The sequence below is a fragment of the Eumetopias jubatus genome, unplaced genomic scaffold (assembly GCF_037043125.1).
Source record: "Eumetopias jubatus isolate StellerSeaLion01/CBP00866 unplaced genomic scaffold, mEumJub1_p1.0 scaffold_1, whole genome shotgun sequence".
Taxonomy (NCBI): Eukaryota; Metazoa; Chordata; class Mammalia; order Carnivora; family Otariidae; genus Eumetopias; species Eumetopias jubatus.
The window spans coordinates 42332935-42477113 of record NW_028274807.1 but is presented as its reverse complement, the minus strand read 5'-3'; the positions used below and the strand labels follow the sequence as shown (position 1 = coordinate 42477113).

General features: G+C 36.2%; 3 protein-coding genes across 4 annotated transcripts; 1 reads left to right on the top strand and 2 right to left on the bottom strand.

Annotated features, from left to right (window-relative positions):
* Nucleotides 1-9904: 9904 nt before the first annotated feature.
* On the bottom strand, nucleotides 9905-68621 carry NSUN3 (NOP2/Sun RNA methyltransferase 3). Its single transcript, XM_028115161.2, has 6 exons — nucleotides 68461-68621; nucleotides 67555-67664; nucleotides 57314-57657; nucleotides 48683-48837; nucleotides 47618-47739; nucleotides 9905-15474 (listed from the first exon to the last, which is right to left on the bottom strand). The coding sequence occupies exons 1-6, from the start codon at nucleotides 68470-68472 to the stop codon at nucleotides 15204-15206; spliced, it is 1014 nt and encodes a 337-aa protein (XP_027970962.1). The 5' UTR covers nucleotides 68473-68621; the 3' UTR covers nucleotides 9905-15203.
* A 5234-nt stretch (nucleotides 68622-73855) lies between these two features.
* On the bottom strand, nucleotides 73856-141959 carry ARL13B (ARF like GTPase 13B). Of its 2 annotated transcripts, none has more exons than XM_028113795.2 (10): nucleotides 141642-141959; nucleotides 126435-126505; nucleotides 119773-120022; nucleotides 95636-95741; nucleotides 94584-94786; nucleotides 90466-90580; nucleotides 87297-87522; nucleotides 84819-84935; nucleotides 83782-83850; nucleotides 73856-75737 (listed from the first exon to the last, which is right to left on the bottom strand). In XM_028113795.2, exons 1-10 carry the CDS (start codon nucleotides 141932-141934, stop codon nucleotides 75661-75663), a joined length of 1527 nt encoding a protein of 508 aa, XP_027969596.1. In that variant the 5' UTR covers nucleotides 141935-141959; the 3' UTR covers nucleotides 73856-75660. The 2 variants fall into 2 exon arrangements, with proteins under 2 accessions (XP_027969596.1, XP_087880377.1); XM_088024251.1 differs by having other exon boundaries at nucleotides 73856-75628.
* On the top strand, nucleotides 108965-109849 carry STX19 (syntaxin 19). The gene has a single exon (XM_028113818.1). The coding sequence runs from the start codon at nucleotides 108965-108967 to the stop codon at nucleotides 109847-109849; it is 885 nt and encodes a 294-aa protein (XP_027969619.1).
* Nucleotides 141960-144179: the final 2220 nt, after the last annotated feature.

Genomic DNA, 144179 nt, shown 5'->3' with positions numbered 1-144179 from the left:
GAAACCAACAATCACTCAAGCAATGTGTTAGATATTTTAGGTATATAACAATAATAATAGAAATGTGCTTACTATGAGGTGAATACTGTTTATTTTCCTCATTTTACATGTAGGAAAACTGTAAAGTGCTACCATCATTTTTTTTTTTTAATTTTCCAGGTTAGAAATCCAGAGTCATTTTCAGTTCCTCTCCCTCTTCCTTCCCCCCATATTAAATTAATCCTCAAACCCTATTAATTCTCCCTTTCCATCTATCCCTCCCTTTGAAATCTCATTGCTATGATATGACCTAACTCAGATCCTATGACTGCACAGGCCATGTCTCAGGTCCTTAGCATAATACAGACCAGACCAATATCCTATTTCCTCCAATTCAACCTTCCCCAAACTATTACTCTTCTTAAAATACTTATTATGTATTCATTCATTCTTTCTACCAATGTTTATTCGATATTTACTCTGTGCGACATTCCTGTGCTGAAAAAGGTTCAATGGACTGCCATTGCCTATTTAGTTAAGCCCAAAGTCTTTGGATTCCCACTTGAAGTTCCAAAGAAGAACTACATTTTCAACTTCATCTCTTCCTATTCATTTAGTTGAGCTCTGGACTCCAGCCAGACTGCCACTCCATGAATATCTTTCATTGTATGTGCATCTGCATTTCTGTTCATGCCCCTCCACCCTCCTGAAATGTCCTCTTCCATTCTCCCCATCTGGTGACATCCTTCCCATCTCTATAGGTTTAGCTGTGGTCCCCTACTCCCCTTAGCTATCCTCAACATCTCCAGCCTATAATCATGATTCTATCATTTAACAATCACTATTCATTGGCTTATAATTATATACTGCCTTCTACCGTGACTCAGTTCTTCATATTTGGGTCTTACCTTTGCAGCAACATTGAAAATTTGTTGACAATAAAGGTAACTTCATATTTCTCTGTACTCTCTGCAACACAATATAATTCACACAACTGAAAATTACAACAAATTTTCTGTTTAAACCACTTGATACAGGAGGGATATGAAAGAGAACCCATACCTTCCTAACTCTACATCCTTTCAATCATTTTTGTCTCATCTGTTATCTTAAGGGGTTCAAGATGATAACAGTAAGAAAAATAGAGTTGTTTTTTTTTATAGAAACAGGGTATTAAGTACAAATAGTATATAATCAAAATTACCTTTAAAAATTTCTTAGGAAAGTGCTTTGTGGGAAACCTACCAGTTTATCTTCCAATCTTAAAAAAATGTTGTTTCTTCCATTTACCCCGATTAAATAATTAAGGGCTGTGCTATATAATTAATTTGTATACATAAGTAGTGTAATCATACTCAGAATGGCAAGATGCTTATTAGTAACAGAGGCATGCAGCGAGAGAACATCAACCACAAGTTTCTCATACTTACTAGTGCACAAACTCACTGAATGTGGAATGGTGAAATGAAATGTGATTCTCTCCCTCTTTACTGTTTCCCAAAACTTAAATGCTCGTTTAGAGGGAATCTGAAATTATATCTTGTGTTATGCAGAATGCTAAGATGACCCCTAAGACTCCCCCACCCCATGACCCTCACCCTTGTATAATCCTCTCCTCCTGCATGTGAGCCAGACCTATGAATATGATGAACTATCACTCCCAAATCTGAGTTGGTGATCAGTTGACTACGAGTTCATCAAAAGGGAGATTACCTTAGGCAGGCCTGATCTAATCACATGAGTACTCACAGTGACTGAGAGCCTTTTCTGAAGGAAGAAACTGAGAGGATTAAGAGATTTGTAGAGTGAGCAGGCCTATGGAGAGGGCCATGTGACAAGGACCTGCCAGTGGCTTCTAGTTGCTGAGAGTGGTTCTAGCCAACAGTATCAAAATTGGACCGACAAATTGAGAGAGCTTGGAAACAGATCTCTCCCTAGTCTCATCTCTAGATGAGGGCATACTTGGCTTACATCTTGATTTTAGCCTTTTTGAAATCATAAACAGAGGGCCCAGTTAAAATGTCCTGGACTGCTGACCCATGAAAACTATAAAGAAATAAATTTTAAACTGGTAAGTTTGTGGTAATTTGTGACACAGCAAAAGAAAACCTAATACGTCAGCTTCCTATATATCAAACACCATGCTTAGTACTTTAAATATGATCTTTTCATTATCTTTACCGTAGATTAAAGGGATCTGAAGTTTAAAGAGGCATATAATCTGCCCACGTTTGAATAACTAGGAAGCAACAGAGACAAGATTTTATATCCAGATTTACCAAAAAGCCCATGTTCTTAACCACCACTGATAGGAAAACTGGGCGTTCTAAATTGGCCTTACTGCCTCAGCTAACACTCTGAATATCAAACTCTCTGTGCTTTCATCAAACTCTATGTGGCTTTTTACTTCATACTGAGAACTTCCTTACTTTATTGACATTGAAAAGAACCAGTTAGATCAATTTATTTCATTAAACATTTATGAAATACCTACTGTAGCAAAGCACTGAATAAAGTGCTGGGGGAATTCAAAGACTGATAAGACAGACCCTGACCCTCAAGTTTCTTGCATACTAGTGGGAAGACAACCTTGTACATACATATCACAAAGGAATGAGTAAGGAGGAGGGTGGGGGGCAACCCAGCCTTGAGATTCCAAGAGAAAACATTCATCTATTAATTCACTTGATAAAGGGATAGTTACGGGATAAGATGCAGAGACACATTTATATGCTCACCTCAGATAAGATTTTGTATTTATGGGAGTTTGCTGGCTCCGTAAGATTGGGAAATAAATAACAAATAACTAATTGTATGTTTGCTTGGAAACTTTAAATGATACCAGTAATAACTTCATGTATTGTCTGTCCTCTTACTACAAGCTAAGCAATGCCCAAAGTACTTGCAAGTATTATCCCATTCAGCTCTCACAAAAACCTATAAAATAGAAATTATTATTGTTATTCTAAATTTATTGATGAGGAAAGATAAGATACAAAGAGATTAACACATTCTACAACAGGACCATTTTATCTGAAGAGGAGGAGAAAAGCCATGTAGAAAATGAGGTAGGTGAAAGGAGACAGAGATATTTGCTGCAATTGATCACAGAACTCAGCTCTGTTTCTCAGCGACCAAGGCAAAATGGGAAATAACCTAATTTACACTGTCTTCCTAAACTGAAAACATTCACTGAAATCTAAGAAAAGTTCATAATTAGGGATCTTACATGGGAAAATTTTGAATACCATGGTAAGCTATGTCTTATATAAGATTTTTTTAAAGTGTTGTGAAATTAACTTTTAAACCAAGAACAAAATAGTCTATCGAACTTCCTTGAAGGCATGTAGAAGTAAATTAATATAGTACTGTTATGTACCTTTTTACTTAACTTGACATAGTTGGAATGGCTGGTTAGCAGTCTTTTCAAACCACAGATCACAAACCATTCATGGGTCATTAAATCAACCAAGTGAGTCACAGGCAGTTTTTAAAAAAATTATACAGACATATGGGGTGCCTGGGCGGCTCAGTCGGTTGAGTATCTGACTCTTGATTTTGGCTCAGGTCATAGTCTCAGGGTCCTGAGATCAAGCCCCATGTCAGGCTCCTTCCTCAGTGGGGAGTTTGCTGGAGATTCTCCTCTCCCTCTCCCTCTGTCCAGCCCTCCTGCTCTCTCTCTCTTTTTCAAATAAATAAAAATAAAATAAAATAAAAATTATATATATATAGGGGAGGGGGGTAAATCTCAAGTTCAAAAATAAATACAAGCATATCTGGGAGATATTCGGGGTTTGGTCCAAGACCACTGAAATCAAAAAGAATAGCACAATAAAGAGTCAAATGAATGTTTTGGTTTCCCAGGGCATATAAAAGTTATCTTTACACTCTACCATAGTCAATTAAGTGTGCAATAGTATTATATTTTTTAAAAAACAATGTATATGTGATATATATATATATATATATATACACACACACACACACAACAGAGTATTATTTAGCTATAAAAAGAAGAATGAAATCTTGCCCTCTGCAAAGACATGGATGGAGCTAAGCAAAATAAGTCAGAGAAAAACAAATACCACATGATTTCACTCATATGTGGAATTTAAGAAACAAATGAACAAAGGGGGAAAAAAAGAGAGAGAGAGGCAAACCAAGAAACAGACTCTTAACTATAGAGAACAAACTGATGGTTCCCAGAGGGGAGGGGGGTGGGGGATGGGGTAAATAGGTGATGGGGATTAAAGAGTACACTTAGCATGATGAGCACTGGATGGGGGACAAATTATATGACCACCCTTTGCCATAAGCAAGGAAAAATGTCCCTGGCCTGGAAATATTTGTAGGGATGAACTGTGTACCAGAGATATTCTATCCTTTTACTCAAATTATGATTTCTACATGGTTCTCTTTCTCCTGGTAAACCCTCTGAGATATGCTTGTCAGAGGAAACTCCATGTTTTCCTATTCAGAAGTGTAATAAAGACTAGAGAAGTATTTCTCAGACCAAAGTTCACTGAAGCTATTTTAAATTAAAAAAAAAAAAATACAGGGGCACCTGGGTGGCTCAGTTGGTTAAGGGTCTGATTCTTGATTTCAGCTCAGGTTATGATTTCAGGGTCATGAGATCAAGCCCTGTGTGGGGTTCTGAGCTCAGCCGGTAGTCTGCTGGAGATTCTCTCTCTCCCTCTGCCCCTCCTCCCACTCACTCACACATGTTCTCTAAAATAAATCTTTAAAAAGTAGAATGGTTTTCCCACAAAGAGAACATGTGAACACATGGTGAGAAAGTAGCCACCTGGGGCGCCTGGGTGGCTCAGCCAGTTAAGCATCTGCGTTTGACTCAGGTCATGATCCCAGGGTCCTGGGATCGAGCCCTACGCGTTGGGGAGCCTGCTTCTCCCTCTCCTTCTATCTTTGTCTCTGTCTCTCTCAAATAAACAAATAAAAAATCTTAAAAAAAAAAAAAAGTAGCCACCTGCAAGCCTAGAAAAGAGTCCTCAGAAAGAAACCTACCTACCTTGGGGCACCTGGCTCGCTCCAGCAGTAGAGCGTGTGACTCTTGATATTGGGGTTGTGAGTTTGAGTCCCACTTTGGGTTTAGAGATTACTTAAACATAAAATCTTTTAAAAAAAAGAAATAGAATGTAGGCATACTCTGCATTATCTGAACGGTCATAATAAGATTCTAGTGATTAAGGTACTTCTGTTATCAAGTTAAAATTAAGTAGTACTGTTTTAACATTTGTGACATAACTTAAGAATCCTAAAGGTGTTCTTTTTTTTTTTCAGAAAGTAGCATATATTATTAATCTTTTTATTAATTAACATTCTGACACAATTCTATAGTATACCTTTTCCTACCATTTTTGTCTACATTCTTTCTGATCATCTTCCATAGTGGGTATAGAAAGATTTTTCCTCTAGCATGTATAAAGAATGTACATTCACATTCAGATGAATTTGCTGAGTGATGTCATGCTATAGATTTGTGCTTTCCAAATACATGAATTCTCATACATTCTGTTTTTCTTATTTCCCATCAAAAAGGAAAAAATAGTATGGTGTGTTTATAACAGTATATTTTATGTTAAGTATATTCCTGATCAGAGAAAACTTCCCTTTTGTTGAGGCATCAATAAAAACTGATCCTACATTAATAATTGTACATGTCTGATGATTGGAATAATTTCCACAGATGACCTTCTGCTCTGTATACCTCCAATGTTGTTAATCCTCCCCTCTGCATATTTCTTGTGTAGGTATCATTGGACACATGGGCATCTCAATAGAAACTTTGGCCCTGTTGTTCCAAGGCTTGCTTGGGGTAGATTGGAATAGAGGGCAGCAAGAGTCTTCCTCAAGTAATTCCGGAAGCCCTTGGGATAGCAAGCATACAACAGAAGAACTATATACACATTACTACATCCCTCCAAACCCAAAATGAATGTATCCACACTCAATTTCCTCTTAGCCAGATCCCAAAATGCCCCTGGCCATGCTAACTCTAACCTACCCTAGAGGAGTTATGGTGGAGGGAAAGTTAAAGTGGAAAGAGACAGTTTTCACTCGTAAAACATTTAAAAACCTTTAAAACTATGTGATTGCATGATCACATTCCCAAGGCCCACCTCAAGGCTTTGAAAGGAACCTGTACAGTAAGAGGTCCCGAGGATCAGGCTGTGTCAGCTTCCAGGTAAAATCACCTCTGTCCATGTGTAAGTGTTTTGGGATATTAGAGAGGGCAGAAATGGATGCATTCATTGGATAGATTGTAATGGGGGTCTAAAGGTGTTCTTAATATATAAATTCTGTATTCATGAAAAGTTGGAGACAAAACAGCATCATAGAACACACAAAAATGATGTATTTTGGGCGCCTGGGTGGCTCAGTTGGTTAAGCGACTGCCTTTGGCTCAGGTCATGATCCTGGAGTCCCGGGATCGAGTCCCACATCGGGCTCCCTGCTCAGCAGGGAGTCTGCTTCTCCCTCTGACACTCTTCCCTCTCATGCTCTCTATCTCTCATTCTCTCTCTCTCAAATAAATAAATAAATCTTAAAAAAAAATGATGTGTTTTTCTTTAGCACAAATAGAGAAAATTGGTGGAAGAATTGAGAAATTAATTGGTAGCCAAGATAGGCTGAACTCCAAAGCCCTACACCTTAACAGTTAATACCACACTCAGATCTCAAGTGGCGACACAGTTTTTTTTTTTTTTTTTTAAGATTTTATTCCTTTATTTGAGAGAGAGAGAATGAGAGAGAAAGCACATGAGAGGGGGGAGGGTCAGAGGGAGAAGCAGACTCCCCGCTGAGCAGGGAGCCCGATGCGGGACTCGATCCAGGGACTCCAGGATCATGACCTGAGCCGAAGGCAGTCGCTTAACCAACTGAGCCACCCAGGCGCCCTCAAGTGGCGATACAGTTTCAACAGAACAGTGTCATCTGCGATGTTAATTAATGCTATTTGTTTCAACTCTATTTTTCAATTTTTAAAATCTTTATAGGGTTTGTGGATTTTAGAGTTGTGTAAAACAATATGTATACAGAATTTTATACACTGTTGTTTTTTTAAAGGTTTTATTTATTTATTTGAGAGAGAGCACAAGTGGGAGTAGGGGCAGAGGGAGATGGAGAAGCAGACACCGCCCCCGCCGGCACTGAGCAGGGAGCCCAATGTGGGGCTCGATCCTAAGACCCTGGGATCATGACCTGAGCTGAAGGCAGACGCTTAACCAACTGAGCCACCCAGGCGCCCCTATATACTGTTCAACTTTAAAATAAATAAGAAAACACTGGAGCCTCAGAAAATATTTTTGCTCTTTAAAAAGGGGGCTCTCATATTACAAAAATTTGAGATACATGAGTGAAAAACATCATGCTTTGGTTTTCTAAGAAAAAGAAATAGAAACAACCAGACTTTCTGGCATCTTGGCTTTACAGAAATGCCAGTTTAGCAAAATGAATGTAACTGCCAAGAATATGAACTAACATGGGCAGTTGCCCTCTTCAACCAGGCTCTCCAGTCTGCTTCTCCCTTGTCGATGCTTTGCCTACTCAGGTCTCAACTCTTCTATTTATCAACTCCTCTTAGACTATTTTGGTTTACTACCATCTATTTTTGCTCTTGACTTTAGTACACACTATCACCCTTTAACTCAGTCTCAATTTCAGGTCAGAGAACTTTATAAAAAGAGAAGAAACTGGACCAAATAAGATAAAAAGTATGTAAATACTTAGAACAATGCCTGCAATATTGTAATGGCTTAAAACATATTCACTTCCCTTAGAGATAATCTATTTTACTTTAAAAATTAGGCAACCAAGATTTAGAAAGTTACAGACCTATTTAATGTTACAGATAAAGTTAAAGGCAGAAGGAGTTCCAAATCATATTAAAAAAAAAAAACTCTGGAGTAACTGGTAAGTTTACAGAGAATAAGATTTTTCTATAGTTTCTGCAAGTGCCACTTTAATAATCTATTTTTTGGCTGTCCTTGATGTGCTGAAGTGCAATTTCTTTTTCTATTTTAAGACATTCTCATCTGCTGTTCTGTCCTTGGATATTCCTTGTAGGTTTGAAGTATCCTCTAGAAGACAATTATGGATTTATCCATTGGCATTCCAACCTTCTTATTGAGCCTATTTCATTTTAAAATTTTCCCACACTCTATGCATGCCTAAGCAGATTCATATATAGTGGATTCTCTATTTAATTTACATCTCAGTCCAATGCACAAGCTTTTGAAAATGATGTGACTATTCTTTCAATTCACTATGGAAAAATCAAGTATTGCAGCCTAAAATATGCCTTTATTGTTTTCAGATAAGAGTACAAGAACAAGAAGACTATATTCTTAAAAATCTAGATCACTTAAAAAAAAAAAAACACATCAAGTTCTCTAGTAGAACTCTAGCTAATTATAGAGTGGAGACACTAGCAAGTTATTTAAAGGCTATCCCAAACAATGAGCTGGGACACTTCATACATTATGGTATTGGGTTTCCTCAACATGAATATTCAAATTTTGATGAAGTTAACAAGGATGTAATTGTGTGTGTGTGTGTCTGTGTGTGTTAAAGAGAGTGAGAATGAGAGAGAGAGAGATACAGATCTCAAAACAAGAGGACCTAGCATGAAATACTAAGGGCTCAGATTTCATCCTGTAGGCAATAGGGAATCATTTAAGAATTTTTTTTTAAAGATTTATATATTTATTTGAGAAAGAGAGAGAGAGCATGAGCAGGAGGGGCAGAGGGAGAGCAAGAATCCTAAGCAGACTCCGCGCTAAGCGCAGAGCCGGACTTGGGGCTCAATCTCACGACCCTGAGATCATGACTTGAGCTGAAACCAGAGTCGGAAGCTTAACTGATTGCACCATCCAGGCACGCTCCCCTCCTTTATCTATTTATTTATTTATTTATTTATTTATTTTTAAAGATTTTTATTTATTTATTTGAGAGAGAGAGAATGAGAGATAGAGAGCACGAGAGGGGGTAGGGTCAGAGGGAGAAGCAGACTCCCCGCTGAGCAGGGAGCCCGATGTGGGACTCGATCCCGGGACTCCAGGATCATGACCTGAGCCGAAGGCAGTCGCTTAACCAACTGAGCCACCCAGGCGCCCCTAAAGATCATTGAAGAATTTTAAGCAGGGTAATAGGATGGGATTTTATTGTAGGAACAGAACTTCAGCAGCAATAAAGTGTGGATTGTGAAGTGTGAGGCAGGAGGTAGGAAGATGAATTGGAAAGAAAATTCAATAGGTAGATGCAGGAACTCCTGGGCTGATCCAGAGTTGCAACTTTAAATGTCAGATGCCATAGAATCCAAAAGTATGAGGAGATAAAAGCACTGTCAGAAAAAAGTTTTAAGGCATCAACCATAGGATTTAGGATAGACAGGAAAGGAGACCATGAGAGGAATGGATAGTCTCAGAGGGAAAAAGGTTTAAAAACTACAGGTGTCAAGGAGATTGGACTGCAGTTTTAATGAGAATGAGAGAGTAAGAAAGCTGAAAGGATAGAAGATACGAAGATTAAAGTTTCCTAAGTCGAGAAATTCTAGATCTGTGCTGTCTAATATGGTAGCCAATAGCCACAGGTGGCCACTTATATTTAAATTAATTAAAATATAAATTATATTCCTCTGTCACACTAGCCACATATCAAGTGCTCAGTAGCCATGCATGGCCACCATATTGTCCATATTGCACAGGGCAGCTAAAACATTGCCATCATGTAGAAAGCTCCATTGGAGAGCGTGCCTCTAGCTAACGCCAAGTTCTAGGAAATGCCCAAGAATATAAGATCCTGAAGACAATGAAGACAAAAGCCATTGAGAGAGAGGCAGTAAAATCAGAAAGGTAGGATATTGGATGGGCTTTCCATAAAGATGTTGAATCCAGCCTTTTCCAGGAGTTCCAATGGAGAAAATATATGAGGTAGACACTAAAGTCCTCAGTGAATGCAGAGGGTGTGACGAGATAGATGAACACATAAACTGATGTGCTTCCTGGCAATGTATCCTACAACCCTTTAGGCCTACTGTAGTGTCCTTTGCTTGCAAGCATGCTTGACTGACTCAATCTAGATCCTACCCCAGAGTGATATTCCAGATCCCACTTAAACCACTTCTGAACCATTCTCCTGGTTCATAATCACCTCTTGTGAAACTCCATCAACTTGTTTCTGCCAACTCAATACTGTGGGGTGAGAAAGGAACCAGTTAACTCCGAATGGTCAGGTTAAGTAGGTAGTTGAAAATAACGTGTCTATGTGCACAGCTATAGCTTCATATAGAATATTTAATAGACATTATCTGTGGCAGAATATATGACAAAAACAATCTTTTTTAAATTGAAGAACACAGGTAGTTTGTGTATGTCTGCTCTGTTTATTAAACACATTTGTTAATAATTTAGTACTTAAAGTTTTTTTTTTATAATCAAGTCAAGAAGGATATCTGTAGAAATGTGGTATAGCTAGTTGGCTATTCATGACTGTATCATATAGAACAATTTCCCATAGCATTAGAGCTAATTGCCACCACCATGTCCCCTTTTCCTTTTTCTTAAAAGTTACAGTTATGAACTACAAGCCCACACTAATCCATCCCTACTAACAACAGTTCATGAGTCAGCACTGGTTCCTTGGTCTTCTCATTTCTCCATCCCTCACCCCAGTGATTAATGTATTGCCAGGAGAAAAAGGTTTACTGTTTTGGAAAGGTTGTTAATACCTTGTTTGGATGAGTAGATGAATAATCTTTCTCTCTATAACTTAGTCATTATAAGCTAGAATAAGCTCAGTCCCCTTTTCTATCACCAGGGCTAATCCCTCTTAACTTTGTCCATTCTTGTTAATACCTGCAATTGTACTTTTGTTTGCTTTTAAGAACTAGGAAGAAACTGGGTCCTGCTTCTTATTTTTCAATAGACTATATGTTTTTAGTCTCTGTTGATTCTGCTAGGTTGTACAGTTATTTGTGTGTAATAGGCTCTTCCATAGCAATATGCAGCAGAAAATCCGTTTTGACAAGGCATAGCAGCTTAAATGAGTCATGACACATGCCATCAAATAGCTTCCAGTGAGGCAAAAAGTCCTTTTTCTAAGGTAGCATATGCTTTCACCCAGTTTCAACATGACTATATGATCTCACATGACTATGGAAATTACTTTCTTCATTTGTGAAAAATTACAGAAAGGTATGGAGTTAATATTTGATTGTGCTAATTAAATTTCAAAGAGGGATATGCTTTACCAGGCTTTCTTCCTCCTTAGAGTTAGTGAAACCTATTTTTTAAAATCTGAGCATTGAATTACAGGTCAATTTTTTAATTTGTTTTTTTTTTATGCTATTGTTTAATCATTCCCTAATAAGAATCCCAGATCAATTCTTGTTAAATTTTATTTTAAATGTCACACAATAAGTAATATTAATAGAGAGTATTCTGTTAAGATAGTATTTCTGATTCTCTCCCATTGACTTCGCAGCCTGAAGCCATTCCAAATACTGACATTACTTTTAATGTTTTCAGGACAGATGCTGGTTAGGGCTTTCAGCACAAGTAGTAGGTTATCAGCAGACATTAGTTAATTTGTGAACCTTCATCTGCATATCCTTCAGATACCCATGGGATCTGGGTGATATTATAACTCCAGTGTCAGCCTGAAGAGTAACATTAGTAATGGGTACCATCCTCACTTACTCCCCAGTGCAGCAATAAGGCAAGGAAAGGGAGATTGTAAGCCACTGATTTGAACCATATAAATGGGTTGTGCTATCTGTTATATTTGTCCCCAAAGTCAAATATACCTAACACACAGTACAAGTAGTCCCATTCAACTGCATCAAAGGACTTTTTGCATCTAATAAAACTGTTGCTATTGGTTCCAATTTTCTCTTTGTATTCCAGACGAGTTGCATCAGCCTATGCAGATCATCTGATGCTTATCTTCCAGGTATAAAGCCTTCTTGGATGAGGGCCTATTTCATTTGTGATTACTTCCTTTAGTCATGTAGCAAGTGTTCTGGTATCTATTATTTTACACCTACTCACATTGTATAAAAGGATATTTTTCACAATACTGCTAAGGGAGTAACATGCAATCTTGCATATGAGGTTATATGGATACATATAATAGGATGAAGTTCTATAGGCCACCTTGATTTCAAATCACAGATAATATCAAATGCTTTAAAAATTCAGCATAAGCCATTTAAATGCATTACATTTATTCATAGTTTATTTCTGAAACTAGTGGCTATTCAGTGTGCTGAAGGCAGAGAGAAGTTAAGGTGTTGGTAAGCAAACTAAATTTTTATAAAGCTATTTTGAAAGTAACTCAATGCCACAGAAAGTAGTATCAATTACTCCTTGCTTTTCAATTGACATTGCAAGGCTGCTCCAAATTTCTATTCTTCAGTTTAGCATCTGTAAAGAAAAGAAAGGCACAGAGCACCTCCATGGGAGATTTCTGAGTATTGCAATCACAAGAAGTAGTTCAGAACACACCCTGAAATACTGCAGTTTTTCCCCTCAAATATTAACCCTTTGATGCTCTGTGACTAAAGAATTGCATATAAGTGAGAACCTGAGTGATGGAGAATAGGGGAGGGCCAGCTGGTAATCTTGGGGGTTCCTGTAATCTCTATCTTGTGAGACAGTAGTATAGGGAGAAGGGCCTGGCCTTTGGCCCCACTCTTTACCTGCCAGTGTGGCCTTGGAGAGCTACAAACAGCACTGAGCTAGGCTTTCTCACTCACAAAAGGTGGTCAGAATACTCATGCAAGTTGTTTTAAAGATCAGAAAAGATAACATATATATAAAGAAATTAATCAAATATTTAATGCTCCATAAAGGCCAGCTGTTTCATTATAATTAATGCTAATAATAAAGTAAGCTATACATGTATCTATATTTGCATTTTTCAGTAATCATAGGAAGGTCAAATCCAATGGCACACTGAGTATTCAGATTAGGCTTCATGGCAGCATGTTGGAAAAATAATGACATTCAACAAAGTACACTGAAAATTTACTTTGTGATTAACCTACACAGAATAAATGCACTTTTTAACCTACAGTATCTGAAGACAAGGTTTGTTTGGTTTTTTTTCAAGATTTTATTTATTTGAGAGAGAGAGACAGAGATAGGGAAAAGAGAGCATGAGCGGGGAGGAGAGGGAGAAGCAGGCTCCCACTGAGCAGGGGGCCCAACGTGGGGCTTGATCCCAGGACCCTGGGATCATGACCTGGGTTGAAGGCAGTTGCTTAACCATCTGAGTTATTACCCAGGCGCCCTGTGAAGACAAGGTTTTATTTATTTTTTTATTTTTTTAAAGATTTTATTTATTTATTTGAGACAGAGAGAGCACAAGCAGAGAGAAAGATCAGAGGGAGCGGGAGAAGCAGACTCCCCGCCGAGCAGGGAGCCCGATGTGGGGCTCAATCCCAGGACCCTGGGATCATGACCAGGGCCAAAGGCAGACGCCCTGAAGACAAGGTTTAAATTGAAAAAAAAACAAACCAACAAATAAAAACTTAAATAAATAAGAAAATAAATAAATATATTTTCCATTATCTTTAATTTTCTGTATTAATCCGGTATATTTCACTGAGTCCAAGAGATCCAGTTTTTTCTTTCCCAGCTATAAGAAACTGGTTATAGGGCACCTGGGTGGCTCAGCTGGTTAAGCAACTGCCTTCGGCTCAGGTCATGATCCTGGAGTCCCAGGATCGAGTCCCGCATCGGGCTCCCTGCTCAGCAGGGAGTCTGCTTCTCCCTCTGACCCTCCTCCCTCTCGTGCTCTCTCTCTCTCATTCTCTCTCTGTCAAATAAATAAAATCTTAAAATAAAATCTTTAAAAAAAAAAGAAACTGGTTATATATGCTTGTTGAAAAAAAAACAGTTCAAGAGAAAAGAGTCTCTGGTTTAAATATGCAGAATATAGTAAACAAATTCAAAAGGATTCAGCTTCAGCAGAATTTCCTATTTCTATAGTCAGTTTATTTTTCTTAAAGTTAATTTCCAAATAGATTATCATCTTTTGAAGTATGCTGCATAATTTTTCTTCATAGTTGGAAAAGTACCTTTGGACTCTAAGTGAAGCAACTTCTAGAGAAAACACATGATCCAAACCTGAAGCTAAAACCCTAAGTACATGTACAGTAATGTACACAATATTCCCAGGATATATGTAAACAGGGAGAGCCACATAGTAAATGGTATTGGGTTTTGGTAATAGTATAATCCACTCTCAATAGGCAACTCCCTCTTGTGCATTAATACGTGACATCATACTCTCATATAACATTTCATAACGGAGTGAAATAAAAAGCTCCTCCAGATTGCAACTGTAAGATAATCAGATTCTGTAGTGCTCATTATGACTGCAATTATGTAACAAAACTCTCCAAATATAGTTCAGTTATTGCAGTTATTAATCATTCTGGTTTTGTTTCAAGTACTTGCTTTATAGCCTGCTGGATAGACTCCATTATTTTCAAGCTGAATGTTGAAAGTCAAACCGTGCATGTGAATCTGCTGTTCTAACAGCATTTCAACATAATTTACCCTTTCAATTTGTATTTGTGAATACAAAAAAAAAAAAAAATGGAGAAATAAAGCTGGTGTCAATAGAGTCACCGACCTTTGCAGTAAACAGAAGATAGTCCTTAGTGGAAAACAACGTGGCAAATAAGAAACCTATTTTCTAGAACTAGAAATAGTGCCGCTTAAGAAGTTAGTCTCAGAATACTAATCAGTTCTTATGGAAAAAGGTGGGGGGTGGGACTCTAAAAGAATCTGTATATTTCATAAGGAAAAAAATTATAAAAGGGCCAGCCAAATGTGCATTTTTAGAGGTTCAAAACACCAACATCATGGATAGAATGTATTCCTAAACATATTATGCATAAAACCATATATTCTGATTAATTTAACTACAAAATGCCAACTAAAAGACAGATTTATTATACAGAACAAACACCACCTGCAACACCTGAAACCAGTGCTATAGATATATTTCTAGGAAAAAAATACACCTGGAAAATTCTCAAGTCTAGATTCTGAGATGCCAAGTATTAAGTAAAATAGGATTCCAAACACACCCAAGGAAAATGACTCCATAATTATTTAAATGTTAACACCTAGACAGCCCAGGAAAATAAATATAATAATACATTGACGTGGCTTACAAAATGCGTATCACCAATTTCACGTAGCCCATGATTTCTTCAATTTGGCTACATACATTGGGCCCCAGGCTTTGCCCTTGTCTGGAATTACCAAAAGTCCACATTCCTGGCCAGTGGGAGCAAATGTGAAGTCTTGGGAGCAAGTCCTTGCCATTTCCTTAATGTCCACAGGCATGATGTTCGTGTAGGAATTTAAAATTTCACTGATGACATCTTGATTTTCTGCCTTGGAAAGTGTGCATGTAGAGTACACAAGTAACCCTCCAGGGCGTAAGGCCTTAATTGCAGACCTGTGTGTAATCAGGAAAATGGAGAAGTTTGGTTAGATGCCGGAAAAGGAAACTATGAGGTCAGAGGGCAAGGAAGCTTATACTTGAAACTAACTTACTGTGACTTAGGCTGCAATAACTCTGGATGTTTTCTAGCCTTATAACTATTTCTTTCTAATGTGTCCCTGGATAACTCAAAAAAATGATAATCAGATCAATCAACATGGGAAAAACAGAGAATATGTTTGGTTCTTTGTTTTGTTTTTTAAGGATAGGAGGATGGGGGTAGAACATGATTAATGGGTTTGTCTTTGAATATACTGAGTGGTACTAATGAGCTGGTGGGAAGAAAACATCTGAACTTCAGGAAAGGAGTTAATAAGGTTCAGTGACAGCTCAAGTCATGGGAGTAAATAGGATTTCCCCAGGAAAGAGCAAGAAAATAAGTGGACTAAAGACAGACACTAAGAGAATACCTTTATTTAAAGGGAGACAAAACTCAGAAAGGAAATAACGAAGGCTTCACCTGATGAAAGTGCAGCTTTGAGAAAAGATGGAAAGAAAGGTGTTTTTTGTTTGTCTGTTTTGGCTTGGTTTTTTTGTTTTTTTTTACGGGAACACTTGAACATATGTATAAATGCAGATCCAGGAGAAGAACAGACCTATGGCTTCAGACAGCTAATGGAGGAGTTAGCTTCAGAAAAGATGGGGTTCCAGCACTTCATCTGAAACAATATGGGAGCGTGAACAGGGAACCAGGATGTTTTAAGTAAATAAAAGTTCCTGATAGAAAGAAAGCCTTGATAATAGTGGAGTGGGAGACAAGGTAATCAATGAAAGAGAAAATAGAGAAGTTTTAGTCCTGCGGCTGTGGTGATAACCCCTGAGCAATTACTACTCAAGGGTTTTTTGTTGTTGTTGTTGTTGTTGTTTTAAGAATCCATGTTCTAAAACCTCTACCGGATTTAAGTATACAGACAGCCCCATGTCTCACATCTGTATTTTAACAACCTAGACTACATGCCAATAACGGAGATTTATAATGAAGATACACATCATCAAAGTAAGTTCAAATTCTATTCCCTAAGTCCAATTATTAAAGGATTGAAGATTGAAGATCCTAATTCAAGATAACAAACTGATGACAAAGTTTTCTTTCCTCAAACATCCTGAGACACCCTGAAAAATAAGGTGAAAAATATATACATATATTTTTAAGTACTAAAACTCAAAACAATAAAGTAAATAGGATAGAATTATTAACTAATAACAGATTTCAACACATTTCTTATGCAGACAAAGGAGTGGCAGCAGATCAAGAGCATGGAGAGAGCCTCTCATGGCGAGAACAACAGCCACAGAGGGCGTAATTTGGGGAAATATAGAGAAGTTTGGGAACTGGAAATGCCAGATATAATGTGATGGGAGTAAAAAGTGAAAACAAGGATATTAATTCAGAGCATATATAAGAAACCATGGATTCCATACTCCCATATTTGGCAAGTCAGGCAGCCAGGTAAAAAGTCTGGAAGGTTTTTATCTAAGAAAGTTGAATAAATTATTTGGGGAGACTTAGGTCAGCCACTGTCAGTATTTGTCCCCCAAAACCAAAGACCTCCACATTCTACCTTGAAGGGAGCCTCCAGAGTAATTGCCAGCTCATCATAAAGTGACATCACTAGGCAAAAAATCCCACCCCTAAAATAAATCTCGTATTTTATTGTCCCATTAAATAAAAACGTACAACCAAGGACTGCCAGATAATTTTGGGCGAGAAATGCTTAAGCAATGTGTAAGAGTAAGAACAAAATAAACAAAAAAAATGGCCTAGGAAGAAACAGAAAATTCAGGAAACAAGAGACATAATAAGACCTACTCATTGCAAAAAGATCAGCAAAGATACAGCACCCATAAAACAATAACAGAATGCCATGAAACAGGACCAAGAAAAGGGCTCATAGGAGTTAAATATATGTTTAACAAAATAAATAAGATTCTGTAGAAGTTTAGAAGTTAAGGTTGAAGAAATCATCCAAAAAAGTAGAACAACAGACTGACTAAAAATGAGACAAGTAAGATCAGTCAAGTAGGTCCAAATTTCAATTAACAGGAGTACTGGAAAGGTAATATAGAGAACTGGAAGTGGGGGGGACACTAAATCAGTGAAATAGTAAGAGAATTTTCCAGAGACAAAAGGAGTGTTCAAGATGAAAGAACTCATGAAGAGGCTAGAACACTCTTTATTATTTATTGAGCATCTATTATGTTGCTAGGCAATGTTCTAAATGTTAGACATACACTAAATACGCCAACAACAATAAACTCCTTGCCTTCATGAAGCTGACATTCTGGCTGGGGGAGACAGAATACAAACAGTAACAATAACACTGACAGTAAGTCTGTCATGAACTAAACTGTGCCCCCCTCCCCCAAATTCATTTGCTGAAGTCTTAACCCCCAGTATTCCAGAATCTGATGGCATTGGAAAACAGGACCTTTAAAGAGTTAACTAAGCTAAAATGAGGTAGGCCCTACTCTAATAGAACTGGTGTCCTTATAAGAAAAGGACCTTTGGACCCAGAGTTACGGAGGGAAGACCCCAGGAAGACACAGGGAGATGGCAGATCTCTACCAGCCAAACAGAGAGGCCTGAGGAAACCAACCCTGGGGGCCTTGGTCTCAGACTTCCAACCTCCAGAACTGTGAGAAAATAAGCCTCTGTGACTTAAGCCCCTCAGTCTGTGGTAATTTATGGTAGTCCTAGAAAGCTAATACTAAGTATATACACACCAAAGGACAACTTGTGTGCGTATGTAAACACATACATACACACAAATACACAGACACACACACTTCTATGTATGTATGTTTCTGTATTTTTTCCTCACCAGACAATTCTCCCTCCAATTCTCTGAAAACACTGACTGCATGTTCAACAATTTAACTAAATTCTGACACTATTCACCTGGAGTTAGTGTCAGATCCCACAGGTTAAGAGCTAAGTCCTACAAGGCTGCCCTTCAGATGCCAACTGGAAGTCTAGGCCTCTGGTACCTCTGACTGACCTGCCATAAATTAAGGGTTCCCACAACCCCCGTCCTTGGGTTCAACAATTTGCTAGAATGGCTCTCAGAACTCAGGAAAAGAATTTACTTATTAGATTACTGATTTACTATAAAAAGATACAATTCAGGGATAGCCAGATGGAATGCATAAAACAAAGTATGGGAAAAGGGGTGCAGACTTGATGTGCCCTTTCCAGGCATGCCACCCTCCCAGCACCTCCTCACCAACCTGGAAGCCCTCCAAATCCCTTCAGTTAGGGTTTTTTTTATAGAGGCTTCATTAAGTAGGATAAATGATTAAAACATTAGCCACTGGTAATTTAACTCAATCTCTCTGGAGGAGGCGGCACAGGAGAGGGGTGCTGAAAGCTCCAACCCTGTAATCACCTAGTTGGTTCCCCTGACATCCTTAGAGGCTTTCCAAAAGCCACCTCATTAAAGTATACTAAGGTGTGGTTGAGAAATAACAAATGTTCCTCCTTTCATATTAACAAAAAGGAAATATTGTAACAAAAGATGGTCCTATCTCTCTTATCGTTTAAGAAATTACAAGGGTTTTGGAAGCTCTGGCCTGGATGCAGTTAACAAAGGCCAAATATATCTTTACAACATCACAGTTTGCATACAGATTTTTTTACTTAGTAATAGGTTTATGAAGAAAATTAAATCACGGTAACAGGATGAGAAGAGCTTGGATGGTGGGGGCGGGGAAGCAGATTACAATTTTACATGGGGTAGTTAGAATAGGGTGACACTTCAGGAAGCGACATTTGAACAAAGACCTGAGGCGGTAAGGAAGTGGCCATGCAGATTATCTGAGGGAAGAGCATTCCACCAAAAGGAATGGCCAATGCAACCACCCTGAGGCATGTTCAAGGAAAGAGGAGCGCACCAGTGTGGCTGAAGCAAGGTGAGGAAGGGGGTGGCAGAATGCGATGAGATCAGAGAGTTAAGAGGAGGGGGTGTAGAAGGTCTTATATTAACACTGTAAGCACTTCAATCTTATAATAAATGAAAAACATCCATACTTAGATGCATTATTATTAAACTTCACAACTTCAAGAACAAAAGATGCTAAATGCCTTCAGAAAGAAAAATGGGTCACCAATAAGGCTCCAGGAAACAGACCGGCATCAATGGCATAGCTCACTTGAAATCCTGGAAAAAAAGCAATTTAAAGTGGATGCTATTTACTGCCAAACTATCAAAGAAATATATAGGAGAAATACAGAAACGTTCAGATATCTGATGACTCAGAAATGTTACCTCTAGCAAAATGAGAAGGTAAATCAAGAAAGGGGAGAAATGTGATACTGAATGTAGTAAATGGAACATAGGAAAACAGTGGAGGGAATGAATCTCAGAATGATAACTATTCAGAAGCCCAGAGGGAAACTGGTCCAGATTAGAATGAGAGGGAGATCTTTAGAAGGAAGTGAGAAGGGATAGAAGAGATAAAATGACTGAAAAGTGAAAAAACCTTGAAGATTTGGTATATGTAACTGGGCTGGGGCTGCACGGAGGGAGAAAGAGAGGAGAGAGAGAGAGAGATTTTCCCATCAAATTTGACTGTAGGAACATTTTCCTTTCAGCATGCGATCATAACACTGAACCAACAGAAAGGGAAATGCAATTCTAAGGTATCAGTTCCAATTCTAAGGTATCAGTTCTGCAGTGAACAATATTAACAGAAATATATACTGATTATTGGTCTTCAATGTTCAGAATCATTCCATAGACTGATCTTAGTAATGCTTCAGAACAGATTTGTACATCTCAGAAAGAATACTGTGGACCGGACAGTAAAGGTGCAGTTGTAAGCCACCGGGAAATGGGGAAGAGAAATGGAAGACAGGGGAGGACTGCAAATATTCTTGTAACACAGAGAAACCAAGAGATAGTGGCCTCATTATTTCAAAAAAGAATAAAGTTGGAAGTGTGTTCAGAGACCCATTCCACTACTAACAGAATAAGAAGTGTAAATCTAAGCGTGTAGTGCTAAGTTTCTGAACTGAATGAGTGAGAAACTGAGAACAGGGTAAGAACTCAGGGTGCAGAGTGGGGGGAGGAGGTAAGGGTGGCACAGGTGAGAGAAGCCCTAGCAGGAGGTCAGTAGTCAACGTCTGAAGTTGACAAATTAAAAAATAAAAGATAAACATACTAGTTAGAAATTTGGAAGCAACATGCAGAATAGCTGAAGAACAGAAGTAATTAGAAGTGGTTGCCTGTGAGGAATAAGACTAGGGAAGGAGTGAGTGGGGAGTGGTAGGAGTAAATCTCTTTTAACTAAAAGTTCATTTTTATTTTCAATTTTTACCCATATGATGTATTTCTATGATAACACAAATTAAAGGAGAGCTATGACAGTAGGACAAATACAAAAAATGTCCCCACAGATGTCAGTTAATTTTTGTTTTTGTTTTTAACTCTTAAGGGATTAACTCTCTAGAAAACTTATTCCCTGAGGTTCCAGATAACTAAAATTTTATAGTATTCAGAATTTCTAGTCTTCTCATGTATTCATTTATTGTAAAAAATATTTGGGGAAGTGCCTACCACTGAAGGCCGACTTTAGTGTTTGTTGGCAGTCTCTAAAAAAATTTTTATGTGTATCTTGCTTTTCACTGTCCTCTAAATATTCCCCCACAAAAACAAAAAAGGTTCCTATCTAGACACCAGAAATGTGAACCATTCATAGGTTCACATTTGTGAATAGTCTGTGGTGGGAAGAATAATGGCCCCCCAAAGTTGGCCATATCCTGATCCCCAGTACTTTTAACATGTCACATTACTTGGCAAAACGGTATTTGAAGATGTGATTAAATTAAGGCACCTGAGATAGGAACACTAAATCGGATTATCTGAGTATGCCCAATGTAATCCCAAAGATCCTTATAAATCAAAAAGGGAGGCAGGAGAGTCAGAGAAAGAGGTGATGACTGAAGCTAAGGCAGGAGTGACAGGATTGCTGGCCAAAGACCAAAGCCAAGGAATGTGAGCTGCTTCTGGAAACCGGTGAAGGTAAGGCAATTCTCCATCTTAGTCCCTCTGGGCTGCTATAACAAAAATACCATAGACTGGGTGGCTTAAACAATAAACATTTATTTCTCACAGTTCTGAAGGCTGGAAAGTCCAAGATCAAGGTACCAGCAGGTTTGGTGTCTGGTGAGGACCTGCTTCCTGGTTCACTGATGGCTCTTGTGTCCTCACAGGGCAGAAGGAGTCGGAGAGCTCTCTGGGGTCTCTTTTATAAGGGCACTAATCCCATTCATGAGGGCACCACCCTCATAACCTAATCACCCCCTAAGCCCTACCACCTAAAACCATCGCCTTTGAGATTAGGATTTTGATTAGGATTTTAACATATCAATTTTAGGAGGATACAAACATTCAGTCTATAGCACTCACCTAGAGCATCTGGAAGGAACTGCAGCTCTGCAGGACCTTGATTTTGAACTTAGAACCTCCAGAAGTGTAAGATAATAAACTTGCGCTACTTTAAGCCACTAACTTTGTTGTAATTTGTTATAGCAGCAATAGGAAATTAATACACACCTGGTGATGGCTTTTTTGTTTTATATACAGCTAACATACTAAGGCATCAGAAGATTTTGCTGAAATTGTGTTAAGTTACAACTACACTCATTTTGGATTATTTTCTGACTATAGCAATGGGTTTAAGATTTCCTTTAAAAAACTTAGATTACTATGGAGGGGATTTACACAGTTTGAATACAGTTTTTTTAAACCCCCGCTAAAAGGACTTATTTTGCTCCTACTTCCACAATTAGCAAAGCCAATGCCTAATCAAATAAGTATGATTCTTTCTTATTACAGTTATACAAAAGTACATAGAAGGCTTATCATTTACAAACAATATGTTCCTGGCTTGATGGAAATTTAATTTCTACAATGTTGGCTAATTCTCCTGGTTTGTTTTCATTCCAACATTCATAATTTATGTTTCTAAAATTAGACTGGTATAACTTACCTGGTCACATTAATTTCTAAACAAGAAAATTGTGTGTGGCAACACAAAGGCTTTTTTACAAACTGGGTTAATCTCAACACCCTAGTACAAAATGTTAGGGATTTCTGTCAAATGGTTGTTGTTTTGCTGCTGATGATTGTTGTTTAAACACCATTTTTTGTCCTTTTGCTTATAGTAGTTATAGATTTCAAAAATACTGTAATTTTGTATTCACAGATCAAGGAAAACAGGCATGTGAAGAAAACTCACTCCCGGGTTCAAACAGCTGAGAATTATTAAAAAGTGTGAAGATATCTTTATAATTAGCATTTACCAATACATACAAGAGTTTCTTCACTTTTGACACATTTAAGTGGCAATAGGTACTTAATTTCAGTTAAGGCTAGAGTATTTAACAACTCTATAGATTAGTTCAATGATTTAAAAACCAATACTTCTGGTATTGGCATTCCAATAAATTAAAAGATAATTTAGTGTTTTACAATATACTAAGTAATAACACATTTCTAAAATATAAGTACATAAACATGCACTACTTTGCCTACTACAGTGGTGTCTAGAATAAATCATCTGCTTCCATAATTCAGCATACTTTGAAAGAGCCCATAAAAACCAAGTAATTATTATTTCATCCACATCATAAAAAGACTATATATATATATATTTTTTTTTTAGAATAGTTAGACAGGAGAGTGTGAGAAGGGTGTGATGCTTCAGGACAGAAATAATTACAATCAGAATGGAAGAAAGATATTGCTTAGTAGGTCTAACAAGCTCAGTAAGAAACTTAAAACTCTGGAAAGGGGAAAAAAACATTTAGAAGTCAGAGAAACTTGAATAATACAAGTAAAGTGGCAAAGTTGTGGTCATGACCATATAAAAATATAAGTCAGGATTAGAGAAGAAAAATAAGACATGTTGGATCTGAGGTCTGTTAGAAGGCAAAAAAGGTTCTCTCTACACTTATGTAAATTTCTGTACCACGCAAACTTTTTTTTCCCTTTTTTTTTAAATATTAGGAAAGAAAACTAAACACCTAGGCAACATCCATTTTGGCATAATGGTATCCTCTGCTAACTTTCTCCAAATGAGCTGTGGCCCCTTGGCTTCTCAATGACTATAAATTTCATAGTTTATTTATTTTTTTAAGATTTTATTTATTTATTTGAGAGAGAGACACAGCAAGAGAGGCAACACAAGCAGGGGGGAGTAGAAGAGGGAGAAGCAGGCTTCCTGCAGAGCAGGGAGCCCAATGCGGGGCTCGATCCCAGGACCCTGGCATCACAACCTGAGCCGAAGGCAGACGCTTAACAACTGAGCCACCCAGGCGCCCTAAATTTCACAGTTTAACAAGAACCTGAATAATAGGGTATTTTTCACCTATGCTATATCACTAAACTACATGAAATTACAACAAACCAAGCTGTATTAATGGCATTATTTACCACTGAATTATAACAGATGCTAGAGAGATGGTCAGAACTTTCTAATCATACTTGCCAGCAGCAGGCAGAAAAAGATGTCATGACTAACTACAGTATGTGGAGCAAAAGTATTATTTTGATCAGATTAGGTGGAAGGCTAACCTAATACTTTAAATTGAAATAGAAACTAGTAGACATTATCTTGTTTTATACGTTATTGAAAACACAATGCCTAACTATAATGCAGAACGAGGGGAAGTACTTCAAAAGGAAGCAGATTTGCCACATAATACAATCCCTCTATCATTAACTGAAACATACATTCTCCTCAGAAACCCCCTACCTAAGTCATGATCAGGCTTAACCCTACTTTAAATCTGAAATAAGATTCTATCTCACAACACTGCTGTAGTTTGAAATAAAGCCAGTGTTGATTAACAGTACAGCATAAAATAAAATGGGAAATGCTTTTATCTCAAGTATTCCTAACAAAAAGAATGATGACTCTTTGCCACAGAACTTATGCTAGATAGCCTGTTGCTTTATGGCAGATACTGGCTATACAAATTTCTCCAAATCTTTGGTTGTCTTTCAGCATATTACAGAATAGGATCAGATGCATTTTGTGCTTGAACCACCTCTTAATGAAGCAGCTAAAAACAAAATAAAACATATTCTAAAAAAAAGAAACCATTAAATAAAACGTTAAATTAAATTTTCCCGTTTACAAACAGAAAACCTTAGTTGATTTCTGGCAGTTCACAGAGTAGATCTGAATGATAGGTCTACTGACCTATCTGAATGAGATCTGAATGAGAGGTCTACTACTTCTTTTTTTTTTTAAAGATTTTATTTATTTATTTGACAGAGAGAGACACAGCGAGAGAGGGAACACAAGCAGGGGGAGAGGGAGAAGCAGGCTTCCCGGGAGCAGGGAGCCCGATGTGGGGATGTGGGGCTCGATCCCAGGACTCTGGGATCATGACCTGGGCTGAAGGTAGACGCTTAATGACTGAGCCACCCAGGCGCCCCTCTACTACCTCTTATATTTCTTTGTGAAATCCAAAAGTTCTGCAACCTACAGTTTTTTTTCTTAGGTTTATGGCAGACTCATTTGGCCTCAAAATCTGACCTAAATTGACGTGAGGCTATTTATGGTCAAGACTCAGCCCATGTGATATAACTATTCAGAGGTTTTGTTGAAAACATATTAATGTTTGATGACAGGGTGCTGCCTTGGACCCTACTGGGGGAAGTGGGTAACGTCTTCTACCAAATATCTACTAGATTACTTTTTAAAATCCAAACAAATCAGAATTCTGAAACATATCTGGGCTCAAACATTTTGAATAAGATTTTGGATGGTATTTTAGATGCAAATGAGTTACAATGCAAAGCTACATAAAATATATTCTGTCTTATTATCTACATGATAAACTAGCCACATAGTTAACTGATGAGAGCTAAATTTAATTACTTTTAAAAGTAAACCATTTCAATCTTAACTTTAAAAAGCACCAGATAGGTAAATCTGCAATCTATATGCAGGAGTCCGTCAGTGTTTTCCTATTCTAATACAGAGTAAGCAAAAAAACTGGATTGTTTTGTGTTCTCTCAATACACCAAGGATTCCTCCTTCCCTCCAAAAAGTGTTTTGATTTGTATGTATATTTTATTTATTTCGTATTTTTTAAAGAGCACTTTGTACAATCAATAATAAAGTCCTTTTTTTCCGGAGTTTATTTTGTCATTTTGTTCAGTGCTTTTCCTTGAATTCCTCCACCCCTGAAAGATCTGCTCAAAAAAAAAACAAAAAAAACACAGAATTAAGCTCCAAGAGCCATTTAAGGTACTGGCTTAGAAATACGATGAGAAGATGCTGGCATTCCCAGCACAAGAAGGGAGACTACCTTTACATTTCCAGCTTGGTCCACATAGTTTTCCAACCCTCAAGAAGTAAAGTATAATGGTCGAGGGGAAAAAAAAATGACTACCTGACCTTATTACTTTGAAGAAAAAAAGTATTATTACTTTAATAAAAACAAGTTCAATGACCTTAAAAAAACTAAAAAGAAAAAGAAAAAAAGACCCCAAAATAAAAAACAAACTAAAACATCTTGGAACCCTGGCAGCTATCAAGGTTCCAAAGTAAAGGTATTTCAAATTTAACCAAAATTGAAAACATGATGCAGGGTGTCCTGTTGTTCCTAAGGTAAATCTCTGAATCTCAGAAAATGTTATTTAAATAGCTACTAAAACAACCTAAGACATTTTTAAAATATAAATTACATTTTCCTGGGCTATTCTTCTGTTCCCTGATTAGAAATCTGGCATTCTGTTGGGAGGGTCAGTGTTAATTTGATCACTAAATTTAACCGTTTTCTGCATTTAAAAAGACTGAAGCAAACTGCAGAAGAAAACAATCAGCACAGCAATAGTGCCATCTTTTGACCAAAACAGAAAGTGATTCTTTTCCCCTTTAATTCCTCATGATTTACTATCAGGAGATAAACAACATCTTTTTATGTCTTCCTTGTAACATGTTTGAAGTTACAGTCACTGTCCCTCCTACAACAATTTCTGTTGTAGAAGTAAAGCAATCACAGATGTCTGTACTTTTGAAAAATTAAGATTACAGCTAAACATTATTAATGATTAATGTATTTATTCTTCATCTTTCCTCAAGTCCCTTCTATCAACATTAAAGCATTAAGGCAATAGCTACCTTTTCTTCAGATGTAAATATGGAGAAGCAATCAAGTGAAATAGACTTAAAGATTCCTTTATTGCCACAATATTCTCAATCTTGTTGCCTTCATCTTAGAAACGCTAGTATTAAACATTTTTTTTTAAACACCATTTTTTTTAAAACACTGTAGTAACTTTAAAAATTTTAAAGGGGCATAACAGGAGCATCAATCCAGCAATTGGTCCCTTGTAACCATTTAATATTCAATTAGCATTTCGGAGGTTCTATATAAGGCTACTTTATAAGGTTACTTTCAACTTACATAGAATTTGAAAAACATTTATATAATTAATATGAAAGATGTATGAAAACTACTGGCAGTCTCTGTATCTTACTACTCAAATGACAAACTAAATCCCAAACTGATAAGGTTAAATGCTTCCAGAGGACACTGCACACACAGCACATGTTCCTCCAGGAAGAAATTTTTACTCTTTCTTTCGAATAAAATAGAAGATTCCTGTATCAACAGGAATATGGATTTGGTCCAGGAATCAAATGAGATGTGATTCCTATATGATTCCTATATTAGCCAAGTGAAAGACAAGCAATCAGTCTAATTAGTCATGTTACCTTATGTTTACTTAAATAAACATTACTTAATTTAAAGAGCACCTCACACATGGAGTCTTAATAAAATCTTATGAGGTGCACTGGGTAAACTGTCTGACCCAATTTATCAAATGGAGGATCACAAAGACTCAGTGACTTACTCAGTTACACAGCTAAATAATGCAGCACAAAGACTGCCACCCTAACCTAATACCAGGAAAAGGACTGCAAGCTTTACCACTGCTACATACCCTGAAGCAAATGGTACCACTGCTAAAATAAATATGGAATCTAGGGCAATAAAACAGAGAATGCCACGTGTGTACATTTTATCATCCCAACTGTCCCAAATACTCACTGAAGGTAAGGGGTAACTATATATTTCCAGGCACTTTTAACATAAAGAAACTAAGAATTAATAGGTCTGACCCTACGACCTGAGAATCTTGGCTACCTGCTCCTTTTATAGAACATACAATCTTCACCTCTTCAGGTGATACAGCACAGAATTTATGATGAGGTAAATGAAAGCAAATACCTCATGTTGAGACATAATTTGAACCTCTTCATCACAGAATGACATCTAGTTTTTTTAGAATTTTAACAAACTATACTCAACTGTTAGAACCTCTAAGTGAGAACCTCCATTAAAATTCCAAATAATTTGGAGTAATTCGGTAATTATTCCAGATTCCAAAACATCTGGCAATTCGTTTAACCAAATTGTTTCCATAACTTTAAATAAAAAATGTTTTCCTCAGAAGCTTGTTGATAAAATGAGTACAAAACCAGCCTAAAAGGTTCATTTTCAGCCTTCATCTAACTATACTATTTGATTCTGTCATTCATCTTCAACCTCAAGAAACGTTCTCCCACTGTGGCTTCCTGGACACCACTCTTCCTTTGCTCACACCTCCTTCTCTGAAGTTCCCTTTTAGCCTCCTTAACCCCCTTTCCTCTTCTTTCTATCCATTCAATAACAGTCTTCCTGAGAATTTTATCCTTACTTTTTTTTTTAAGATTTTATTTTTAAGTAATCTCTCCACCCAGCGTGGAGCTCAAACCTGCAACTCTGAGATCAAGAGTCATATGCTCTACCGACTGAACCAGCCAGGTGCCCCTCCTTGGTTTATTTTTTTTCCCCCAAAGTTGGGTGTTTTACATGTTATCTCATTCAATCTTTCAATTAAGTTTTTAGACATTAGTTATTATTCCCACTTTGCAGATGAGAGAGAACCAAGGCGAGAGTTAAGCAACTGCTACAAGGCCACTCAGTAAATACCCAAAGCAAGAATCAAATCCAGACAATAGAGCTCTATAGCTCATGCTGTTAACCAAGGTGTTATCCTTGACTTTTTCCTTCCCACTCCAGAGCCAATCAATCACTAAGTTCTATTAATTCTCCACTGAAATTATCTTGCAAATCTAACATGTACCTATTTCCCTATCATTTACTTCATTAAGGCCTTTGTCATCTAATTCTTGACGGTTGTAAAATTTTTCAAATTGGTTTTCTTGCTGAAGGATTTTCCTGTAAATCTTCTTTGTATCCTCCAATATTATCTGACCAAGGGATTTCCAATTTGTGACAAACACCTCTAACTGTTCCTCAATACCAGTTCTCCCTTCCTTCTGTAGTAATGCGGTTTTTAATTGGGTATAGCTAAGGCTAATTTCTGAAACTGCCTTTTACTAGTCTTATGACTAAGTCTAACCCATGAGATGTGAGCAGAAGTAATGTGAGGTATGTTCTTTTGTTCCTTCCTACTAGTTGCAATGCAGATTAGGCAGCAAGAGCTGAAATAAGCGATCCTAGACCATGAGGTGGAAGAAAGTTGGGGCCTGAATCCCTGATGATTATGGAGTCTGGCAATCAAATGATTGCCAGAACAACCCTGAGAAACCTAGTCAGGCTTTTACTTATTTAAGTCACTATTATTTTGAGTCTATTTCTTTCTGTTATATTAGAAGAAAAATTATCTTCACTTACACTGAATTTGGCACCAAATGTGGACTTGCTTTAACAGCATCTAAAATGTAGAACTGGCTTAGTAAGCAGGCAATAGAGAGAATATTCAAATAAATAACTACTGGCTAGAAAGCCAGTGACTATTGATTTTATGTGTCGACTGGGCCATTGTGCCTAGATATTCGGTTAAACAGTATTATGGATGTTTCTGTGGTGGTATTTTTGGATAAAATTAAATTTAAATCAGTGAACTTTGAGCAAAGCAGAATGCACTCCATAACGTGTTTGGGTCTCATCCAGTCACATTTGAAGGCCTGAATAGAACAGAAGATTGACCTCCCTTGAACAGGAATTCTACCAGCTAGGATTATTCAGACTTGAACCACAACATCAAATCTTCTCTGGGGCGCCTGGGTGGCTCAGTCGTTAAGCGTCTGCCTTCAGCTCAGGTCATGATCCCAGGGTCCTGGGATCGAGTCCCACATCGGGCTCCCCACTCAGCGGGAAGCCTGCTTCTCCCTCTCCCACTCCCCCTGCTTGTGTTCCCTCTCTCGTTGTGTCTCTCTCTGTCAAATAAATAAAATCTTTAAAAAAAAAAAAATCTCTGGATCTCCAGTGTGCTGACTCATCCTACAGAGTTTGAATTTGCCAACCTCTATAACTGTGTGAGCCAATTGCTTTAAAAAATCCCTTTCTGTATATATACATACATCCTATGTTTCTCTGCAGAACCCAGATTAATACGGCCAGTAACCCTTATTATGCCATGGGATAACATTTAATAAATTCATTGTTTATGATATCTTGGAAGATGGACTACATGCTAAACAAAGCTTATGTAAACTCTAAGGTGACTAGAAAAAAAAATCTCAAAATGTTAGTGCGTATTAATGAGAGAAAGCTTAGAAAAGATCCTAGGATTTGGAAGAAGAGATGGAAGGACTACAGTTCTGCTAAGGAAGGCGCTCTGCCTGTGGATTATAATCTAAATCGACAAGGAATTCAATAATTTGGGCCTTGTTAGGGTTGAAAAAGTCAAGAGATTCTGTGCCCCAAAGTAAAGCAGTGATAAAAAGGTATCCCTGAAGAGGCAGCTCTTACAGATAAGACTGTGGCCTCAAGCCTTGCTCAAGCACTTCTGAGTAAATGTTCTTATCAGATAGTGGGATTTAGTCCCAAAATAAAGATGTTTCTCACTCAATAAAATGGAATAAACCTCTGATATACACAATATGAATAAATTTCAAAAATGTTACGCTGAGAGAAAAATTCCAGATAAAAAAGAATACACGTTGTCTGATTACATTTTCATAGTTTGAGAATAGGCAAAGCTAATCTATTAGTAAGAGAAGTCAGAACAGTGGTTGCCTTTGGTGAGAGAAGCAAATGGATTCTAAGGAAGCACCAGGAATCTTTCTGGGGTGGTAGAAATGTTCTCTATTTTGATAGGGTTGTGGGTTACACATGCCTTTGTAACTGTCAAAATTCCCTAAAACGCACATATGGCCTAGTGTACACACACGTTGTTACAGATCCACTGGCTCAACTTGTAGGTGGGGTGGGGGTAAGCTCCTCCAGCACTCATGGGATCCTCCTTCAGCTTCTCTGAATTCTAGGTCACGTTCCTATGCAGGTCCATAATGAAATGCACCAGCTATTCTGCAGACCACCCACATCATTATGATCAGATGCTTAGAGGTGATAGGAGACCTATACGGGTTCTGGTGATAGAAAGACATGGTTCCTCTGTCCTGGGTTATAGTCTGTCTTTGTTCTCCCCCACTTTGTGTGCTGGTTAGTAGCCCTGGCTAACTTCAGGTCCCACACCAGAAGTAGGGGCACAATTATATAGAACTTTTACAGATTGTTTAACCAGCTCCCATGATTCAGTAAGATCTAATTCCTGTAAGATCCCTTACATCACTTAGAGAGATTCTTCTCTGACCAAACCCTGTCAGTCTGTAATACCTCTGCTTCTTGTAGATTGAGACAATGTGTGTAATTAACTCTCAAGTCAAGGAGTTAAAATTCATTCTTTGCTACATCTTTCTAGATGTTTAGCAAGTTCCAATGCTTACATAATTATTTTCCAGTTTCCTTTTGATCAAACTGTCATTCATCCTTCTAGACTTACTTCAAAGTTCATATAATCTCTAAAACTTTCACTGACTTCCCATGGAATTCCTTCCTCGTTTTCCCCAAGCAATAAATTTTCAGCTCCTTGAAAACATGGTTTATATTACATTCATTTTGCCTTGTTTATATATAGCACAACTGGAAAGTATGTTCTCAAAATATATTTATTAAATAGTAAATGAATGAATGCTACCTTAATTAAAAGGTAGGTCAAGCAGAGAACTTTTCAACAGTGTAAAACAAAAGGAACATATTTCATTGCAACACTCAAAAATTCTGAATAGTGGGGTGGTTCAGTCGGTTAAGCGTCCGACTCTTGGTTTCGGCTCAGGTCATGATCTCAGGGCCATGGGATCGAGCCTCGCATCGGGCTCCCTGCTCAGTGGGTAGTCCACCTGAGATTCTCTCTCTCCCTCTCCTCCTCCTCCTCCCCATTCATGCTTTCTCTAAAATAAATAAAATTTAAAAAAAAATCCTCAATAGTGAACAGCTCAAGCAACCTACAACTCTCACGTTATAGAACAGATGGAAATGTTAGTGGCCAGAGGCTTTATTTGGAAAAAAAAATAATAGTTTTTGCCAACAAGTAATTTATAAATATGAGAAAGTAGATTTTTTCCCTTGCTAAACGGGTTGTGGATAAACTCCTAAAGAAAGTAAAATAATCTGTTAATGAAGGTTACTACATAGCAATTGTGGTCTCAATTCTGATTGAGTGGAATAGTTTGGTAACTTTTAGCAGGGAACTTGACTTTCCATAGGGAAAACCACTTTAAAACTGAGATATGTGGTACTGTGATCTTGTGATTTATAATTTTATATATATATATATGGTCTTCAATCCTTTTTCTGGCACAGGGCTCCAAAAGCTTTGAAATTTCCTAAGAGATGAGAGTAACAAAGTTATCTTTTGTTATACAAATGGGGTGAACTTTTGAACACCAACTAAGGGTGGGCACTGGTTTCCAGAGGAACCAACGTGTGACCAGGGTAGAACTTTCAGTCTCATCCTCCAAACCTCTACGGAGGCATGAGGGGCTGGAGATTTAACAACTGCCAATAGTCAACAATTTAATCAAGCATGCCTATATAATAAAGCCTCCATAAAAACCCAGAAGGACAGGTCAGAGAGCTTCTGGGTTGGTGAACACGTGGAGAAGCTGGGAGAGAGTAACACGGCCACAGAGTGCATGGAGGCTCTGTGCCCTTTCCCATATACCTTGCATCTTTTCCATCTGGATATTCATCTGTATCCTTTATCATATTCTTTAAAAGAATTGGTAAATGCAAGTAAATGTTTCTCTGAGTTCTGTGAGATGCTCTAGCAAATCAAAATCAACCAGTGGGTCATGGGAACCTTTGATTTATAGCCCATTTGTTAGAAGCAAGGTGACAAACATGGACTTGTAATTGGCTTCTGAAGTGTGGTGACAGCAGTCTTGCAGGACTGACCTCTTGACACTCCAGGCAGAGTGTCAAAAACTGAGTTAAACTGTAGGACACCCAACTGGTGTCACAAAGAACTACTTGGTGATGATGGGGGAACCCCCCCCCCACCACATTGGAATTGGTACCAGAACCCTTTTAGGCACCAAAAATGCCATTAAGACATATTTAAAAATGAAGGTTATCCTGACACTGTTTTTCTGGTAACATAAGGGAAATCAGGTTAGTGTGGAAGGCAGGCAATCTGATTTAAAAGAGAGAAAATAAACCCAGTCCCTAAAAAAAAAAAAACCTAATTTGATGTACCAATAGAAATATTTTAATTACTACAAAATAATTTAACAAATAATAAAATGACAACTTTAGCCAATTGTTATGAGCTCACAAAGCTTATATGTCTAAATTGTTCCTTTTTTGTCTCCCCCCCAATCCTAAGTGTTTAATTCCTCTACATTTTGTCTTTTTTTCCTCTAAGTATTGCAGGGGTTTCTGTTTGATTTTTTTCTTACCATTCCATATTTTTTTCCATGTTACATTGTTGGCTTCTAGTATTCATTTCAAATTTTTCTATTTTTGCTCCTTTTCAACAGTTCCTATTTCTTTCATTTTTCCATGGCCTGTTCTTTATCACTTCAGTCTGTTTTTATCAGTTTACTGTTTCTGCTGGTAAACAGCAGTCTGGGCAAGAAAGCAAATACCGCTATTATGTACTATGACCAAAGAAAACATTAAGGTGAAAAGTTGAAGCTCATGTACAATCTATCAAATAAATGCAGATTCAAAATTAAATTTCAGGTACCATAAGAATCTAAAACACAGATATTTCTAAGTTGATAGTTACCCAGTTTTAAAAGTATTATTTTACAAACCTTGAGGGTATGCTTCACTATGCTCACAGTAAGTAATCAAATTTCTAGATATCAAACTGTTTATTATCAAAGAAGTTCTATAAATTCAGGATAAAGAAACATGACCAAGCTTGCTATTTTCAGAGATGCCATACCCAGCAGCTATTCCTTTGTCAGCCTAAGAAACAAAAACAATACTGATAATTATCTTCTCTTCACTGGGAGTAAGTTTTTACTTGAAGAAGGAATATTTTTTATATGGTATTTTTATATATGGTAGAGCAGAGTGATAAATGATGCTAGCTACTCCTGAAATAGATTATAAATGACAAGTTTTAACATATTTATTTCCAATTCTACTTGGAAATCTTATGTTTAGTATTCTTTCCCACCAACAGTTAATACCTCATTAAAATTGGTATAGGAAGATGGGTTAGGGATTAAAAGCTCTCTGCTAAGACTGAATATAAGAAATGCAGATTTGTGTTGCTTAAGTTAGGAAGAGTGAGAACAGATTAATTAGGCCTGCCTTTACACAGGATCTTTAATCTACTATCAAATATTGTCTCTTCACTCATGAAAAGAACTAAAAAGCTTTCAAGAAAACCACCAGAATTACTTAATTTTAGCCCATGGCAAACGTGCTTATAAATGAAAAGAGATTGCTTATTACTGATTTAAATGATTTTTTTAAAGTTTTTTCAAACTTTTTTTTTTTAAGTAACAAGAAATTTTCTTCAAATGACATCCCACAGGTTTAATGAGATGAAGACATCACACCTCTAGTTGGATCTGCTGTGATGAACTAAAAGGCTCTCCTGGTCATCCCCCTCCCTTCCCTCAAGATGGCTCCTACAACAATCCTACAAAATCCCTTATGTCTTTACAGAGCAAAGTTTAAAAACCACTATCCTAAATAATTCTTCAGAAGTAAACAACAGGCTGATATAGCATATGTTCTCTGATCATATAAAAATTAAAAACTAATAAATCCCATATGTTTAGAAAAACCAAACCAAAAAAATCCCCATATGTTTAGAAACAGGAAGCAAACTTACAATAAAAAAGATGAACAAAGTTAAATACTGGATCCTGAAAAGACATAAAAATTTGACAAGCCTCAGGCAAGACTGATTAACAAAAATAAAACAGAGGACATCATTATAAATCCTGCAGACACTAAAAAGATAATAAGGAGATACTATATACAACTTTATGTAAGTTTGTAGACTTGGATAAAATGGGAAAATTACTCAAAAAACAAAACCCTCTTAAACTGGTTCAAAAAAAAAAAAAAGAGAGAGAAAACTGTTAAGAGTCCTGTAACTGTGGGGTGCCTGGGTGGCTCAGCTTTATCAGTGGGGAACCTGCTTCCTGCTTCTCCCTCTGCCTCTGCCTGCCACTCCCCCCTGCTTGTGCATGCGCACTCTCTCTGTGTCAAATAAATAAATAAAATCTTAAAAAAAAGAGTCCTGTAACTGTTAAAGAAACAACTAAATCAACGGTCAAAAATTTCCCCACAGAATTCCAGGTCCATTATGGCTTCAACTGCAGTTTCTGTCAAATATTCAAGGGAAAAAAATAATTGCAATTTTCCATACACTGTTCCAGAGAACATAAATGAGAACCCACTCCTCAGTTCATTTTATGAAGCCAGCATAACTTTAATTCCAAACTCTAATAAGACTATTTCCAAAAATGAAAAATTACAGGCCAGTTCCACTCATTAACACACATGAAAAAAATCCTAAGCAAAATATCATACAGAATCCAGAAAAAATTAACTATATATTTCTACATATCACAGAATTATGAAGGGTTTTGTTAAAAATCCAAAAGAATCTATAAATTTTAAACTTAACAAATTTATCAATATTGTGAAATAGCAGGAGAATGTCAAAACTTTCTAAATTGATAGATTTAATGTAATTCCAATCAAAATCCCTACAAGTTTTTTATGAAACTTGAAAAGCTGATTCTAAAATGTAAAGATGCAAAGGAATCGAAAATAGCCAACATACTCTTAACAAAACAAAATGAAACAAACAAAAGGGAATATTTGCACCTACATATTATGACATTAATGCTATGGTAATTAAGTTAGTGTAGCACTAGTTGGGGGAATCTGTAAACAAAGCAATTGAATAAACAGAAATAAGACTGATGTTAATGTGGACATCTGATTTATGACAGAAGTAGCACTACAGAGTACTGGTAAATGGACAGACTTTTCAATAAATGCTGTTGAGGGGCACCTGGGTGGTTCAGTTGGTTAAGCGTGTGACTTTTTTTTTTTTAAGATTTATTTATTTTTTTGAGAGAACGAGAATGAGAGAGAGAGAGAGTTCATGAGAGGGGGGAGGGTTAGAGAGAGAAGCAGGGTCCTCGCTGAGCAGGGAGCCTGATGCGGGACTCGATCCCAGGACTCCAGGATCATGACCTGAGCCGAAGGCAGTCGCCCAACCAACTGAGCCACCCAGGCGCCCCAAGAGTGTGACTCTTGATTTCGGCTCAGGTCATGATCTCAGGGTCGTGAGATAGAGCCCTATGTGGGTCTCTGTGCTCAGCGGGGAGTCTACTAGAGATTCTCTCTCTCCCTCTGCCCCTTCCCCCGTTCCCACATACTTTTTCTCTCTTTCTAAAAATAAATAAATACGTCTTTAAAAAAATAAAATAAAAGCTGTTGGGACAATTAGGTATTCATGTGCAAGGTTAAAAAAAGGAAGGAAAACGGGAAGGAAGAAAAGAAAATAGATTCCTACCTTATACTACTAAACAAAAATTAGCTGAGGTGTATTGTAGACCTAAATATAAAAGTTAAAAAATAAAGCTTCCAGAAAATAACACAAGAGATTATCTAAGGTATGGAAATATTTTTTAAACAGGACACAAAAAAGCATTTATCCTAAGGGAAGATACAGATATATTTAAAAAGCAATAACCTTTCTTTATAAAAACAAAAACAAAAAAATCAACACACTGAAAAGAGTAAACGGTAAGCCACCAAGCCACAATATGGAGAAGATATTGTACCACAAAGTCAAAAACTGTGAAAGGACTGATATTTATCTTGCTTGTAAGCTAAAAAGGTAGCATGCCAGTTTCAGGGATGTTGACAGAAGTCATGATACTCCTAAATCAGTAATGATGGATGGTTAATTACTTACAAAATAATGGCAGCCATGTCAAACAAAATTTGAATCTGCCCTGTTTCACCACTAGTGTCCAGAATATAAAAGGCACTCAATAAATACTGAGAATACAATAAACAGAAAGAATACAGTTAGGGGAAAACTGTCACTATCCTTGCATCCTGTTTCTATGAAGAAGGAGGAGATTCTACCTCTTCCACCTACAAGGCAGGGATAGGCATGTTGCTGGAGTAAACAATTCAAGACTCTCTCCACCTATTTACTTGAGCCTCTGCAAACAAGGAGAGAAGTAGCTAATGTAGTCAATGAACAGCATCCATTGTTTTTATTTTTACTAATGAGTGGAACCAAAATGGAAAAATCACTATTCGTGGAACATCACAAACTCTTATTCTCCTGGAACTGCCTAAGCTCTGGCACAACAGGCCCTACCCTTTCACTCTTTTAATCATGTTTCCATGCACAGGATATAAAGGGGGAGGGCTCTTACTTACTGTCTAGAGCTGTCTGGATTAGCTGATTAAATTTCAAGATTTAGATGTGGGACTGGAATAAGAGGTTTCATCAGAGGCCCCTGGATGGGATTTAGGGGTGAGCTAACACAAAGGACTGAATTGTCAAATCAGATTCTCATGAGCCAGAGATCTTAGCCATTATCAAGCTTTACTAATAATTTCAAATATACAAGCAATCAAGTGACATAGAAGAGGCAGGGACATCCAATGTGGCTATCCCAGTCTTGCTTATAGCTCAGAATGTTTTCTAGCTCAGATAATAGATGAGTTCTCTAAGCAAAGTTCACAGGTCACCTCACACAATGGGGAGCATCTCCAATATATCTTAGGGAGTTGAATAGCTTGTATGACACTCTCCAGGAAGCTGTGCCTCATAAATCTAGATTCTAGGTTGTGTTTACCATGGCAATCCTAACCAAGAATATTCTGCTCAAAGCATGCCATAAGTAAGAGTTCTCCTCTCAGCAAAATTCATTAGTCTATTTACCAAGGAGGTCAGTTATCATGTTTAACTGGGTCACCCGCCTTCTTTCTTTCCATGGGACTGCCTCCCTAGAAATCAAGAGAGAAATGGATCACAGGCCAGCTGCTAACTCCTTCCCCAAAGTTATCAAACTCTTGCCTGGATCATTGAAAAGGCTGATGTTTTAATCTCCACTAGGAGGTTTTTGTACCTATTTCTTGCATTAATGAGATCCTATCATTAGAAAGTCTTTGATACTCCTAGCTACCTGAATACATGTGAATGAATGGAGTGATTTAATATGATGTAGCCATTTCAAAAGTATATTTTCAAATACTACTTAATAATTAACATGTGCATAGTAAATTAAATAGAAAAAGATATCAAATTATATATCACTATGATTTCTATTACTGTAATTACTATATGCAGTCAAAGGAAGTCAATATAAATTTCTTTCAATGGATGGCTTATTTTCTTCTTTATATTTCTTTTTATATTTCAAATGCTGTACAAGACTACATTACTTCCATGTTAGGAAAAATTATTAGAATATCTTTAGCTTAAATATTTATCTGTTGCTTATTTTGTTAAAATATAACTTGTAAACCCACACCCCATCCTTAACCTGACCAAAGCCGAGTGTCCCCACTCTTGCTACCTCTGTATTCTACTGTTACCACGTTCTTGCCCCATGTTATGACAATTGCCCTGAGTACCTTGAGAACAAAAAGCATTTCATATATATTTTAGTATCTGCAGTGCCTAGCAAAGTTCTGATGCAAAATACTTAATGTTGGATAAATTAATAAATGCTGATAAAATCTCATTTTCAAGATTTTATTTCATACTATCAATCTATACTTGAGATATTTTTAATGTTGAAAATACAATAGCCACACCCTATGGATGTCTCCTCAACCTTTTACAATTTCATTTAATGTGGAATATTTTGATCTGCACACTCTTATTAAAAAGAAGTGTGTACTTTGCCCAAATTACAGATTTTTAATCTGAGAACCTCTGACTCCTGCCATTTAACTTAAAGAAAAAAAGAAGAAAGAGGAGAAAGAAAAGTAGTAGCAGCAGGAGTAGTAGTATTAATAGTGGTTTGCTTTTGTTTTCTGGATTCCAAACATATGACTAAGCATATAATGATAGTATGCAAAGCTAACTGAATTAGTTGACCTTTAAAAAGAAATTATATACATAGCCAAAACAGTGGTGGAAATCTTCCATTCTAATAGAACTGTATGTCCAAATATTTTTCCAACATGAACACATCAATATTTTGGTCACTATGTTGATGAATGATGAAGACTCACACTCCATAGTCACTAGGTATCCCTTATCTCAGCTCAAGAGCATGACAGAGGAGTTGTTGGGGATTTTTTTTTTTAATGTTTCTTTTAAAATACAATTCTTGCTGTCAGAGTACCACTTTTTAAGGATAGTTATCTGGATGATTTATACAAATTTTCAAAATGTAACTGAATAATCTAAGCTTCCTTTTTCAATGAGTTCACAAATTGGATTTTACTTCTCAACTAGTGAGAAAAGAAAACCAGAAGGGGTATTTTAAATGTGATTGATTTTCTCTGAGGAAATGGATGACATGATACATTACTGCAATAACATGCCAATATTTTTGTTATAAATCATACTCTTCAGTTCGTGCTTTCCCACCTTAAAATCATGTAAACTTCTTTTGCACAAACAACATGGCCACTTTCTAAAGAGACTACGTGTGTGTTATTTTCAGCATATTTTCCCACTCCGTTTTTCCTAATACATTTAAATTAAAATGAGGCAGAGAATCTGATTATGTAATATGTACATACATAGTATGTAACAGAATGACCGGTCTCAGAAATTATTTTGAGAAATAAAGTAAAGGTATACTTTCAAATGGTACTCCATTAATAGAACTGGCTTATGTTCAATTATTCCTTATAATGTTGTCTCACATTCTTCTGAAATGGTTTTTGGGAAGATGTGTGAGAGAGTTGTATATAATTTTATCTTCATGTTTTATAAATTAAATAGAAGATTCTAATTTTTCCATTTCTGTATGGATAAATCAAAGAGTCCTCAGTAAGTGTATAATGAACTCATATGCTTTGGAATCTATCTCCTGTCATCATTGTGTCTTCCAATAAGCTTTCCATGCTAAAAAGAAAAATCAGGTTAGATTACTAATTTCATGATTATAAACATACATTAATTTTTAAAAGAATTTTAAAAGACTTACATATCTACTAACATTACTCTTTTTTAAAAATATGTAACATCAAGAAACTTCTATTATGTTAAAGTATTGAGATGCCTCGGTGGCTCAATCGGTTAAGCATCTGCCTTAGGCTCAGGTCATGATCTCAGGGTCTAGGGACTGAGCCCTACATCAGGCTTCCTGCTCAGCAGGGAGTCTGCTTCTCCCTTTCCCTCTGCCCCTCCCTCTGCTCTGTGTGCACTCTCTCTCTCTTAAATAAATAAAATCTTTAATAATAATAATAAAGTATCAATTTTAAGTATCACATTTATAAAAACGTGTTAAGAGTAATATTTGGTTGTACAGTATTGTGTTGTCAAAAGCTAAAACTGTGAACGCTATGCAGACTGCCTAATTAATATAAATATGAAAAATTTCTGGTGAGGTAAATGAATATACAGCCACAGAGGGCATAAAGTATCTTTGAGTACCATATCTGTCACCTGACAAATGCAAATACTAGTCTTCAACAAAACAGGACAAAAAGTTTTCCTTATTTGCCTCTCAATTATCCATTCCACTCCTTTTCTCCCTTCTGAGTGCCATCTTCTGTCCGCAATATCAAGCTAGGCAATATTTGCTTTCTTGCTTTCTAATTGCTCTTTGCAAATGAAAATAAGGATCTATTATCAATCCTTTATACTTCTGAGTAAAACTCACATCAATATATTTACTTTCTTGCCTATGTTTGCATTTGAAACCTTTATTTCTTATTGTGGAATAAAAGGATTACCTTCTGTTAAAGGAAGGTTAAGACAATAACTAGGTGAGAAAGATTTCAAAGAAAGTAAGAAATTTCTTTGTATGTGGCACAGTGAGTGACAGAGCTATCCCTGATGAGAAAATTACTATTACTGTGTACTTCATTTTCTAGGGTCAGGGACAGGAGGTAAAAGGGGAATTGTGGCTGGCACTATCATTTTTCCCTTCATCTTTTCAACTCCCAGACTTGTAGATGTCAGGGGATTAGAACCATTCTCTGTGCCTATAGCGTGGGTGTCCTACTCTTTCCCCATTATCATCATAACCACACAGCCAAAGGACCCAAAGTTTCAACTACTTTATTTAGATGGCTCCCAAATCTCTTCCACAGACCAAGCATCAGAGACAGGCAATGGAGAGTAGCTGCTCAAGGAAAAGAATAGGAGATGGCTGGGGTGATGGTCTTCCCCGTCTTCTTACATAAAAATCTACACCTGTAGTGAGTGAGATGTCAGTTTTGCACCTTGTTAATATGCTACTAAAATGATGTAATGCTAAAGCCATTCCTTTTGGAAAATAAGATGATGGGAGAGCGGAGTGGCCACTAAGGAAGAGCCATAGTTGTTAGGGCATAAGTAGGTGCCTATGTGAGGTTTATATAAATGCGTGACCTTCGGGTGCCTGGGTGGCTCAGGTGGTTGGGCGACTGCCTTCGGCTCAGGTCATGATCTCGGAATCCTGGGATCGAGTCCCACATCGGGCTCCCTGCTCGGCGAGGAGCCTGCTTCTCCCTCTGACCCTCCCCCCTCTCGTGTGCTCTCTCTCTTTCTTGCTCTCTCAAATAAATAAATCTTTAAAAATAAATAAATAAATAAATAAATGCGTGACATTCACGACGATGACTGAAATGCTAAATTAAGTTAAGAGAAATGTATTAACTGGAGAGAAAAAAACTAAACTGAAACTAAAACCATGCTTTGGTTATATAAAAGCAATACTAATCAAAATAAATTACAGAAATGCTTTATGTTTATGTCTAATTACTACATAGCACAATAGTGATTTATCATCTTTGGCAGATTAACTTTGCTATAAATTTTTTTTTGGTGCCAATTAAATAGTTTTATTTAAGACATTCCATTTTCCACTTAACAATATAGTGCTTATAAAGTACAATGTTTATTTCCTTTCCCTTTGCATGTACTCCATATTCAAGTATCAAGAATGCCCAGTTTATTTACTGCAGCAGCTCAACATTAAAACTGCCATGGAATTTGCTACAAATTTGGGTCCTTCGAATATTTTGTGTGGAACAATGCTAGACCTATTCTCAGGTTGGCTTAATCAACCTCTTCGATGGTAGGTCCAGAGGAGGCACCACCAGAGGAAGGAGCCCCACCACCAGGGAAGCCTCCAGGCATTCCTCCTGGCATGCCCCCTGCACTCTGGTACAGTTTGGTAATGATAGGGCTGCAGACTTTCTCCAGCTCTTTCTGCTGGTGTTCAAATTCTTCCTTCTCTGCAGTCTGGTTCTTAACAAGCCAATTGATGATTTCATTGCACTTGTCAAGAATCTTCTGTTTGTCCTCATTGATCTTGCCCTGAAGTTTTTCATCTTCAACAGCTGCTTTCATGTTGAATGCATAAGACTCAAGTGAATTCTTGGAAAACACCTTGTCCCACTGTTTCTCATCTTCAGCTTTGTACTTCTCAGCTTCCAGGACCCTGCGCTCAGTGTCTTCCTTGCTCAAACGGCCACTGTCATTAGTGATGGTGATCTTGTTCTCTTTTCCTATGCTCTTCTCCACAGCAGAGACATTGAGGATACCATTAGCATCAATATCAAAAGTGACTTCAATCTGAGAAACGCCACAAGGGGCAGGAGGTATGCCTGTGAGTTCGAACTTGCCATGTAGGTTGTTATCCTTGGTCATGGCACGCTCACCTTCACACACCTGAATAAGCACACCAGGCTGGTTGTCAGAGTAGGGAGTGAAGGTCTGTGTCTGTCTGGTAGGAATGGTAGTATTATGCTTGATGAGAACAGTCATGACTCCTCCAGCAGTTTCAATGCCAAGAGAAAGTGGAGTGACATCCAACAGCAGCAAATCTTGAACATTTTCAGATTTGTCTCCAGAAAGGATGGCTGCCTGGACAGCGGCACCGCAAGCAATAGCCTCATCAGGGTTGATGCTCTTATTCAGTTCTTTCCCGGTGAAGAAATCTTGTAGAAGTTTCTAAATCTTGGGGATATGGGTAGAACCACCCACCAGGACAATATCGTGGATCTGAGACTCGTCTAGCTTGGCATCCCGAAGGGCTCGCTCTACAGGGTTCAGGGTGCCACAGAACAGATCAGCATTTAATTCTTCAAACCGGGCACGAGTAATAGAGGTACAGAAGTCATTTCCTTCATATAGAGAATCAATCTCAACACCGGCCTGCGTGCTGGAAGAAAGTGTACGCTTAGCACATTCACAAGCAGTACGGAGACGACGAACGGCCCTCTTGTTTTCACTGAGGTCCTTCTTATGTTTGCACTTGAACTCTGCAGTAAAATGGTTGACCATTCTGTTGTCAAAGTCTTCTCCACCTAAGTGGGTGTCTCCAGCTGTGGATTTGACCTCAAAGATCCCATCTTCAATAGTAAGGGTTGACACATCAAAAGTGCTACCTCCTAAGTCAAAGATCAGCACATTCCTTTCAGCACCAACCTTCTTGTCTAAGCCATAAAGCAACAGCAGCAGCAGTTGGCTCGTTGATGATTCGAAGTACAGTAAGACCAGCAATAGCTCCAGCATCTTTGGTAGCCTGATGCTGAGAGTCATTGAAGTATGCAGGTACTGTGACAACTGCATTGGTAACACTCTTCCCAAGGTAGGCCTCTGCAATTTCCTTCATCTTCATCAAAACCATAGAGGACACCTCCTCTGGATTGAAACTTTTTGTCTCTCCCTTGTATTCTACTTGGACCTTGGGCCTGCCAGCATCATTCACCACCATAAAAGGCCAACGCTTCATATCAGATTGGACTACAGCATCATCAAATCTACGTCCAATCAGGAATTTGGCATCAAAAACTGTGTTGGCGGGGTTCATCGCAACTTGATTCTTTGGCATCACCAATTAATCATTCCGTGTCAGTGAAGGCAACATAACTTGGGGTGGTTTGGTTTCCCTGATCATTGACAATTATTTCCACTTTCCCGTGCTGCAAGACACCCACGCAAGAGTAGGTGGTGCCTAAATCAATGCCAACTGCAGGTCCCTTAGACATGGTTGCTTCTGTGTGGGCCTGGCTCGGCTTGAGAAGAAAACAGCTGTCTGGTGATCTAACCCAGTGTTCAATGAGAGTAACTTTGCTATAAATTTAATTACAGATTTAAATTCTAAGTACTCAGCCCTTGTAATTTAGTGTTTTAAAACAATTATTTGCTGACCTCCTTCTACATACCAGACACCAAATTATGTATTAGCAGTAAAAACAGTAAGACTATCCCTGTTCCCATGGGGCTTGTAACAGTCTTGTTGAAGAGAGAGATAAGTACTAGGCAAATGTTAAGCAAAGAAACTGACAATATATTTTTAAATATTTTTAAATGAAAGTAAGGACATGAAGGGAATATCCCTGACCTCTTCGTATTGAAGCCTACCCTACACTCCCTAGTCACAGCTAATTTCTAAAGAATCCAGAGTTAGCCAAGAGAAAGGGGAGAATGAGTAAGAAGAACTCTCAATCAAAAGGAACAGGAAATGCCCTGGCCTCAGAAATGACATTGTAAGGTGAGTTTGAAGAACTGCTCCAGTGGAACACAAAGCAAGAGAAGTCCTGAGACAACGAGGCAAATGAAGTAAGAAGGAACCATATCCAAAGACGACTTGAATATCATACTAAGGAATTTAAATCTTAATGGTAATGGGAACCACTGCAGAATTTTAAAAAGGAGAATGACATAATCAGATTTACATTTCAGATCAGATTTGCTTTACCGTGAAGAGTGAAGTGAAGCTCACACCTGGAGACAAGCAAGGCAGTTAGGACACAGTTGCAAGGATTCAGATAACAGAGGCTGGTGGCTCAGGTTAGGCTATTCAGGATGGACAGAACTGGATGGACTTGAAAAATATGGAACAGGTACAACTGAAACATCTTAGCAATTGACTGAGTACAAGAGAAAGGGGGGTTGGAGATGGATTTCTGACTTAGGCAAATGTATAATGGTATGGAAATTACTGAGATACAAAAGAGAGAAAAAAGGAGGTAGATTAGTGGGGTTTCTATTTGATTTTTTGTTGTATTGATTTTGGGGAGGGACAGAAAAGCATTAGAAATTATAAGTTCTTCTCTTGACAAACTGAGTTTTATGTGTCCAAGGGGCTTCCAAATGGAGATACGTCATAGATAACTGAATATAAAGGTCTGAGGCTAGGGAGAAAGATCTGAGCTTAGATACATACTTGGGAGATAGCGTCTTGTATCAGTTGAAGCTATCAGATAAATAGAGAAGAGAGCCAACATCAGCAGCCTAAGGAAACCCAGAAATTATGGGATGAGGTGGTTAAGGGTAAATTAAGAAAATAAGTAGGAAGAAAACCAGGAAAGCATATGATCACAAAAATCAAGGGAAGAGAATACTATGAGAGGGAACAAGCAGGGGCGCCTGAGTGGCACAGCTGGTTAAGTCTCCGACTCTTCGTTTCAGCTCAAGTCATGATCTCAGGGTTGTGAGATCAAGCCCTGTGTGGGGCTCTGTGCTCAGCATGAAGTCTGCTTAAGACTCTCTCTCTCCCTCTGCCTGTCCCCCCCGCAAATAAATAAATCTTAAAAAAAAAAAAAAGAGGGAACATGCAGTCAACAGAGTCAAATGCAATAGAAAGTATAAACTGGTATAGCTATTTTAGAGAATATATCTAAAATGTTTGATCTTCAATTCCACTTCTTGATATTTAATCAATAAAAATGTTAGTATCATGTCCAATGAGACAAATTAAAGGACGGTTTGTAAAAGTAAAAAAAAAAAAAGGAAACTAATGTAAGTATTCAAAAAATAGAGGATTAAATAGAATATGATAGACTGACCCTATTTAATATTTCACAAAAGTTGAAGAGAACAAAGTAAATCTATAAGCAAAAAACTAAGAAAAATTAAGTACAAAAAAAGCAAGTTTCAGAACAATATATACACAGTGATAGCAGTTATTTTTAAATGAATTTCTCTATGCACACATAATTGTAAAAATCCCTAGAGAAAAAGTTTGGAAATTTTTTTGTTTTGGTTAAGTTCACACAAGTCCACCAAACAAGTCCAACAGATAACTCAGTAAAGAAAGCTGGTATTTGGTTGGGTCCATGACCAAAAGGGCCTTTTGCTTCATTTTTATTATTTGAGCTTTTTACAATGAAAATGTTTCCTTGTAATAGTTACAAAATAAAACAGATTTTTTAAATGCTATCAAGATATCAAGTAAAATTAAAACTGAAAAATATTTGTCAATTTAATAGATCTTTAGTAACTTTAACAAGCATAAATTTGAAAGAATAAAGGGAACAGAAAATAGATTACAATGAACTGAGACAAAATGGGAGGAAAAGCAATAGAATATAAAACACAGAAAGCTTGGTAATGAACAGGAAGAAAAAGAAGTGAAGGGAGGATTTTTCATGAGAGAGAAAGAAAAATGATATTCTCAGAAAGCCTGGTTGCTTGATCACAGTTTAAAAAAAAATTAGAGGTCACAGCGCTAATAACCCATCATAAAACTTATTGTCTGTTACAAGGTATAAGGTTAACAATGGCAAGGCCCAGAGTAGCTGGAATAATTAACTAAGAAGCGAGATCGAGAAAATTTAGGTGAGAAAGAAGTCTTATAGCAGGATCTATGCAACATGCCAAAGCTAATAATCCAAAAGGTAGAAGGGTAAAGGTGGTATAAAATTTTCAAAATATCTTAGGGTTTAGTAGATGAAAGGCTGACAACGGAAGCATATAAATAGTTTAACTGCCAGATGAGTAACGTTTAGAAGAACCCTCTGGTAGGTACTACCTAGAATAGCCATATGAGATGATTTCATAATCTGGTACAAGAACAAGACTACATATTAGTTGGTTGTACTACTTAGGTAATGGCATGTATTCATTGTTGTGTATCAATCAGAAACTGGAAGTAAACCATGCTGTCAGAAGTGCGTAAAAAATGTTAATCATTATCATTCCACATGTAAGAGGTAACAAGTGATAATACATCATTAAGTCATATTTTAAAATATTCCAGAGAATTTTTGTTCTGCACTGAACAACAGGAATTACTTGGGAGTAGAGTATAAGTAGAAACTCTTTTGAAACCAGGACAGAATGTCCCAAAATGCCTCTGTTCATAAGAAAACCAAGTATCTCTTGGTGGTCACATGCTCCTGGAAAATTCTTCAAGGGGAGATAAGTGCTAACAATGAACCACAACTTCCTAGGAGGCTGACTCAACCAAAACAATGTATTCATTACCAAAAACATACATCTTGGTCCAAAGCTACTATTATGGGTAACTGTTCAGGTTCTGGTGAAAGAACAGGGTGCTGAACACTAGGTTTGAGACGGTCCTGATAGGCAAACAACTTTAAACCACAGTAAAATCACATGTATCCTTTAAAAGACAATGCACAGCAATACTACATTTCATTGAGGGGGTGGGGGAGGGGGCAGTGGGGTCTTATAGCATGAGAACTGAAAGGAAAGAGGTTAAGAATTTTCTGGATACAGCCTTTGGAGGAATAATTATCAACACCTACACAGAAATCCCTCCATTTGGGGAATCCCGTGTCATGATTTGTCATGCCTATTTAAATTACATTAGAAACCAGAATAACTTTTGTATTAACAGCCCTCACCTTAAGAGTTCTACCTGCAGAACAGGCAAATTCCTCCTTTGGCTTATCCTACAGGCTGCCTTCTGAGAATCAGAAGAGAACAACCAACTTCGATCATTTGAACACGGAGCATCAACTAACACCTAGAGAAAAAAAGGCTATATAATGCAAATATGCACTGAAAATACAGTCTCAGATGCAAAATACATGGAGAAGCTATGTAAAACATGACAATAAGCAGCTAGTAAGTAAAGACATTTCTTTTAAAACCAAAAATATACTATGGTAAATTCTTCATGACATTTCTTCACTAATACTTTAGAGGAAAATTTCCTGTGCACTTTCAGTGTTTGGTTTTTTGGCAGGGAGAGGGAACAGGAGGGCTAAAAGTCTACTAATGTCTACTCATATTTCATATTCTTGAGGACTATAGCAAAAACTTTTACAAAAGTTACTTGTTTTAAACAGACATTCTATATTTCTGGATTCTCAGCATTTATTTTTGAGAACTAATATTTCAATTTTGTTTTGCTGAAATGTTCTTTTTCTTCAACTGTCATACTCTGACATGAAATGTTACCAAATTAAAGCAATTATATAGTGTACATACTTGTGCACTGACCCAAATAATATCTGCTCTTTTCCTGAGTATCTTTGAAGCACCTGGAAATAAAAAACATTCAATAGGGGCACCTGGGTGGCTCAGCCGTTAAGCGTCTGCCTTCAGCTCAGGTCATGATCCCAGGGTCCTGGGATGGAGCCCCGCATCGGGCTCCCTGCTCCTCCCTCTCCCACTCCCCCTGCTTGTGTTCCCTCTCTTGCTGTCTCTCTCTGTCAAATAAATACACAAAATCTTAAAAAAAAAAAAATTCAATAATCCCCAATCCCAATGTTACCGCTTCCTTTGAATCATGCTGACCATCAAATGAAAACTGCTTCCTTGTTCACTTTATCAAAATTTCCCAGAGTACTGAGAAATTGTATCAGGCTATGTCTGGAAGCAGATGGAAGACAACAACAAAACAAAGCAACATAACAGTGGTATCACTGGGAGCCCATCAGTTTGTCACAATGTAATAACTATACCTTGTCAAACATTTCAGGCTGGGCATCTCCCATTTCTCTGCCGTCCAATTCAGACACTTTAATTACGTTTACCAAAGGCTGTGGGATGAAAGATTCTAATGTCTGCCTCAGCCACCTCAATCTCAGACTATCATGTTCATTACAGTGAAGATAACCTAAACATAAAGGATTAAAAAGTTTTAAAATGAATGCAATGGAATTGTTAAATTTCCACTTTTGATCAAATAAATTTCAGAAAGAAATCAATTCATCGTAATTATGCAGAAATAGAGCACAGAGGTAAATATTATGATCATCTTAGGTTTTAAAAACAGCAATACACACACACACACACACAAAACATTCACAATAGTCTTGCCTACACAGCCTGTCAGAAGCTCTGACCATTTATTCATTCAAATTTAATTATGGATTCCTAAAGATATGCTATACAACCAATACCTCATGGTATTAGTAAGACATCGCTCAAATTATGAACTGTCGTAATTCCCGTAACTGGGAAGTTACTTAGCTCTCAAGAGTCTGTTTCCCAAATTGAGGGTTGCTGGGGCGGGGGGAGTATGGGGTAACAAGGTGGTAACAAGGAGGACACATGATGTAATGAGTACTGGGTGTTATATACAACTAATGAATTACTGAACTCCACCTCTGAAACGAATAATACACTATATGTTAATAAAAAATGTTCATGACTTCATATAAAAAAGTCTGTTTCCTCATGTGTAAAATGGGGATTTTATCTAGTAAAAGGATTCAGAACATGCCTCTCCAAAATATGCCACTTTGGCATGTTGATTATTTTCAGTTAAAGGCACTTGAATAGCAGATACAGGAAGGGCATTTTTACCTTCCTTTTTTTTCCTAAAAGGAGATGGAATCCTGTATGAAAAATACTCTCCCTACACCAGAAGGGAAGAAATATTCTTATCACCAGAGATGGGGAGTCAGGGCCAAGAGAAATCTGTACAAACAGACCTTATTAAAAATTCTTCCTGGGGCTCCTGGGTGGCTCAGTCAGTTAAGCGGCTGCGATCGGCTCAGGTCGTGATCCCAGAGTCCCGGGATGGAGCCCCACGTTGCGGGGGGGGGGGGTCCCTGCTCAGCAGGGAGCCTGCTTCTCCCTCTGCTCCTCAACCTGCTCACTCTTACTTTCTCAAATAAATAAATAAAATCTTTAAAAAAACATTCTTCCTGTCTTCTCCCCCACATATTTTAGTTATTTTCCACAACTGGCACTCTATGTTCAACCTAGTATACAAGCACTTAACGATTGGCCACTTCTGTGGATCTACCACATTCACATTGGGCAGATGTAGGAGCTGTCCTGGCTTAAAAGCTTCATGTCCCACAGAAGACAACCTTTCTTCTAACAACTTCATAGGCACAGCTTTCGGGATCCCCATGAGGGATGCCCAGTTACAAGAGGACTGCCCAGGAACAAGAATCAATGCACTCAGGAAGACCCAATCAGGGCATCCCTTTTGGGTCTCTGGGGCTTATTTAATCTTTCTCCCAGTGCACATGCATTTTACCTGTCAGGGTCTTTTTTATCATGAGTAATGTTGCCTGGAAACGTAGTGACAATCTGTCAGGTTACCAGGGAAACAAAGCTAGAGAACTACATGAAGGTGAAATTTGTAATTCAGAGGGGGAAATATTTTTGTAAACCCTTTGCTCCAATATATATGTATAAATATATATACATCTACATATCTCTCTCTATAGATATATCTATCCATATGTTTTCTCTGATTGTCAATTCATGATTAAAAACATTTAATGACGGCGCCTGGGTGGCTCAGTTGGTTAAGCGACTGCCTCCGGCTCAGGTCATGATCCTGGAGTCCCAGGATCGAGCCGCATCGGGCTCCCTGCTCAGTAGTGAGTCTGCTTCTCCCTCAGACCCTCCCCCGTCTCATGCTCTATCTCATTCTCTCTCTCAAATAAATAAATAAAATCTTAAAAAAAAACATTTAATGATTTCCTATCATAAAGTTCAAACTATTGATTTATTTCAAGGTCTGCGATAATGAGACCTCAAGACAACCTTTCAATTTTAACCTCCCACTGTTTTACCAACATACTCTGTGCTCCACCAAATTTGACTGACTTGTCCACTTCTCATACATACTTTGAACCACTTCTATAGTACTTAACCATATTTTACCTCAAGAGAGATGTTCGTGTGCATTGCTTACCCTTTCTACTACCACCGCACCACAATTTCTATATGGAAGGCACTTAGGAGATGGCATCGATTTTGTTAGGGGGGGAAAGGATTAAGAAATCACCTTAAAGCTACATTTACACAGGTAGTACACTCCTTTTTAATTTATGTGTTTACTTCAGGGGTTTTAGAGGATTTGCTAATGCAGCTTATGGACAGTTGTCTAAAAACCTTAAATCACTAGAAAATGACCTAAGGCAAAAGTTAATGTTATGGAGGAGATGCAACCAAACAGAAACTAGAGTGAAAGAAAAAAAGGAAGTAAATCATACAAAGATGGAGCACAAATATAAAAAGGTTTGTAATCAAGGTGGCTACAGCACTGGTCATCTCTCAGGATATGTCCACAGTCTGAAATTGCTGAGCCTTGGAAGAAACTATGGGGTTTAGTGGAGTAAGGAGGAAGAACACGTAATCTGCTGTCATCTTCTGTCTCCTGCCTCTCATTGGTTAAAGTCCATTCCAAGAGTTGATAACTTCCACACAGTTCAGGTTTGTGCTATCTGGCCCCTACAGGCAAGCCAGAGTCCCAAGGCCAGTTAACAGCAACCACTCAGGTGTGGTGATTTTTGCGTGTAAGCTGGAAGCTATCTGGAGGCTCCTCAATTTGTGGCAGTAGTAACATTAGCAGCAGGTAACTGCAGGAACAGCACGAATCTTTTCTAGGGTTTCTCCAATCTGGAAACAATTCAAGGGTCTGAAGCCTTTAAGGAGTGGGAGTAAAGATGAAGCCAAAGACATCTGTGGTGGAGCATAAACTGGGGCCAAGAAAGCTCCCCAAAGTCACACCTTGTCCTCATCAGATACTAAGAGACTCAAAGGAAAGACCCATGTCTTAATTATTTTTCATTCCACTTCTCCCTTTTTCTGGTTTAAATATTTTATATTCCATTTCTATTATTTTTAACATGCATATGTAAACTTAAAATTTTTAACATGCTTATGTAAAAAAATATAAAGTTAGTCAACCTTACCATTTTCCCTAAAAGATGTAAGAATCTTTTAATTCTCCCTCCCAAACTAGATGCTGTTACTGCATATTTGGGTTTTATTTGGGCTTACATTTTTTAACTGCACAAAACATCATCATCATTGTCTTCTATAGTCAATGACTTTTAGATTTATCCATATATTTCCCATCTTCTTTGTTCTTCATTTCTTCTTGTTATCTTTTATCATCCATCTACAATGGCTTTCCCTTTTCCTGAAACACATCTTTCAGAATCATTGGTGACAAACATATTCTCTCTTCGTCTAAAAAAAAATGTCCATTTCACTTTCGTTCTTCAGGGATATCTTGGTGAATATACTTCTGGATTTTTAGTCATCTTTTCTTAGGACACTGAAAACATCATTCCTCTGAATGCTAGTTTCCACTGTTACCCTCAAAGGTCAATCCTCATTCTACTCTTTTGAAGATAAACTATCTGTCCTCTCTTTAGGAGGATCTTCTCTTTATTTTCAATGTTCTGCAACTTCACTATAATGGTCTACACTGGCTTAGCTGTGCTTACACAATTTCAGAGGGTATTTCCATTCTTCCTCCATCATCAAAATTGAAAATAGACAGTTTTCCTTTCAGTTCCTTGGGATAGGACAATTTTTTCTTAGTTTACCTTACATGGAGGGTATACTATTTTGGAATCTCAGCTTTCTGTAAGTTAACCTCCTAGATTATCTCTTGGGCAAGCTCTGGCTTTGTCTTTTATTCCCACATTTTCATGAAGAAATGAAAATCAACATGCAAGTTTTTCAGGTTAAGCAAATGCTCACAAGTGAAAAGCTGGCTTTGATGCTCAACTGATCTTCTAGTTTCCCATTATCTCTTAGATTTTGGTCACTGAATATTTGGAGATCACCAATGCATTTAAAGATTCTGTTTTTAATATTATATCCTACATTTTTTAGTTGTTTTCAGCAGGAGGGTTGGTTAGGAGACCTAGTTTGTCATTCTACAAGGAACCAAAATCTTAGTTATTTCTACATCTTTCACAGTTCCACACCTACCATCCAAAGCCTTGCACACATAGTACGTGCTCACTAATGTGGCTGAGTTGATTTGAAACATAGTATTATAATAAAGAATATCTAAACTGTTAAAACTGAAAATCAGGTCAGCTTTTCATTAATTACAGCTTTAGTCAAGATTCTTAATTCAGCACTTTAAAATAACTTCATTAAAATATAGTTTTATGTTATAATGTTGTTTGACCTAGATGTAGATTTTATTTGAAATTGTCTTAGACTGGTTAAACTTTTTAAAATATGTAATATAAGACATCACAACCCAAGTTTCATATATATACTAAGACTTACTACATTGAAAAAGAATTAACTTCATGTTTAAATCGTCAAAAATAAACCAAATCTTTGTATTTCTTCATTTAAGCAGGAAAGGGAGTGAATTTAAAAAATATATGAAAAAGTTATTGAGGCTTTACATCTGTGTAAGGCAGCCTTTGGTCCATGGAAAGATATTGGGCTACTAGTTTCATTCATTTATTTTGGTGCAACTAACTTGGAAAAAACTCAATTCTGCCTATTTTCAGTTCTGTTAATTACTCCTTGGAGTAATTATCTACGGAACACAGTGTGACTATCACTGATGCCATAATTATGATTATCTGAGGAATTATATGCCCCCTCAATGTAAAAACTGGAATAATGATATTGTCCATACATTAGAAGTGATATGAAGGCTAATGATAAGGTTCTCTGAGATATCCGGAGCAATCTTAAAACTTCACAACAGATTTGCTAAAACATGGTCGACAACAGACTAAAATACATCTGAGAATACAACCACTTCAAGATTCTGGTTTACTAAGTACCTGTTATGAACTGGAAACGGTGCTAACAGCTGCAGACACAAAGATAAGTGAGAACCTCTCCTATTCTCAAGAAGCTATCTAATGGAGGATGCTGGACAAGTCAGTAGTTGAGTGACATCAGGAGACCTCAAAACAGTCAAGTGCACATTTCTGAAAACTTGAGTTCAGGCCACAGCTCTGTCACTTATCTAGGGCAATTTAGGTTAACTTCTCTTTGTTTTGGTTTCAGCTTTAAAGTGGGGATAATAATGCCCAACCAATGGTGCTGCAGGGTTAAAGATCATATACATCAGTGATAGTCACACTGTGTTTCTTAGAGCCCTAGGACTTCAGAAACACATATATAAATAGAAATAAAACGTAAGTGTTGAAAGCAAAGACTACTAAAAAATGTTTGAAAACACAGATTTATGCAATGTGATTAGTACTGTCCTCGACAAATACTAGGTTATTCCGAAATGTTTTTATTACCACCAAAATAAAAAATGCATCAAATGCAGGGAGTTCTGGAAGGCTTTCTAGGAAAGTTGATTCCTGAGTGAAAACCTGAAGAATGAACAAAAAAGTTAGCAGGGGAGGAGGGGGAGGAAAGTGATACCCATAGGGTGTGCAAAAGGCCTGGAGGCCTAAGGGCGCAGGAAGCAGGATAAAAGCAATTCAGTAAAGCAAGGAGTCTTTCAAATCTTTTCTACCACCAAAGGCTAACTAGATGTCAAAAAGGTATCACTGACAGCAAAGAAAATTTCATGGAAGGACAGAGCCCTCAGCAAGGAAGTTGAATAAGCCACTCCATCAAGCTGCATCATTCTTAGTATGTTAATGCCTTCCTATTTAGAATCAGAATTGTTTTCTTTTTCTGTCAAGACCAGGACATAACAAAGGCTGTGTTGACAAAAAAACAAACAAAAAAACCCCACAAAAAATGGATAATCCATCACTGTGCTAACAGGTGGGAGCAGCTGGACCAAAAGAGAAATAAACTAATTTCTTTAATCATCCTAAAATATGAGCTTTCTAGTCATTCAAAGCTATGAGCCTCTTGGCCCAGAATAAAGGCCAGTACCAATCTAAAGAAATTTGTTGTATAAATGCACATTTAGTTGCAGCCATCATTTTAGGTTTTGCTTTTAAAAGCTTATTTTAGCATTGCTTCTGCATTCCAAATTCAAGCACTGTAACTAACCTAATTTGGGCTTTGAGCATCAGCATGAAGACATCTGTACTTCTTACTAAACCATTATCATTAGTCCTACTTAGATGAAAAGCTTCTTTACTTGGAACACTGCCTGTAGTTCATTGCCCTTGATGTAAGAACAGGAAGATTCTTCGCCACTTCAAACTCCTAGAATATTATCAGTTTGCATTTGTATTCCTAATCAAATCACCTTCCCTATCATAAGCATGTGAAATATTTATAGCCTAATTAGGATTAAAATGCTCTCTCTTCAACACGGTACCCAAATTTAATATTTCTCTTCCATTTTTTTTACAATACTAAAAATTCTATATTCAAAATTGATGTAACAAAATAAAAATACTGTCAAAGAACACAAAAAGAATGAAAGTAAAAATACTCCTTATAATACGATTCCATAAACCTTCAGCTCAAATTACAAAAATAATAACCTTACTAAACTATCTTTTGTTCTGATTTCTTACATTAAAAAATACAGCAAGCTTCAATAAGTTTTAATAACAATGCTAAAACACAGAGTATGTTTTCTCCTAAATACATAGCTAACTGATATATTTGTACCAGTGCCTAGTAAAACTGGATTCACAGTTCTCATCAAAGTTTTTGAAATATATTTCAACAGGGAGTGCTCTCAAAGGAAGATATAAATTAGCAGTCTTCAAACTGGGATATGCATGCCCTAGGGATACATAACAACTTTCTAAGGGATAATAAGCAAAGTTGGATAGTTTTAAAAGAATCAATTTTCAAATCATCAACTTCCTAAAGAACATCTCTGGTCAGGGAATCTTCTTTCACAATGACCTTTCACCAACCTTATAACTGAGGAGCATGCTTCCCACTCATCCAGAATCTTATTACAGCAAATTGTGCCAGGGTGTAGAAATTTACATGGCACCAAACAAAGGCAATTAAACACATGGGTACCTTGGCTAAGAAAGTGAATGAATTAAACAACTAGGCAAAGTAGCCTTTTGTAATTGAGATGGTTTGTAACCCTTTCCCTTCAACAAAATCAAAAGCGGACCTAGAGTGCTCACCTAACAGATCATTAAAATAATGCTTGATGAAAAATATCTCTGTGCTTTGGGGTCATAACTCAAGATTTAAAGAGCTTAGTGAAACTACTATAACACAATTCGTACCATTTCCATCATCTTATCTAAAATAAACAACAGCATCTGCATTTATAAAAACCATCAAATAAACAGAAACTAGACAGAACTGATGCTGAACCCTGTCTTACCAACCTATAAGTAATATTTCCCCAGGGAAATCTGAAATAATTTTTTAAAAAGTCTTATTATCTAATTAGGAAAATAATTTATGATGAATGTTGGTTGACTCATTACTTTTAACAAATATTTATAAAAATGTACATTTACATACATGTCATCATTTTTATACTAATAATGGTAATGATAAGTTACTTCCAAAAAACTTTTTAAAAAGTCTTTTAGAATTGCATTATCTAGGGGAGGCTGGGTGGCTCAGTTGGTTAAGCATCTGCCTTTGGCTCAGGTCATGATCCCAGGATCCTGGAATCAAGCCCCACATTGGGCTCCCTGCTCAGTGCAGAGCCTGTTTCTCCCTTTGCCTGCTGCTGCCCCTGCTTGTGCTCTCTCTCTCTCTCTCTGTCAACTACATAAAATTAAAAAAAGAAAAAAAAAAAAGAATTGCGTTGTCTAATATCATACCCATTTGCCACGTGTGGCTATGAGCACTTAAAAGGTAGCTAGTCCAAACTGAAATGTGCTGTACAATACATGCCCATTTTGAAGATTTTGTAAGAAAATAAGAATGCAAAATATCTCTTTAATAACTTTTATTTTGATTACATGTTGAAATAATATTTTGGATGTACTGGGTTGCAATGTATTACTAAAATTAATCTCAACTGCTTCTGCTTTTTTTAATGAGTACTTAAAAATTTAAAATTTTATATGCACTTCACATTATATATGTATCGGACAGAACTGTCTTATAACCTTATGGTCTAATGATACAAAAAATGACCTTAAATGTTATATTTTGTTGCCCAGAAGTATAATGAGATATCAATACAAGACTCTCAAGTATAAAAGTCAATGATAAAATAAAACATCTTTATTATTGGCTTATCAGGATTCATAATACCTGACAGATTTAGGTTTACAAAATGTGGTAGTTTTGTTCAAAATTATCTGCTAGTATGTAGCTGAAAAAAAAAAATTAACACTGATTTCTTAGCTAAAATTTCCATTCGACATACTGTCCTGTTTTTTTCAGATTTTCAAAGTCTGCAAACTCAATTTACACTTTTTCTCATATACTTTAAAAGTATTTTGTAATATATGGATATTTAAAAGCTGTCAATTACTGAAAGAAAAGCACACTACCTGGATAAGCACACTGCAGCAGAGCTATCGATTTGCCTCCAGGAGCAGAACACAGATCCAGAACCTTCTCCCCATCCCTTAATTCCAGAGCCAATACTGGCAGAAGAGAGGCAGCATTCAGGAGATAGTATTTTTTTAAAATTCCAATTTGGTGTCTTTCTGAAGGCATTCTATCTGGAGTTCTGCTAAGGTAACACTTCATTGATTTAGGATAGTAGGGTAAAGATCCTTGAAAGAGTGTGTGATAGCCCTTTAAATGTAAATCTTTTTCCAGTTCAAAGGAATAATTGAATCTGTTAAGAAGGATAGCATATTGCCAGCATGATGGAGATATTAGTATATCCCTAGAAATAGAAAAACAAAAGAATATTAATATTATATATACAAACACAATTTTATATTACCAATCAAGTGAATGTGGTCCTAGTTTCACACTTACCTGTGATTTTTTTCAGTCAGGATTAGTTATCACTGACTTTGCCCTTTTGCCATAGGCTCCAATATGGCTCAACCTACCACTGTTACGATCCTGCCTTTATTTAAAACTTTAGTATTTTATTCATCATGGGTTTTCTTTCTTTTGTATGAATTGTGCCCATTAAAGTATTATTTGATTATTGAGTTTTAGGGGCCCCTTAAATTTCTGCATCAGAGGGGAATGCCTCACCTGCGCCTAGTAGTCCGGACCTTCCTGCAGAACATCTTGCCAAAAACACATGGCCTGTCTTTACATACCTCTGAATACATCAAAAGAGATGTCAGTCTATCACTTTGCACAAATGTTTTTCAAAAGACAAAATTTAAAACCTGAGACTATTAATATTGGAGGGAAAAGTACTATCATTAAAGGGTATTTAAAGAGTGCGTGTTAAAGTCTTCCTCTCATGAAATAAAAGTATGGAAAACTATAGTGAACTATACAGTAACAGAGTTAATGAGGCGATCAGTGGTTCAGATGATACAAAACCAAGGATGGTTTAAAAATCACTTATGGATTGACAGCACCGCACACCCCCCCACCCTCCCGCCTTCACCAGAAGATTCTCTTTCCTAATTTTTTATTCGGTCCAACAGATCTCTTAACAGTCAGAAGCTCATATCAACTGACAGATGATATAGCAGGAAATATTTATTTACAAGCTCACCTTTCTAGCTGAGTTATTTGGGAGCCTCATTAACCATGGTCAATTAAACAAATCCCAGCTGCTACTCACCCTGGAGTTGCCTAGGTGAGAAATGGCTGGATTGAAATGTAACACCTGCGACTGGAATTGTGCCAGGTGAATTTCAATTGGGGGCTAATATGTGAAACTGCTTTCTCCTTCACTGCCTCTTACTATGATGGTCCACCAACAGAGGAGCCCAGTGTGTCTGTTTTAGGAATTTTGGAGGATGACAACTTTTTTTTTAGATTTATTTATTTATTTGAAAGAGAGAGAGAGAGAGCACATGAGAGGGGGTAGGGTCCGAGGGAGAAGCAGACTCCCCACCGAGCAGGGAGCCTGATGCGGGACTCGATCCGGGACTCCAGGATCATGACCCGAGCCGAAGACAGTCGCTTAACCAACTGAGCCACCCAGGCGCCCGACAACTTTTTTTAAGAATGTACTTTGCAAACTTTAGCAGGCATCAAGTGTCTGTAAAACACTACTACGCCCTACCCCAGGATTTTCTGATACAGTAGGTCAGAAGCACGGCCTGAGAATTAGCATTTCTAGCAAGTTCTCCAGTGATGATAATGCTGCTAATCCTCAGGATCACACTTCGGGAACCACTGCATTAAAACAGACCCAAAGGGGAGATCTGCAAATGTCACTGCTCTAACTTTTATTTCAGTCTATCCTAACCTTACCCTTCCAAACTGGATGAAAATCTACCCAGGGTGTTGACTCATTTAACAGAGAAATAAGAAACATAATTTAATTAATACAGATTGGAGCGCCTTGTTCCTTTAGCTAACAAAGGTAGGACACTTTCAATTGGTTAATATCTGACAGAGCAAATCTCTTTTCTTTTCCTTCAGAATTTCCAAAGCTATTTTAGAATGTTTATTCTTTCAGATGAACTTTAGAATCAGTTGGGTCAGTTAAAAAATAATTTATAAAATATTTGTGTAGATAGACAGAAACCTTGACTAGAATTATATTAAATGCAGTAAATTTGGGGAGAATTAACATCCTTATTGTATTTAGTCTTTCCAACCCTGACTACAATGTTTCTCCATTTAGTCACATTTTCAGATTCCTTAGTAAAGGTTATTTATCTTGCATATTTCCTTTTAACCTTATTGTATGTTATGTTAGTTTAGGAACACTATTTTTGTGTATTATACAATATGTTAAATTTTGAAGGATAAGGAGGAATACCATAGGACAAAATGAGAAGGGAAATCCAAGGACAAAGGCAATAGCCCAGGCACAGGCGTATGAAGGACGGTGCATTGGGTAATTAAAAGTAGTCTGGTGTGGCTCATGGCGGATGATATGGGTCAAATATAATATGATAAAGTTCACTGAAGGACTCTAGGGGAGAAAACCTCATTGCATTTAAAAACATATACTTATTGGGGCCCCTGGGTGGCTCAGTCGGTTAAGCATCTGACTCTTGGTTTCAGTTCAGGTCATGATCTCAGGGTCTTAAGATCAAGTCCCACATGGGGAGCTCAGCAAGGAGTCTGCTAAAGCTTCTCTCTCCCTCTCCAACTGCCCCTCCCTGCACTCACTCTCTCTCAAATAAATACATCTTGGAAAAAAAAACAACAACAACATATACTTATGGCAGAGTGAGTCAGCAATCTTCAGAAATTATTCTCATTCTTTAACAACTAGATAAAATAAGAACTTGCTTAAACAAATTTTCTGACTCCTCCTAACCTATATGCAGCCTTACTAAGTCCCTGAACTTCCTGGAACAAGTTTTCTTTAGCCTTTACCAGTCTCAGGATAAACTGTTCCCTCTGCCCAAAATGACCTTTCTTGTGACCTACAATGGCCCACCTATAGCCTGGCTGACTCCCCTACTCTCTGCTGAGAGGCCGATTTAGGCTTTATCTCCTCAGGGAAACCATTTTACCTACAAGCAAATCCACCTGCTCCACCTCACCCTGATATTAATAATAAAAATTATGGATTTGTTTACAATATGCATTTTGCCTGCTTAGCTCATTTAACAATCACAACTGTGAAGGACAGCTATTACCCCCATTTTAGAAGTTAGGTAACTGAAGCTTTCAGAAATCTGGCAACTCACCCAAGGTTCTATCACTATTAAGCAGAAATACCTGATTCAAAACCTGGCTGACTTTAAAGTCTAATGAAGTGTGAGACCTTGGTACTGTAGCACTAGTGGCATACCACAGGGGAGAGGCAGAGAATTTTCACTCCAACCCTCGCCTAGTGTCAGTGCCCTGGCCTCCGAATGCTCCTAACAGTGGTAATAGCCTGATACACGCTGCCCTGAGCACCTGCAATAGGACCACTTGATGAAGGGACTGCTCAAGCTGGTGCTTCCTACCACTGAGAAAGCAAAACTGCATATTAATGTGGGTCTCAGCACCCCACCCACCCCATCCCACCCAACTACCAGTGATTTCCCCTCCTTAGCGCACACACACACACACACACACACACTCTAACACTCCAGTGCACTGGCCGGATGATGCCCCTGGGGCTGGCAGGCCAATGGCTGCTCAAGTCCAAAGCTCTGAATGGATGGACAAGTAGCCCAGCAGACAATACTGGCAGTGTACATTACAGGACCTTAAGAAGACACTCACCAGGCACCACACTCCAGGACTCCTCTGAAGATTCATGAGGGGTCTGAAGCTGTTCCACTTACTGGTCTTCAATGACAGAAGTTCAAGTAAATCAGCAGCTAGCAGAATTGGGACCCACAAGATCAGTGACCTGAAGATGTTTGCTAGTACCTCCACTGACCATTTTGAAAAAAACTATGTACCCTCTGGCACGTTTTAAGTTGACATCAAAATCTTCACCACAGATTAAGAACGTAACTTCCAGCATACTATAAAAATTGACATTTTAAAATATAAATTACACCATTTTTTAAAACGCATCCAGTGGAACCTAAATACCAGAGTGATTTTGAAACCCATCATTGTCCATTTAAAAATTCATGGACTGACTCTTCTTGAACAGGTGAAAATTTTACAGTTCCTTTTTCTGTTTACATTCTATTTCCCCATATAACTTTATCTTAATAGATTTTTGTGCTTGAAATCTTTTATTACCCTATCGTACTTCTCTGCCATAAACACACACACATATATATACTAAATTTGTTTTCACTATGGCCTAAATCTCTAAGTGTTAAAATGGTAACTTCTGGATTCAGTTATCAGTAAAATTATTAGTATAAAGTTGATCAAAATATTTACCATAGATTTCATAATTATTAAACATAAAAAGGAAAAGTGTCAGGAAATGGATCTCAATGAAATGAGCTTCCCCCTGACCCTGGTCCCCATATATCCAGAGATGAATATTACCTAGGGCTATACCGAGTCAGGGTCCAAATCAACTATACTCCTGTTTTGTATTCTTACAAGGGCTGAGAAAAACCTTCACTTAAATAAGTGGGTAAGAATTAAATATATTTTGTTACAGCAATGTCTCTCTTTTTGACTTCTATTTCTGAGTTATATTCCCAAATCACTTAATGATCTATCTTCAAAAATATTTTAAATGACCTGTTAGTTGACAACTCAACTGGAGCTCCTTTACTTTTTTGTTAAAAGCAAAACTTGGAAACCACCTCACCTGTCAAAGAATTTGTTAGTCATTAGTCATTTACTTTCTCAACCCTTAAAATGACACTCCAATAGTCTCTGACAGGTAGAGGTGTTGTCACCCTGGAGAAATGCAATGTGGAAGAATCAGGATGGTGAAAATGTGTCCTTTTTTTTGTAAAGTGGGAGAAAGACAACAGAATGTCAGGTTGGGAAAGGAGAATAAGTACTCCCTTAGGCACATAAGGATCAGAGTAATTTTGTGAAAGAGAATACATGAAAACTGAAAATCTGGAAGTTGATTGCTGTCACTTGCCTGTGCACACATATCCCTTGAAAAAATTGTATAATGATTTGGACAATGTTATTTGATGTTATTATTTTCATTCAATCACAGGCCTGGATTGGCCATTAAAATTGGTACTTTTTAACTTCTGACTTTTAAAGGGGCTAAAAGTTACTACTTCACAGGGATTTGCACAAATTAAGGTTGAATATTTGTGTAAAGCTAACATAAGGGACAAAATAGAAATAGAGATACTAGTTCATTTCTCCTTTCTCCAACCACCCCACTCCATCCCGTTCACAGATTCTGCTAATGCAATCTGCTATATTTTTTCCCCTCTATATGTCAACTATGTGAACTCTGGAGAAGAGTGTCTAAATAAAAAAATATTTACAAACAGGCCAGACTTAACTGAGGCTCTTTTGTTTGCTTTGCTTTCTACAAAGTGCACACAAAATTTCCAAAGTTCATATAAAGATTTCCAATTAATCCTCCCTTCATATATATTGAGGGCAGAATATATATAATCCATCTCTGTATTCCCAGTGGTTAGAACAGTGCCTGGTTTATAAACACTAACTTGTGAGTAAGTAGATGACTTGCTCAAGTCTTAAGGTATTGGTTCTTCAAGACCCTCCCTTGTCAGAAAAAATAACTTAATAAATTATGACAACACAATCGTGAAAGAATTACAATAGCCGTTATCAACAAAATGCAATGGAAACACAAAGGCAGAACTAATTTTGTCAAGGGTATATGGGACAGCTTGATGGAGAATTGTTTAAAAACAGTAATAGTAGGGAAAAATGAAGGGGGGGAATTGGAGGGGGAGACGAACCATGAGAGACTATGGACTGAGAAACACTAATAAAAAAGGGGATACAAATGAAATCCAAATTAAGAAATTTCTCAGGAAGAAGGAAAAGCATTTGGTGGGCATTTAGATTTTGATGGAGGCAGAGTAGTGGTGTATGGCAGTCCATAGTTTTGGAGCCCCCAAACTGTCAAGGTCAGTCAAGGTAAGAGGTACATGGTGCAGAGCACAGGAAAATTCAAAGCATGAAGCTTCCAGGTGTCCTCTCCAGTGGAATCATGGGCAAGGACAACTTTTCCCTGCAACAATGTGTGACCATATGCATAGGAATACTGGCAAGTAGGAAGGCTCAACAAAAGCTTGGCATCTAGATTTTATTGGGCCCCAATCACACAAACATGATCAACTGGCTCATCTTTATTCTCCAGGTCCTTTAGAGCTCAGAGGTGGGAAGCCAAGCTGATACCATGGCCCACAGCCCCGACCACAAATCACGCTGTTAAGACTCTCCAGTGTGTCCCAATGCCCCAGGTAAACAAAGTCACTCTAGGCAGGACATTCCAAGGGCTTAGAGATAACCTCCCAGGAGCTGAGGGTAAATGTCAGACTTATTTTTAATTAAGTTTCATTCTTTACCTTTGAAGGTGTGGAGGAGAAAAGAGGAAACATACTGATGGTGATACCTTCAACAAGTGAGAAAAAACATGCAAGTTGCAAATGACAACATAGGTTTAGAAGGGAAAAATAGTATGCTTCTGAGATTGCCTAGTACCAAACTAAGCGAAGTTACCAGAAAATACTGAGAAGAATGTAACAAAGCTTAGAGGGGACTGCACAGCTTGAGATGGCAGCATATTGAGGGAAGTTCAGTCATGCCATGAACGGGCTTACCTGAAAGATAATGTAGGTAATGAGCAGAGCAAAACTTGAACCCACTGTGAACAACTTTAAAGGCTTGCTCAGAAGGTAATTTTTAAAAAAGGTTATTACAAAACAATAAATTTAAATAATTACTAAATCTTCCCCACTATCTAAATGTCTTAGATAAGACAGGAAACTAAAAATAAGTAAATCCCTTTCTAGGTAGAAAACAATGCACTCACCTTTCCCTGGAAGTAAACAGACTCTGAAAGCATGACATTATGTCTTCCAAATAAAAGTTAAATATATATATATATATATGTGTGTGTGTATATATATATATATATATATGTTCTTCCCCATGCCATCTTCCATGTTCAGACTACTTTCTAATCTCAGCCTTTATTTTGCCCATGGCAAATTTAGCACATTTATGCAAAACTTAAATTACCATGAAAACCCAACAAAAAGGTAGATGAAGCAGAAGGCACAGCTAATTAAATGGATTTGAGGTTCAATGCTCATTTTGTTTGGGGTCAAACAATAATTTACAAATCTGTCTGAGCACATTAAATAGAAACATAACTCATTACAGGGTATGGGTAGCCAGACTACTATAAAATCTGAAAACAATATACCTTTTAAAACCTTTTTTTTTTTTTTTTAAGTTATCCATGAATGCCTAATTACACCACAGGTGTGAGATTAGGGGTTAGCAGTGGAAATTCTTGAACCAGAAAGCCTAGACACAAATCCCTGCTCCGGCACTTACTAGCTAAGTAAACTTGGGAAATTACTTAAACTCTATAGTTTCATCACGTGAAAAATGGGAAACAGACCTCAGAGCTTTGTTCTGAGGATCACATAAAGCCAATACCATCTGGCACATAATAAGCATGCAGTAGGTATGTGGTTGTTTGGCTATTCTATGTGAGTAACTTTACATACAAAAACATAATGAATTTATTACACTTCACTATCATCCTTCTTTCTTCTCTATGACAGAAGACATCCATTTTAAAATCTAGTTTTGAAACAGAAACCACAACCATAAACTACTTTTTCATATTACAGTATTTACAAGTTCCTAAAACAGTGTTACTTGTCCTAAAATTATCTCAGAACCACCTCAGACTTTATTATCAGCCAATACTTCATCTGTTTTAAAGAAATGCTTAAAGCTGTCCTTTGTAAATGAGAAAGTGTTATTGAGTTGGTCTAAGAAGGGATTTAATAAGACAACAATGTGACTAAATTCCATTGTCTACAGCTACATAATCTTTTTTTACTGAGCAAACTGTACTGGGCTTTTGCACCCTAGCTTCAGAAGCACCCTCTTCTTTCAGCCTAAGTTATCTGTTTTTTGTTTTTTTTTTTGCTAAGGTAACTCCTGTTAAGTCACCAAGGCCTGGCTTCTCCTCAGGTCTTTGCTGGCACCCTCAGGCTTTGTTAACTAAGAAGGTTCTCCTGCCTATTCCTATCAGGATATTTATGGAATTAATGGTTTATATAGTTTTAACTAGCCGCCTATCCCCCAGGAACACCAGACTGCAGGCAAACTGGATATGGGGACTGTCTTGCTCTCTGTATTCTACGGGGAATGGAACTATGTTAAGAACTCCATGTAGGCAAGGGAAACAAAAGAAAAAATGAACTATGAGGACTTCATCAAGACAAAAAACTTTTGCACAACCAAGGAAACAATCAACGAAACTAAAAGGCAGCCCATAGAATGGGAGAAGATATTTGCAAATGATGTATCTGATAAAGGGTTAGTATCCAAAATATATAAAGAACTTATAAAACTCCACACCCAAAAAAACAATTAATTCGGTTAAGAAACTGGCAGAAGACATGAATAGACATTTTTCCAAAGAAGACATACAGATGGCCAACAGGCACATGAAAAGATGCTCAACATCACTCATCATCAGGGAAATATAAATCAAAACCACAATGAGATACCATCTTACACCAGTTAGAATGGCTAAAATTAACAAGTCAGGAAACAACAGTTGTTGGTGAGGATGCAGAGAAAGGGGAATCCTTTTGCACTGTTGGTGGGAATGCAAACTGGTGCAGCCATACTCTGGAAACCAGTGTGTAGGTTCCTCAAAAAGTTAAAAATAGAACTACCCTATGATCCAGCAATTGCACTACTAGGAATTTACCCAAAGGATACAAACATACTGATTCAAACGGACACATACACCCCAATGTTTATAGCAGCAGTATCAACAACTGCCAAATAATGGAAAGAGGCCAAATGTCCATCGACTGATGAATGGATAAGGATGTGTATATAGGGCGCCTGGGTGGCTCAGATGGTTAAGCGTCTGCCTTCGGCTCAGGTCATGATCCCAAAGTCCTGGGAGCGAGTCCTGCATCAGGCTCCCTGCTCCTTGGGAGCCTGCTTCTCCCTCTGCTTCTCTCTCTCTCTCTCTCCCTCTGTCTCTCATGAATAAGTAAAATCTTAAAAAAAAAAAAAAAAAGATATGTATACACACACACACACACACACACACACACACACACACACAGGAATATTACTCAGCCATCAAAAAGAATGAAATCTTGCCATTTGCAATGACGTGGACAGAGCTAGAATGTATTATGCTAAGCAAAATAGTTCAGCCAGAGAAAGACAAATACCATATGATTTCACTTGTACGTGGAATTCAGGAAACAAAACAGATGAACACAGAGAAAGGGGGAAAAAAAAGAGAGGGAAGCAAACCATAAGAGACTCTTAACTATAGAGAACAAACTGAGGGTCGCTGGAGGGGAGGTTGGTGGGGGATGGGCTAGATGGTGATGGGTATCTGTGCTGAGCACTGGGTGTTATACATAGGTGATGAATCACTAAATTATACTCCTGAAACCAATATTACACTATATGTTAACTAACTAGAATTTAAACAAAAATTGGAGAAAAGGAACTCAATGTAAAGAACCCATGGAATAACATTCTGACCAAAGGCAAAAATCACTAAACATACAAATCAAACTTATCTCACTTACTTCTATGCATGAAACATTTATTTTCAATAATACATTCAAAGAATTTGTGTGTGTGTACACGTGTTCAAAACACAGCCTGCCAAAAACACAGGGAAGAAATATGATAACCAAATAAAGTGACTCTAGCTAAGACAGACCTGTGCCAGCTTTAAAGATTTATTACCTTCTGAATTTCAGAAACTAGTCAAATACCCTCAAAAATTTTAAATTTTTCTGTTACAGTATAATTAATTTTGTCAAACTGGTGGGCATTCCGTTTCAAAGATCAAAACAATGGCTCTTAAGGCAAGGCCATAACAATTTTTTCCTATTACTACAAAGTTTTCTTTCTCCCCTTTTCATTTTCCTATGATTTTCCATCTATTTCTTCACAGTTCTTCTCTTCTGTAGCCTCTGTAGGAAAAGGGCAGCCAGATTTAGATTCCTTTATCTTTTATACTCACAGCACCCCTCCCCCAAAAGGGTTTATTTCGTGTTCTATCATAAAGCATCAAGAGATGAATTATACTAACCTTACTGTATTCCAGGCATCTCCAAGTTCTTTGGAATACTGTTTTTCAAAATGATCCAATACAACTTTGCAAATCTGTTTTGCAAGCTTCCTCTCTGATTTTGCTTTCAGCTATGATGACAAGAAAACGCTGTTGACACAATCTGGTATTACAAATTAACCCTCAAATTAGCAGGGTTTTTTTCTTAAGAACATGTTTTACGATTATTACTAGTTCTTGCAAGGGAGCATTACCTCAAACGTAACAAAACTGTATTTATGAAAAAAGAGGGTTTCTTCAAATAATTATTGCTCAAATAGAGCAAAGGTTAAAGGATTTGTGGCGTTGAAAATTAGTGGACTTAACAGAAGCTACGTCAAAGGAACAAAATTAAATAAGTCACTCTAGTTGTTAACATTTGGGGAAACTGAGTGAAAAGCCTATGGAAGTGAGTATTATCTTTGCAACTTTTTTGTAAATGTAAAATTATTCTAAAAAGGTTATTTCAAAAAAAAAAAAAAGTCACTCGTTTCCTGTGGAAACTTCCTTGCAATTCTATTTCATTTACTCATCCAAAGTTTAGCGAGGTATTACTATGTAACATTGTTCTAAGCTCCCACAATGGAGCAGCAACAGTCTCAGGCCCTGTGGAGCTTGCATTCTGCCCAAAGCTTAAGGGAAGAGGTATTCAGGTCTGCCGTTTGGATAACAGACTAATTACGGGGGGCGCAGGTGAGTCTTGGGAGAAACCGACAGAGAACGCTCACGAGAAGGCGTTCGCGCGTTCAGCATTACTCTGGGACTTTGGACTGTGAAGCCAAAGAAACCAACAGCTCGCAAAGTTCCCCCATCCCGACCCCCTCCCTCGCCACCTCGGCCCGTTAAAGTGACTCAGTCAGAGGCTCCCAATCGAGTGCCAGCCCTCACCCGGGTCAACATGATCCCGCCGCGAGATGCCAAACAAGAGGTCTACACCACCGAGCATCTAAAACCTCCTGGAAATCAAAAGCACAGCCTCACATCCGAGATTTACCCGCGTTCACTTCCACCCGTCGCTTTTCCGGTTCAACTTCCCGCGAGATACTGCTTTGTCCCTGTCGTCGAAATCTCGCCAAAAAGAGGTGTAGGTCCCGCGAGAGGCACGCGCGCACAAAGTTACTTCCGCCGGCGCCTGGTGGAGGCGGTGCTTACTCCTGAGGGCGTAGCGAGACCCGTGGGTGGAGCTTGAGTGGCTGGAGCTTCTAGTGAAGCCTTGCCCTGAACAGTGGTTTGCTGAGTGCTGATGGTTCAGTAAAAATAATTGTAACTTTGCCACTATTAGGTTTTGTATAATGATCATTGTTGTAAAATGGTCTCAGAGGCTGCTAGTTACTGAATCTACCAAATTTGATAAACTCCCTTTAGCTCAGATATTTAGAACAAAGGGTAAAGGGATGGATATGATGAAGAAATTAAGCATGTTATTTCCTAGAGATGAACAATGGGGATAATCTCTCTTTTAACTGAGTTAAATGATTAATTGAAATACACAGTATAGCACTTAGCACCAAAGGTAGGAAACAGTAAATGCCCAAATGTTAGCTGCTGCTGTGTCTTATTTTCACTACAATGATCTTCAAAATTATCATCACGTTCTGGTACCAAATACCTGTAGACCAGAATGACCCTACGCTCTAGCCTCCCACCCTTTACTACAGGTAGTGTTACATGTTCTGAGGAAAGTATCACACCCATTCTGATAGGAACGGCAGTTTATTTGCTCTTTAAACGTTACTTTTTAGTTGCTCTCGTTTTTTTTTAAATTTTTTGTTATGTTAATCACCATATATTACATCATTAGTTTTTGATGTTTAGTTGCTCTCTTGTAACAGCAATCAGCAATTCATCAGGAAATCAGTGCTTCATATGGTCCCCGATATTTAAAGAGCATCATTTTGAGACCTTTGATGTTCAAAATATCGATATAGGCATATACCATAGGTACAAATCTTAGAACCATGTAAAAAGAAAAATATCGCCACTAATGTGATTTGAAGCTTAATATATTTACTTAAACTAAGTTCCCCAATAATCTAAAAATGATTTTAGCTTTGGTGCAAAAGAAAATAAAGTATTAAGGAGTGAAGTAATTAAATGCATGCAGTTTGTTAGTTGCTTAAAGTCATTAGTCTATCAGCCTCTATACATAAGAGATTTTATAAATTTTTTTCTGTGCTCATTATAAATGTTGTATTTAATTAATATGGTAGTATAATTCAAAATACACATTTAAAAGACTTTTAAGGAGATAGTAGAAATCATATACACTATATTTCTATTAGGGAAAGGGGATGTGTAATGCTTGGAAAGAGGTCATATTGGTTCTATTATACTGTTTTTGCCTTTTTTAGCATGTTTCTATTTTATGATTTTAAATAAGCTAATGCTTACTGAAGAAAATGTAAAAACAAAAGCCTATGAGAATGAAAATTGAACATAATGCCACTAGAAATCGTCAATATTGACATTTTGATGGATTCCTCTAGTTTTACACATTTTCAAGTTTGATCAAATATTACATATAATGTATTCTATTATTATAAACATTTTCTTATATTAAAAATTCTTCATATACATCATTTCTAAAATTTGCATAGTATTCCAAGGTATGGAGGTCACTATACTAACTTACCTTCTTACTGTTGATAAACATGCTTGTTCATCGTTCTTTGCATGTCTGATAACCTTATAATTTTTTTATGTTCTTAGTTTGAATAGGTTTCAAATCATACTAATTATTTTCTTTTGTAAATTTTACCACCTCATGTCCACTTATCTATGTCTTAGTGCTATTTTTATTTACATTTATATTAGAGATGTTAACCATATCACATTTTCAAGTACTTTCCCATTTTTTCTTATAACCCTTTAAATGTAAAAATATTTAAAAATTTTATGCAATCAGTTCTTTGATTTTGTAATCGATTCCATTGCTTTTGGTTTGGAAATTTCTTCCCACAGATGCAAGCAATTATTTCTTTCTCCCTTTTTTTCCTTACAGTTTGATCATTAATATTTAACCCATTAATCTGTCTACAATCAGTATTAATATATCATGAGGAAGTGGATTTCCCCTACCTTATACCAAATACCTACTGAAGAATAAACAAAGTTCCACGCTTTATTTTAAAAATAGAAACTGTTACCAGACTTGTTTTAAACCACTGCAGATATAAGAAATTGAGCTGACACAAATACCAGAAATTATATTTTTTTATTACTATTGTATTAAAGAATAAAGCAGCTTAATATGTACAAAGGAAAAGAATTTTTACATACCTAAGCAATTTCATTCTGAAGCCATTTCATATAAGAAGTGTATCAGGATGAGTATACTTTATAGACTTCTGTGCATTTTATGAATTTTCATATTTACATAAAACATTTCTCAAAACCCTTCATAGTCATGTGGAAGTTTATGTGTCAAAAAGATAAAGACGGGCTTTGTAGTAAAACAATCCAACATCAAGAGACTATTAGCTCCTTAAAATGAATGGCAGAAAAACACAACAGAGAAATCCACCATCAAAGCAAGAGAACAAAGCTTAGTTACAGGCAATCTTGAACTATCATTTCAGAATAGCTAATTAGCTGAGGTTCTCATTTTATTATTTTAGGCCTCCAAAGTGGTGTGTACAAACTCTATCAGACAATCCACTGGGACTGGGAAGTAAATATAACTTGTATTTTTATTTAATTTTATCAAATCTTTTAAAAAAATTTGGAGGGAGGTATATGTACAAAGTGCAATAGAAAATGTATGTAACTTATGGGCTGAAACTTATCCCCTCAAACTTCACATGCCCTAATACCTGAGAATGTGACTGTATTTAGAAAGTCTTTCCAGAGGTGATTAAATTAAAAAGAGGCCTTTAGGGTGGGCCCTAATCTAGTCTGACTAGTATCCTTATAAAAAGAGGAAATTTAAACCCTGAGACACTAGGGATAAACACACACAGTGGAAAGACCATGTGAGGAAGCAGGGAGAAGCAGGCCATCTATAAGGCAGGGAGAGGGGTTTCAGAAGAAACCAATCTTGCCAACAAGGTTCCAGATTGATCTTGGTCTTCCAGACTTCAGAACTGGGAGAAAATTAGTTTCTGTTGTTTGATCCACCGTCTTTGGTAGTATGTTATGGCAGATCTACCAAACTAATACAATAACTTAAACATTTACTGGAAAAGATGTATTATAAAAATCTGGAGACCACTGACTCATTTACCTAGGTCATAAATTCTGTTTACTCATTAGCACACAGAAAGAATTTATAGCTCAGGCTCTAAACAAGCAAGTAATTTTCTTCCTATTTTTCCTTCAATTATAAGCTGACCCCCTTCATTAAAGGTAATGCATTTCTGATTTCTGATTTCTTTCCCCCCAAAAACAGGTTTCCATTATTGTTTCCAGAAAGCTAATGGATTATTGTTATTTTGATAATTTATAATCATACTTTTTTAAAGAATTTATTTATTTATTTGAGAGAGAGAAAGCAAGAGAGATCACAGAGGGAGAAGCAGACTCACCACTGACTGAGCGGAGGCCCGATGCGGGTCTCGATCCCAGGATTCTGAGATCATGACCTGAGCCGAAGGCAGATGCTTAACTGACTGAGCCACCCAGGTGGCCCTATAATCATACTTTAATGTAAGTCTTCAAATATATGAATTTGTTCTTTGGATCAGCTGGAATATATTTCTTGATAAATTAAATAGTATTAGCAGAATCTCAGTTGCAAAGTCTACTCCACTTAGAGAAAAACTTAAGTATTAAAGCAAAGGGTAATAAAGTTTATAAGCTACAGCTTTATTTGTATAATCAGTTTCACTTTTGATAAGCATTTGACAACAAAAAGTATTAGATTTCTTCAGTGCAGAATGGAATAAACTGCATAACATGAATAGCATACCATATTGAACCGAGTATTAAGTAAAATATTATCACAGTAAAAGAATACTTAGAGATCAGCTGCAAATAAAATAGCATCTACTACAGATAAATGTTTCTGGGCTATTCAAAATATATTTTACAGGGGCGCCTAGGTGGCTCAGTCGCTTGAGCGTCTATTGGTTTTGGCTCAGGTCATGATCTCATGACTCCTGGGATCCAGCCCAGTGAAGGGTTCAGCACTTAGCAGGAGTCTGTTTACTCCTTCTCACCCTTCCTCTGCCCCCAACCCTGCTCATGTGCACACTTTCTCTTTCAAATAAATAAAATCTTTAAAAAAAGTAAGTTTTACATATTAAGTCCTTCATTTGACACTTAAAAGACCATTTAATTTTAAGCTTGCAGAAAGCATGGCACTTAATTTTTACCAAATTGTATGTTTGATTCTCCCATTATAAAATAAGCAAAATTTGGGGGCACCTGGGTAGCTCAGTTGGTTAAGCCTCTGCCTTTGGCTCTGGTCATGTTCTGAGGGTCCTGGGATCAAGCCCCACATCTGGCTCCCTGCTTAGAGGGGAGCCTGTTTCTCCCTTTGCCTGCTGTTCCTCCTGCTTGTGCTCTCTCTCTCTCTCTCTCTCTCTGTGTGTGTCAAATAAATAAATAAAATCTTTAAAAAAAAAGTAAAATTTTAAAAACTACTTTGAAAAATTGAGGAAAACACACAACCAGTAACTCTAAAAAATTCATTGTTAACATTTTGTAACATTTCTAGTGTTGCAAGGAATATCGTATGTATGTCATATATGCCTTTTGTGTTAGAGGCATATAGAATTATCTTTTAAGTAAGTAAAAATATATCTTTGGGTCAGTAATTTTAATGTAACAAAAGACAGACACTGGATCATCTAGGATCATAAGGTGATATGATATTTTTAGCTGCCTTTAAAATGACAATATTCTTTTCCACATATATGAAAACCTGTGCAGAGAAAAAAGGTTTCATGTAAAATAAAAAGTCATTATTTTAATCTATCAACTTAAGATTTCTTCCAACAGTCGTATTTGAAAATTCCTTTTCTATTTTCTTACCAAAAAGAAATCATTTAAATTTATCAAATGAAAAGCAAAACCGCATACTGATGTAAATTATTTTTATTGTGTGAAAATGTCATAATTCGTGAAAATTAAGAATAAAAATGCAGCATATAACAAAATAGGCATTTACTTGTTAAAAGCAACCTGGATTTACAAAACTTCTTTTAAAATATCTTTAAGATGTTTTAAGAATACAAATCAATTTTTGAGAGATTTATAAAACATTTATTTAACTTTATCATATATTTCAAGATTTTTATTTTTTTAATAAATGAACTCAGTATTATTGTACACTACAGTAATCACCTACAGGAAACAAAATTTTAAACTTTTGTTTCTTCTCAAACTAGATGAAAATTAGAAGGATGACAAAAGTTTAAGTTTAGTGTTTAAAAAAATGAATAAATGTAAATGTTACAAATAGGAACCAAAAAGATGTACAAATAAGTTCTTCTCTACAATCCAGTTCAAAATTTACATTCTGTCTCCCTGTGTTGCTTTTTCTTATATTTCAGCCACCTATCAAATTTAGGCTGTTATGAATTTTATATCTGAAGTAGAATGCTTTTTACTCAGTGTGCCTGGTGTCCTATGCACAAAACTTCAAAAGACTGCATTATGATACTGACTAGAGTAATAAGTGATCCAACTAACGAAAGTTCAGGCACTTAAAAAATGTGACTAAATGTGATGCTCCAAAGTAAAATAATCATATTAAACTGCCTTAGACATACTTAATCTTGTTATTGTCAGATACAAGTATATGTTTGTTGGCAGTACAAGTTACCAAACTTACCAATTTTAACAAGGTGATAAGGATTCATGTTGTTTATAGCATTTTCACCTTGCTATAAATATATATACTTTCAATTAAATGCAACATTATGAATTTAATACTCAAAATATATTTCTAAGAGTTTGCCTAAACAGAGAATCCTATAGATGCCATTCTTCAGTGCAAGGGAAGTGCTATTATTTTAAATTGAGAAACTATTTTGGAATTGTTTCTTTTTAAAGTAATTTTAAACCAACATTTTTATTCTTATTGATTTAGTACCCAAGCATTTCCTGGTTATAAAACCAAGTCTCTGCACCCACTGTGGCTTTTTCAGTCTTTTTGGCTTTATTTTCAAGACACAAAATAATTAGAATAACCCAAAAGAGTCACTTCAGCTCCTGAGAGAACAAGGGAGTGACAACAAGCACCTTGATCTGAAAAGGTCTATCCCATAAAAGAGGTATTCATTGAAAATTGTAATAATATCTCACATAACATTTTTATTAATTTAAAAAGCATTTAGATCAAGAAAGTATTTCAAGCCTCTTTCATTTACTGTGATCATCACCAAAAGAAAGCAAACAACAACAAAATGAACCCTCCTTGGGTAGTGTTTTCAGATAACATAATTTGGAAGAATAAAGATCTGAGAATCTATTTTAAAAAGGTATTATTTTAAAATTAGGTAAAATTAGGATGTATACTTCAAGAACAATACTATCATAAAACATATCTGAAACCATATAAATTTGTCCTGTTTGTATAGTTCATGTTTGTCAACACCATTTCCAGACACAATTTAAACAAAGCATCTATAGAAAAGTGCAGTCAGTATCATAGTATTAAAATTATTATAAGTTTTAGAAAAATATAAAAAGTTAAAAACTTAGCTTATAAATTTCCAAGAGTTCCCCTTCCATGCACGTGTATCTTACAAAAAATGTGTAAGATACAGCAACAAAGACTATTAAAAAACAAATAGTAAAGAAAGTGTGCAGAGTCCATTGGCTCTTTTTCTGAAGAGGTTTTCCTTCAGGAATATGCCCATGAATGGAACTGTAAAATCCGGAGTCAACAGTAACTCCTGCTAACTTGATTCAAATGTTCATCCCATCTACTGGTCATTTTGCTTCCTTTTTTTTTTTTTTTTTTTAACAGTTAATAATATGGATAATTGTCAGATCAGTCAAGTCTTTGGCTATTCATCTCCTTACTGAAATTGCTATGGTTATCTTGCCCCAGTCATCAATGTTTAGGGTTTTTCCTCTTTGAGAAAGAAGGTCCTCTAGTTGATCTTGCCTGTATTAAAAGAGTGCATGCACGTAACTTGGTTATGAAATCACATCATGAGAGTCACTGTTAGGTCTCTGTCGCACAGCCAGGGGAGGCAGTGGCTTTCCATAGAAATCTACATAAAGAAGGAATACCAAAATATGGTAAATCAGAATTTTTGATACAATTCATTATTTTCCAACCAACATCTTTAAAAAAGAAAAGTGCTCTCACTTGATGGGTAAAATAATGGAAGAAGAGGATAGACAAAAAAAATCAAAATCCAAGAAAACTTGAATAAATTCAAAACATAACCACTAGGATAAATTCCTAACTCTAGATTATAAATTAATTTCTACTTGATTTAATAAAAAGTTGTATCTTATATATTATTTTTATTTTCAATTACATGTTCACATTAGAATAAAACAAATAACAAATATATGAAAATCTATGGATCCTGTTGCCAAGGCCCTGATAAGTCAGTATTTGTACCATCCATGTTCTCATCCAATGGCTATTACTTGTAGGTATTTTGAGAAAATAATTAATTAATTATCTTAGTTTTCTGGTAAGTAGTAATCATTTACAATGATGCTTCACTATAATTCAGTGATTTAAGGCATATATGAAACAAAGAAAGTCTTATTTTACATTTCATAATAAGTTCCTGTCCCTTATTATAAATTGGCTTAAATTTAATAACATATGTAAACCTTCAGTAAGTAATTATTTTCTAGCCTATTACCTTAAAATTATTCTAGAAGCATAGATTTTTAGAATCACTTGAAATAAATATATTGAAAATGTATTAGAGGCCTGTTCCAGTTTCACATACCTTGAGAGTTTAGCTAACTAGCCCTTCATGCAAATAAGCACATGCCCTAGAAAATAGCCCGCAAAGTCACAAGTAAATGTAAGTTCCTGATATAACTTACCCAATGCCCTTTGTGATCAACAGTCTCCCTCACCTGCCAGGGTCTTCTGTTAGATAAGACCACGGTGGAGCTTACAAATTACATTCTTTTTGTTTTGAATTCACCAGTCTGGCCTTAGCATATGGCCCCATTTCTACAGCTCTCTGCCTGCACCCTGCCTTTATCTCCCCCTGTGGAACCCTCAAGGTATGGCATATACTTCCTCCAGGACCTGTGAGTAATAAATTTTTCCTATTTCAATTTCTACTGTGGTTTTTTTGAACCACTACTTACCATCTAGCATCCAGGGGTCCTACTTAACAAATATTAATTTAACAAAGTCATAACACATTTAAGGAGACTGGAGGTCACCACTCCACCCTAACAAGAAATAAAAAGCTGAACAGACTACAAAATCAACAACTCATCTCATTTCCATAAGAGGGGAGGTCACAAGACACACCACTGCCCCAATACTAGATACAGGAAAATATAGGGAGTTTCAGTTTACCAGAGCATATATTCATGAATGGAAACTGCCAAAGGAAGGAAAACTGCCTGGTAGGAAAACCTGAACTTTGATGAACTGCTGGAGGCTTAGTAGGAACAAATTGGAGAGTTAAAAATTACAAGGAGACTAAGTCATAAGAGGATCCCTGCGATATTGTGAAATTTATCTCCAGGAACGTGAACAAATTCTCACAATAAATATTGAAGAAAAATCCCCCTCCCACTTCTGGCAGGGGAGGAAAAAAGAAACCATCTTGAAATACCCCAGAGCACTCTGTTCTAGGGAACAAGGCCTGCCCTCAGGGGAAACTAATTAACTAGAGCCTAACCTACCATGGTATCATCAAACCCTAACTGACCTGGGGAAGGAAATCAGCAATTCCAGCTGACACTATCCATTTTGTCCACCTAATGGGGATGAAAAAACTAAGAAACTCTTGTGAAGTTCAGAGTGCAGAGGCACAGGCTCAGTAAAAGACTGAGATCTAATCAGAGAAATATGGAACACTTCTCCTTCCATCACCCATCACCACCATATTACTAATGGCCAATTTACAGTAGTTCCTTTCACCTGGTACACCATGTCAGACTATAAAACAAAACAAAACAAAAACAAGGCATTCCAAAAAGGGCAAAAAACTCAAGATCCGAAGAGACAGATCAAGCATCAGAAGATATGGCAGGAATGTCAGAATTATCAGGCCAGGAATTTAAAACAACTATCATTAACAAGCTAAGAGCTTTAGTGGATAAAGTAGACAGCATGTAAGAACAGATGGCAATGTAAGCAGGGAGATGGAAATCCTAAGAAATAACCAAAAAAAAAAAAAAAATGCTAGAGATTAAAAAAAAACCACTGTTACAGAAATGAAGAAGGTCTTTGATGGGCTTATTAGTAGACTGGACATGACTGAGGAAAGAACCTCTGAGCTTGAGAATGGATCAATAAAATCCTCAGGAACTGAAAAGCAAAGAGAACAAAGACTGGGGGAAAAAAAAACTGAAAAGAATATCCGAGGGCTGTGGGACAAGTACAAAAGGCATACCTTATTTGTAATGTGAATACCAGAAGAAGAGAGAGAAAAAAGAACAGAAACAATATTTGAAGCAATAATGACTAAGAATTTCCCCCAAATTAATGTCAGACATCAAAGCACAGATCAAGGAATCCAGAGAACACTGAGCAGGATAAATGCCAAATTATATCTAGGCACAACATTTTCAAACTACAGAAAGTCAAAGAAAAGGAAAAATCCTGAAAGAAACCAGAGGGGGAAAAAACACCTTTCCAACAGAGGCTCAAAGGTAAGAATTACATCCAACTTTTCCTCAGACACCATGCAAACAAGGAGAAAGTAAAGTGAAATATTTAAAGTGTTTAGAGAAGAAAAACAAAACAAAACAAAACACCAACCTAGAATTCTGTACCCTGCAAAATTGTCCTTCAAAAGTAAAGGAAAAATAAAGACTTTTTTCAAACAAACAAAAATTGAGGGAATTTATTGCGAGCAGACTTGCCTCGCAAGGAACGTTAAAAGAAGTTCTTTAGAGAGAAGGAAAATAATATAGGTCAAAAACTCAGATCCACATAAAGAAAGAAAAAGTATCAAAGAAGAAGTCAAATGAAAACGTATTTTTCTTCTTAATTGATCAAAAAGATAAGTTTGTTCAAAAATACTAATAGCAACAACGTGTTTGATTACATATATGAAAGTATATATCTTATGAATATGTATATATACTTATACATGCTTATATATGAGTCAAATGAATGACAGCATGACACAAAGAACACAGAGAAAGGAATTAGGATTATTTCATTATTTTAGGTACTTGCACTACCCATTAAATCTATAGTGTTGTTTGAAAGTGGACTTGGATTAATGAAAATGTATACTGCAAACTCTAGAGCAGCCACTAAAAAAAGTAAAAAAAAAAAAATTAGGATAAGTGATATGCTAAGAAAGGAGAGAAAATGGAATCATATACTATTCTCAATTAAACCCACAAAAGGCAGGGGCACCTGGGTGGCACAGTCGGTTAAGTGTCCGACTCTTGGTTTTGGCTCAGGTCATGATCTCAGGGTTGTGGGATAGAGCCTGGGAACAGGCTCTGCCATCAGCAGGGAGTCTGCTTGAGATTTTCTCTCTCCCTCTGCCCCTCCCCCCAACCCGTTCCATTTCTTTTTTTCTCCCTCTCTAAAATAAACAAATCTTAAACACACACACACACGCACACACACACACACACGCACACACACACAAAAGGTAGAAAAAGAGTGGAAGACAAAAATAGGAACACAGAATGAGGGCAACAGGGGTGCCTGGGTGGCTCAGACCATTAAGCATCTGCCTTTTGCTCAGGTCATGATCCAGGGGTCCTGGGATCGAGCCCTACATCGAGCTACCTGCTCTGTGGGGAGCCTGCTTCTTCCTCTCCCTCTGCCCCTCCCCCTGCTTGTGCTCTCTCTCTCAAATAAATAAAATCTTAAAAAAAAAAAAAGAATGAGGGCAACAAATAGAAAACAGTAATGGATATGGTAGATATTAATTCAACTATACCAATAATCATTTTAATGTCAATGGTACAACTGCAACAATTAAAAGATAGAGATTGTAAGAGTGGATCAAAAAATATGACCCAACTATAGGCTGTCTACAAGAAAACCACTTTAAATATAGAGAGGTATTAGGAGAAAATGGTTTTACAAGCAACTATAAATTCGAAGCAACTAGTAAGCTGCAATAAATCTTGATATGACAGTATAACATAATGAATTAAAAATATAGATTTCAAAGCTGGACAGACCTAAATTCAAATCCCGATACTGCTACTTAGTAGCTATGTGACCTTGGAGTGTAAGTTCCTCCCGCACAAAATGGGGATATCTCTGCCCATCTTACAAGGTTTTTAGGAGAATTAAAATGACATAAAATACTTGAAGTGCTTAACAATATGCCAGGAACACAGAATATACAGCTAATATTATTGCTATATTAATGTTATAATTTAAATTAAACAATTATTTTTGACAAATTTTAAGTATGACTTCTCTAATTTCTTAAATTCAGAATTAATGAGAATTTTAATACATAACAGAACTCAAAATTAAACCAGAATGAATATACTTCCTAATGTGTTATACTTCTAGAATTTAAAAATATCTTCCTAAAAAGAGAAATCAGATACACATGGTAAGAATTATCTTTTTCCCCTCCCAGGAAATTATTTTATTTTTGCAGTAAAGATTTTGTATTATTTTTTTGCCAGAAAATAAAATCATTCTATACAAAGTAGGTTTCTTATTGTCTTAACTGTGGGGCATATATCGATGTTAGTACCCAACTGATAACTGGGCACTAACTGATAATAAACCAACCACATTTTTATAAAGAGTTTCAAACTTTTCAAAAATCAAATTGAAGGGTAGTAAAAACTGCATACAAAATTTTATCTTCATTCACATTTTAAGATTAGAAATATTCTTTAGTGCATTTGGTATTTCTACCTAACAGAATCCTTGATATATTTCTCATAATGTATAACACATAACATGTTAATGAAGTATGGGTTGAGAGTGTTTATATAGTAAAGCTATTCTTTTTAGTCTCTTTTCTTAATGCATGCCTTACCTGTTAAACTGGGCAAACATTACAGACAGTAATTAGAAAAGTAAAATCAAATTGCTATCAAAGCAAATGTCAATTATCAAAGAACAAGAATCTGCCTTAAAAATTCCCAGTGTGACTATAAAAAATTGTTTTTCATCCCAGTAAATTTTAAGTGCCAAGCCACTTGCAGTTAACTTTTAATTACTACTCTAGCTCATTATGTATCTGTTGTTTACTTGCCATTCACCAAATGCAAAGAAATATGTACAAAATTAGAGAAAAGAGGAGGATGCAATTATAAAATTGGCAGTTATCAGCATCTCTGATGAAGATCCCATGATAAACTCTAATAATAAATTTAAGGTTTTTTATTCGGAATTTTAATTATACCTGCTTTCTTCCCCATTAATGAAAACAGAGTTGATTGTACTTTTTTTTTTTTTTTTAAACCCAGGTTAGGTATACTTAGACTTAAAATTTATGGGAAGAAAATGATAAAAATATTTTAAAACTTGTGAAGTTATAGTGTTTTCTTCTCTGCTCTGGGAAGCTACATTTATTGATAAATACTGAAAACGGACTAAAATATTGGGATATGGTGGTCTTGAACTTAACTAATTTATTACAATTCTTTCTCAGAAGTTCTAATTTAAAAACAAACAGGAAAGTGAGCACAAACAAAACAAAATGACCTTCTCAACCTATTTTTGACCTTTTTCCACTTGTCCTTAACTGTGTTCCCCCTGAATACTACCATTACTTTTTTCCTCATTCTACAAAATTTCCTTCAGAAACAAGAAACTATCATCCCCTCCTGCATTAATTCAGTAAAATTACAGCGCATTTATTATGGGCACAGAATTCTTATCGTGAGATGGCGACTAAAAAAAAAAAAAGATCTGCAAACCCTCCACTCACTTGAGTCCCTTCTTTTCCCCTGAGCTCTTGAATCTTACTTGTATTGGCCAAGAGACATTTCCAAATAGATAAGCCTACAGACACCTCCAAAGCAGGTTTCCTTCCTCAAGTATTTTCAATCTCAGAGATAGCACCAACCTTCCAGCTGCTTGAGTAAATAATCCTCTATTCCTCTTCCCCTCAGCCCATACATTCATTCATTAAATATTACTTTTTATAGTTACTAAGATATTTCCTGCATACATTTTTTACTCTCCATTCCAATTTCCATTCCTCACTTCTCACTGTGACTACTAGAACAGCCTCTTAGATGGGATCCTTACCTCAAGTGTGGCCACCAGCAAGTCTGTACTTTTCACTGTGACAAAAATTATTTTCCTAAACAACACATCTAGTAACATTACTTCCCTACTCAAAAATGTATAGTGTCTCTTGGAAAATTACAGCAAGTCCAGACATCTTAATGTATATATATGAGGCCCTTCACAATCTGACCCTAAGCCGTAATTCCAGTCTCAAAACTCGGTAACTTCAAATGTCCTCCTTCTTGCCCACCCTACCTACATGAACCTAAGCCTCAATCACAAGGAATTTTACTTTCCAAATAAGCAACACCCTTTCGCACTCCTCTACCTTTGAATAGTCTGTGTTGCCCACTGACTTCTCCTTCTTCGAAGACCCAGTTGTAATACCACTGTCCCTGCAGTTTGTGCTCCAATTCCACACCACAGAACTTATTACTGTATATTGCGAACTGTCACATACACTACAGTAAGCTCAAGTATTCTCTTTTCTATTAGGCCAGGATCTGCAGAAAGGCAGAATTTATGTCTTATTCAGCTTGGTATCACCAATGTTTTAGGTGGTGTCAAATATAAAAACTTTGCTTTCTGGATGCCTAAAATTCAGCAAGAGAAAACATGTCTGTCCTATGAGAAATTAGTATTTTTCTATATATGTGTACATAAATATATACATACATACATGGATGTACATCCATGTATGTATGTATATTAACTTTGCTAATTTTTTAACAACACAGTAAATATTTAAACTGATAATGTATTCTAACATACACAATTTGCGTATCATTAAACACGAACTAACATATTACAGTCAATAAAAATATCCTGATGTAAAGTCAGTCAACCAGAAATGTTACTTCACTGTAATTCCCATATGGTCTAAGAAACTTTTCTGTATTTAGAAATGAAAAAAATCCTTTAATTTTCACTAATGATTATCAAAGATGTATTTCATTACATTATTCTGAAAAAGAAAACAAATGGGTTATTATTATTATTGTACTTTTTGAATAAAAATATTTTATAAAGTTTGACATAATTTCAAGTTACATGATAATGCTTTTGGAAATGTTAAATTTCTGACCTTCTTTCCTGGTGGTAAATGGGTCTCCTTAGGAATCCAAGTTCTAGATTAGGTAAACAGAGCCATCAAAAAGGGAATTGGATATTCTTGATGGAGAACTTCATTGAGCTACAATATATATAATTACCCTTTTGCCTTCTAGAAACATTTTATTGAAAGAGCCTGGGCTGATGGTCTGAAATCAGAACTTCTGCCGGTTGTATCAGGCAGTTCTTTATACACAACTGTCCTTTCTCTAGTTTTCCAGCTGTGGAGTTCCAATGCCATATATTGGCTGGACTACACCTTATGTTAATTTCATCCAAAGAAAACTGTTTTCTTGAGTCAGTAAGCCTTTAGTAACTTTCTATTTAGCTGAACTTTATTTGGTTTGCTGATTTAGTCTTTGATTTTACAAACTGTGTCGATCTTTACTTGACTTTAATATTCAGCAGCTGGATCTTATTAGAAACAGAAAGAATAATTATGTGGCATTATCACTGCGTATACTGAGCACATATAGGACAATGCTATTTTTAACACTAAGCATAATTGTAATGTCTCATATTTAATTTAAATTGCTTTACACCTGTTCACTTTTCATAACAATTTACGTAAATATATAATGGATAAACATGAACTATGATTATTTTTACATCTGTAGTCCAAGGTAAACAAATTATATGGAGGCAAAAGTCACTAAAGAATAAAAAAAATTAAATGAAAAAAGTGAAGTATAATGAAAAAGGACGGTTGTGGATTCGAAAGGCTTCCAAAAATAAAAGTTGGTTGAAGTACTGAGGTAAAGAAAAGTGGATGTAATATGTATATTTGAAAACTGATCCTTTTGCATTACCATTATGACGTGTTTCACCAAGAGGCTCAAGTTTTGGAAGTCTAGTGACTTTGGGGGTTCCCCAGCCAACTAAGGAAAAAGAAAAACATTTAAAACACTGTTAAACAATGCTCTGTAGGCCTGTTGAGAGGATCCCTCCCTTGACAAGAATGTATATATTTGATGTCAAGTCATATATGTATATTGAATGACACAGTACTGAATAGCCACAAAGCCATTTGAAATAGTTTTTATTTAAAAATGTAATTATAGGCTGGTAACATCTGCTTTTTTACTTATCTTTAGTAAAAAATATAAGCATCTTCATTGACCACCATCAAAAATTACCTTAGGCTACTATTCCAACCCCTAGCAAAGGCTAAAATAAATGTTTACTAACAAATTATATACTAGAAATGAGTCTTAAAATAATCCTCAAAGGAAAATGTTACCACCTAAAGCCTTCTAACAGGGCTAAAAGGACACTATAAACATATACATTTAGATATTTATTGAGCACCTACGGTATGTGAGGTACTGTGCCTAGTGCTGAGAAATTTCTCACAATTACTGTGCAATTAGCACATCCCAAAGTCTTACAAGCAGTATTCTTTTAATCCTCATGACAACTTAGAAGGTCAGTATGTATGTTGGAAATATATTGGAAAAATTCACACATCTTGCTTTCAAATGATAACTTTCAGGATGAAAGATCCAACTTTTTAAAAACTTACATTAACCATCCATTCATTAAATTTAAATTCCTTTTAGCAATCTGGGTACTGATATTTCAAGTAGGACTTGAATCCATTCTAGGAAGTGCTTGGGTAAAGTGTTCTTATTAATTTTACATACTATTTTTTACTTTTGGAAAACATTTTTTTTATTAAAAAAAGGAAATACATACTTAATGATAAATTTTGAACAAAGTAGAGAAAACTGCCTTTTTCATAAATTCACAAAATAATAAACATATGGAATAAAATTACAAAATTTCTTTTTTTTCTTACTGTTTAAAGCAGTATTTCTAAATTCAGTATCAATATCAATTTACTCACCAGGAGGAGGAGGGGGGGGTGGTGTTGGACTCTTAGGAGCAGAGTCATCTGTATTAACAGGTTCTACACGGTGACTCCTTTTTATTCTTAGTTTCTTAGTTTTCTTTTTACTGTTATCTAAAAGAATATAAACATGGAACTATATGCCTCTGGAAAAACGTAAACTTCTATAATAAAACAGAATGGAACTAGATATTCATATTATCATTACCATAAAACTGCATCTTCAACTTTGGAAATTGTTACCAGTAATGAAATGTGAATCTGCCTTTACTAAGAGTAAATTTTTTAAATGATTGCTTATTGAATAAATAATTAATGAATATGATACAAACAGCAAAAAGCCTGTATTTTAAGTTTTATGACAGGTTATTCAGAATACAAAAAGAACTTCACCTTTCCAAAAGTAACTTACATTTTTTTCCGAATGTCATATTAAGTAAATATAATGGCCTAATTGCAGGGATTTTCATGAAACTCCGAATGGCCGAGGGAAAGGGTAGAGATGTTGATTTGTCTCAGTAGAATATATAGAATGGATTCTAGTTATAAATAGTCCAAAAATAATTCTTTGAAATGTGAAAAAAGACCCCAATCAAATCTAAACACATCACCCACTGACATAACCCCCGGACAATGTATGCCTAATATAAACACATGTAACCAAAATCACATTATTAGAGACTGCAGAATTAATTTGTGTTCTTTCTAAAAAAAAAAAAAAAAAAACTACAGATTCTCACTTAAGTACTTATAAACAATTTAAGGATATCTATGTCATTAACATGTAAACTTTAACAATGAAAACCGGTATAGCATAATAGTTAAATAACCAAACACCAAAGTTACTGAAATATTTTAATTGACGATCCCAGCTACTTAATTTACATATATGTAATACATTTTATAAAATGGGAATTATTTGTTATATGAGAAATAGCCAACATCTATGAAATCTGCAAAGCAATGAGAAATATAAACATGTTTAGAAACACATTATCTTTCTAAATAAATTACTTGTGTCATTTGAGACATTTTACTCCAGATAAAAACAAAGACATCATTTTACAATTAAAACCTAAGCTTTACAGCTGAGAGAATAGAAAGAGAAAGTCCAGAACCATACGGTATTTCAGGATGGGAATAGCTCAGGGTCATAAAAGAACACAGGATAACGGGCAGATGATATGAAGGGGGCTCTCAGCCCAGCCACAAATGAGATATATGATATTAACCAAGTAACTCAAATCTCTCCAAGTCCCTGATTTCCTACTCAGAATAATGGGAATAATATACCCTAGGATTGTTATGTTAAATAACATAATCCTGCATTAAAATAATGTATCTGAAACCATGTTCTATGGTATAAAATGTTAATTATTATTATAGTTATATGATTGACTATCTTAGATCTTTCTACACTATATTTTCAAATAATCTGACAAAACTTTTGCTCTTTAACAAAGAGTATTAATGTTCAAAAGTTCTTTCAATATATTGAGAAGCCACTTTAAATCTATTTTCTGTTTAACTCTGTTAACAGAACTACATGGGTATGAACATGCTGCCCTACCTTCCCAACTTAAAACTTTCAAATCTAGTTTTTTTATACAGGAAAATATCCATGTTAGCTAATCTGAACCTCAGGGATTACGATCTTATTTTCATAACCTTCCTGATACTGTACAAAAATTCTTATATATAATGAAACCATACTGCTAACTAGAAGTTGCAAGGAAGTAATGATTATTGGGTCATGCGTCAGGCCCTGCACTAGGAACACTGTAGGGTTATTTTTATTGTAAGTAACCTTAAAGCCTGTGAAAAAAAAATGATGCTTATCTCCATTTTAGAGATGAGGAAACTAAGACTGAAAAACAATACAATGTAATGTAATAAACACCTAGATTTTATCCGAGGTTGTCTGATTCTATGACACCAAAGACATAACTTCCTGTTAAATCACATAGCCACTTAGAGAAAGAAAAGCAATTATGAATTGAAGATTTTATATGATATTAAAATAAGAGGAAAATGGCTATTGACTTTAAAAATGTTCAACTGCATTCTGTAGAAATAGCAAGTCAATAAAAGAAGTGATGCTGACTATAGTATTATGAAGTTTAAAACAAAACCCCATAAAAAAGCCTTAAAGGTTAAATACAGTCTAAGGATTCCTGGGACTATGCTATATTCCATATTTATGAAATAAAATTGAAAACAGAACTTTCTGCTGAAATTCATTTAAATTACAAAGGAGTACATTTTAAGGCATCATGAATAAAAACAAAAGTTAGCAAATTCACTAATGAGAAATTCAAAACCATGAGAAAACCATGACAAAATACTGCATTTAGAGACAAAAAATTATTACAGTACATTTTTTGTGAAAATAATCATGACAAATGAGACATGTACTGTTAAGTTTTGTGTGTATATATATGTCTAAATATATTTTTTAATAACTAGATTTATCACCTGATTCTGATGATCGCTGGTCTGTATCATCTTCATTCTCCAACTGCTGTGTTAATGCCTCTTTATAATTTTCTACTATTCCAAGCTCATTATTTTTTTGGCTACTGTCACTGATCTGGCTCTGTGTCTCTATTTGCTCATCCTCCACTTTATGTTTCAGGGGGCCGCCATCACTGTATTTCTCCATATTTTGTCTCTTTTTCTCTTTTTCAAGTTTTCTTTCATTCTAACAAAAATGAAATATATTATTTTTAATATAATAGTTGTCTAAGATAGTTTTAAGGAAGAAATCAAATAATCCAAAAGTATTCTGTAACTTCAGGGCACTGTGATATTTCTATTAAAAAATTATTTGTTGAATATATCACAAAGCATACTGTTTGGTAAACTTTCAGAAAATACATATAGTACAAAGAAAGAAAACAAATATTACCAGTAATTCCACAATCAAGAAATGATCTGTGTAGTGCATAATCACTAAGAGGTATTTTTCTTTTCCTACCCGCACACGTACAGACATACACCACCCACAAACATACATAAATGTGATTGAATGTCTCTCTCTTTATATACATATTTATGCCTTTGTTTTTTAAACAAAAAAGAATTAAAGTTTTTACTTAAGAATATATATTTCTTTCCTTGTGAATATGAAGTGCTTCGAATAGTACCTGCCCCATAAAGTGTTAGCTATATGTGTTATATAATGCTATAAGCATTAGCCATTACTACTTTCATCAATTATATTATCATTTTGAATGGTTATAGCATAACTTAATTTACCAACTCCTAATGAAGAGACAAATTATTTTCAATTTCTCATTCTAAGAAATACAATTATTGAATTAGTTTTTTAGAATAAATTCCTAACAGTGGAACTACTGGATCAACAGGCAACTACACACCACTCTTCAGAAAAGCTAAAGTCAATTTACACTCCAGGCAAAGGGTTAGGAGAGTGACATTTCCCCATATCTTTTTCAATACCTGTATATCATCGTCAGTCTTTTACATGTTTGCCAAATTAATACATATTTTTACCTCAGTGTTATTTAAGTCAATTTAATTTTTTTATTACTAGTGAAGACGAACTATTAAGTAACCTTATTACCACTTTTATTTTTTTCTTTAGGGAACTATCCATGGTAACTCAAAACCTTTTTTTTCTATTAGATTCTCATTATTTTTGTAGGAATTTTTAAGGGTTCTTTTTTTGTCTTACGTGTCTCAAATATTTTTCATTAGGGTTTGTTCTTTGCCTTTAACTTTGTAGAACAGATGTTTAAAAATTGAATATAATAAGATTGATCTGTTTTTCACTTCATGATTTGTGGCTTGACTGTCCTGCTTTGAAAGTTCTCCTCCAGGTATATACAAATGTTCAACTATATTATGTGCTAGTACTTTTAAGTCTTCTTTTTTACACATTAAGTCTTCTAGAGTTGAATTTGGTAGACACTGTTCATTAATTTTACTTTTTTCCAAATAATTGTCCATGATTCTAACTCCTTTTTCTCTCAGATTTGAAATGTCACCTTTATCTTATACTAAATCCTCATGCATAATTAAGTTTGTTACTATCTGTTCCATTGATTGGTCTGTCTATTCTGGAAACAATACCTCATCATTTTTTTTTAACTGTGGTAAAATCAAAGGAATGTAGGGTGTTTCTCTAAAATGCAAACATTTTAAAAGAGAAGTCTTATGTAAAGAAAGGAAAATTTGCTTGGTAAAAGAAGATTTTAGGTAATTTGTTTTCATTTATTTCATTTCTTTACTGATCATATTCTTAAAATTAACATAGTTTAAAAGCACAATAACTATCCTTTCTGTATGCCACTAATTAGCTCAGGGACTTTGAATATGAGGTATACTATGCTATACACCATTATTGTTCATATCTTTATATCATAAAAAATACAATGTTGGTGGAAGCACTAAGGCCTTCTAAGTAATTTATAACCATGGTACTATAAAATAATCAGTCATCATTTACAAGATGAGCTTTATTACAAATATAGAGAAAATGCATGTTTCAAAGTGAAAAGTCAAACTTGATTTCCTTCCTATCAGCATTTTTTAAAGAACATACAACAAAACTTGGCAACCACAGTATTTAATAGGATAGAGATAAATCAATAGCTCAAGTTATTAAAACAGCTTTAATATACCTTAGAAAAGCATATACTTAAGGTAAATGTAGTAGGGTTAATAAAAAGATTAAATACAATTAACCTTCTGTTATCTAAGCAACTTAAGACAAACTATCTCATATTACCAATTACTCTGCAAAATAAAGCAATACCAAAACTATCCAATCATCTTCTTACCTGTGGAGCTGCCTCCCTCCTCAGCAGCAGCCCCAAGGAAGAAACAATCATCCACCTTTCCAGATGAGCACCTGTGTGGAAGGAGGCAGTGACAGGGGAAGAGGAATGGAGAATATACAGATGGGACCACCAAGCCAGCTGCCACAGTAAGCTCTAAGTGAATGGAGATGTAGGAAGCTCTGCCTCTAAGGAGGCATGGCTGCTGAGGGTAATTAAAGCAAAGGCCAGTGCGAACTCTGGACACCAGTAGAAAATGAAAACGAAGATAGAGATATACAGACACACACACACACATAGTCCCTTAACTTCTTCGTGATTAAAGTCTAAACATTAATTTTGGTAAAACTTCTGACAATTAAAGTTAAAATAAATTATATTCATATATAGAAGAACTTACTATAGTTTCAAACATTCTGAAGTATCCTGGGAAAATAGTTAGGAAATCACTGACATACTCTAAAGTGCATCATAAGCATTTAATATTACTTTAAAGGGATTGTACCAGCAACACAGGGAGAAAGACAATGTAAGAGGAAATACATTACTTACTATCATATGAGTAAATACAGACAAAAAAAGATTTATCAGGATAGTAACTATGGCAGTTGCTACATTTAATCTTCATTTTCATTCTCAGTTAATTCAGAAGTCAGCTTTCCTTTTTATATTAGATCAAAAAGCAAACATGAAGAAGAAGAAAAAGCAGCAAGCCTTTAATCCATTTCTCCCATTTAATTTCTTTTAGAAATAATCTCTGGCGAACACTTCTTCCTACCTCCTTTCCCAACTTCCAACTTTATAACTTAAGTTATAAAAATTACATTTGCCACCATCCATACCTCAAGGATGACAGATGCTATTGGCTGGAAAGGATTAACAATAATTGGTTCAGAGTCCAACTCAGCTAGGCTGCTGGTTCCATTCAGTTCCGCCTGCGCTCGCTCTCTTTGTTCTCTATCGTTTGAGAGAAAAATTTGGAATTCCTTATGAGAAAATGCTGACCCATGTTTAAGAACACTTGTAATAGGTTTAAGGCTATTAAAGTGAGTAAGTTAAACATCTGAACATGGCTTTGAATTATGGAGAAACTTTCAGAAATCCTAATGCAGATAATAGGCCTCTAAGCCCCATGTAAAGATTAATCATTTGAACTTTTTATTTGAAGTATAGTTGAAACACAATATTACATTAGTTTCAGGAGTACAACATAGTGATTTGACAAGTTTATACATTATGCTATGCTCACGAGTGTAGCCACTGTCCCCATACAACACTATCACAATATTCTCTGGGCTATACTTTTCATCCCATGACTTTTTCATTCCATAACTGGAAGTATATACCTCCCACTTCCCTTGACCCATTTTGCCTGTCCACCTCTCCTTCCCCCTGCAACCATTTGTTTGTTCTCATGCTTATGGGTCTGTTTCTGCTTTGTTTTTCATTTTTTTTTTTAATTACACATATAACTGAAATCATGTGGTATTTGTCTTTCTCAGTCTGACTTATTTCACTTAGCATAATACCCTCTAGTCCATTCATGCTGTTGCAAATGCAAGCTCTCATTATGTTTTATGGCTAAGTAATATTCCATAGTTGATCATTTGAATTAAAAAAAAAAAAAGAGGGGCACCTGGGTGGCTCAGTCGTTAAGCGTCTGCCTTTGGCTCAGGTCATGATCACAGGGTCCTGGGATCGAGCCCCACATTGGGCTCCTTGCTCAGCGGGAAACCTGCTTCTCCCTCTCCCACTCCCCCTGCTTGTGTTCCCTCTCTCATTGTTTCTCTCTCTGTCAAAAAATAAATAAAATCTTTAAAAAAATAAATAAATAAAAAATAATAAAATAATAAAAAAAGAAATGCTAACAAAAATAGCATTCCCTATGACTGACTCCTTAATGTCAGTGGTGCTTGTTAATTAATTTTCTATGTCCCAAAGGTTTATATTCATCAATTTCTTAATTACCCTCCCAAACAAATGCTGTCCTCTTCATTGAAGTTAACAAATAAGTAAGTCCTCTAGTTAACACCCTTCTTCAGGGCTGTGTCAAGCTGTATGTCACAAATGAGCTGGATAACAATCATTGCTGTGTAAAAGTAGAGAAATTATAAAACTAAGTTGCCCAATATCACTCAGATTAAATAAATATTTCCACATTAGTTACTACTGAAACACTTACTATCACTGTTATTTATAGCTTACATTGCCCCAGGCATGAAGAATAATAAGTTACTTTTTAAAACAAGTAGCCGAAGACAAAAAAGTATTGTAGATCTGCAACTACACTGTAAGTATGGTAATATGAATGTTCATTACTATGACATTTATTAATTATGTTCTATTATGGAAAGATATATCCATTCATTCTGAACACAGGAAGCCAAGAGTTAGATTTATTACCTCTGTGACCTTGGACTTCTACCTGGATCTTTAAGCTTCAGCTTTCCCATAAATGCGGATAAAAATATCTACCTCATAGGGTTATGTAGACAAAGCACTTTGTATGTAAAAGCACTGTGTAAATGAACATACCTACAAGATAGTAATTGCTCTTAATGTTATTCATTTACTACTAAGCAATGTCAGGTAATCTAGTACTGACATAATTATTTTCAGGTTATCAACAACAGCATGTTTTACTGTTTTTCAAAAATATCTGAACCTATTCAATTGGATTTAATCAAATAAAAACTTTGTTGTTGTTTTTTAATAACTCATCTCTAAATGCCAATTCACTTTTAATTACAGAGTCTCTTTGCTCAACAGGAGAGGGCTCAGACCACAAGTCACATGGCTAGAAGAAAGGAGGAAAGGGGAATGGATAACAGAAAGGCCTGCCATAACATGATCTAGAATATCTTTATGGAAAAGGTTAAAAACTTGAAAAAAAAATGACTAACATTAGACTTCTTTTATCCAACTCAATTTTTTTGGTTATTTTTGTTTGCTTTCTTAGTGGAGGAAAAGCAAAAGAGTCTTCAGAAAATAAAAGGTATACTCCCATGAATTACTGGTTGTACTGAGCTTTATATCATGGAAATATGATACAACTAGGATAGAGAAAACCAAAGATACTCACATTCACTAAAATCTCACACTGGTATCAAGAAAGACCTAGATGAATAATCTGCTCATATTACTGAGCACTGGGGGATGGAGAGTTATCTCTAGAAATATTTCTTTACGTCCTATCTCTGAATTAAATGAAAGATACCAGTAATCAGAGGATTTCCTCAGCAGTGTAAGGAAGCATCTCACAAAGGCATCACCAAGGGTAGTTAATGGGTTCTTGCCTACCAGACTACAACTATGTTAAAAGCACATTGAAGGCCAATATTACTTAGATACATGGAAGACAACTTTGTATCTTACAGGGGAACTCACTTAAAAATCTTTTCATTTTAGGGGCCTGGGTGGCCTAGTCAGTTAAGTGTCTGACTCTTGATTTCAGCTCAGGTCATGATCTCGCGGTCCACAGACTGAGCTCCACATCTCACTGGGCTCCGTGCTGAGCACAGAGCCTGCTTAAGATTCTCTTTTTCCTTCTCTGCCCCTCCCCTACCTGTGTGTGTGTGTGTGGGGGGGATGTATGTGTGTGTGTTTGTGTGTACACGCTTGCACTCTCCCTCTCTTAAAAAAAAAAACAAAAAACTTTTCATTTTGGGCACCTGGGTGGCTCAGTTGGTTAAGCATCCGACTCTTGATTTCATCTCAGGTCATAATCTCAGGGTTGTGCGATCCAGCCCCACATTGGGCTCTTTGCTGGGTGTGGAGCATGCTTAAGATTCTCTCTCCCCCTTTCCCTCTGCCCCTCCCTACCCCCACCTCTAAAAAAAAAAAATACATATATATATATATACATACACACACACACAAATATATATATATATATATACACATATATTATATAAATAAGTAAATCTTTTCATTTCTCCCCTCCCCTACCACATAACAATTCAGTGGAGAAAGAAAGCTGAATCATGGTATTAAGTATTAAACTCAACTTCTAATCAAATCTGTGTACTTTCTTGCACATTAAAATTATTATGATTCTGTGATAGAATTTATATAATCTTTTTTTTTAAGATTTTATTTATTTGACAGAGATAGAGAGAGAGAGAGCACAAGTAAGCAGAGAGGCAGGCAGAGGCAGAGGGAGAAGCAGACTCTCCGCCGAGCAGGGAGGCTGTTGTGTAACTCGATCCCAGGACCCTGGGATCACGACCTGAGCTGAAGGCAGCCGTTTAACCAACTGAGCCACCCAGGCGCCCCTAATCCTTTTTTTTTAATTCAGTTTGCTAAATTCCATTTAAATGTTTGCTTTCAAACACCATATTTTTTAAATAATTTTAAAAACATATTTTAAAATACTGAGATATTGAAATTTAATTTACTTTCTGACAAATTCAGATTTTGCTTCAGTTGACAGATCCACTAACAACTTACCTTCTATCTTTGCTTAGACTAAAATAAAAAGAAGGGGTTCTCAATCTATTGAAATATTGAGCCCAATAATTCTTTGTGTGGGACATGGTCCTGTGTATCACAAGATATTTAGCAGCATCCCTGGCCTCTACCCACTAGATGCCAGTAGCTCTCCAGTTACCCCCATGTGACAAGTAAAAATATCTCTAAACATTGCCAAATGTCCTGAGAAGCAAAATCACCCCATGGACTGAGAACCACTATACCAATGTTACCCATAAGAAGAGATAAAAATCTTCAAATACTGGGAAATAATAAATAACTAAGGAATAAATTTACTTATTATAACACCACTAGGAAAATTAGAACCCTATCACCCAAACTTGTATATAGAAAAATCCAGAGAAATAAAAACTTTATCTACTGTCTTCATACAGCAAGAGGAAACTGAATAGACAAAACTATAAAGTTATTCCTAAAGCTGTGGCGTTCTTGACTTTGCAAGTGCTGTGGTACAAATAAATCTACTTGCCTCTCTTCTCGTAATTTTCGCACTCGTTCAGCCCTTTCTCGTCTCTCTTGTTCTTCAAGAGCACGCTGTTCTGTTGTGTCCCTTTGGATGCGTTCATTTAAGGCATCAAAGTCTTTTGCAATGATATGTAGCAGCCAATAAAGGCCTTTTTTAATGGACTTGTCAATTTTCTTTCCATATCCCAAGACTGCTGAACAAGGTTCCTGAAAACAGCAATTTATTTGACTTAAAGATTAAAATTAAAAGTTCTCCATAAAAATCTGTTCATAAATCATTAACTATAATTACTGGCAAATCAAAACTAACTCATTATACGATATGAGATATGAAGCATCTGCTTATTTAGCTTATAAAAGACAACTCTGCAATGATCACTAAACTAACATTAGTACATATGTCAAAATATTTTATGGATTATATCTGTAAGCTATGAGACACATTATGACATAAGAAGTCGACAGTGCCAGTTATAATTTTAAACAAACCCAATGGAAGACAAAATTATATTGCCAGAAGAAAAATACCCCTACTTATTAAAAACAGCAGAAAGTTTTAACTCCTTATATACCAGGGAATTTATAGTAGTAAACATCTTTTAAGATTGACAGCCTAATGGTCATCTTCTGAAACCAGAATAAATTATTTGTCCACCTTTCTTAAGATTGTAGGATAACTCTCCTGATACAATTTTTCAAAACTCATTATAACCTCCCCTATCATTAAATTTGTATGTATACTTTACCATTCTACAAAATTTACAGCGTGACATGTTTGTATAACTTACAGGTCCTAACAGCAATACCTTAAAAGCAAATCTAAAGCCTTTGAAATCATGAAAGTTTATGGAAGTAACAACTAAACAGAAAACATATGTTACAGTATTAAATAATATCAATAGAAGAGTGAGAATGTGAATTCTTGGGTAAAAAAAATTATTTAAGACACTAATAAATTATTTTGTTAGGTATCTACCACTTAATTGCCTATCACCTCTATAAAAACTAAGTTATGATGAACATATCTCATAGGGCAAAAAAACACCAAAAACTTACTATTTGACATAGGCACTTGTGCTCATTGACCAATTTTTCCAGAGACAGGCATTCAATCACATCAGCTTCTCCTAAAGCCCCTTCCTTGTCTTGTTTATTTGCCAACCTAGAGAGATATAAATGAAGTAGTTTTATAGCAAATAATCATAAAGCCACTTAGAAATATTGTGATCATGTTCTTATTCCAAAGATTTAATTAAGCATACTGATAACAGAACACACTGGTTCAAAAGAGTATTGTAGTGTTGGGGTGCCTGGGTGGCTCAGTCAGTTAAGTGTCTGTCTTCAGCTCAGGTCATGATCCAGGATTCCTGGGATTGAGCCCTGCGTCAGGCTCCCTACTCAGCGGAGTCTGCTTCTACCTCTTCCTCTGCCCCTTTCCCCGCTCATGCTCTCTCTCTCTCTCTCAAATAAATAAGATCTTTTTTTAAAAAGAATTTTAGTATCTATTTCATCATTTTTTCTTGATTTATTACTGCTAAAATAAGTTGGTAAGAATTGGCCTATAAAAAGCACAAATCAACTAAACAGAAGAGTCAAGAACACAAGCAATAGGGCAATAGGCCAACAACAAAAAATGCTACAAAGAGAAAAAGAAATGGACTTCCACTGCTCTCAGCCATCAATTCCAACTTTCATGTTATGTCCTTATCTTCCTAAAATACAAACTGTATCATGTTTTAAACACCCAGATAGTCATACTGAGCCTGTAATATTTGAGCTCATCTGTATTCTCAGTGTGTGAATGTGTCCACATAAATGTACAACTTACTGGAAAGGTAGGGTCACTTTTAATTTACTTGGCACAGCATTGGGCATAAAAACCATGCTGATCAGTTAGGAACAAACTGGGGAAAAACAAAATGAAAAACCAAAATAAGTTATTAAAAAAATAGGAATTGGGGTGCCTGGACTCAGTCATTAAGCATCTGCCTTCGGCTCAGGTCACGATCCCAGGGTCCTGGGATCAAGCCCCGCATCAGGCTCCCTGCTCGGCGGGAAGCCCGCTTCTCCCTCTTCCACTCCCCCTGCTTGCTCTCGCTCTCTCTGTCAAACAAATAAATAAAATCTTTAAAATAAATAAATAATTAATTAAAAAATAGGAATTACTACAAAAATTACTATAAATTACTGTTTGCCTATCAGATGGCAGAGATCAAAAGTTTAATAAAACACTGTCTTGGTCAGGGTTTGATAGACATTTCAGAGGCAAATATATATTATTTACTAAATATGTAGAATAATAAATCTAATGAAACCTTATCACCTACCTTTAAAAATTATCAACATTATGCCACTCTTGCTCATCTACATATCCTCTACTTTCCCTGCCCAGTTATGTTACTTCACCCAAAAATTAAAAAATTAAAAAAACATTACCATAACACCACTATCACACCTAAAAAAACTAACATTTTTCAATCTTTTTTGTTATGTCCAAATTCAGATCCAAACAAGATACACATTACAACGTATTCATTTAAATCTTTTTAACATTGTCCCTAGTCCCAACACTTACACCCCTGCAATACCACCACTACCACCTCGTTTCCTTCCATGACATTTATTTGAAAACAAAACAAGTCCCATATCTATAGAATTTCTATAGAATTTTATAGAATTTCCTGTGTTTAGGATTCGACTATCTTCCTTATAAGGTCATTTTAACATGCATACCCAGTATTTCCTATATCTATAGTTAGATGCACATCTGTAGATGTGACATCTGCAGTTAGATGTACAGGCTGGATGAGTTTCAAGTTGAAATCTTGACAAGCATATTTCACAGATGGTGCTGATACTGAGAAGGCAGAGAGTATCTAGTTATAGAACATTTAGTGATTTTAAAATGGATCAGTGGATTTGGCTGGAGTCAGCTTGATTCATCCAAAATAAAGTGCCCCACTAACCTTTTTTTCATCGAATGATTTTAACAGCCATTAATGACCTTTGCTTAATTTCATTATTTTATAAGAGCTTAAAAATCATGATTTTTCTAGTTCTATGAATTAGAACTAGAATTTACTCTGAATGTCTGAATTTACTAGCTGGATTTTGCTTTAAAAAAAAAGTAAGCTTTCATCAACTCCTTGGTAACTCTTAAAATACAATTCAGATGAAAGTCAACATAAATGTTTGATTTTTGCCTTCATTTCTTAGTTTTCATAAGAATGAATTGGTGCCCTATCAACCTCCAAATTGCTTTCTTTGGTTTGTGGGGGGATATCATTATGAACTCATGGATTTTAAAAATGTATTTGATGTGTTTCAATTTATTATAGTCATTGTTATTTTTGAGGCTCAAAGTTACCCATTTTTGGTCAGTGGGAATCCCCTTTGAACTAGCTCCTGTGTTCTTTTGGTACAACTCAAATAGGCTTTGGTAGCTTCTTTGATTTCTCATTTAAAAAAAAAAAGAAAACAAAACAAAACAAAACAAAAAAAAAACAATGTCCCAGACCTGGAAGCATCAATTTCTCTAAGGAGCCCTGATTCCTTTCAGTAAGGAAGGAAATGGTACTTTAAAGATCACAACCTGGGGACTATGGGCATTTCTTGCTATTAATGCCATTACTTCTAGACCCTCTCAGTGAATAAAGCTAGGAAAAATGTCGTTTCGTAAGAAAGAAAAAAAAATCATGAGCTCATATTGATCTTTCCATTTTAAATCAAATATTACTTACATTTTACTTAGCTTAATTTGTATCTCTTTTTTTCTTATGCCTGAAAACTAGTTCCTAATATATTAACTATTTCTTTATCCTACAACATATATAAGTTTCAACATAACAATACCAATATTATTACTAAAAATCCTACTAAATGCAGATCAAAAGATCTCTTTGTGAATATTTTTGTCTGTAATATACATCCCACAAAAGACGCATGGGTCAAAATACTCAGTTTTTAAATTACTTGGAATAATCCTTCTCTGTGTGGCTATCCCACCACCTAGATATGTACCCGGGTTCATTTGTTTCAGGCTTCTTTTGCCTTTTAGAGATAGTTTTATTCTTTTAAGACTGAATTTTTAAAACATTTATATGGTTCCAAATTCAAAACTATAAAAACAAGGTACAATCAGAACGATTTTCCATCTCTGTCCCTTTTCTTCTCTATTCCTTCCATTCTCCTATAGGTAACTATTTTCATTAGTTTTTAGTTCATCCTCCCACTGTTCCTTTTGGAAAATACAAACATGTACATGGGGAAAATGGTATTTTAAAGCACACAATTTGGGGACTATGGAAATTCATTGCTATTGACTGGTGATGGGGAGGGTATTTGCGTGTGTGTATCTCTACCCTCCATTTCTTCCACTAGAGCTAGTTAGTATACTATGTACACTCCTGTGCACCATCATGCTTTTTAAAAAAATAGTAAATCCTAAAATTACCCTGGAGCAGTACAAAGAAATCTTTTTTATTACTATATTCTTTATTAATAAGCAAAATGATCATTATACGGATGTTTCATTTATTCAATGAAGCCTACACTGAAGGACTTTTGGGTTGTTTCCAGTGATGTTTTCACAAAGAGTGCTGTGAAGAGTGTGTGAAGGAGTTATTTCTTATTTTGGAACAGATTCCAGGAACTAGGACTACTAAATCAAAGAATAAACGCAAATTTTGATAGATATTATAGTAATATCCCTCCTCTTACCCTCAAATCATAACAACTCAGGCAGCAAAAAAGGAAAGGTAAGGATATTTAGTAGTTTTAGAGAAATTTCATTTCTAAAATTTCTTATAAATATTCACTCCGGTAAAAATTAATTTTGAATTTTATACTGATGTTATAAACAGTATCACAGATTGCTCCACAACTTTAGTTTTTCTACACCGAAACTATGTAAGTAACTTATTTTAAAATGAAAATAGCATGGGGCGCCTGGGTGGCTCAGTTGGTTAAGTGACTGCCTTCAGCTCAGGTCATGATCCTGGAGTCCTGGGATCGAGTCCCGCATCGGGCTCCCTGCTCAGCAGGGACTCTGCTTCTCCCTCTGACCCTCTTCCCTCTCGTGCGATCTCTCATTCTCTCTCTCTCAAATAAATAAATAAAATCTTTAAAAAAAATTAAAAAAGAAAATAGCAGACAGATATAAGTAAAAAAGAAAGGGGTGGAAGGTTCAAAGACAAGCTCTTTTCTGGCTGTTGTAGTTCTGAAATTCGATGATTTCATGAGTTAAGCCTAAAATAAAATAGAATTCATTTTAAAGTAAATGGACTCTAAAAAGCCTTTACACCAAGCTTGTTTCCATTCCTATTTATTCTAAATTCTGTATATTTAGCAAGTTTTGATACCTAAAGAAAACAAAGTAACCTCTGTTTAAATACAAATCAACTTTTTTGTAATGTATTTTATATATAATACAGAATTGGGATTACAGAGACTGTGCCAAATACTCAATGTAGGCAGTTTAACAAGGACTTCCTGTTACCAGCTAGCTCCAATGAAAATGATCTTCCTTTAATCTAAAGAATGGGCGGCTAACAGGCAAAACCGGATTCTCCAGGTGTGAAGTAAGCAATTTGTTCTTCTCCTTTGATACTAACAGCAAAAGGACAACTTTATGTCTAACTTATTTGAGTTCATTATTCGACTTTCAATTACGTTAACTATATGAAACCCATACAGAAATTAGCCTGTGAACCATAAGACACAGGCTTAAATAATTTGATTGAAACGTTATAGATGATACTGTTTTCTCTTAAGGGCAGGACTCCAACACCGAAGGTGGAAAGCAACAAAAAGAACAAGACAAAGGTAAATAAACTACTTTTTTTTTTTTTTTGGTACCTTTCAATGCAAGACATCCATAAATTGAAATGTGTCACATTTAAAAATAACTCAATAAATAAAGTTACTGGTTTGCTCAGATTTGGACCAGGCTATATAAATATAGCAGATTTACACTGCTAATATACTGAATAAGATTTGGGTTTAGAGCTCTTAGAAATAAGGCACTGTAATAAAAATCAAATTTTTTCTTTTAATTCCTTTAAAATATAACTTCTTATTTTGGAAACAGGCGAAAGTCAGATCCTCTAAAAATAAATAAAATTCTTTCTTTTGTAGACAGACTATAAATTAGTCATACTGTGCTTGCTTTAGAGAACACTTTTACATTTAACTGTGAAAAGAAGCTTATGCCTAAATTTGACACACATGTATGTTTTTTTTTTTAAGTTAAGGTAATTTTCTATAAGGTCTTGATTTCTTCATTGTTGTTTTAAACAGGAAGAAATTAGAAAATAATTTTGTTATAAAAGGACTACAATAAAAATATCAAAATACTCAGTTTTAATGTTTTAGTATATTAGAAGTACTTAAATTATAAAATTCAATATAAATATATTGATTTGACACTTAAAAAAATTAAGTCAGCATTATTTAAATGCAACACATAATATAGGTAGGTCTAATACTTTCAAACTTAACCAATATAAAGAAGCTTAACCAAACTTATTTTATTTTTTGATATTTCTTCAAAGTTACTTTGTAATTCCTACAATGTTAGAACTTAAGTAACTCATTTTCAATCAAAATAATAATGACTTTTAAAAATGTACTAAGGGTGGACTTGAAAATTGGCTATGATATACTTACAACATATTATCTCCATGGCTATGTAGTTTCAAATTTAATATAAAAATCATGTCATGTACATACAGCTTAATCAGATAAGTGAGAGTTCAAAATTATACAGTTCTTAAATATTTAAACAAAAATGGTCTTGTTACATTAAGCAAGTTAACTAAACAACTTATTTACAACAAATAGGTAGAATGAAAAAAGCACTGAAAGACTGCATTACAAAAAGTATCAGATAATTTAAGCTTTGAGAGAATATATGCAATTTACCTATAAATATATATTTTTTTAGTTTTCCATATTTAAGTAGCCAAGGAGGTGAATTTTCCAGTAACAGCTGCTTTCACCTTGAACTAGGAAAATACTGCAAGTTGTCTGCATTCATAAAAGCAAGAGAATACTCCATTTTATGTTGTATAAAAACTGGTTACATTTATTAAAATATTGTATTTAATAGGAACTATAGAAAGAAATATCTTACTGAAAAAAAAAACTATAAATCTGTCACTATCTATCCCAGAGGATATTTCTTAAAGCATTAGGTAATTTTTATTCATATTTCTGTTTCTGGGAATGTCCCCTGTTTGTAATAGGGTGGACAAACTTTTGAGTCATACAAGGTTTACTTTTCTATTTCCTAGAACAAACTGTCAAAGTTGATTACAATATTTATAAATTAGTCTTCTAACTTTCTTTTTGCAAATACCATGTTTAAGCTCAAAGATAAGTCAGTTATAAATAGTACAATTCAAAACCGTATAGCAATACAGTAAGCTAAAAAGGCTGAAAGATGGTTCATATTTGGATAGAACTTTTCCAACACTAAGAAAAATAAATTTAACGTACAGAAAAGATAACATACAATGATGGTCTCATCAATTTCATGCAGCTAAGCTATTATACTTTATGGCTTCATGAACTCTATCTCTTCAACTTTCAAATTCTAATGTGCTTAGATATCTCACTTTGCCTAATATTCCATTTTATGAAGCTGTAAGATTAAGCAGTTAAACTGGAAATAGTTATGCATGTAGTTATGAGCATGCAACTACTAGAAAATGCAATTTATATATAACATGTAAGTGCACTGAGTACCTACATTAAGTCACTTTTTGGAGAGACTAACAAGGATTTAAGGAACATTCTGAATTAGTTAACTCTGTAAAGATAATCACCTATGACTTTCACTCAAGATATACAGATATTCCTCCCTCTTATACAAACATATAGAAGTGTTTGATATAATCTTAAAAAAAAGACAAAATTTAAAACTGCATCATTATATTTGAAGTAAGAAAGACAACCTTTACAAGGGCAAGAGTCAAATATGTTGGTTTCCAAAATTGGTGACAGTAAAATTTACCTTCCCAAGAGCACTTTGCAAAGGCACACTGTGTTACAATATCAATTTGAAATATCCTATTCCTTAACAATTTTTTCAAACTATGATGCTTGAGAAAAAGGCTTTTGATGGCATTGATCATTTATTTCTAGTTAAAAAAAAAGATCTATCCAGCCATAAAAATATTAGAGGAGGTTGTTTTCAGGATTTCTTCTAAACCATGCAACCAAGGACAAAGTTGGGGACATTGTAGTTCTTGAGAACTGTGAAATTTAAACATTACCAAAAGCTACTTAGCCATACAGAGAAGCATTAAATAGGACTTAATTATCATGAATAAAAAAAATCAGAATTGGTTTTGTTTTGGGTCCCCCCCTTCCATTTCTCATCTGAGCCTCTAATACTGTCACTGCTTTTTTCCCCACATATTATCAAGAACACAAGTCAGTTTTATTTCGTTTTTTTTTAAGTGCAAAAACAGCATAGCTATGTCTCGCAAAGTATAGACATTGTAGCTGTAAGAATTAATACTAACAGGTTAGTAGAAAACAGAAATCAGTGTACATATATAGAAATGAAGTATAGCTCACTTCTATCTATCTTATTTCAGCCTATTACTACAAGCCAAAACAAAATATAAGAATCCTCATCTGTACATGGTACCAAGGATAGGATTCAAAATTTCTTAAGAGACTTTCTGTAACATAGGTATATGAGATCAGAACCAATTCTTTTTCCTCTTCTAAACTGTAAAGTGCTTAATTGGGCCTAATTATATTAAAGGTTATAATAAAGCTGCAAACAATATAATTATTTTAGCACCAATATGGCTGTATTACTTCCTACAAGAACATTTTTTAGTATTTATAGTAATTTATACTAATTTATTATAGTATTTATACTAATAACACAATATTTGATACAGATCAACTTTATTTGTAGTATATTTCACTAGGATAATCTACCTCTATTCACTATGGAATGGGGAAAAAGAACAGATCTGCAATCAGGTAAGCTTATATCTGACATTAGGCTCTGCTACTTTTTAGTAGTGTGGCCTCTGGCAAGTCACTTTACCTTTCAGACACTAAGAAAGAGGAATAGCTAAGAAAGTCAACATCCATATAAGGGGAATTCCAAAGAAAAGAATACAAAGAAAATGGAAGAGATGATGTTTTTAAAAAATTAGGACCCTCCCCCCAAAATCCTAAATACATGAATTTCTAGCTTGAAAAGAGCCACTAAATTTCCAGCAAATTAATGCAAAAAGATGTACTCCAGGTCATGTTATTGTGAAATTTCTGAACACCAGGAATAAAAAGAAAATGCCAAGGTTTTCATGACAGGAAGAAAGAAAATAAAAGACCCTAGATAAAATACCCGGAATTTGACAGCAGATTTCTTAAGGGCAACAAAGGATGTTAGATAAAAATGCAGCAAGGTTTTCAAAATTCTATGGGACTATAATTTCCAAATAAGAATTATATCTGCAGGGCGCCTGGGTGGCTCAGTTGGTTAAGCGACTGCCTTCGGCTCAGGTCATGATCCTGGAGTCCCGGGATCAAGTCCCACATCGGGCTCCCTGCTCAGTGGGGAGTCTGCTTCTCCCTCTGACTCTCTTCCCTCTCGTGCTTTCTATCTCTCATTCTCTCTCTCTCTCAAATAAATAAATTAAATTAAAAAAAAAAAGCCACTAAATTTCCAGCAAATTAATGCAAAAAGATGTACTCCAGGTCATGTTATTGTGAAATTTCTGAACACCAGGAATTAAAAGAAAATGCCAAGGCTTTCATGAAAGGAAGAAAGAAAATAAAAGATCCTAGATAAAATACCCGGAATTTGACAGCAGATTTCTTAAGGGCAACAAAGGATGTTAGATAAAAATGCAGCAAGGTTTTCAAAATTCTATGGGACTATAATTTCCAAATAAGAATTATATCTACAGGGCGCCTGGGTGGCTCAGTTGGTTAAGCGACTGCCTTCGGCTCAGGTCATGATCCTGGAGTCCTGGGATCGAGTCCCACATCGGGCTCCCTGCTCGGTGGGGAGTCTGCTTCTCCCTCTGACCCTCCCCCCTCTCATGTGCTCTCTCTCTCTCTCATTCTCTCTCTCTCAAATAAATAAATAAAATCTTAAAAAAAAAGAATTATATCTGCAGAAAATATACCATTCAGGTGTTAAGGATAGAATAAAAACACTTTCAGAAATACAAGTTATCACTACATTTGTGTTTTGAAAAAAAAAACTATGGGTATGCCCCCAAATCAAGGGGATAAACCAAGAGATGAGGAACTAGGAATCAGGAAGAGATAACACACAAGAGAGGAGAAAAATATCTAAACACAACTGCTGTGTGGTAAATCAGGTCATACTAGAGGGTTCCAGGGAAGAAGCCTCAAAAGATAACAATAATAAAAGGAAATAAAAGAAAAAGAATACCTACTGTATTTGAATATATTGAGAGGATACCTTCAGTTCAGTTGAAGAGTTTTAGATTGAAATAGTAATGCACATGCACAAAATGAGGCAATTGAAAAATTTAGGTAATTAGTATCTTCAAGAGAAATTTTAAAAGTTACATGTTCTTGATCTGTGTGGTGGTTACATGGACGTGTGAAATTTCACCAAACCATACATTTTTATTTTGGGCATTTTCTGTATATGTGCAAATATTTCAATGAAAAACTTTCTTAAAGTGAAAATACACATTTCCTAGCTCTATCCACTGAAAAGGCCTAGAAATAATGGAAAAAATTATGTGAGAAAGGAAACACGACCACAGTACCTATGTGACTCTGGCATACATAATATTTGAACTAGAAAAATGTGTAGTTATAATAATATAAACACAGAATAGTGACTAACCAAAAATTATGATATAACTACATTGAGAGGGAAAAATTGAGGGAAGGCTCAGGGTTTAAGAGAAAGTTAAATCCACATCTTTCTTAGCAGAGATTCAATATAATATCTAAAACTGAAAAAGCAAAAACACCTACATAGGCAAATTACTTAGAAACAGAGAGTTTAAGAGGAACATACAGCTAAGGAGTTGAAAATTACTGCATTTGGGAATGGGGAACTGGAAATGAGGTGTGCTGGGGCAGGCAGATATCAGCAGTTTTATCTTTACACGCCTTGAAGTGATTTGACTCCTTAAACTGCCTATATGTGTTAATTTGAGTAAAATAAAAATCATATTTAAAAAGCCAATTTAAAAAAGGAAAAAGTTTATGGCTATATCAAAAGTAACATGACATCTTAAACACTTTGGGGAGGAATTTATTTTCAGCATCAATAAGGTAATGCCAGAGAGAGCATATAAATAAGGAAGTAATATATAATACTAAACCAAACAAAGAGTAGGGAGCTATTCAAGGTAAATCATTAAGCTAACTGACTTTAGCATCAACCTCCCTCTACACTGGAAAGATGGTTAGTTTTTATCAGAGGTATATAGTAAATTATGGTTGGTAATTCTGCTTTCACAAAGTTGCCCCCTAAGAAAAAGTTTCTATAATCACTTCCCAATGTTTTTGAGTGTTTTTAAATATCGATACCAACATAATCAAAAGATTTTTCTTAAATTTTTATTCATTTATTTATTCATGAGAGACAGGGGGAGAGAGAGGCAGAGGGAGAGGGAGAAGCAGGCTCCCAAGGAGCAGGGAGCCTGATGTGGGACTCGATCCCAGGACCCTGGGATCATGACCCGAGCTGAAGGCAGACACTTAACGACTGAGCCACCCAGGCGCCCCATAATCATAAGATATTTAATAAAATACTGAATACAAAAGAGCATATAGATGATCCCAGCTTTATGTAATACATATATTCCGGGAAATTTATGTTATATATCTTACACTGGGAAAAGCACTGTCTAGCAGCCAGGAAATCTGGCATTATTTAACCAGTACTACCACTAACAAGCTCTGGGTAAGATATTTAACTTTCCTGATTTTCAATTTCCCTATAAGAAAAATGCAGAAATTGATTAGTTAACTTACAGGGATTAATCTTTTGGATTAATGCCAAATAAGTCTAATCCTGCTTATATATACAGACCTACACATTTCAGAAAACAGGTGTAGATATCACCTACATCTCTTTTGCAGGACAAGTATTTCCATTCCTTTCAATGATTCTCTCTGTACTATGGTCTTCCAATCTTATCCTTCCATGACAGTTTAGAAATTCCCAATTTATGAATTTTTATCTCAAAACATCACAACTTAACACAGTCCTTCTATTTGCTTTGACTAGCCTAGAGTCATCTAGCCTAGAGTCATTTTCTTAGTCAATCTAGACATGACACTACTATTCATGAAAGCATTATTCTGATAGAAATCTCCAATAATTTTCATAAGCACTGCTATGAACACAGGATCTTCCATTTTAGAGATATAAAGGTGTTTTCTAAACAACTACCTGTAATATTTTACACCTGTCCTGGTTAAACATAATTTTGTTACTTTTAGTATAGTGTTCTATGCTATTTTAATCTTTGAATCCCAACTCTGTACTTCAACATTCTGAAGCTCTCTCCAAATTCTGTGCCATCAACGTATTTGATAAGTATGCCTTCTGTGACAACATCCAAATCAACAAAATATTTGCATAAGCATATCAAATACTAAATCCCATAGCATAACAACGTAACATTAGTAATACTGGTTGATTTTTCTCTGGCTTATACTGATATTATGTGTGGTTCAATGCATTATTTGTAACTCCCCAACAGCTTCTTAATTGCAAAAATATCATGAAAGGTATTGTTAAATGCTTTTCTAAAATCAAGATGTACTGTGAAAATATTTTATGAACATAGATTGCCTTTTTCAATATATTTTTTAAGTTTTCATTTAAATTCCTGTTAGTTAACATGCAGTTAAGTTAGATTCAGGTGTACAGTATAGTGATTCAACACTTCCATACAACACCCAGTTCTCATAGCAAGTGCACTCCTTCATCCCCACCACCTATTTAACCATCCCCCACCCACCTCCCCTCTAGCCACCATCAGTTTCTTCTCTATAGTTAAGAGTCCATTGCTTGGTTTGCCTCTCCCTCTCTCTCTCTCTCTTTTCCCCCCCTTTACTCATTTGTTTTGTTTCTTAAATTCCACATGAGTGAAATCATACAGTACTTGTCTTTCTATTTATTTTGCTTAGTATAATACACTCTATAATACACTCTAGCTCCATCCATGTCATTGCAAATGGCAAGATCTCATTTTTTTTTTTTATAGCTGAGTAACATTCCATTGTATATACATACCACCTCTTCCTTACCCATTTATCAGTCAATGGACACTTTGGCTGTTTCCATAATTTGGAAGTAGACACTGCTGCTATAAACACTGGGGTCCATCTATCCCTTTGAATTAGTACTTTTGTATTCTTTGGGTAAATACCTAGTAGTGCAATTGCTGGGTCCTAGGGTAGCTCTATTTTTAACTTTTTGAGGAACCTCCATACTGTTTTCCCAAAAGTGGCTGCAACAGTTTGCATTTTCACTTACTCAAATCACTATTTATAAATTATGTACACCAAAGTTAATCCTGTGGATAATGACCAACACAGGATATGATGTCAATATTATCAGCACCACCAAACAAGACTTTATATATATACCCTCATGTTTGAAAAAAATAGCACTTAAAATGAATAGACATAAATTTTGTTCTAAGTCTGGATATCTTTGCAAAGGAATGCTACCAGGAATATGTTTTCATATGTATGTAATGGATAAAAAAAACACAAAACTATGTCAAATAATGTTAATCCATCCAGAAGCCTCAGAATTTTTAAAATAAATTCAATATTATCTATATTATTTCAACTGCTCAAATGGAATCTGCCCTGTCACTATCCTGTTTTTAACTGAATTATGCATATTTAGCAAAATGAGTTTAAGATGACATAGGTCAAATTAACTGGGAACAGTATCTTTAGTAGTAAGGGCATTTTCAGAGTGCCCTTTTACTTCTAAAACTTGAAGATATGGCCAAATCTTCCATTTAAAGATATATCCTCTATATGCACAAAAATCTACTATGTGACAGTATCATGACACTGAAGTATTTATCCGGGGGATAACTGTATCTTTATCACTGCTCTCTCAGCTACTTCACTCAACTGAACAGGACTCATAATAGGCCCACAAGATGCACAGTAACTTATAAATTATTTTATATTACTTTTCCTATTCAGTTTATGTTTATGAGGAAATTCTTAATGATTTTTCTAATTTTTCAACCTCTTTTCAGAAAACTAGGAGGATTTTTCCTGGAAGACACACACAGCTCTGTGAAACCAATTGCTACTGACAGAAAATGCCAAACTTTTATTTGTTCAACACAATCATTTTTGCTTCTTAAGAGGAAAGGGAAGATGAAAGACCGACTTCAAGAATTAAAGCAACGAACAAAGGAAATAGAACTTTCTAGAGACAGGCATGTGTCGACTACAGAAGCAGAAGAACAAGGGGTGTCTTTGCAGCAAGCTGTTATTTATGAAAAAGAGCCTGTAGCTGAGAGACACCTACATGAGATCCAAAAATTACAGGACAGTATTAACAATTTGACAGATGATGTTCAAAAATTTGGGCAACAACAGAGAAGTCTGGTGGCTTCAATGAGAAGGTTTAGTCTACTTAAGAGAGAGCCTAGCATTACAAAGGAGATAAAAATCCAAGCAGAACACATTAATAGAGGTTTGGATGATTTAGTAAAAGAAGTTAGAAAGTCAGGGGCTGAAAATGGTCCATCCTCAGTGGTGACAAGGATACTTAAATCTCAGCATGCTGCGATGTTCCGCCAATTTCAGCAAACTATGTTTACATACAACGACACAATAGCAGCAAAGCAAGAGAAGTGCAAGACATTTATTTTCCGTCAACTTGAAGTTGCTGGAAAAGAAATGCTTGAAGAAGAAGTAAATGATATGCTTTATCAAGGAAAATGGGAAGTTTTTAATGAAAGCTTACTTACAGAAATCACTATCACTAAAGCACAACTCTCAGAGATAGAACAGAGACACAAGGAACTTGTTAATTTGGAGAACCAAATGAAGGATTTAAGGGACCTTTTCATTGAGATATCTCTTTTAGTAGAGGAACAAGGAGAAAGCATCAACAATATTGAAATGATAGTGAACAGTACAAAAGAATATGTTAACACTACTAAGGAGAAATTTGGACTAGCTGTAAAATACAAAAAAAGAAATCCTTGTAAGGTACTGTGTTGTTGGTGTTGTCCATGCTGTAGCTCAAAATAAAGAAGCTATTTTAGACATTTTTCCAGCTTTAGAATGAAGATGTCCCACATTTCAGTGTCTTTTTTCATTTTATAGATCCATTCACATACCTTTCATCACTATTAAGTCATGATTTTCCTCTTTAGCTTTTACCTACTAGAACGACAGAAACTTCTAAAGTCACTGACAAAAAAAGTCTTCACTTATTAAACTAAAAACAGTATAGTTAACTTTAAACTCACAGGTTAACTACCAGAAATGAGATCAGTGATTTTAGATTTCTGTTCAGGTACCAAGTTCTATTATATATTTTTGTTAACTTTCAATGCCTTAACAAGATGAGTGTCAGTAAGTGACAACTGCTTAAACAATCCTTTTGGCTCATTTGAGAGCATTTCAGTAGTTAAGAAGTGTATATAACAAGAACTCAAAGAGTGCTATATAGATTTTTTTTTAAAGATTTTATTTATTTATTTATTTGACAGAGAGAGACACAGCGAGAGAGGGAACACAAGCAGGGGGAGTGGGAGAGGGAGAAGCAGGCTCCCCACTGAGCAGAGAGCCCAATGCGGGGCTCGATCCCAGGAACCCAGGATTATGACCTGAGCCGAAGGCAGACCCTTAATGACTGAGCCACCCAGGTGCCCCCAAAGAGTGCTATATTAAAGCAAAATCAAATCTTTTATGCCCAGATAGGTCCGTTAACTCAGTGGTCAACATATCCTGAGAAAATCCAATTATGTACTCGATGAAGAATCTAGTTGGTAACTGGGAGCTGAATCTAGTTTAAGGCCGAAGAAAGTAAGGCACTGTTTTCCTGAGCTTGGCTCCATTCAGGACACTGTATTACAGATCATTAAATTTGACAAATAAAATAAAAAATAAAGGCAATTACATTCTTGAAAGTTTCTCCATCACTTTACCATGAAGCTGAGCACTACACTATGGGCTAGGGATACAGTGTGAACTCACACAGGTATAGAGATTTGGAATTCACATTTTAGTGGAGAAAGCAGGTAACACACAAATATAAATATTAGGTAATGTTAAGTTCTTGGCAGAAACTTAAAATAAGATGTTGAGACACAGATGACTGGAGTGGCTTCTTTTGGTTGGGTGGTCAGTGAAGGCCTCTCTGAAAGGTAGTATTAAATGAAGATATGAATGATGAGGACGAGAGAGGGTATATCCCAAGCATAGAAAACAAACAGTTACAAAGATTCCGAGGATGATATAATTTACTCTGTTTAAAGAAAAACAAGCAATACACCTGTATCATAGTAAGAAAAGAGTAATGAGGTAAGAAATAAAGTTAAGAAAGGTCAGTAGGGGCTAGCTTTAAGGATTTGTAAGCCATGTAAGTCTGAAGTTTACAGCAAATGTAATCAATGCAAGGCCCTCAAGACTATTTGGGCCTGAAAATAATGTTATATAATTTATATTTGAGAAAAACCATTCTACTATGTACTACGTCTCACCATTGTTCTAATAATTTTACATTTTTACCAACAAAACACTGAGGTAGAGCAAGGTTAAGTAACCTGCCCCAGGTCACAGAAACTGTAAGAATCAGAATTTGAACCAAGGCAGTCAGATTCCAGAACCAGTTCTTAACTATTTACTATATAAGTAGTGATGAAAAAAAAAATTAGACTAACTTGTGATAGATTTAAGAGCTAGAATCTACAGGATACTGATTGGATGCTGATGTCATCAGGGAAAAAGAGATAAGGGTTTCAGAATTGGGGGTGAAAAGGAAATCTAGAATTCTCTTTTGGCCAAGAGAAGCTGAGATTACTATAAAATGCCTAAGTAGAGGTTTCCTAGATATTAGCTATATCACCAGGAGCTCTTGGAAGAGGGAAGGGCTAGAACTATAGATTTGGATCATTTGAGTAAACAGTATTTAAGGTAAGTATTTAGAATGAAATCACCTGAAAAGTTTGTGGATGTAAAAAAAACAGATGGCCAGAAAAGAGCCTGGGGTAGAAAAGTTAATAAAGCAGAAGAGTTCATAAAGGAGATTGAGAAGAAACCATCAAAGAAGCAGAAGGAAAACCAAAAAAGTGTGCTACAATGTAGTGTTAAAAGAACAAAGTTGAGGAAAAAGTCAACTTGAGGTAAATAAGAACAGCACACTGACAGCGGGTTTGGCAATGTGGAGATAATTTGTTGACTCCAACATGAGCAGTTTTAAGGATACATTGTAGGGACAGAAGCACAAGTGGAATATGTTGAAGAAAGAATGCGATATGAGTAAGTATAGCAGCCACTATAGACTATTCTTCTATTCTTTCCAGCTGTGTGAATAGAGGATTATAAAAAGGAATTAACTGCTGAAGAGGAATGCAGAGTCAAAGGATTCCATAATACTTAAAGTTAAGAAACAGAAGAGTACATCCTGCTAATGCAAATGATCCAGAGAGCCAAACTCTCGACATAAGAAAGGGAAGGGATTATATGCAAAACTAGAAAGGGGTGGAATCTGTAGTACAAATGGAGAACCTGGCCTTGGACAGGACCTGAAGCACTTTTTCCAAGTAATCGTAGAGAAGGCAACATTCAGGAATAAAAGCACACAGAGAGAGCTGAGCAAATTTGGTGGTCCTAAATGAGAGAATTATTTTGTGGTAGTTTCTACTTCCTAAAGAACTGAGGCACTATTATTAACTGAAAGCACAATGGAATTAAGGGAGAACTGGAATACACATATACATACATCCTAACACTATAAAATAAATTTTAAATTATAAAATATAAAGAAATTGAAGAGTTTTCTACTCTGTCAATTATCAAGTATTACTAGAGAAAAAGATGTTTCACATATCAGCTCCAAATGTTTAAAGAACTTTATAAAAAAGATAAATTTAAAACCAATGATAAACTCTCCACCTAATCAGGTGGTGATTTCTTCTGGTTTTCTCAAGTTGCGCTATAACCTTTAATCTAGTACCTTACTGACACTTGTTTATAATTGTTCCTAAATTGTTTATCATGGAATCTGAGAAAATTAAGTATTATTTACTACTCACTAGCATAATTATGTCCAAATGGATTTGTAAAATAGTAATTTTCTATTAGTATTTATATCTGCACATAGTGCTTTTAAAGCAAGACTTAAGCACAGAAAGATTCTAGCAAAGTAGTACATCACATGTATCACATATAATTTTCATTGTTATATTTTAAAATCAACTAGAATCACCCTGGGGCACCCAGTTGGCTGGCTCAATCTGTGGAGCATGTGACTCTTGATCTTGGGGTTGTGAGTTCAAGCTTTATGTTAGGTGTAGAAATTACTTAAAAATCAAATCTTAAAAAAAAAAAGAGGGGTGCCTGGGTGGCTCAGTCGGTTAAAGGGTCTGCCTTCAACTCAGGGCATGATCTCAGGGTCCTGGAATCGAGCCCCATGTCACGCTCTCTGCTCAGCAGTGAGTCTGTTTCTCCCTCTCCCTCTGTCTCTGCTCATGCTCTCTCTCCTTCTCTACCTCAAATAAATAAAATCTTAAAAAAAAAAAAACCCTAACCTAAGCAACAAAAACAAAAGGATTCTTAATTAGTTGAACATTTTGTATGTATTTTATTTACACACTCAATAGGCACTAACGGTAATTTTTTTCGTTAAAATCACTACCTTAAAGAGAAAAAATTACTAAGCATTAGAGGTATAACATTAGGAAATCTACTGGTAAAATTACTATGATTACTTGGGCTCATATTCTCACCTACTAAATTATGTCATTTTCTGTAGTCAAAAGCTTCATGTAGCCTGAATTCATATGATGAGACACTTTAAAACTTGCTCTCCTAAACCATCTCCAACCAGGCACAACATATCATCAACAATACCCACTCATATCCATCATTACATTTACAGAACACTAATAAAGCACTGCACTAGCTGCTTTAAATGCATCATTTGAAATTCACATGACAACACAGATACTAAAATCCTTATTTACAAGTGCAGACGTGGAAGCTCAGAAAGAGCAAGTAAGCTGCCCAAGGCCTGTCTTTACTCCAAAGCCCATGCTTTCCCCTATACCAGTCATTCTCAACTTTTGTTGTGCATCAGAATGATTGGAGAACCTGTGGAAAAAAGCCAGAAGCATTTCCTGGCCCCACCCTCAAAAATTTAAAAGGTCTGGGCTGATGCTGATGCAGATGGTCCCCAGAAAACATCTTGCTAACAACACTACCAACAGGTTTCTCTCTGTTGTATTGTTTTTATATAAAGTATGTTCGGGTGGGGAAGGGAAGGATGGCAACTTCTGAAGGTTCCTTATGCATAAATTACCTAGGAAGTCAACCAGCTGAGAAGCTTCACTATGAAATACAGCTGCTAAGATTGAAGTTGATACCAGTAGAGATAAAAGGAAGACTTCAGTAAGGAAGTTCTGAGGTGACTCAACAACATAACTAAATAAGGTTGATGAAGATGACAGCTTGGTAAGGTTCCACCGCAAGAAGAGAAATCTTAAGCCAATGGGCCCTATACATACAGTGAGTAGAGTTTTCAGATGGTAAAAATAGTAAGTTAAAGGACATACCACTGTATCTAAGGACTAAGGGATTAAATGACATAGGGAGTCCATATTTGCACACTCATAAGTTTCTAGCAATCTAAAAGGGACCCAGATTCTATTTATTATTTAAAGGTCTAACTTGGTATAAGTGCATTTTCCTCAAATTCTAATGACACTATTAGGATAATTCATAACCTTAGTTAACTTCTAAGCACTTATAGTAAAGAATATGACTCAAAGAAATTTGCAAACTAATGTTTTCCTAAAATACTGTCTAGAAAAAAGGTGACTCAAGTAGGCATATAAAGGTTGGAGACAAAAATCTTCTATTGGAAAAGTAATAATAAAACCCTGGTTATTGTTTCTCCTAATATGGAAACTCACTGCCATGGTTTTTAACCTTTTTGGTCATGAAATCCTTTAGGAATTTGATGAGAGTTAGGATCTGCTCCCAAGGAAAAATGCACATGCACTCAGGATTGTGTATGTGATTTCAGAGGGTCCTGGGAGGCCATCATAGGTGCAAAAATCTCTGGGTCAAAAAATCTTTTTTATTGAAATGTTCATAACACCTAGTAAGATCCTATCAGAGATATTATGTTTTCTTCCCTGAGTGAAACTCCTCTATATTACTTTTGTTGCAAATCATCTAATTCACAATGTTTGGCCCAAAGTTAGGTCATATAACTCCACAGAAAAACAGACAGTATGTAATGAGAAAGTGGCAAATTCCAAGGGTTCAAATGTGCTAACACAAAGAGAATTGTTATTATCCTGGGAGGAAATTTTAGCCTTGGATCTCCAGAGTTATCCCAGTTTTAAGTATTAGAAGATTCAACCATAAAAAAGGAAAGCTTCAGCTCAATCTTTTCCAGAAGTAATCAACAAATAGTGCCTTGTATTATTTATGAAAAATGGTGGGTGTTGAACTTGAAATTTGGGCTTACTGCTGGAAACGGGGTGGGAGGATTGTGAAATAGGTACAAGGGATAAAGAGGTTAAAAATTCCAGCTATAAAATAAGTCATGGGAAAGAAAAGTACAGCATAGTAATGAGTCAATAATATTGTAGTAACTGTACGGTGACAGATGGTAACTACACCTACCAGGGTGAGCATTTTGTAATGTATATATAATTGTTGAATCACTACGTTGCACACCTGAAACTATTATATGTTAACTATACTTCAACTAAAAAAGAAATTGGGGATTATGTTGATTCCAGTGCTATTGATACAACTGCAAAAGTTGTTTACTTTTTCTACTGGAAAAGTCTCTATCTGTCCAGAGTATCTAATTTTAGTTTTTTTAAAATTAGGTTATAAATTGTTAAAGCAAGAGTATGGGAGTACATAGGGCAGATAATATAATTCATACCTTAATCAGAGTATAGGTTAATCTCTATTGTAGCTAAGAGAGTAAAAGGAACACTTTCTAGGTAAATAAACAGGTTAACATGATTACAGAGCAGGAACTTTGAACAGCATCTATTTTAACTCTCTTTAATCACTTTTACTTTTTTACTGAAATGGGTTCTTACAATTCCCTATAGTATGGTTCACATGATCATATATAGCTTAATACAAAAACAGAATTACAATATTTTACAGCTACTTTTAATATAGAAGAGGCATTTAACCACTAAGTCCAAAGAAGTAGAGTGACTTGCCAGGGTCATAAACAAATTCACATCAGCTCTTAGAATCCAGGTTCCAGACTCTCCATCTTCTCTTTAAACCCATGGTTTTTCAACTTTTCACAATTTCAGAGATTTTAATCAAAATATTATGCTCATTAAGTAGTAAATGCTATAGAATGGTACAAGAGACTTTCTGAGCTAATAAAACACAGAAGACTAGTGATGTTCTATGATTCTGACCTTTCAAGAGAGCCCTCAAGTCTGACATGAAGTGAAATGTGGCTGAGGCTTCATTTGCAATGACACATGCTGTGAGGCTGGTGTGTAAGAGCAAGTCAGGCCGAGCCAGAGACCGCCCCAGGACCTGCTACTGTGGTCACCTAACTTTGCTTCCCATAGCATGAATGAAGCCCGGCTCCATCAATTTGTAATTCTGTGATTATAGACAATATTCTAATTTTTCAGGTTTATTTCTGTTGAATGGCTGAATCTTCAGAAGTTTTATATTGTTTGCTGTTTTTCATCATTGGAGGGTAGGAAGAGGAAGTTATCTAGGTATTGCAGTGAGTTCTGAGAGGTTCTTTGGGTCCTAAATCAGCTAATCTAGGCTCAGACACGGATGAACAGAAGAAATTAGGTGCTGTCATTGAATTCTGCCCATGATAGGTCCAGATATTTGTGGGCTGAAAGGAAGCAGCTGAGTGCAACAAGAAGCACTGTAGCCTGCCTAATTCAGGTACCCTCCCCCTCCGTCTCCACAACCCACCAGGTCCTAGCACTGAGCTTAGCAGGGTTCTGCCAGAGGCCCTTCCCACTTATTATCTAGTGGAGTAATCAATGCCATACTTATTATGGGCTACGGTTGTATCAGTTAAAACAGAATTTATCTGCATGGAGCAGAGAAGGCAACGTGAATGACTTAAGCAGATGAACTGTAAAATGATCAAAGGTGTATTTTAAAGAGGTTTCATATTCTTTATATATACTTGCATTGTTTCACTTGTTAAAGCATGTACCGTTTTTGTAAAACATCAAGTTTTTTGGTAAAACATCAAATTCTGACAATTTGAAAAACATCAAATTAAACAAAAGACTCCTGCTAGCAATGTAGAGGAGAACTTGGAGGATGGGCAAGACTGTAGGGAGACTGCTTAGGAGACTGCTGCTCTCAGAAACACAGGTGAGAAGTGCAGAGGGATTACACAGGGGATTACAGAGAAGTAGAGACTCAAAGGATATTAAGACAGTGACATCAGTAAGAGAAATTACTTGTCAGTCAGAGAGAAAAAGGTAAACAGGAGAATTTCCAAACACAGGTTTTGTATAGGTATTTAAGAGGGATTTAGAAACATATAAAAAAGAAGTGGGGGTACAGGGGCCCCTGGCTGGCTCAGTCAGAAGAGCATATGACTCTTGATCTCAGGGTCATGAGAGTTTACTTAAAAACAAATAAATAAATATATGTATTTTTTTAAATAAGAAAAGATGGCATACAAAATTTTGTATATTATACACAACTGTATACATTACAAATTTTGCAAAATATGCATAGTAAATTTATCAAAATGTTAGCAGTGATTGGCATTGCATGGTCAATCAACATTTTTTAACTCCCTCTTCCCTACGTGTACTAAATTTATTAAGAATGTGTACTTTTTGTACATGTTGTGTATTTTTGAAGCACACTCATTTCAAAAAGCAGTTTACCTCTATTAAAAAAAATCCTTTCGTTGTAAAATTCCCTTGGAAAAAACTGGTCAAATGGCAAGCCATCCTATACTTCACAAGCAAATTATAGTATCCATTATTAATTCTCACGTCTTTGTGAAATCTCAGTGACTACGAAATTATAATGCTGAAGCAACCCCCTAGTTGGTGCTTTTCCAGAGTTTTGTTCTCCCTCTATTCCAAAAATCTATTAGGTGAGAGAGGTGAGAGAACGGACAGGAGGTCTCTTGCTGACCGTATTTCATTACTCAGTGCTAACTGTAGTCACTTAGGAACTGCACACTCCTGCCTCGTGATTTTTCCACATACATCTGCATGACTGCTTCTCTCCCCTCAAGTGTCATCTCCTCAATAAAACCTACTATGATTATCCTAATTATAAGAGTAACATACCCCTGTTATACCACCACCATAGGATCCCAGATATTTTACCTGCATTTTTCAATATATTTATCACTTAATGTGCAATATAACTTATTTATTACAGTTATTGTGTATGTCACCCCCTAGAATGTACGCTTCTGAGGTCATTCACGGATTTATATTGTTTTTGTTCCCAAATGTATCCCCATCACGAGAACAATGCCTAGGACATAGTGGATGCACAATAATATTTGCTGAATTAACACATGAATGAATGCATGAAAGAACAAATTAAATAAATGACTATTAGGTTAAAAAATGAACACACAATTATTTTACACATGAGCATCAGTCATCTCAGTCATTGACACTTATTACTTTAGAAGTCACTGGTTCTCGGGCGCCTGGGTGGCTCAGATGGTTAAGTGTCTGCCTTCGGCTCAGGTCATGATCCCAGGGTCCTGGGATCGAGTCCCGCATCGGGCTCCCTGCTCAGCGGGGAGCCTGCTTCTCCCTCTGCTTCTCTCTCTCTCTCTCTCTCTCTCTCTCTCTGTCTGTCATGAATAAATAAATAAAATCTTAAAAAAAAAAAGAGTTTTAAAAAAAAAGAAGTCACTGGTTCTTTGCTTAAATGTTTAGAGACTATCTTAGCCTATGGGGTTCAACATAGTTCGTTCTTTGTACATATGTCTATTAAACTTTCCTTCAGATTCAATAAAGATGAGAATTGATTACACAAATAAAATAACTTCACTAATTGGTTAAATAAATAAAAAATCAAGTCATATAACCCATACTAATAAATGATGCCATAAAGTCTTACGTTCTATAATCAGAGCTTCCAAACTGCCTCATTTAGAAATGTTCATTTACTACTGAGGACCACTGAGAAACTCTGCTTACAATTTCTCATTTAACCACATGATAAGCTGGTTGTTTTTTTTGTTTTTTTTTAATCCTCAGTGATGAAACAAGCATGAGGAAAAAGGGACAAGAAGGCAAGAGCACACATTTAGCTCACTATGATTTTAAGAGCAATTGAAAGGACTTTCACTTTTCTATGTCTTATAGTTACGGCGCCATCTGGTGTTTACATGCAGAAAGGCTGTGAGGGCAGATGGTGTAAAAGTCCTTTGTCACTTTTTAAAAAATGTTTATGCAGCCCAACAAAATGATATGAGCACATGACTAAGTTGATAACAACACAGATCACACATTCAATCTGGAAATACAGAAATAAAAATTTAGATATCACTGTGGCATTAGAAGAATAAATCTTTTAAATAACTTCCAAATAAGAATACTCTTCAAGAAAAACAAGACAAATGCAAAACATAAGTTATTAAAAGAGGGGAAAAACTGAAAAACATTCTAGAACCTTGTTAATAGGCCATTTCAAAATGCAGAATCTTATAAAAAGTAAATTATCAAATAAAACAAAGAGTTTATATTTGAATACCCAGAAGATCTAAGTATAACTCTTCATAATACAGCCTCAATCCTTAATCCCTATGGAGAATATAACAAGGCCTCACTATATTAACAATCTCCAGTTAATCACATCTTATTATATTAGGATGTGACAATTTTAGCTTATTCACTTATTTAGCTTATTTTGTAATTTAGGTAAATTTCTTTATTGGCTAATGCCACTGCTTCTGCGTTTACCATGACACCAACGTTACTTACACCAGTATAGGCTTTCCCGATATCCTAGGATGTCTTAGCACTTCCGACATTGTCTCTTTTGTCTCTTCCATTCTCTCTTCATCACTGGAATCCACAACAAATATTACCCCATAGGACTCAGCATAGTAATTCTTCCAGATTCCCCGAATTCTTTTTCCACCTCCCAAGTCAAAGATGGTGACTTCAAACTTTCCTTGCCTAAGGTCAATTTTGGAAAAGCCAACAGTAGGAGCTACATCTTCAGGATACTCTGTTTCAAATGATACAAAAAAACCCATTAGGCTTTAAATTAATAACATATATCTAACTTCACAACTTAAATGACATAAAGTGTTTATCATCATAATTTAGTACTAAATGGAATGTTTATTACTTGCTTACACACTAAGCTTTATATCTAAGTATACTGGTTTGGGGGAAGGGCAGATATAAAATATCCAACTAGAATTTATGCTCCATGCAGATAAAAATTTCTGTTTTTTGTTTATTTGTTTTATATTGATATAACCCCAGCTCCTAGAATAATGTCTACCCCATAACAGGTACTTAATAAATATCTGTAGAATGAATAAATGAATGAACTCTTGCCTTTAAGGCTATTGACTCTCCAAGTTACAAATAATAAAAATTTTAACCCTTCAACACCACAGCCATCCCCAGGGACCATTACAACCTCTGTGAAGTTATAAAGAAAAACTGAGTATTTAGAGAATAGTTGAGAAGAACCAAAAAATGGGAGAAGCTATGAGGAGTAGACTGTGCTTTTTTAATTACTGAATTAAAGCTATAATTGGAATAAAGAAACTTCTCAAGGCAGCTTGCAAATATAGAGTAGATTTCATTATTTCTACAGGAACATGTTTTGGATGTTCTCATAAATTTAAAATTGAAATTTTCTGTACTTAAGGATATGACAACACAAAGTAGGTACAGGGTGTACATAACTGCCAAGGAATGGTAATAACAATAAGATTAAAAAGATAACTAAGGTTCAAGAAAGACTTGAATTGGGAGCTGAGACTTCAGGCCTTCAAGCTACAGGTAAGAGTGATCTAAGTAACAGAAGAAATAGCAAAGGCAGGGAAGTACAAACAAGTTGAACATCATAGTTGGAGCAAACCCTTAAGATTGTGAATGCAGACTGAAGAGAGTTCTGGAGAGAACTGGGAGCCATGGAAGGTATTTCAGCAGACCAGTAATATAATTAAGGTGACTAAAGTGCTTTATTAAGAAACAACTTTGCAAAGTCTCTAGAACTGGCTAGAAATGAGAGTGATGGCCACTTTTCAGACAGATATGAAAACAAAGAAGAAAGAATGGGAAGAGAGAACTCATGAAAGACTAACAGAACCTAGTGACTTGATGGCAATGAAGAAGAGTTAAAACTTCACATTTGTCTCATTTTCTCTTCATCACCAGAATCCACAACTAACAGGACTCCAATGGACTTTGTTTACACCCGCATGGGCAATACAATGGCCCCAAACTACATGAGGCTTTTTAAATTAAAATCAGTTAAAATTAAATTTCAGTTCTTCAGCTGTACTATCTACATTTAAAAGTGCTCAAAGCCACATTGGCTAGTGGCCCATCCTACTACTAGCCCATATAGAACATTCCTATCATTGCAGAAAGCTCTACTGAATAACACTGGTGTAGATGGTCTTATCATTTCCACATTCAGCAAAACATTTGCTACTACAGAGGTAAGTTTGAAAGGCATTTGCTGCTAGGCTTAGGGGTGACTGGGAAACAGACTTGCAAGGTACTACTCCCTGGCAGCAAGTACTTTAGTGCAGTTTAAACAGTTCCCTAGAGAGTTCAAAGAGACATTACAAGTCCTATTTTTCTAAGACCTTTATTATCTAGGAGAAAAAAGTTTAGAAGCAATATAAGCAGAATGATACTCCCAAAACAGGATTACACTAGACATTTAAAAATATGGATCTAGTCCAGACCAAAACTGGTTTCCTTAGTGAAAATAAGCAGCCATCTTTGAGCATGATTTGAGAGGTACTCCCAGGAAATTATCAGTGAAAATAAATCAACAATGCTGGCGTAGGGATAAGGAAACTAACACGTACAGACACCTACTTCGGTACAGGACTTCATTAGGCATTAGGATATGAAGATGAATAAGATAGGGTTGCTGTCCTCCAAGAACAAATAGTTCCATATAGACAGATACTATTAATGGAAATAATACAAGAACTGATATTTCTTTGAAAAAAGTCTGGAGAGGATAGCGTGAGGATCGCATGCCTGTGTCCTGTGTCCATGTGCTTCCCTCCCCCTGCAAAACTCATATGTTGAAACCCTAATCCCCAGTGAGATGGTGTTTGGAGGTGAAGCCTTTGGGAGGTAATTAGCTTTGGGTGAGGTCATGAGGGTTAGTATACTTAGAAGAAGACACAGAGAGCTTGTTTTCTGTCTCTGCACCACATGAGGACACAGCAAGAAGTTGGTTGTCTATAAATCAGGAAGAGGGCCCTCATCAAGAACCCAACTATACTGGCACCCCGACTTCACACTTCCAGCCTCCAGAACTTGTTTAAATTAAGATACTGGTACAGCAGCCCAAACCAAGACCAAGGGCATTCAAGAGGAAAACAATAAAGAGAAGGGAGGCACAAGTTATGGAATACAAAGGCTTCAGAAAGACCATGAAAGAAAAATGAAGTATTAAAAAACTACATAATTATAATAAAGAAGGGAGAAGAACATTCCGAGCAGGAGAGCAATGTAAGCACAGATAAAATGATGGCAACATTCCCAGGAAACCAATTCAGATTAGGTAATTTGTCCAAGGTTACACGGTAGGCAGAGCAAGGATTCAAATCTAGGTCAAGACATTAAACACCTTTCCTCCCTGAATTCTCTAGCCTTTCCTCTGCATCCTACTCATGATTATGTGTTTCAAGACTGAAGACTAAATGTTCTGGATACAACTTCCCTATAAATCCTTCCTGATGATTTCTTTCTACTTCCAGTATCACCCACACGCTCTATCATAATATTCTGTCTTCTTGCTTGCTGGTCTTCACAATAGCCTGTCCCTTCCCACTATCTGGGACCTACTTTGTATCCTTAATACTTAGCCCAAAGTATATAGTGGCTCAATATTATAACACCAGACTGCCATGACAGCTGAAGCTACTGTCCTTACATCCATCTTCCATATATTTATCCATCTGTTCATGCTAGTAGCCATTTATTGAGGGCCTATTATAGATCAGGCATCATACAAGAACTAGGGGTACAAAGACAAATGGTCCCCAATCCTGAGGATTTCAGTAAAGTATATGTGTTAAGACAATCTCTAGAAAGCCCAAGATAAAGTGAAAATATATAATCAATAACTATTTATTGAGAATCTATTGTATGCTAAGCACTGTGCAATGTCCTAGATACACAATAATAAGATCCATCTTCTGATCTTACAGAAATCTTATGTAGAGGAGAAAAGTGGAAACATAAACAAATAACTATAACATAGTGAAGATATGTTAATATCCAACAAAGCTAGGGATCAATTTACACAAAGAAAACTTCTGCCACCCAAATAACAATCATTTCTTAGAAACTATTAGGAAACACACTGGATAGTCAGAAAATCCTGGATTTTTTTAGCTGAGCACATACCTATTTAGGATAAAGACTACAATCCCCAGTCTCTGTGGCAGCTAGGGATGGCTATTAGAGCACACTCTAGATAATGAGCTTGTGTTGTAGCATTAAATGTTTAACCACTTTGGGGGTACTTCGATATGCAGTGTTTGCCATTTTCCATGGTATAAATACTCCCACTATGGCCAATTTCAAACTAGTGTGAGGTACCAGAAAACACAGTTGGGAAGAGATATACCTAACTGGCTCTAGATAGCTGATATGAGCCAAGAGAGCAAGTAGGAGCCAGCTCCAGAATACCACCGGTTCTAGTCAATGTCACTAAATTGAACTGATACAGCAGCTTCTAGTTCATGCCCTTAAAAGAAAATAAAATGGCCTCTCTTCCCCTTTACTTCTTCCTTCTAGCTGAAATGCACAGTACTGAGCCACCTTGGACTAGATAGGCAAGGGAGAACACTATAAATGGCAAAAAAATAGGAGAAGGAACTTGAATCTCTACCACCATGGGGCTGTTATGCTACACCTACGCTACTTTAGTGTGCACTATTATGAGAAATAAAATTCTATTTTGTTAAGCCACTGTTATTTCAGGTCTCTGTTAGGACAACTGAACCTATATCCAACTAATACAATCACTTTGATAGCCATAAAGAAGAGAAGTTGATTGAAAGAAGCAAAGGTCAAGGTAACGAAAGTACTTTGATTAGGAAGCTATCACATTCTAGATGAAAGACACTGAGGGTGTGGATTTAGACACTGCAGTTAGAAAAGAAGCACATATATCTCGAAAGAGGAAAGAGGAAAGAGGAAAGAGGAAAGGAAAGGAAAGGAAAAAGAAAAGAAAAACAGAGACAACCCAGAAATAAGCTGAAGAGTGGAAGCCATGGCAGAAATGTTGGAAGAAGGTTGCCTATTACACCTAAGGCATGGCTGAACTGGGACACCAAAATGAGTAAAACTTTGGGAATTTATGGTCTGGAAAGGTGAAAGAGATACATGAATGAAGGAGTAATTTAAGTAGTGATACAAGTAGGTATAAGTAAGTATAGGCCAAAGCAGAGGAAGTAGTCAAGTCTACTGATGGTGGTGGTAATGGCTAAGGGTAGCAGGAGGTGGAAAAGACTTCATGAAGAATGAGACTATATAACAAAAATCCATCTTTAGAGATATATAGATACTCTGCTTTAAAGATAAGCAGATATTCTCTCTAGTAAGACAAGTGGGAATAGCATAAACAAATACAAAGGCATGAAAAAAGTCCACTGGAAAACTTCATCTAGTTCTATCTAACTGGAATTCTTAAAAAAGAAAAAAGGTAAGAAATCTGTCACTAGAGTAGGCTAAAGAATAAATAAACAAGATGAAGAACAAAAACAGAACCAGAGGGAAGCTTAAAGTTGAAGACAGCTTTAACTTTCTGTTCATGATGTAACACCTTGAGTATTTTCTAAACTCAGAAAAATAAACTGATGGATATATGGAGGTGAAAATCAGAAGAGAAAGAGCCTAATGGATAGAGGATGTTCTAAGTACACACAATAGATTAGATGGTCTGATTCTTAGATTATGCTCCCCTGAATGTAAGACTGAAGAAATGGAAGAAGATGTTTAAATGAGGAGTCACGGTGTGCAGGCCAAGTCTGGCTCACTACCTATTTTTATATGGCCCCCAAGCTATAATTGCGTTTTATATTTTTAAATAATTACAAAAATATCAAAAAGACAATATAACACATCAAATTTTAGTGTCCCAAACAAAATTTCATTGGAACACGGCCATGCTCATTTGTTTATATATTGTCTCGGCTGCTTTTGAACTATGTCAGGGTTGTAGAGTTGGGAAAGAGACCTCATGACCCTCAAAGTTTAAAATATTTAATATCTGGCTCTTTACAACAGAAGTTTGCCACCCCTGGTTTAGATGATGATGAGTGCTCTGTGAGGATATAACCTAGGACATAGCATGAAGGGTATGTACAAAAGGACTTCATAAGAATCCAAAGACCAAAATACATAATTTACATCTAATGTTACATAGTAGAATATGAGGTGACAAAACAGCAAGTTTTGCAAGGTGTTAATTTTCTTTCACAAGCCTCCATAAATAAAAGCCCCCTGACTATTTGATATGTATATCTTGTTACAACATCCTTTTTCAGCAACAAATATATGTTAAGTTTTTTCCCAATTCATACCTTTAAGATGCTTGGCCACATCTTCTGGGTATACAACAAACTCACCAGCACAGTTGCTTCTATTTTGTAGTACATAGCATTAAATTAACACTAAATAAATACATTCAATGAGATGCAATATAAATGACATAAAACCCTTTGATAAAAAAGAGGCCCTGGGAGCACCTGGGTGGCTCAAATGGTTGAGCGTCTGCCTTCTGCTCGGGTCGTGGTCCCGGGGTCCTGGGATTGAGTCCCACATCGGGCTCCTGACTCGGCGGGGAGCCTGCTTCTCCCTCTCCCTCTGCCTCTCCCCCTGCTCATGTGCTCTCTCTCTCTCTGTCTCAAATGAATAAACAAAATCTTAAAAAAAAGAGGCCCTAATTTTAACATAACTATAAAAATCAAGGTGAATCATGTTGAAAAAAAATATTGAAAAAAAAATCAAGACATATAAAGACAGTTGTGCTGGCTAACTATATTTCTACCTCTCTTTCGTTTAGGCATAGCCTTGTGACTAAATTCTGGCCAAGAGAATGTAAGTGGAAGATGGGTATCATTCAAGGCAGGGCATGTCCTTTTTTTGCTTTTTCCCTCCTGTGCTGAGAAGACAAATGTGATCCCTTTAATCCGATCAAAGACCTCAAGGATACTCTGCATCTCTGCACTTATTCAAATCTGAAACATGTTAACTGGCTGGTACTCTTAAGCTAGAGTCTATTCACCATATTAGCCACAAGTATACTAAGAATTTAAAGTAATGGAGTGTATACTATCTATACCAAATAAACATGTAACAAAGCAATTTACACACATTAGTAATTCAGAATAATTTAATAATAAATATTTTCCACTTACCTCCTTGGATTCCCTTTGCCGTTGCTGTTTTACCAGCATTATCAAGTCCCACCATCACAAGAGTCACCTTTCTTAAAATAATAAAAATTTAAAAATCACTTTCTGAATTAATTCAATATTGAGGAAAAAATAAAAGTAAATTCATTCATTCAAGCAACATTTAAGGAGCTTCTACTATGTATAAGACAATCTGCTAGACCCCAGGCAGTTCAAAAATGAATAGAATAGATTCCAAAAGCAAAATTCTTGAGAAATACCTTTAAAGTGTCATCCTTCTGTTCTATAAGCAAAAAAGAAAATTGTAGAGGAGATTGTGCAAAAGGTAGAGAAAGACTAAGAGAAAGAGAAAGAAGGAAGAAAGAAGGATTCTAACACATAAGTTACTTATCATGGCTAAAGACTCAATTTTCTAGTTAATTGAATTCTAAGGATCATCACAAATCTGTTTTCTTGTGAAATACATAAGAAAACAATTATTGCTAGGTTCTAGGCACTACTGGTGTGCTCACCTCTGTTTTTAGATATGCAGCACCTTACCAAGTATAAATCTTAAACACAGTATAATAACATGATTATTAACTTAAGTGTATTTTGAAATAGGGTTCCTACAATTGTAAAGCTTAAAATGTTTTTGATGATATAGCTAAACTTGAATCAGGAAAAAAAAATCTAGTTCAATTTTACAGTCGAAGAAACATAAGCCCAGAGTTGTAAGATAATGAGTTGCTTACAAAGTCAGAACCAGAACCTAAATCACTTAACTCCTAGAGACTTCTTAAACCGGGGATAGGTAAAAAGAAACAAATCTATTATAATGGTCCTATTATCTTGGCAATACAGTCCACCACTAGAGCTCATTTCTGGTTCAGGTTGAGCCATCACACAATATAACAGGTAAGACCATCCATTAACACCACAGATTTGGGAATATAGCAAGAAAGCCACAGCATAACACGGCTGTCATGTTAAAGCCACAGGGCCACATTCTTATGGGATACAGTCAGGGCTTCTGCCAAGTCATTCTTCACTAACAATCATCCCAAAAAGGGTTAAAAAAAAAACACAAAAAAATAGAACTTAGATGTTAAGAAGGGGTGTTCTTTCATCTCTCTAGCCCTGACTCTCTTGGATCTGTTTGTTTTTGTTTTATTCTACATGTATTCAAAGGATCCATATAACAAAAAGAAAGGACAGAGTTGAAGGTGTAAGGCAGTCAGGTTATGGGTCATAACGCTGAAGAAGTACAAACTTGGTCTTGCAAAAGCCAAATTGGTCATCTATTAAACAAATAGTTACTGACCATCTTCTGTACACTAGACACCAGTGTTCTAGGTATTTGAGATACACCTGTTTGTTTGTTTTTTAAGATTTTTTATTTATTTGTCAGAAAGAGAGCACAAGCAGGGGGAGTGGAAGAGGGAGAAGTAGGTTTCCCACTGAGCAAGGAGCCCAATGTGGGACTCGATACCAGGACCTCAGGATCATGACCTGAGCCAAAGGCAGACGCTTAACTGACTGAGCCACCCAGGTGTCCCAAGATATACCTGTTTATTAAAATAACTACAACAACAAGAAAACAAACAAAAACAGATACAGAAATTCTTCCCTTACTAAACTTACATGTTAGTGGCAGGAGACAATAATAATAAATATAAGAACTAAGTACATTATAACTATGTTGGAAGGTGGTTACATACTATTAAAAAATATAGAATAAAGCAGGGTAAAGGGAGGCAGGAGTGGGGATTTTTTTATGTAGTTTTATGTAGGTGGGCTGCAGTTTTATGTAGGTGATATGGGCAGTTTTATATAGGTGATATGGGCAGTCCTCACTGAGAAGGTAAAATCGGAGCAAGGCCTTGAAGGAGGGTTGAAGGAGGGAGTTAGTCATGCAAATATCTGGGTCAAGAGAATATCTAGGGCAAAGGCACTAACACGGGGGCATGCAGGAATGTTCTAATATCAGCATGCAAGCCAATGTGGTAAAACCCAGTGAGAATGGAGCAGGGAAGAACAGGGAGTCAGAAACACATCAGAGGCCAGATCATGGAGGGCCTTGTAGGTGAGGACTTTGGCTTTTGTGAATGAAGTTAATTTACTCTCCATATTAATTTCTTTTGTTATCCAGGAGCCACAGTCTTCTAAAAGTTTCAACTGTCTATACCCACCATGGGGAATAATTGGAAGTATATCTAAGCTTGAATCAGTGCAAGAATAAAGTAAGCCACAATTAGCAGCATCCCCATACCCCATCCCTAGTCATCCAGTGGGGGGTCAGTGGGAATGCCAAAGAGAACCATGACAGATTACGAATTTAAGGAGCTGAGGTAGTATGTGAGTTCTGGATACCTCTATTCATGTAGAAATTACACCTGCATTATCAACTGTGAAAAATATGAGTTTATTTCTTGAGAAAGCAGTGCAATATTCTGGAGTATAACTTTATTATTTTGTTTGAAGAATTTATAACTACCAAATATCAAATAAGATTTAAATACAAATTATGGGGCGCCTGGGTTGGCTCAGTTAGTTAAGCATCTGCCTTCAGCTCAGGTCATGATCTCAGGGTCCTGGGATAGAGCCCCGCATTGGGCTCCCTGCTCCATGCTCAGCAGGAAGCCTGCTTCTCCCTCTCCCTCTGCTGCTCCCCCTGCTGTGCTCTCTCTCTCTTTCAAATAAATAAATAAAATCTTTAAAAAAAAGATTTAAATACAAAATAATTTCTTAGGCAAAGTATAGTAAATGTCTATCCAAAAGAAATGGATAATGTAGCATTTATATAATATTTTAGGTAACTCAAGTTACTAGATATACAATTAGATTAAAATAATATTAAAACTAATTCAATTGCCCTTTGAAAAATGTATAATGTATTTCAAGATCTACCATGCTTCAAACATGACGATGAATCAAAACAATTACTATTAGGGAACAAAATGCCCACATTATGCTTATTTGCATCATTTACTCTATAAATATTTATTAAACACCTTTTATACAGCAGCAACAAACATTCCACAATCCCTAGCCCTCCTACACCTTAGAGCAAGAAAACAGGTTTTAGGTAAGTATGTGTGGTGACTGTTGTCATGGAAAAGCACAGGCAGCTGCAGGGAGAGATGGTAGGCAACCATACCTATTCTAGAAGTCAAGGAAGACTAACTGCAACTAGGTCAGCAGTTCCTAGGCACATCACGGAACTGATGATTTCTCATGCCTTATGAGCCAGAGTGGAAAATCTCAAATATACGTTTTCCAGGAAAATGGCCCCTCATTCTCAATTACATAGACTGCATCTTACGTTTTCTCTCCATTCTTGCCAAGATTTCAGCTGAAAAAATCTTCCAAATAATTGCTCTTAAACATTTTGAAACATTGCTCTTAAAGCTTGCTACCAAGGGTATTAGCTTTTACCTTAAAAGTTTTCCTTTTTTAATAGACTATTAAGTTCAAACAAAAAAAGTCCTTCAAACATGAAAATAACACATTGGAAAATTGTAATTATGCTGAGAGGGACACAAAATAATCTCTCTGGATTTCTTTTTTACTGTGACTACTCTTGAAAGTAGTTAATTTTTTATATCATTACGCCATATACTTGAAAACATGACTTTAAATATTTGAGGTAAAGTCTTAATGAATAAACATAACATTAGCAGTACAAATGAAAATCACAGCATGAATTACTGCAATGTCTGATAACAAAACATTAAATTTATACTTTCAGAACAGAATGGGTTTATTTTATTTTTTTTCTAAAGATTTTATTTGACAGAGAGACAGCTGGAGAGGGAACACAAGCAGGGGGAGTGGGAGAGGGAGAAGCAGGCTTCCCACAGAGCAGGGAGCCCGACACTCCGACGCTGGGCTCGATCCCAGAACCCTGGGATCTTGACCTGAGCCGAAGGCAGATGCTTAATGACTGAGCCACCCAGGGGTCCCCAGAATGGGTTTAAAAGGTTAACATTCACCTAACACTCAAAATTCTATGCAACCCTTTAAAAAATGAAGATGTACAATCTAACACATGTTAAAATGTACATGTCATTACAGCTGTTTAAAATATGGTAAATCATCACTGATTGGGAACAGCTGGCTGTGCCTATGACAAAAGAAGGATGGAAGACACTGTCTTTTAACCTTATGATTACTGATCAAATACATTAGCCCTTCTATTAAAAATATATATATATATACAGTGTGGTTAGGTTTATAGTGTCTAGAAAAGTTGATACTAGCAAAAAAAAAAAAAAACACAAGTCATTTGGTCAGACAGTAGGCATTATGGACACAAACATGCCTGAGACATGGTTTTCTATCTCAGAGTACTCATCTTGTAACGAGAGTGACTAAAACATAAACAAATATTAGTACAACAAAAAACAACAGGTACAGAAATTCTTCCCTTACTAAACTTACATGATAGTGGCAGGAGACAATAATAATAAATATAAGAACGAATATTAGTACATTGTGACACTATGACAGTTAAATATGCTCATCTATAAATACAAGATATTAAAGTAATACAGAGCAAGAGGACTTTATCCAGCCTAAAGATACAGAAGGTCAGGGAAGCTTCCTAGACAAGGCAATGCTTCAGCTAAGCTGTTAAAGTGGAAAAGTTTGCCAAACAAGGGGAAGATGAAAATGGAAGGTAGGAGGATGAAGAGATTCCAACTAAGAACACTGCCTGAGAAGATACCACACCAAGGAGGTGAGGAGAACTGGCAGGATGTAGAGTTGCTAAAGCCAGGGGTTAAGAGTACACCTTAGAGCAGCCTTAAACAAAAGGAGAACACGCTTGTTAGAATCACACATAATCATGACGCAATACGACTACACACTGAGTCTAAAGGAAACTTGATATACTGCTACCTTAGGAACTAGTATCAACAAATAGTTAACAATGTGACCTTCCCAGAAGTTGAAAGTGATCACTTCACTCTTACCACAGTTATCCCTGAGTCATTAATTATATATCAAACTAGAAAGGCTGAGATGAAAAGGACTTCGTGGTATTTTAAGATGTACAGTATGTTTGTACTAATAACAAATCTGATAGATTGCCACAACCTTGGTATTAGACCTGTATTCAAGTCCCAGATTTGCCACTTCCAAGTTATATGACCTGGGCCATGTTATTTAACTTCTCAGAATTTTATCAGTAAAATGAGTTAATAATAACATCCCTCCCATAGGAATGTGGTTAAATGAAATATGACAATGCAAGTAAAGTGCTCAATGCCTGTGGCACAAAATAAGTGCTCAACCAATAGCTATTCTTATTACAGCATAAGACTCAAAACAGGGAGTCCATGAGATGAGACCACAGAAAGAGGCAGGGACCAGATTACAGAAGGGAATGAATGGGTGCAGTTTTACACATGTTGAGAGTGCTCACTCATCTCACACTGAAGTCTGAAGCTGAAGGAGAGATCTGTGCTAGGTTTATGAGACATACACCTGGTAATTAAAACTATGAGAACAGATGAAAGATCCCAGGGAGGGTGCAGGAGGGAGAAGAGCCCGGGGCGAGGGTGGCATGGAACCCTGAGAACCTTTGAAGAAACCCTTAAAACTGTAGTCAGAAAGAAATGAGGAGACTAAAGAAATGGCAGCATTGGGAATAGTTTCCAGAAGGGTTATGAGATAAACAATATCAAATACTGCAAAGTTTCGTAAAATAAAAGTATCTTTTTCGTAATTGTCCCAAATTAAGTAACTCAGTAGTAAATGCTCTCATCTTTTCCCAAACCCTGCAATAACCAATGCCTTGAATTTATACAGTATGTCTTAATAATTCAAAGCTACTTTACCCTACCATTTATATTCATACTGTCCCTGCAAGCAGAGCGGGTACAAGTTACCCATCCCTACGTGCTCATAAAAAGTCAACAGCAGTTTCCATGGCAAGTTTAAATACAATGGCTTGTAAAAATAGTAATAATCATTATTATCTTAAAGGGTAATTTGGACCATTTTGTTTAGCCTAAAATTTACTCACATTTATATATATGCACACAGATACACATCTGATAGCCAAGTACTATGGCTCATTTTCTTTTTTTTTTTTTTTAAGATTTTATTTGTTTATTTGTGTCAGAGAGAGAGAGAGAGAGAGAGAGAGAGAGAGCACAAGAAGGCGGGCAGCAGACAGAGAAGCAGGCTCCCTGCTGAGCAAGGAGCCTGACGTGGGACTCGATCCCAGGACCCTGGGATCATGACCTGAGCTGAAGGCAGACCCTTAACCGACTGAGCCACCCAGGCACCCCAGTATGGCTCATCTGCATCAGAGTATCTTGAAGGTATTGTGGTATTTTACACAGTATCACAATCATAACTTAGTTCATGGACCTAATAGAAAGTAGATTACCTAATAACATGTACACTAACTAAGGTCATGAATAGCATGCTGTTAATAAAACCTAACCATGATATTGATGAAAATCTAACTAAGGCATTTTTCTGCTTAAAATCCTTAAACAAGGGCGCCTGGGTGGCTCAGTTGGTTAAGCGACTGCTTTTGGCTCAGGTCATGATCCTGGAGTCCCGGGATCGAGTCCCGCATCGGGCTCCCTGCTCAGCGGGGAGTCTGCTTCCCCCTCTGACCCTCTTCCCTCTCGTGCTCTCTATCCCTCATTCTCTCCCTCTCAAATAAATAAAATCTTTAAAAATAAATAAAATAAATAAAATAAAATAAAATCCTTAAACAAAATCAAGTCCAAACTCTGTAGCCTCCTCCTCTGCCACTCTCCTCCAGCAGGCCTACTAGTGCAGGTGCTACCCTCATCCTTTCTGTCCTTCCTGACCATCCATGCTACCACAGCAAACAGACATTAACTTTCTCATGCAACTGCTCATACAGCGTCCTCTACTAGAACTTGTCAATCAACTCTGTAGCCCTAGCATCAAATGCGCCAGACACACATTAAGCATCTTTACTGAATGAAACAGCATAATATATTTTCCGACTCCCCCATTTGCTGAGTAAATATTAAGTAAAATTAAAATATATAATTTTCAGTTGATAAACTACTACAATGGATTTAATTTACATAAATCTTCACATAAAAGCAAGAGTTCAATCTTAGAAAATGTAATTAAAAGTATCTATCTTCTGGGATGCCTGGGTGGCTCAGTCCATTAAGCATCTGCCTTCAGCTCAGGTCATGATTCCAGGATCCTGGAATGGAGTCCCTCATCAGGCTCCCTGCTCAGCTGCTCTGCCTGCCACTCTCCCTGCTTGTGATCTCTCTCTCTCTCTCTGACAAATAAAAAAAATCTTTAAAAAAAATTATCTACTTACATCAAACTGGCTGAAGTTTTCTGAAAAAGTTTATGTGCTCAAGGTTTCAAGGTAATAATTAACAGTGAGAAATATTTTTTAAAATAATTAAAAAAATTAAAAGTAGGGATTAAGAGAGTCAAAAGCTTGTTTTATATATTTGATCTCAGAGTCTCTTTTTATATAACAGATATACAATTTGATATATCAGAAATATAAGCAACATAATACTGGAGTTTTGAACTTAGAAAATATTTGATTTGTCAATCTTTTTTGAGTGACATTATTACAATCATTTGAACATCTACAATTCTAAACTTCCTGACCTGTCAACTAAGGAGACAATACTTCAAATGAGATAATTACATAAAAACTATTTCTAACTTCAAAAATATTTTGCAAGTCAAAAATAAACTATTTTGGGGGCGACTGGGTGGCTCAGTTGGTTAAGCAGCTGCCTTTGGCTCAGTTCATGATCCAAGAGTCCTGGGATCGAGCCCTGCATCGGTCTCTCTGATCAGTGCGGAGTCTGCTTCTTGCTCTTCCTCTCTCTCTGACCCTCTCCCCACACTCACGTTCTCTCTCTGTCTCAGATAAATAAAATAAAATCTTAAAAAAAACCCACACACACAATTTCACCAAAACACTAAAAAAACTTAACACATTTTAAGTTCTAGAATATTTAGAACTACATAAAGCAGGTTCTAAATTGAAAAAGTAACATAAACATATGTAGGAAAAAAAGACTTGGGAACACTATTTTATAATAAATGTGTGAGAGAAAGAAAAAACCTACCACAAAAAAAAAAAAATCAATATAATAAAAAATTTACCAAAAAAAAATTATGGTGTGATTTTATTGTACAAGTGCGCTATTTTCTGACATTTTAATTCAGATTGCGGAACGCAGGATAATATTACATCAAAATCACTATCTAAATTTATGGACCATTAATAAATAGAAAGAGGACCAAACTTGGGGTCATATGCTAGCTCTGAAGTCAAATTTTTAGTGTCCATTTGTTTATTTCTAAAATATAAAGGGGTAGAATCAGAATGTCTCTAGGTCCCTTTTTATCCTAAAATTCTAAACCTAATAAGAATAAACAAGAAGCCCCAGGCGTTTAAAAAGAAATGTAAACCATTCCAGTTCTGCATACAGCACATCAGATAATCCTCACTAATCTGTGTGTACAGCTTAATTAACAAATTAAAAACTCAGCAGTTTCTATAAACGGTCTAGGATTTACAGTTGTATTTATTTAAACCAAAATGATGGCTATTGAGGTACTAAATGTTTCCCCACTGAAAAAATTCATAGCAAAGATGATATACCCTATCATGGTAGGCTTTTATCAGACACCACAGAGATGTACAGAAAGCATTAATCCACAACGCTTAAGTAACATCTGAGTCTCTTTTACAGTTGGCCACAGTGAACAACAATTTACTAATAAATTTCAAGTAAAGTTTTGATAAGCTGAATTCTGACATCAAAAAACACAGACGGGCAAGAAACTACTTCCAGCTAGTGGTTACCTCTAGGAAGGGATGGTAGGAGATGAATAGGGAGCAAGGAGCTTCAAAGATTTGTTATCTATTTCTTTAGAAAAAAACTGAAATGTGATAACCAAAGTTTAATACTTGTAAAATCTAGGTAGTAGGCACATAAGTACTTACTATATTTTTCTTTTTGTTTAAATAATAGTAAATGTTTTTATTTCTAATTGTAATATTATGTCATTCTTGTTGCCAATTTTTTTCTCATTTAACTTGATATTAATTTTCTGCTTCTCTTAGGTAAGCCATTTCTGAATTCATGCCCTTGGAAAGCTTAGGAAGCACAAAATTTCTTCAAGGCCCCAGTAAAATTATACCCCTTCCAAAATCTTGTCTTTTATTCTTGCTAAAAATCTTAGAAATCATCTTGCAACTCTTGCGTGTTCTATCACATTTTAAATGCACTATTCCATCAACTAGACACTACCTGGCATAAATCATAGGAGTTTAGAGTATGTAGATGATAATATGTAAGGGTGAGGACCTACTTACAAGGTCCCAAATATACTGAGTACCATGGCTTGGATTCTGTGTCCAGGACAAACGCTGTTCCCTATACACAAAATAAATTTCAATAGTTTTAAATGTTAAAAATTAAAATATGAAAGTACTAGAAAAAAGTATAGGTGAATATAATCTTGGATACATATAATGGAATATAATCTAAGTATTACACTAAAAGAATGGTGTATTTGAAAAAAATTAAATGTTTATGCTTCAAACACCATAAAAAATTTACAAATATAACAAATGGAAGAAAAATATCTGTAATATATACTACAGAGAAATGGTTATCACTATACACATTTAAAATCTCTTAGAAAATTCAATAAGAAAATGCACCTGCCCCAACAGGAAAACAGCAAGGGAAATCATTGGGAAATTCCCAAAAGAAGAAATATGAAAGTCCAAGGAAAAAACAATTTTAATAGGAATCAAAAAAATAGAAACTAAATGTGGACAACACTTCCCCCTATAACCTGAAAAAAACAAATGGTGACTTGGGGAAGAGAGGAAAAGGCACTTTTATACACTTCTGGTAGGAGCAATGATTGTTGATATGTTTTGTTTTTTTTTAAAGCCTTTCTGAAGAGCAATTTAGCAATATATAGCAAATACCTTAAACTTTTTCATTTGATCTTATCATCATTTGATCTTGAATTCCATTTCCAAAATATTTATAGAAGGGTGCCCACACAAGCCTTGTTCATAATAGTGAAAATTTTTAATTTTCTAAATATTTAATAACAGGAATAATTAAACATACTTTGGTGAATCTATACAACACACTACTCTACCTAAAAAGATGGTTCATGAAAAACATGTAAAGATGCAAAAAGATAATTATGATTAAAGCAAAAATAAATAAAAAGCTGCAAAATAGCATTCTATTACTTCTTTATTGTTTAAAAATTTAGAGAAACCATCAACAAAACAAAGAGGCAACCTCCTGAATGAGAGAAGATATTTGCAAATCATACATCCAATAAAGGATTAATATCCCAAATGTGTAAAACTTAGGATAATACATAACTTGACACAACTCAAAAAAATAACCTGATTAAAAAACCGGCAGAGGACCCAAACAAATGTTTTTCCAAAGAAAACATAGAGATGGCCAACAGGCACACGAAAGGATGCTCAATGTCACTAATCATGAGGGAAACACAAATCAAAACTACAATAAGGTATCACCTCACACTGGTCAGATTGGCTATTATCAAAAAGACAAAAAATAACAAGTGTTGGTGCAGATGTGGAGAAAAGGGAAATCCCATACACTGTTGGTGGGAACGTAAATTTTCCACTATGGAAAACGTATGAAGTATGGAGGTTCCTCAAAAACTTAAAAATAAAACTACCAGGGGCGCCTGGGTGGCTCAGTCAGTTAAGCATCTGCCTTGCAGGTCATGATCCCAGGGTCCTGGGATGGAGCCCCACATCGGGCTCCCTGCTCAGCGGGAAGCCTGCTTCTCCCTCTCCCACTCCCCCTGCTTGTGTTCCCTCTCTCCCTGTGTCTCTCTCTGTCAAATAAATAAATAAAATCTTTAAAAAAAAAAATAGAACTACCATACAATCCAGCAATTCCACTTCTGGGTGTCTATAGGAAGAAAACAAAGATACCAATTTGAAGAGATACATGCACACCTATGTTTACTGCAGCATTATTTACAATAGCCAAGATATGGAAGCAACCTAAGTGTCCACGATAGATGAATAAAGATGTGGTGTATAGACATATGATGGAATATTACTCGGCCATAATAAAAAAAGAATGAAATCCTGCCATTTACAACATGGATGGGCCTAGGAGGTATTACGCTAAGTGAAATAAGTCAGAGAAAGACAAGTATCATATGTTTTCATTTATTTATGGAATCTAAAAAACAAATAAACACACAAACCAAACAGAAAGAAACTTACAGAGATAGGAAACAAGCTGTTGGTTACTATAGCAGGGAGAGATGAAATAAGTGAAGGGATTAAGAGTTACAAACTTCCAGTTATAAAATAAATGAGTCATGGGGATGTTATATACAGCATAGGGAATATAGTCAATAGTATTTTAATAATTTTGTGTAGTGTCAGATGGTTAATTGGACTCACCATGGAGATCATTTGGTAATGAGTAAAAACAGCGAATGAAAAGAGAATTTAGTTACATAAGAGATTCTACACCAAAATGTAAATCTTTGGGCGTGAGACTGTGGGTTACTAATATATGCCACTTTTTGCTTAACTGTGCTTTCAATGTTCTACATAAACATTCATCACCTTTAAATAAAAATAAACATGCATTACTTTTAAATATTTTTAAATAACAACAGCTCCTGTCCACAAGCCATCCTGGAGGACAGGTGAGAAGAGTTGAATAAACATTTCATTACAATACATGCGTAAGTAGAGACAAATACAGGGTGCTAAGCAATTACAATGAAAAGGTAAAAAACCTAGATGGAATTCAAAGAAAGTTTTCTGAAAGAGAATCTCCCAAATGACAAGTGAGGAATGATTAGGAACAGCCAACCAAAAAAAGAAGAGCATTTGGTGAGGAATGGAGGGACTAGAGAACTTAAATTCGGCAAATTTGGCATGAGGAATTTGGACAGAAGGAAAAAGGAAAAAAGACCACTGACAACAGTGTAGAGAATTAATCAGAGGGGAAGAATGGAAAGTCTGTCAAAGAAATGTGGGAGAGAAATAATGGAAATTTAATCTAAAATAGAGCGGGGGGGGCCGCCTGGGTGGCTCAGTCATTAAGGGTCTGCCTTCAGTTCAGGTCATGATCCCAGGGTCCTGGGATGGAGCCCCACTTCGGGCTCCCTGCTTGGCGGGACCTCTCCCTCTCCCACTCCCCCTGCTTGTGTTTCTTCTCTTGCTTTGTCTCTCTCTGTCAAATAAATAAATAAAATCTTTAAAACAGAGCAGTGGGTATGGAAAGGCTAAAAGAGTGTAAGACTGTAAGTGGTATTAAGCCCATAGAAACCAAAGACTTAATGATTTGAGAGATCAAAGCACAAAGAGGAATCTAGGATTACTCCCGGCTGGACTTGGGTAAAAGGAAGGCAGAAGCAATTCGGCATGGAAATGAGAGAGGATCTAAATTCAATTTTGGATGTGCTGGGATTGAGGATTCTTGTGGAATGGGATATGTAAATCTTCAAGTGGTAGATGAGTCTTTGTGCTGCAAATACACGGACTTGAGAGTCAATGTTTAAGTGGCTATATGTCACTATATGTGGTGAAATTGCCCACGAAGGGGAATATACAGAAGAAAAGAGAGTTGAACACAGAACACTGGGGAAGACTTGAGAGTGAGATGACAAAACGCTAACTGGGAAATAGAGATAGAAATGGCCAAAGGCAGAAAGGTAAAAATTTTTAAATTCAGGAAAAATAAACCAGAAAATTTTAAGAAGAGAGTGGTCTTAAGTGTCAAACTGAATTAAAGGGTCTGGGCAGAAGTCTTCAAATGCAGGAAGTTAAGGGAATGCATGAGAGGAGATGAAGTTGAGAAAGTATCAGTAATCCATTGTCAACTGTTAGCCTGGGGTGAAGGCTGAGAGGGAAAGGTAGTGGCTGCAGGGACAGAGGGTTGTTTATTACGGTAGACACAGAATAATGACTTCCCAAATATGTCTACAACCTAATCACCGGAACCTGTGAATATGTTACCTTACATGGCAAAAGGAATCTTGTAGACATGATTAAGTTAAGGATCTTGGATGGGGAGCTTATCTTGGGAGTACCCAGGTAGACCAGATGTAAACACAAGAGTCATTATAAAAGGGACTTTTTTAAAGTCCTGATAAAAGATCAGAGAAGAAGGATGTTATATAATTGGCTTTGAAGATGGAAGAAGGGGGCCACAAGCCAATAACTGCAGGCAACCTCTTTTTTTTTTTTTTTTTTTGGCTGGAAAAGGCAAAGAAAAACAGATTCTCTCTCAGAGCCTCCAGAAGGCTCTAAGGCTCTCCTGATCCATTTTAGACTTCTGGCCTCAGAACTGTAGGATAATAAATTTGTGTTGTTTTAGGTCACTAAGTTAATAGTAATTTGTTACAGCAGCAAAAGGAAACATTTAGTTTGGGTTGTTTTTTAGGTAAAAGAGGCTTGAGCATGTTTACATTCTAAATAAAGAACAGAAGTGAAGCTGTGAAGACAAAAGAGAAAGAGATTTTGTATTTTTGATAAAACTGAACAATAAATTTTGGGATAAAAGTTTAGCTTTATTCTTGTATCCCGAAGTTTTCTCTGTGACCTCTGGCAAAATGCTGACCACCTGAAGCTCACCAGGAAATGGGAAAAAAATGTAATAAAGAACAGAGCCACCATAATTAGTCTTGAAAAGGAAAAATGAACCCTTCTTCCACAAACACAGAAAGGGAAGAAGGGAAAGGTATCTATACTGATAAGTATAAAATGAATTGAGGTGGGTAACTGACTAATAGGCACTTGTCTCCTAATCTTATAAGTATCATTTACTGAGTGCTACCTGCAAAGCATCAATTACTTGCATAAATTTTCCTCTCAAAATGCTGCAGGACAGGGCGCCTGGGTGGCTCAAATGGTTAAGCATCTGCCTTCAGCTCAGGTCATGATCCCAGAGTCCTGGGATCAAGTCCCACATCAGGCTCCCTGCTCCTTGGGAGCCTGCTTCTCCCTCTGCCTCTCTTTCTCTCTCTCTCTCTCTCTCTCTGTCTCTCATGAATAAATAAATAAAATCTTTAAAAAAAAATGCTGCAAGACAAAAATTATCCACACTTGACAGGGGGAAAAGTGCCAAAATTCCTAGGATTCAGACATGAATCTGTTTGACTCAAAAACACTATGTTGAGAAATCTGGCAGACACAACCATAACCAAGTGAAGGTTAACACTATGAGTAATAAGACTTTCAACATCACGCAACCCTTGATACTGAGAAAGACATGTCATCTCTGTGGTATTCCTCGGCCCAACAACACCTTTATCAAATCACAAGGAAAACAAAACTTTGTTATAATTTACCCTTGGCCTAATTCCAAAGCAGAACTATTAAAAAGTCAACATTATTTATAAGGAGTAACAAACTTAAGGTTTCTTTATAGGGTAAGCCTAAAAAGCATCATTTTTACTGACTCTTGCCTAGCATAGTGCCTGGCATATGGTATTTTCTCAACAAATGAGTGAATATCAAGCAGCAGGTGCTAAATCTTAATACATTTAGCATTTCAAAATGAAAGGTTAAGAAGCAGTCTCTTTCAATTAAAGGCTTAAGTAGATTCCACATGAAAACTAAAGCTAGGCTACAGTTAAGAAAACACTTTCCATCAGCTAGTCTCATTTAATACAACACTCCTGAGGCATAGATATTATCACCCCCATTTAATATATGACAAAGGTGGGGCCAAAAGTGGTTAAGTCATATAATTTATTAAGCAGTGGAGCCAGATTTCAAACCCAAGTCCTCAAAACAGTGAGTGAATGAGTGTTGGAAAGGAATGTGTGGATGTTATGAAAACTATATCCCATGTTTCTCTATTAAAAAAAAAAAAAACTCCCATTACAAAAACGTCACAGGAAATATAGACAACGGATAGTTTCCAATTCCATACACAAAATCCACAACTTTTTAAGAAATTCGAACCCATTTCAATGATAACAGTAAGCATCACTGAAGAGAACTTAAATGCAACTAGACAAAAAGGCTACATCCTCCTACCTCTTCCTCTGGGGACAAGTCAAATTGGGAGCAAAAGCATCCCCCGAGGCCTGAGACTCTTCCCAGAGGAGAGGTGTGCCCCCCCCAACCGGCCCCTCGGGGCGCAGCTGTCCCTACCCTCCACGACCGCATCGGGCCAGCCGGCTCCAGCTTACCTGATGGGCTCCCGCCACCGCTTGAACCAGCTGCAGCAATTGGCCATCAGACTGAACATGCCAGGCCGCACCTCCCGCCGCCTCCCATCCGAGCCCCGAGCGGGGATGGGCCCCTGGTTGCCACCGCCGAATCCCCGGAGGGCCGCAGCCGCTCCCAGGCACCTCTGAGGCGGAGAAGTCGGGAGGGAGGTCAAGGCGGTCAGTCCCAGCACCCGGCCCTGATAACCGCGCCGGGGGCCCGCGTGCCAATAACGGCCTCCTCGCCCAGGCACAGCAGGGCCAAAGGAGCTCATACACAGAGCCGAGCAGGGTTAGCGGAGCCGGGCCACAGAAAAGCCCCGCGTCGACGTGCTGACGTTCCTCGCAGGCGCTGAAGGCCCGCCCCAAGCACCGCCCATGTACTACTCCAATCATCGTGCGACCGCCCCTGGTGGGGGCCTCTGAGTGGCTGAAGGGGCAGGGCTCCCCTTTCCGGGTGGAGGCGGGGGCGGGGATGGGGTTCTCGTAACTAGGCAACCGGAGCGTCCAGAGAGGCGTTGAAAAATCCCTGACAGATCTTGGGCAAGGCCTCTCTGAATACCCATACAAAATGTGTTGCCAATCGAGGGTGGTGTTCCTCGTCTGTCCCTAACCCCAGCTGAGATCCAGAGATCTCAGGTCTTGTGCGTGTTTTGTTTTGTTTTGTTTTGTGAAGCAGGGTTGGGGATCCTCTGGGACTCCGGCAGACTCTGGCTGCACAACTACAGAAACAATACCCTGGGGCAGTTATTATAAATTAAGGACGAGGGGGAAACTCATTTGCTAACTATCTAATAATTCAGATGACAGACGTTTTAATCTGGATGTTTATTGCTGTTTGTTACATAAAATGTAAAATGGAATTGTATATTTATTGTGGGGGGGTTATGAATGCAAAATAAATGAGTATCTTTTAGCAGGAGCTAAAAGAAATAATATATTCTTTGTACAAAATGTGAAAAACACTGAAAAAGGAATAAGATTAACAAAATAAAATCTCATATTCACCACCGCAAAATAACAAGTATTAACATTTTGATATATGTTCTAAGATTTTTAGATAATATTAGATCGTTAGCTATTTGGTTTCTGCAAGATGGAGATGGTGATCTGCTGGCTGTTTTTTTTTTAAATATGTTTTAGTTTATCTACAAGGATATGTAATATCTGCATTTCTTTATATATATATATATATATATATATATATATATATATATATATATAGGAAAGAAATGGCAAGTACATTCCTGTAGGGGGAAAAATGCCCGCATGATATGTAGGGACCTGTGTGTCCATTCCATTTCTACTTAAATATATTTTTTCAAATCTTGGTAAAAGGAGAGAGGGCCCTGGGATGCCCAGTGTGTCCAGGGGAAAATAATGGTTTGCTACAACAGATTTAGGTTTTTGTTGTTGTTTTTGTTTTTGTTTTTAGTATTTTATTTATTTATTTATTTAGAGAGCACGCATGCACATGAGCGGAAGGCAGAGCAGAGGGAGAGAGAATCTCAAGCCGACTCCGAGCTGAGCATGGAGCCCTATGCAGGGTTCATCCCAGGACCCTGAGATCATGACCTGAGCTGAAATCAAGAGTTAGACTCTTAACCAACCGAGTCACCCACCGCCGCACAACAGATTTAGTTTTAAAATTTTTCTCTGTTCTTTACTCATTCATGTGACCCTGATTCAATTCATATACATCTCTTACAGCTCACCATCTCTGAACCCAATTATCCCATCTGCAAAATGGGAATGAAAATACTTACTTTGCAGGGTCACTAAGATGATGAAATGAAAGAAATAAAGCCTAAGGGCAGTTTCTAACACATAATAGTAGATTTTGAAGTTGCTGTCACCTGCCTAAAAAACATTTATGACACGTTTCCTCCTACCTCTTTCTCCTAATTGCTAAGGATCTTGTTCACTATTTTCATTGTCCTGACTTGATAAGTTCAAATTTCTTTCCAGTCTCAAGGCTGCATGATCTGTACTGTTTTTCCTAACTGAATCATCCCTTCATCAGTGCTGGATGCTTTTTCCGTCCAGACTGTCCTGTCCAGACACAATAATATTTCTATTCTACAGTGCTAATGAAGAAAGTTAGATTATACCTTCATAAATTTTCTTTTCTCACTGTTATCTGTTTCTTCTCATTTTCTAATATCTGAAAACATCTACCTCATCTTTTCCAAGGTTGTGACCACTTTCCTGAGACGATGACAAACATCATGTTTCAACTTTTCTGATTATTTCTTTTTCATCCAACATCTGAAACATATTGCTCCCCATTTTTTCCCTAGATCTTTGCCTGCAATTTCCAGGGTAGAGAGGGGGTAAGAAGGTAAGGCAGGAAAGATCCACAATTCCTCCTTAGCTATGAGCCAGATTAGCACTGTTCTGCTGACTCTTTACTTTCATAACCCAACTTTTTAAACTGGTGGCTTACCACTAAAACCCCAAAGCACTATTTTTTTTTCTGTTCATTCTTTTTATCAATTTACTGTGACTGAGGTTCTGCCC

What these genes read in the sequence shown, in the direction of transcription:
- STX19 (XM_028113818.1), top strand. Translation starts at nt 108,965, where the DNA reads ATGAAAGACCGACTTCAAGAATTAAAGCAACGAACAAAGGAAATAGAA.
- ARL13B (XM_028113795.2), bottom strand. Translation starts at nt 141,934, where the DNA reads ATGAGCTCCTTTGGCCCTGCTGTGCCTGGGCGAGGAGGCCGTTATTGG. An exon ending in GGCAAAGGGAATCCAAGGAG is followed by an intron (nt 120,023 to 126,434) that starts GTAAGTGGAAAA and finishes CATTTGAAACAG; the next exon opens with AGTATCCTGAAGATGTAGCT. An exon ending in TCGGGAAAGCCTATACTGGT is followed by an intron (nt 95,742 to 119,772) that starts GTAAGTAACGTT and finishes ATATCTCTCTAG; the next exon opens with GTTGGCAAATAAACAAGACA.
- NSUN3 (XM_028115161.2), bottom strand. An exon ending in AGCCTGAAATGTTTGACAAG is followed by an intron (nt 47,740 to 48,682) that starts GTATAGTTATTA and finishes TTTTTTCTCTAG; the next exon opens with GTGTTAGTTGATGCTCCGTG. An exon ending in CTGCAGGTAGAACTCTTAAG is followed by an intron (nt 15,475 to 47,617) that starts GTGAGGGCTGTT and finishes GATTACACACAG; the next exon opens with GTCTGCAATTAAGGCCTTAC.